Raw genomic sequence first — 126,375 nt, 5'->3', positions numbered from 1 at the left:
AAGCAGGGATTGGTCCTCCTCGTGCTGTGGAGGATGACAGCGGCCCTCTCAACTCCTTTGGCCAAGGCCAGGGGACTTGGATTCACTTCTAGGCAGAAGCAATTCCCTCTTCCTCTGCTACAGCAGACCCTGAAGGCTTATGTCTAGGAGGTGGTATCATTAAGACATGGAGACCCATCAGCCTGGACCCCTGAGTTACCAGAAGAGCAGAGCCCCTACGCCACCTGCACGAAATGTGCAGTATGAATGGGAACTCCGCCTCGGTGGTTTTGAGCCCCAGAGCACTGGGGGTGTTTGTCACACAGCAGAATCCCGCCCATCCTGACTGACCCACCAGGTTTCTCTGAGGAGGGAAAGCTCCCCACACCCTTGGCCTGTTGCCCACTCCTTACTCCTCCCCATGGAATGAAAGTGACCTGACTGGCTGGTTTCAAAATAAGAATTGAGCCTCTAGAGCTCGCTGTCTTCCCCTATGTCCACTCTGTCCACAGACCACTCCGCTCTCTGCCACGAGACGGACTCTGCCTCCGTGGGCCTGGTGGGTAAGTTGACCTCATTCTGGAGTTCGGAACTAAGAAGCCTCTTGATGCCACACATCAAAGTGACATCACCCAGCCAAGCCCTCCTCAGTCATGAGGGCGACATTGTGGCCCCATCTGCTGACTCCCGAATGCCTCACTTAGCTCACTTAGCTCCAAACTCAGGCAGGAAGACAGTGTCCCTCAACCCCAGCTCCCATGCCCTTGCTGGGCCCTCACTCCCAGGGACTCAAATTCCAAACATCTGTCACTTCTTGGACAAAAACACGAAATGCAAACCTGATTCCAGAGAGACTTTCCCCAAAACCTGTAGTAAAATCTTAGTGAGTTTTGATTCCGGGTTTCTTGACCGCAGACACTTTGGGCCACACAGCCCGTAGGACAGGGGCTGTCTTTGGCAGCACTTCAGACCTCTCTCTTCTACCACTAGATTCTAGAAGTAGACCCCCGGGGGCAATAGCCGAAATGTCCCAAGTTATTACCCAATGTCCTCTGCGAGCAAGGTCACCCCAATGGAGAACCATGTTTTAGCTCATGTGATCTAGTCCTTCAGTAACGGTCTCAAGGAAAGTCTGGTGGTCCAGGAAGACTTCCTGGAGGGACGCCAGGCTTGAAGGACGGAACAGAGGGAGGGGAGAAGCCACGGTGTCAGAACAGCTGGAGCAAAGGGAGGCTGGGGTCGGGCACATGGACAGGTGGCATCAGAGCGGGAGGTCCGCACAAGTGACAGCTGGAATGATTGAAAAGCCAGAGAATCGCGAATAGTAAATGTTTGCTGGTCCCAGTAGCGTCATCCCTCCTCCCCTCCCAAACAGTGACAACATTTATATTAACTCGTCATGATTGACGTTGGCATCATTCCCTGGTGTTTAACCATAAATCCCTCCAGTCAACGCCTGTGCCTCCTCCCAAAGTCCCAAATTTCCCCTCCGTCATCCTATTGCTGACCTCGGGGTGGGCGGAGGCGTGAGGTTGGGAAAGGGGGAGCCGAGGAAGGGAGGAATGAGATTCAGTCGTAATGCAGGCTCTGGACGTTGAAAGTGAAGACAGGCTCCAACAGGACGTGGCCCAGGCTGGGAGGACAGGCCCTGGGAGGACAGGCCCCGGAGGTGCAGGGTCAGATCTTTATTTAAGATGCGGATGTTTGGGGGCACCCGGGTGGCTCAGTCAGTGGAGAACACAACTCGTCATGTCGGGGCTGTGAGTTCGGGCCCGCGTTGAGCATAGAGCTTACTTTCAAGAATGAAGGTATTGGGGTGCCTGGGTGGCTCAGTGGGTTAAAGCCTCTACCTTCGGCTCAGGTCATGATCCCAGGACCCTGGGATCGAGCCCCGCATCGGGCTGTCTGCTCCGCGGAGAGCCTGCTTCCTCCTCTCTCTCTCTCTCTGCCTGCCTCTCTACCTACTTATGATCTCTATCTGTCAAATAAATAAATAAAATCTTTAAAAAAAATAAATAAAGGTATTGCCTATTTAAAAAATAAAAAAGGGGGTGCCTGCGTGGCTCAGTGGGTTAAGTGTCTGTCTTCTGCTGAGGTCACGATCTCCGGGTCCTGGGATGGCCCCTGCTCAGCGGGGGGCCTGCTTCTCTCTCCCCCTCGGCCCCCAGCTGTGCTCTCTCTCTAATAAATAAATAAAATTCTCTTTAAAAATTAAAATAAGATAAAAATTTAAAGTGCTGATGTTTTGCTCGCTGGCCTCCCCCTCCTGGCAGCCCCGAGCAGCAGGGTCGGGGTCTGGGGCTCCCGCCTGCAGAGGAACGAGACCCCGCAGGAAAGACCGCGCAGATCTTCATCTGGATGGAAAACACACTCGTCCGTAGTATCTCACGCCCCCAACACTCCCTTATCAGCCCCGAACACTCCCTTATCAGCCCGGTGGGAGGACTGCCCCGGCTCGGGTGTGAACCACCGTCCGGGGGAGGAGCTCACAGGGAGAAACCAATTGCGAAATTACAGGACACTTTTATTTTTAATTTAAGCAGTGTCCTCGAGGAACAGAACGCATCCTCAGTCGAGCCTGGCGAAAGGGCTGGGATAGTTAAGATTTTCCCCAAACCTTCCCAAGGCGCTGGGCCGGTGCGGGTGGGGGAGGGGGTGGGGGTGTGGCCAAACTCTGCGCAAGCTCAGTTGCGCCGCTGCCGCCGGAGGGCTCCGCGCGGGGCACGTGCCGCTGAAGTTCCACTCGGGAAGGGAGCGGGCGCCGCCTGCTGGCCGCTGCGGAGAATCGCTCTTTCCCCGCCTAGAGGATTCTGCACAAATTTCCAAAGCTCTTAAAAGGGTTACAACACACAGGTTCCAAAGCTTAACAGAACATAGAAATGGGAAAAGGCAGTGATTTCTCTGGAGTACAGTTGTTTAAAGATCACTTCAAAATAATAAAAAATGGGGGCGCCTGGGTGGCTCAGTGGGTTAAGCGTCTGCCTTTGGCTCAGGTCATGATCTCAGGGTCCTGGGATCGAGCCCCGCAATGGGCTCGCTCTCTACCTGCTTGCCTCTCTGCCTACTTGTGATCTCTCTCTCTCTCTGTCAAATAAATAAATAAAATCTTTTTAAAAAAATGTTTTAATGATGAATTTTGTTTGGGCTTTACTAGTGGGTACCACTTCTACAAGAGGAAAATTGGCAACAGACACCCCCGCTTAAGCGGGTGTATCACTGACCCAGTGTTTCCTCTCGTCAGGATTTTCAGATAGATAAATCACGGAGAAACAGAGATCCTGCCAAGTTAAGTGACTATTCAAGGTCACTCTTGGGGATGGAGAGTGACTGAAACTCCAGCAAATAGGACATAAAGGCTAAGAAAATGGCTTTCACCTGTACCTCTGGGGCAAATAATATATGTTAATAAAAATAATTTTTTAAAAAAGAAAATGGTTTTCAAAATGAAAACCTGTAAGATGAATTAAAGGTTTTGAAGACAAAAGAATGTTCTGAAGGGGAAAATCTTAAGAGCAAAACTTTAGTTTAAGCTGAAAGGGAAAAGAGAGAAGCACCTGGGTGGCTCAGTGGGTTAAGCTTCTGCCATTGCCTCAGGTCATAATCCCGGGGTCCTGGGATTGAGCCCCGCATCCGTCAGGCTCTCTGCTCAGCAGGGAGCCTGCTTCCCCTTCTCTCTCTGCCTCTCTGCCTACTTGTGATCTATGTCAAATAAATAAAATCTTTTTTAAAATTTTAAAAAGAAATGGAGAAGAGAGGTGTTTATTTGGCTTTGGGAGCGAGTGTCCTTCATAAGTGGAAGGGGGGATTTCTGAGGATAGAGCTGTGACCCTGACACTGATTTTAAACAAGTGGAACGGGGAAGGAGGTTGTGCTTGACTTACCGAATGTTAAACGCATGTTGGATTAGAGCCCTGAGGCCTCCCGTGCTCTAAACATAACTGGGTCATATCTGGGCAGACAGAGCCTCCCATTAGGGTTTTGGAAGCAGGATAATACTTTGCACCAAGCAGCCATATTTTCCTTTATTCGTCAGTGGAATCTAAATTTAAAAGAATAATTTGCCGTCTGCTGATAGTCTAGAAATTCTTACAGTAAGGACGTGGGAGGGTTTGGTTTTCTTGGCTATCCCCAAGCCCAAGCGACTTTGCACCCTCTTTGACTTTTATTTCCAAATGCTAACCAGGATGTACCCTCCAAGTCCAATTTTCCCGTAACTAGGCAGTCCTGAACATCAGGCTAAAAAGGGAGCCGGCTCCCCCAGCAATCCCCAGGTTTCCCCAGATGCGTGTTTAATGCCGGGGAAGCAAGAGGTCTGAATGGCCGAGGGTAAGACCAGGTGGGGGTCTTCAGAAGCAGGAGTCCCAAGTCTAAAATTGCTCAGAGTCGTTTCTGCCTCTGCTTTGTGACGTATCACTTGATTTCTCAGGAGCAAGACATACTGATTTCCGTTTCATAAGGGGCAGGTGGCTGGAATGATTAGCTGGGTCTAATCGATGTCTTCTCGTGGGCTTCTGAGGTCCCCAAGAGCAAGGGGGTGTCTTTCAGCTCTCCCCTGGGACATGGCACACGGTAAGCATTTAGGAAACAGTAACTACATCGAATGCTCACGTGACACAGTATGTGAGTATGTTCTAAGCACGTTGCATGTATTAACACACACAATCCTCACCACAACCGTATTATCTCTGTTTAATAGAGGAGGAAATTGATGCACAGAGGGGTTAAGCAACTTCCTCAAGGCCACAGAGCTAACAAATACTGAAGTCTGGATTCAGCCCTAGGCAGTCTCGCTCTCTAGAATCTGTATTCTTAGCCACTATGCCAGTGGTACCCAAACTTGTCTACACACAAGTCACCCCCTGGGGGAGCTTCAAAAATAGGCCCCAGGGATTGTGATTTAATTGGTCCTGGGTGTGGCCTGAGTTTTGGAACTGTTGCAAGGTCCTACAGTGGTTCCAATATGCGGACAAATTGTGAGGGCCGCTACATCGCTCAGCAAACTGTTTGAATTTAATCTGCTCCATGTGCAACTGCTTTCAGAAGACGAGTAAGCCCAGGGCAGGGGTTGGGGGGTGGGAACCCAACTCGGGAAGTGGCAAATTATCTTGGAGTACAACTACTTGTGATTCCAGTAGGGTGCTGCTGAGCGTGGGTGCCAAGTTCTCAGTCAGGAGCCCCACGCCGCAGTCCGGGCAGGCGCTCACCAGGCCCCATTCCCTCCCTTCCTAAGCACATGAGGCTACCACGCCAGGTTCCCTCCATCCTGGGTGCCGTCACGTGACAGGATTCGGGGGCAAAGGTCTCCAGCACGAGGCTGTCCTCCTGCCCACGCCCCACCTGTTCTAGGGGAGGCGGAGCCACAAGATGGGGGGGGGGGGCTGGGCCGGTCCAGCCCCACCTGAGGAGAGCTGCCGCACAGGGAGGGGCACCGACTGGACCTGAGAACGAGAAGCGGCTGGGGTCTGGGGCTTTATCTGTCACCAGGGACGCGTGTTCCTTGAGCAGCAGATTGAGTGGCCTTGGGCAGGTCAGTTCTCGGAAGCATCAGTTTTGTCACTTGCAGGAGGAATAGCACAGATACAAAGCAGATAATGCCCCCCGGGAGGGTAGGGGCCCGAGGGTGGGATTTACTCCTCTGGCCGCTCTGGTTCTTCCCCTGCGTGCCAGGCCACGCCGCTGTCCAGCCGCCCCTCCTTCAGCTGCAGGTTCGGGGAACCTCGGTCCCTGCGGGCCTGCAGCCAGGCTTCCTGCTGCTCCAGCAGCTTCTCAGAAGGTGAGGCATCACCACAGACTCCTAGGCGGCCAGGCACAGACCCAGAGCTGAACGCCAGAGAGGGTCCAAGGTCCTGTGGTCTCCCCGGCCCCGCCCATGCAGGCTCCTCTGGTCCCTTCCTCAGGGCCTCCTTCCAGTCGTCCGGCTGGCCCTCTGCTTTGTCCGCTTCCGGCCTGGCCAAGGCTGAGTGTGACTGTGACAGGGCGGTGTGCTGAGCGTGGCAGTCCCCGCAAAGACGGAACAAATACGGGGTTTTCACCTGGTTTCTGTATGTGTATGTGTTGGTATTCTCATATATTGCTAAAACCAAGAAACAGTACACTGCACCGCATAAAGGACATCTTCAAGGCCTGATCATGTGATCTCGGGCACAGACCTTTGCCTCTCCGGACTTCATCCTCACTGCAAAGTGACCGTGGGGGACTACAGGACCGCTAAGATTCATGCACCCACGCATCCAGCCACTAGGCCCCGATGCTTTGATCCTGGGCCAGGCACCAGGTGCGTGTGCACCCTGTGGACACGGAGACAAGTCAGAGTGGACTTCTGAGAGCAGCACCACAGACGTCTCTCCTGTTCGTGTGCGATAATGGAGAATAAAGAGTCAGTCAGTAGGATGGCTGCCCTGTCTGAAAATGGTTAACTTTTAAGTTTTGACAAGGAGGAAGCGGGCAGAGCATTCTGGAAAGGAACGCGGGAAGGCTCCAAGGCACTGTTCTCCCTTCAGGAGGCACGTTCTTTCCCCGTCAGCCCAGTGGTTTGTGCCAGGTGGATTCTTCTGTCTCCTGGGGCACATCTGACCATGCCTGCGGACATTCTGGGTTTCACAGCTGGCGAGGGGTGCCGCTGGGTAAGGCCAAGGGTGACAGACGCTGTGACAGGGTCTGAGACAGACCTATGCTGCTCAACATCCCGCCATGCCCAGACGGGCCCCCAACAAAGGATTAGCCAGCCCCGAAAGTCAAGACTGCTAAGGTGTGGAGACCCTGACAGCCCCCTCAGCAGATCGTAGTTTAGCTGGTGCCCAGTGGGGCCTGAGCTTCCTCACGAAAAAAGAGAAAAAAAAGGTCTGTAACCTCCGCATACAGGAAGGGGCAGAACCGGAGGACCAGGGCAGCTGGCGCCCAGCCAGGCGAGGGGAGCAGGGCTGGAGACGCAGGTGAGAGACGCAGAAGCAAGTCTGATCTTGCCTTCGGCTCAAGCATTCCAAGAACCGTGAATCTTAATCTTCTAGAAAAATCCCCTTCTTAGTTCCCTAATTCGTGACGAGCTTCCACTAATCCAGACCACGGTGCAAGTTGCCCTTAAGGGATGTGCTGGGATGAACATGGGGTTGGGAGTCACAGCCTGCGACCAGAGCAGGGTTTCTGACTTCTCTGGAAAACAGGGGCCGCACCAACCGTGTCTCCGAGGGGCCCTGAGCTTATGGAAGGAGCCACCCACAACGCCGGCAGGCAGCAAGCACCCTGCGAAGGTTCCCGCCCGTCCGTCACAAGAGCCATGTGTGAGGTGTGCCGTGATGCTTCCCTGGCAGCTCAGAGCGGTTCTACAGGGACGCTTGTCCCATCAAAACCTCTTCCCGAGCAGGTTCCCTTTAAAAGTATTCCTTTAAAATCTCCTTTAGGGCAACCCTCTCGGGTGCCCACCCTCCTCGGGAGCTAATACTATCACTTTGCTACCCTTTAAAAACCTTGCTTTGCTGCCCCCCAAAAGATTAATAATAAATAAGATCTTCGTCTTTACAAGTAAAAACACTGCCCCACCCAGAGCAGACTTGCCAGGGATTTCTCTAGGCCCTTCAGACAGACACTAGAAGGTGTGCTTGCCACAAGCCCACCTTGGAGGGCTGAGGTAAGAGTGATGGACCCCCTGCAGGGGGGAGGAGGGGCAAACTTTACCGCCACGTCCCTGTGCATCTCAGAAACAGGCAGCAGGTGGACACGCGATTTGCCATCATGAGCACCGGGCTCAGGGGAACGCAGTTTCTCAGTGACCGGGTCTGACACAGACCTACAGCCCACCCCGAAAAGTGTTTTATATAGGCCTTGGGACCCGTGCTTGGCGAAAGACAACAGCATTTAAAGCAAGCTCCAAAGAGTAAATATTTTAATTTTCTTCAAGAGTACTCTTCATCTCATAATATTTTCCATAGTCACACAGACACGTTACATTTCCACAAAAAGACTCATACAGCAGCAGCATTCTTAAAGTACTCACATCCAAAATTAAGTAGGGAAATGAGGAAACTTAGCAACGAGTATACAGCGTTGTGTGAGATTAGGTTTGATCTCTAAGGTAAGTCAGGCTGGATTCGAAGAGGGGCTGAACTTGGCAACCGCCCTGCTGCCGCCCCTCTCTCCCCCCACCGATTCCACAGTGGACCAGTGGCTTATGGAAACCACACAGGACAAATCCAACCAGGAACTGGAAGCTGCCATTTCGTACATACAGAACACAAGGGAAACAGCAAAGCAGACACACTTCTTAAACAAGAGGCTGCTAAGTCCACAGCCCACGGCACTGGAAGGGTCACGAGCCCCCCACTGCCACCTCCACCACCCCATGACGCACAGCAGCCCGCACCCTGGCCCCTACCACGAGGCCACACGCTCAAACCACGGTGCCTAGGTTGGGACAGGAGGCAAAAATCCCGGACACGGATGCTTCTGACCACTGTGAACCTCTCAGCGTGAGCAGTTGAAACTCCCCAATTTCTCACCCTAAAGCAGCCCACGAGGATGGCGTTAGAGCACCTTTTCTGTGTCTCACGTACAGTAACAGGATCTAAGGAAAACACCCCCACATCAACGGACCCGGGGCAGCTGTGCTTACAAGGTCTATCAAAGGGGGTGGTGTGCCTACATGGTCCTGAAGATACGGAAATAAAAATAAGTTGGCACTAAAGCACTCACCTGGGCTTCTATGGCAAGACTGACTCTACCTTCCGATAAGAAGAAATAAGATTGTTTGATTAAAGATTTTCTCCCCGACGTTAACTATATACTATACAGATAATCTTCCTAGTTAAACCTAAGACTCACAGATTTCTATTTGATTTATTCTACTTGATACCAGTGGGTATGTCCAATGGGTGCAGCTACAGATACAGGAGTATCACTCTGTTTTTGACAGTCCCTTACTTTCAAGCTCAAAGAACTTTATAGACGTTGGCCCTTTAAGTAGGTCCAGAGGATGTGAGGGGAAACGGGGTAACTGCTCACTGTGAACACTAGTCCTGACACACTCCTCCCCGTAATTCTGAAGAGTTTTATCCGTGCAGGAGTACGAAAATGGAAGCAGAGGCCAGTGAGGTCTCTTAAGTCATGAGGTTTTTCTCACCTACAGAATTTAATGTTCCAGCAGTTGTTAACCCTGAAACCATGTAGTGAAGGGTTCTCATTTAAAACTGCTGAAAGCCAACACTGCCCGCTCTCCGTCTGCTCTGGGGAGAAAACACAGTGCCTAGAATCCAGCCCGAACACGCTGGCGGGAGGCAGGGCACCCTGGACCAGCAGCCCCAGCACGGGAGCAGACGAAACTGCCTAGACTAGTTTGAGACTGAGCAAAGACACCAAACCTACAGAACACTGTTTTTAAAGGAGGGGAGTAGAAATTAAACATTTTTCCTGGAAATATTTTAATACCATTTAAGAGTGACACAAAGCAGGAGGCAGGAAACACGAGTTTTTAGTATTTCTGCTATTCTAGGCACACTGCGACTTGGAAAGATTCCCTAAAGTGAGTCTTGCATTATAAAAATATTGATGTGAAATATATGTGCTTAAAGTGGAAATCCAAATTGGACCCGAACTCCGCAAAAATGAAAGCTTATTGCTATGTCTAGAAGAAATACTGTGTTCCATCTATCCTAAAAGGCAAATATTGAAAGGGAATGGTCTCCTTGTAAATAACAGCAACCCGGGGGCACACAGGAAGGGAAACCAGAGGTGCGCACCAGCCCCATTCAAGAGGAAGTATTGCCATGGCCCACGGCCTTCCCGGCCTTTAGAAAGTGGCCTTCACATGCTTCTGTGACACTGTGCTATCCTAAAACTCGCTGACGGATCTTGGCCAGGCTCGCTCACCCGACCTCACCGGGGAAACACCTAGATGGCTTCCATGCAGCAACATGTGGACACACGCTGTCTACTCCACACACAGTAACACATCAAAAGTCAACCCCACAGGCACTGTGGCCACTCAGAAACGCAGTATTCTGAGAGATCCAAGATCCGAGGCGGCCACGGCTGCTGTGTACAGTGTGACCTCCGTGCTCTCCTCTCGTGCCCCCAGCCTGGGGAGTCATGGGGCTGGGACAGTCTACCAAGCACTACATCCCAGACCTTCTCACGCGCACGCGCGTGTACACACACACACACACACACACACACACACACACACGGCCTGATCATCCAAAAATCTGTTGTACTTTGTCATATAAAACCCCTTGGGTTACAGACGCTGAGGCTTAGAGAAATCCAATGCCTTGACCATGTCACCTGCCCAGTGAGGGCAGACTTGGCTACCTAAAGGGTCCTGCCCAGTGCTCCTCTTTCTTACTGTGTCACTGTGACCTAAAGGCTGGAAAAGGTATTTGTAAGAAAGAAAAAATTAAGGATACTTAATAATGCAGAAGCTTTCTAACAGTCTACCTAAACATCTCAAATAAAGAGTACCTTGGTTAAATGGGCCATGAACAGAGCCTTGACCCTGGACTTTTCTGAGGCAGGTTTCTGGGTCCCAAACCCAGATTCTGTGGCTAGCAGGTGCAGGAGTAGAGGACAGAGTAAGAAGCACGGAGATGACATTATGAAGATAAACGCTACAACAGGACTTATAAACCAAATTTGTCAAAAGATGGTCTATCTGCAACTCAAGAGTACAAAGAGGAGGAGGAGTCTTTCTCCCTAGACCGTATCTAACTAAACTTAAATAGGGTAACTATGGAAGATGTATTTTAAAATTAACGAGATTTTATATTTTTCAGTTTGGTCAAGGGCTTTGCAGTTTGGTTTATCACCACAAATGAGAGACGTGGTATATTGTTTTCAGGAGACATGGAAGCCGGCGAGCAGGGCGGTCAAAACGTGCCCCAGCAGCAGGCTGAGCCGCCTCCAGGACACACAGGTGTGGCTACTGTTCACTCAGGAGCACATTCTACGCGACTCCATTTCCCTGGGACAAAGTAATTGATGGTTCTGTGAGCAGAGCCCTTTTAAGGTTTTTTTTTAGCAGTGAAAAGGAAACAAAAATTAAATGCTGTTTAACACAATTTTCATAAATTTTCAATGTCCAGATATTGGGTTTACATTGCTTTCTTGTTCAGAAAATCTAGAGAATGGGATCGATTCAACATTTTTCAAACCCCAACCTGAAATGTGGTTCTGAAATCCAAATTCACATGGATGGCGGCCTTCTCCCTGCGTCAGAAAATGAGAATGCACATCATGCAACTTTAAACAGTTTAAACACGAAGCCCTACACTTTCTTTCTACTAGATCCACCTAAAGTCAAAAAGTGAGTCCTTGCGAACAATTTTCCTCTCACTCCTAGGTAATGATTTACTGGGTTTAACCAAAATCAGTTTCGAGGAAGTATTCCCAAGTGTCTTGGGATGGAGCCAAGTGCTGCATCTAAGAATATGCTCTGAGAAAAGCAGAATGTTCATGGAAGCATAAAACAATTTTAAATTTAAATAAAAATACTTTATTCATTCCTGACAGGTTATCAAAATGTACATTGTTAACCAAGTAAAAATGGTACTTCGAAATAGCTGACTAGGGCATGTTTGGAGGATTTTTGGTTAATTTCAGAAAAGTAAAAATCATTTCCAATCTCCCTTTCCACACATTCCTAACAAGCTTGCACTGTATCTGCTGGAAAGTGAGCACACGAACAATCACGCGGGCCCCAGTTCATCAGAGAGTGCACACTCACGAACAATCACGCGGGCCCCAGTTCATCAGAGAGTGCACGCGCACACGAACAATCACGCGGGCCGCAGTTCATCAGAGAGTGCACACACACGAACAATCACGCGGGCCCCAGTTCATCAGAGAGTGCACATTTTCATTCACACTCGAAATAAATGGAAGCGACTCCATCTGAGTTCACTTCCTTAGCCAAAAACATGGTCTTACTCCTCTTTATATTTTATGAAAATCTGTAAATTACATAACGAACAGATCACATGACTTGTATTAATCTACACACACACACACACACACACACACACACACGATAAAGTGCAACACGACAGACATGTCTGCGACACGCACGTTCTCAAACGCCCCCAGAAAGACCTTCTGAAGGGATGGAAATAATGTTTTAAGCGCATGGACACTAAATCCAACAGACCAGGTCATTTATTCCTCTGTGATATTTATATTAAAATCCTATTTGTTTTGCTTTCCCTGTAGCTTCTGTCTCTCATTCTCAATGAGAGTTTCGAAGCTGTGATTCTCTTTAAACCTTGAGAAAATCAACTCCTCAGGGCAATATAAATAGTGCTTTCAAAGTGCACAAATGCTTCTGAGCACTCTGGACTGTAACAGGAGGCTGCCAATGATCTCTCACCCGTAGCAAGGAAAACCACAGCCACTTCAGGAAGAGCAAGCATTCCACTCACTGGGCAGCAAACGCTTCCGGTCTTTTGACACTAGCCACCAAACATTTCTCTAGGCAAGTACCAAACCAGCCCTAAATGTCACAAGTTTTTGGTTGCATGTTGCTTTGATATTAAATTATTTAACTAAGAAATGCTTTTGTTCCTGAGATGAGCACAATCACAGTAAATGAGGACCCTCTAAAGCTGCCAGTGGGATACTGTGCTCCTTATTTCCACCCTCACTATCTCCATAAACAATCGCATCTGAAGTATCAGTCTTCCCCGTGGCGCCATTTCTGTGACTCGTCTTGCCGAACATCAGGTCTAATTTGGTTTCTCATGCCGCCTAATACATTTGATGTCGCTTCTGTGGCAACAATCAGAGGTTTCACCACCGCAGGAGGAATCTGGCGCAGGACCTCGCCCACGGCACCAGTGACCCCTCTGCTCTCGTGTTCTCGAGCTGCAGTTTCGTAAATCGTCTGAGCCGTGTCCGTGAGTCCCTGAAAGGGGGAGTGGAGAGAAGGTCAGAAAAATCTCTGCATTAACCTACTGTATACAACGTCAGCAGAGTTCATCAACACTATGCTTATACCTAGACCAGAAAATCCACTGTGTTTTTGAGATAACCCAGGATAATTATGTTTATGACAAACTGTAATTATACGGAAAATAAGAGGCAATTATTATGATTTAGCATTTTGTTGTGACACGTTGTGTGCAGAAAATAGAGCGAAGCTACCATTTCAGGTAGGGAAGCTTAAAGAAGTATTCAATGATCGAAGAGTAGCTTTCTTGGCACTAATAATCACTCGAGTTAAATATCACAAACAAAGCTTCTGGAATAAATATAATCACAAAAGGGATACAGTGATCGTTCCTTTGATTCAACTATAATAAGAAAACCTAATTCTACAAAGCTCCAGAAAATGATCTGTTTTAAGTTACTGGCTACGTACTAGAAAAGAAACTGAAGATTCAATGAAGATGAAAGGATTGGATTAAACAGAAAAAATTCTGAAAACATAAAGCAGGAACTTATTTAATAATTTAAGTTTCTTCAGCATTTTTTCATGTTTCTTATCCCTGTGTAATATTAAAATAATTGTGACTGCTACACCGTACAGCTGAACGTAGAAATCTGTTGATCAAGCCAAAGTGGTAAAGCGTCCCCTGACTTTGGACTCCACCGTCTGACTCAAACCCCACAGGGGACACGAGGCCCTGCTCCGCTCTGACTCTTCCAGGAAGGGCACCGCACCAGGCACTCTGGGCTCTTCTTCAGGGAAAGCACGAACGCTGTCCTAACCCAGAATCCAGTCCTGGCTCCGACAAGCTAACAGAGTGTCCTGTCCGCCCAGCACGGCAGGGTGAGCGCGCGATGCCGCAGAGGGAGACCGAGTACGGAAGAACGAGAAACAAACACAGTGCGGTTTTACAAGCACCTACAGTCAGTGAAACCGACAATACAGAAAATGCTCGCGGCTGCGGCACTTGTCCGCAGCATCCCTCTCCCCGCCTCAGCGCCGCTCCCCAGCCCACCGACAAAGCGGGCACGGGCGGAGGAGAACACCGTGAGGACCCCCACCGCGTCCCGGAGACGACGGCCGTGAATTCCTGTCTCGGCTGCATCGCGTCACAGTGTCATCTTAGTCAAGTCCTTTCCCTCACCCTTTCTTTCTGTTTTGTTTGGGCTGGTTGCTAGTCGAGTCCTTTCAGGGGGCAGCTCCAGGTGTGCGGTGAGGGTCAGACGCGAGCGGCACGAGGCACCTGCAGAGGCCGGCGCTCGGAGCTCACAAGGCCGGCCCCGGAGCTCGGCCGCTGCCCTCCCCACGGCCCCCGGCTACCTCGGAGGCGAGTGACGTCAGCAGCGGTCAGCAGCACATGGAATTATCTGCAGGCCACACAGTTTCTACCACAGATGCTTTTTCTTTTCAATTTTCTTTAAAACATTGTTAAAATAATTCTGAGCTGGGAGGTCCACACCAAAACAGGTCTGGGCACCGTGAGCCGAGCCCTGACTTCAAGGAGGAGCCAATCTGTGAAACAGCTGGAACGCTTTCTCTCCATCTTTGAGTCACTAACATCTCAAAGGGAAGATACTTATCACCACAGAGGAGCCTCCGCTCAAAAAGCAAAGTGCGATGCCGTGGAATCAAGCACCCCAACCACCTTGATCTGTGCTCACTGCTCTCACCTTCCCCTCCCCGACTCTTCGACTCTTCACACTGACAGTCAGACACAGAGAACCACACGGCAGACCCACCGTGGCCCCAGTGCTGACTCGCCGGCTACACGGGGAGCCAGTCCCGCTGCGCCAGCATCCTCTCGGGCAAGTGAGGAACACTGACTCCCCTGAATGGTCGCTATACGCCTGCCACAAAGTCAGCACCCAGATACTTCTTCAAATGACCACAGGTTAGAGCAGGCAAGCGATATGCTAACTGCAAAGTGCTCCATACCCAAGTGCTATTATATCCTGCTGCCAGGGCCCCAGCTTTGCCCTGAACCCCAGGATTGTTTCTTTAAACCAGACTTCTAACACGTCTACTGATAACTGGCCCAATCCTGACATCTGTAGAACAGATCTGACCAGTCCCTATTCTAACTGAATCTCCTTTGGAGAAAAGCAAATGGTCTTGCTTTTATTTATTCCATTAATACATTTCCCGGGGGCCCTACCTCAGTGGTCTTCCAACCACCCGGAACCACAGAGGCCACTTTGTCAGGGAAAAGACCATCCTAGGCACTTGTGCCTGTCAGAATATGAGGGGGGCGGGGGGGATCTTTAATAAAATCCTAATACACGCATCAAGACTAAAACCACCTTGGGGAACCTGGGCAGCTCAGCTGTCATGGTCCCTGGGTTCTGGGATCGAGCCCTGAATCGGACTCTCTGCTCGGTGGGGACTCCGCTTCTCCCTCTGCCAGCGCTAGTGCTCGCTCGCTCGCTCTCACCCTCTTGCTCTCAAATAAATAAATATTTTTTAAAAATCTCAAAATTCATGTCATAAAAAAGAATGTCAAGAAAGATTACAATTGGGAACATCCCCAACAGTGCCCATTAAAAACCAGGATTCACTGGTGCAACTAAACTGCCATTAGGCTTAATAAATGTTGAGATTCAGATAATTACAAATCACCAACTTCATTCTTAACCTCTGGCACAGATGAACAAAGGGACATTTCTATGAACATTGCTGCAGCGGTGCTTTAAGGAAAACAAGATCTACCAAGAGAAAATGAAGTACGCTATGCTCTACGACAAAAGGCCATGCGACCATCTCAACGAGGGGGACGTGTATCGCCAGGGGCAGATCTTGCAAGGCATACATTACAGGGCTACATACACTATGACACCAAGTATGTTAGCTCTTAAAATAGAAACAATGGTATGGGGACACCTGGGAGGCTCAGTTGGTTAAGCTGCTGCCTTCGGCTCAGGTCGTGATCCCAGCGTCCTGGGATCGAGTCCCACATCGGGCTCCTTGCTCGGCAGGGAGCCTGCTTCTCCCTCTGCCTCTGCCTGCCATTCGGTCTGCCTGTGCTCGCTCTCTCTCCCTCTCTCTCTGATAAGTAAATAAAATCTTTAAAAAACAAAAAAAAAAAGAAAGAAAGGAAGAAACAATGGTATGTGTTGCTTATGAATAAATACAAAGTAAAGTATAAAAACATGTACCCAAAAATGTGTACCGCCTTCAGGAGAGTGAAGTCATGGGAACGGGACCAGGGTGAGCGGTTCGCCAGCAAAGCTGTACTTTTAAGCAAAGCTGAGTACTGCGGCGCAGAACTACCGAGCACGTCGGGCCGGCGCGAGCGTGTGTGCGTGGCCGTTCCCCGGCTGGCTCCACACGCCCAGAACCAGCCTTTCCTCCAGATCACGACTCTTCCTGGGGAGCCCGTCAGGACCTCCTGCAGGCACCGCCACTTGCTGGGGCAGCGATTCCAAGCACACCCCCAGGGTGTGTGACCACAGAATGCTCTTCCGACCAACCGCGCTGCAGCCTGCCCACCCGGGGCAGCACTCACCTCCTTGACAACACTGTAGGCCTTCGCCACGCCCTCCCGCAGGTCCACGGGCTGGTGCGCTAAGCGGTGATGAGGGAACCTTTTGATCTTCTTGGGCTCAATAGAAAGGGTCCCAGGAGACACCATGTCATAAGCGGTCTCTGCTGCGGCCTGGATCGTTTCACCAGAAAGTAAGAAACGCATCAGAAGACAATCTGCAGAGCTGTGCTCCAACAAGGCACCTGCCACCGGAGCCGGGAAGAGCAGGGGGACTCGCAGGCCCTACCGCAGGCGTGTCTGCAGGGCCCGGAGTTCTCCCCGACAAAAACTGAGCACTTCCGTAACAAGAACATTAAAGGGAACGCTAAGTATCTGGACTGAGCAGACTTTCTCAGTCCCTCCTCTGTCCCTCCGAGAACCCTCTCCGTGTTACCAGGTTAATCGACAATGCCCTGTCTGGGACACGTGCATGAGGTCAACCGGAGTTCAGTACTTAGCAGGACAACCCTTACTGCATCTCCTGTCCGATCTGCAATGCCTCCTTCACGTCTAGCTAGGATCTAGTCTCACTGATGAGGCAAAATAAATCCTCGACTGACTTAACGGTTACAGTTTAACTGAAACGGGCAAGCAAATTTGACACTGCATTCCACTGTTTTATTCTACCGATTATTAACACCAGAAAGCTGAGCAATAAAAAAAAAAATAAAAATAAAAAAATAAAAACAAGGAAAAAAATCCCCACAAAACCCAATGATATTAAATCATCATGAATAAGGTATCTATTCTCAGCATTTGGTGTATTTCACAGTATCTTTGTAAAAACACAAAAATCCCAGCCATTTTATTGTAGCGCTTCCTCTCTGTATAGAGTGAGGCGGTCAGTGGCGCGATACCTGTATGGTCTGAACCATCCTGTTTGTGAGCTCTAGCGCAGCCATCGCTGTTGAGGTGCCGAAGGAGGCAGCCCCTCTCTGGAAGCCTCTGACGATGCGGCCGTCCTTCCGGTACTGCTCTATCGGCAACCAGACCAAGTCCTTTAGGCCTTGCACTAGAACAGCAGTCAACAGAGAGAATCAGCGGGACTGCGGGAGCTCCGATCTCTGCTGTCATTCCAACCCTGGGGTTTTATCCTCAAATGGGACGCAAAGTGCTCTTACAGGTGTGTAAGACCACACACAAAGTTTTCCAGAAAGATGGTCCTCACACAGACTGTCCCAAAGACACCCATAATTCCAAAGGGGTTAAGAATCACAGATCAAGCAAAATAAATCATCTTTTGATTAAAAAAAACTCACCTAATTGTACTAGTGAATGCATAGGCCCAACACCTCCCAGGATTCCTGGTAGCTGGTTCTTCTTAATGTCAGTAAGCCATTCGGTGATTGCATACGAAAACAATTTGTCAACACCTAGCAAGCTAGAGCAAATGACTATTAGTATACAGAGAAGAGAAAGAGATTTGTAGGTTCAGATAAACTGGGGAGGTTTTTTAGTTTTGTTTTGTTTTGTTTCAGGGGTAGAATTTAGTGATTTCATCAGTTGCACAGAACACCCAGTGCTTGTTGTATCAAGTGCCCTCCTTAACACCCATCACCCAGCTACCCCACCCCCACCCCTCACCCCCATGCCCTATAGTAACCCTCAGTTTGTTCCCTACAGTGTAGAGTCTCTTACGGTCTGCCTTCTCCTCCATGTTATTTCATTTTTCCTTCCCTTCCCCTATGTTTATCTGTTCATCGTATGAGTGAAATCATATGGTATTTGTCTTTCTCTGACTTAGTTTGTTTATATAATAAGTTGGGGGGGATTTTTTTAACTTAAAAGAAAATGTACCAATTACGAGGACAAAATATTACAGATGTTTAATCTGAATATACATAAACATATGTACACACATGTATAATCCAGCTTAATGTTAGTAATTTCTATAAAGCTTCAGTAACATATATGAATGTGTCCTTCCACTGCTCCTATTTCTTGAACACCTAAAGCTCTAGTACAGGAGTGCCTGGGTGGCTCAGTTGGTTGAGTATCAGACTTGGTTTCAGCTCAGGTCATGATCCCAGGTTCATAAGATCGAGTCCCACATAAGGCTCCATACTCAGTACAGTCTCCTTGAGATTCTCTCCCTGCCCCCCACATGTGCACACATGCTCACTCTTAAATAAAGAAATAAAATCTTCAAAGCTCTAGCACAGGATTAACTCATTGTCTATAATTGCCACATAGGTCTCAGTTACTATGAACCATTATGTTGTGAAATGCCAGTCCTCTTGCTAAATAAATGAATTTATGACCTTGGGAAATTATTAAAAAATAACTTCAGCTATTTTTGCAAAATACTACTCTAGTCAAACTACTACTCTCTCAGCATAAAAAGTAGACCCTAATCAGTAAGCCTCCTCTACGAATGAGCTCTCTGCACAGAATACTGTAAAATAATGATTAATGTTTGCTAAGAAAAGTCAATGCCTGGTTTGCTGTAAACTAACTGCAGTCACTATACCATAAAACCTCATAAGATAAAAACCGACCTACCCATGCCGGTAGAAAAGCCTCTTCAGCTTCAGCTCTGAGCAGTTTAACTGGGCCAGACCAATCAGAATTCCGGCCAGGGTGCCCTTTAAAATTCAAAAAAGCCAGATTAATGTGTAACTGAGCGACCAAACATTTAAAATAGTGGTCATTTGGACAAGTCAAGGTAGTATTCATCCATTAATGCAGCTAAAACACTTGAAGTATTTACAGCAAAAAAATATATATGCAATAATATATATTACCCAATTTATACTAAATTTTACTCATGGGTAAAGTAAATAATGTTTACTTTAAAAATAGAATTAAATTTTAAAATCTTGCAGGTCACTTCAAACATATAAACCATTACAGAAAAAGTTTAAAAATTAACTCCATTAGAAAAGATAACTTTGTAGAATATATTTATACAAAGTTTCCAAACCTGATCCATTGATACGTGTTTGCCATGATAATCAAGTCGAATAGGAACTTCTGATGTGAATCTAAATTCTCTGAAGATAAAGAAAGGAGGGGAGTTATTTATATTCAGAAGTACCTGTGGTTGAAATTAGATATAAATTAAACAGTTCAACTAGGTAATAAAAACGAACCATAAAATAAATAAGGTGACTATCTCGAGGCCTAAATAAAGGGCAATGTCTTTTGGCTCCACCTTTTCTTAAGGTAATATAACAACTAAACGAATGTTAACCAGCTTATACACTGTATATATTTTATTTAAATTTTCTCACAAAAAAACTTCCCCTAGTTTACTAAATGTTTACCTTAGAAAAATTTATTCTGGCAGATATTCTCAATTTATAAAGAATAATAAAGGCAACCTTCAAGATCAAACCAAATAATATAATCATTTCCAAGAAGTAAAAAAGAGAAGAGGGAAGGGACTTCTCTCAACTGCGCCATGACGCAGAGCGCACCAGAAAAGCCAACTACGAATCCCACTTTTACCAGCTATACGTGTAATCATGGGCAAGGAACTTAACTCTGAGCCTAAACGTCTTAGTCAATTTTTAAAATGCCACCCTTGTTGGTGAATTTTAGTGAGCATCCTTGAAATTAATGCTTATAAACAGGATACTGACACACAACCACTGGGAATTCTTTAAGAATGAAATCATAGTTAGACACCTAATAGTATACATCAAACAAAAGGAACTAACTTCCCAAAGCTGGACTGTAAATTGGACTTAAAACACAATTTTTCTACAGAATTAGTGTCTGCATTTATATCCTAAGCCATTCCCCAAAAGTCCAATTTAACACACAGTAAAACGGAAAAGCTGTACTTAAACATCAATCATTATAAGAACCTGGGACCCCAGGTCATCCCTCATCATCCAAACACGTATCTCCACTTGGTTCTCTGGGCCTTTTGGTTCTCTTCCTTTCTCTGTTTTCTTCATGGCACATAATATGACAAATCACGTATGTAAATTATTTGTAGGCTCAATTATACAGGGAATTTTTCTCGACCTTGCTCACTGTGGCATACACAGAGCTCAATAAATATTGTGGGATGGCTGGCAGACATCAGGCCATCACTTAGAAAATGCACTAGATTTGGGATTAAGACCTGTGTTCTGGCCTTGACTCAGCCACTAACTGTGTGGTCTTGAACAAGGCAACGTACTTCTCCAGACACTAAAGTTCCTCGCCCGTGAAGTGAGTAACCTGGACTGTATCACTGACTACCACCCTAAGCCTTCTAGGAGCTTGTGAGAGTAAAAACACAAATCCATAGCTATTTTAAAGAGTCTAATTATAAAAAAAAATTTACCTAAGTGAGGCTATGCATGCTGAATAAAAAGTGTCAAATTTCTCCACCTGCAGGCCAAAACTGTTAACAATTCAATTTCTTTTGGACTGGTTATCCAGTGTTCACAAAAACCAAACCAGGAGTTCATGTATGATTAATATAAAATGAGAATTTGAATTATTACTTATGATACACAATTTTTTGTAGTAAAAAAAAAAATCAAAGATCAATGTGGGTAAGTAATTAAAGAGATTCTTCTTTCCTGGTGAAATGTTTAAAACTGCCAGAGATCACTTACAGGACCCTTCCAATTCTCATGTTATTTTCTACAGTATACAAGTATATAAAATCTCTATTTTCTACAGTATACAAGATATATAAAATATGAAAGCACTTTAAATAGTTAGACTGCCCACGTAGGGCCATGCCCAAAGTCTAACCTAAAGTCAGCTTGAAAAGCCAGAATCTGGGGGTGACTGATGTCAGCCGGAGTACGGAAAACGAGGGGAGTCACGAACGGCTCCTCACAACACAGACGGCGTCAATCTTTCTTCTTCCTCCTTCCAAAAGAGCCAAGGCTCCAGGCCCCCCATGAAGGGCGGGGATAGAAGGAAGATGGGAAGGATGAACAGGTCTAGAAACGAGGGATAACTCCAGCGTGCAAGCAGCTAGCGGAGCGGTGGGCAGGACAGCGGGAGCATGCGGGCCCTTCCCGACAGTGCCAAATGAGCCAGGGAGCGAGCGAAGGGCCAGGAAAGACACCACAGTCATTGGGAAGGGCAGATGCAAAACCAGACAGAAAATGCCCTTCTGCACGTGGGAGAAGGGAAGCACAGGGAAACCGAAGGGAAGCCAAGGTGTGTGAGGGCAAAGAGGAAAGGGCATCACGTTTGAGGAGGTACAAATAAGCCAGTAAGAGTGACCGGGAAGAGCGACAGAAGGAAGAAGGCAAGAGGAAAAGGGCATTCCTGCCACAGAATCAGGAGACACGACTCCTGAACCAGGGTTACCATGTGTAATCAAGGGTGCAGTGCACGTGGAGCCCATAAATAAATAAAGACACCAGTTACTGTGCAGCAGTGCAAAGAAAAGCTGGCGTAACCTCATAATTAGTGGTGGATAAACACATTAAAGAACCTGCAAAACACTAAAATAATTTCACGTGTCATCAAAATTAAGTGATTTACCTAAAAAACACGGGCTGATCACTAAATGATGCCTCTTCAGCTGAGAAGTCCTTCTCTTCCTCCCCATTAACCACTCCCACTGAGTTGGCACCATCATCTTGGGAAGGTTGCTTTGGCCCAGGGAAAGAAAGAACTAGATTTGGCTCCTTGGAGGTGCTTAAGTGCCTTGGCAAACTGCAGGTGACATCAGCTCCAGGAGACTTTTTAACTGAAAAGGTAATGCATACATTAGAAAAATTAGGAACGCTTCTTTAGAGCAACCATTTAAAATTCATATGAATTTAACTTGTTTTGCTGCATTTAATAAACACCATTACTGCTAGAGAAAATTGACTTCTACCTTTTAAATTATTACTCTCACATAAACAGCATTTGCAAAATATAAAAGCACATTTATATAAATGAGAATAAAGACTGTCAGTACACTCTCAAAAAGGCCTCATAACAATCAAAAATCAACCCAAGTACTTGTTATAGACTTTTTCCAACTATACATATTTAATACCTTCTGGATCTGGAGCCATTAGAAGCTCTACTTCTGTAGAAAGACTTGTGAAGAAATCCTTCAGGAAGAACAAGGCATCCTAAAATGAAAAGATGTAATTATAACCAAAGGGCAGGCACAGGGGCGGGGGGCCTGGGAGGGGGACATCTACTTCTGAAACTATGAAGTATCTCAAAGTCCAGTATTTTACTCATTCAAAAACCACTATAATTTTTTTGAGTTCTTCATCTGTGTGAGGCACTGTTCCTATTCCCCATCTCTCTCTCTCTCTCTCTCTCTCACACACACACACACACACACACACACACAAATTCCTTGTTAATTCTCACAACTCTGAGAAAGTTAGATTTGTTAAAATTAAGATACAGAAGTTAAAGATCACATAGCTATTTCTTTCTTTTTTTTTCCCACACAGCTATTTCTAAATCAAATACATATTGGTTTTCTCAGAAATACGGCGTCCCTGTTCTTGGACACCAGCGCTCCGTGTGAACCGGCGGCAGTGGGCGTGTCACCGCCGTGAGGAACAGCAGCCGGCCAGCCTGAACACAGGCATGTACCTCGCAAGTTCTTAACTGCCATATTTCTGCCTTTACCACTATGTTCTATTGCCTTAACACATTTTCTCCAACGGACAAGATACTCAAAATTAAAATCCATAAAATCACCCAGTGTGGTCTCTTCTGAAATGGTATCATAACGAAAATGCACGGACCTGTCTTAATGCTGTCCGAGCGAGCCACATTTGCCAGGTATTAGCAGCTTCGTTTTACTCACCTCACTCTCACCATCTGGAGATTAAATGCCTATTCTTCCTTCCATTTAAAAAAAATTCTCAATTAATATAAAGCATCACTACTGTACCAAAATGCAGTGTGGTGGGGAAGTAAAGGGTCATATTTGGTAGCACACCCTGAGTCTGGTCATTCCAAAGGATCTAATCAACTACTACTAACGTTTACCAGAGGTATCAATGACGAAAGTCAGAAAGGCATTTTTTCTAGGTAATGTGGCATATGGGAGACTGAGGGATGGGACTGAAGAGCAAGGACGTGGTTTCCACAGTACGGAAACGATTTTGGTTCTACAGTAACGCAGTGGGTTTATGAACTGCCCACTACCTTATGCTTCACACTTATAGAAGTGTATTTTGTTACATTACATATATTATATATCACCCAGGTATGTGTGCATATATACAGACATTTAACATATGTATATCAAATATTAGATGTTTCAAATGTAGTAGTACCTAAAATATTATTCTTTGACCACTAGATGGTGATATTTTAACACAATAAATACTTTGACTCTATGACTGCCTTCAAATAACACAAGAGAAAATTTCCAGGTATAAATATGCTCTTAAAAAAAAGAGGGGGGGCACCTGAGTGGCTCAGTGAGTTAAGCCTCTGCCTTCGGCTCAAGACATGATCTCAGGGTCCTGGGATCGAGCCCCTACATCAGGCTCTCTACTCTGGTGGGAAGCCTGTTCCCCCTTGCCCCTCTCCCCCGGCCTGCTCTGCCTACTTGAGATCTCTCTCTCTCTCTGCCAAATAAATAAATAAAATAAATAAATAAAATCTTAAAAAAAGAGAGAGAGAGCGAGAGAGAGAGACCATAGAGACAGTGGCTTTTATCCATTTTCACTACAAATGCACAAAACAGAAAAGGAGATATTAATTGTCAGCATTTCAATATGCTCTCAGAAGTTTTAATTTTGGTATTCACGCTAAACTCTTTACAACTCAATAAAACCACCTGATTTTAAAACTAACAAGACACAAACACTTCACAAAAGGGTGCACAGGCGCCAAGTAAGCATGTGAAAAGACAATCAGCATCGTTAGTCCTCAGGGAAATGCAAACGAAAACCACAATGAACACCAAATAAGACCGTTGAAATTAAGAAGACAGTGTCAGGTTTGGTCAGCGTGTGAACCAGCAGCAGCTCCCTTTAAGTTCCTGGGGAAAGGGATGTCCAAGGGTCTAACCACCTTATAAGGGAAAACCGGCAGCTCCTTCCCCATCAATGTGCGGCAAACAGAGTTCAGCCGTCTCAAAAGCAGACTACTTTGCAAACTCCATTTATCTGCTCCAGGTGTGACGTGCTTCAGTTAATAAGAACAACAGTTAATACTTCTGATCCTTAACACCAAGCTAAATATTTAACTCACGCAAGTCTCTTCTGATCCTTATTTTTTTAAAAATGATTCTGTATCTACCTCTACTACTTCGATTTTATCAGTAAAGGAAGTGAGGCTTGGAGAAGTGACTTGCCTAAAGCCCCCAACTAGGGAAAGAGAACTGAGGCGTTAACCCCAATGTGACCCCAGCGGACTGAAGAGCATCAAGTGCTCACAGCCCCTGAACCTAGTTTGCCCAAGCGGCACCAACTATCTTTTAAACAGTGGAGGTAAGGGAAAACCCGGGACAATTTGATGGAAATGCTTGCTTGCAAAGTGGACTTCCTTGGGTCTTTCCACAAATCTGTTGTTTTTGACCTGTTCACAGTCACAATGAGAATGTGACCGTGACAAAATAATTTGTCATCTTGCCCAGGGCAGAAGGAATTCTCTTCCAGGTGCTGTGGTGAAGACAAACGCTCGGATCTTTCAATCACAGACACCAGGGACTCGTTTCCTGCACCCTGAAAACACCGGCGTATCTGCCGCAGCGCGTCCGGACACGGGACAAGGGGAAGCAGGGACCGAGTGCTGGGTCATGCGGACAGTGAGGAGACCGGAGCAGAGCATCTAATCATGTTTACTCACCAACAGTTCAGATTCCAAATGCCTGATGAGTCTGCCCTGTTCTTTACCAGCAGAATTCTTCAATTATGTGATTCTCGTAACAGTTAAATAACAATAAACATTTTAATTCACCTAAATTAAATCCCTCCTTCTGAAGCTGGGACACAGAAGCAGAATTCCACACACGACGCTTGCAGTACAAACCTGGTCGATATTGAGGCGAAGGGGCATCAGGGACACTCGCAAGCAGCACTCCTGCGGCGACCGGCCGGACTCCGGGCGCACATGCAGTGCTTTCACTGTCAACTACGAGAGAAGAACAACATTTTTCTCCAACTACATTACAACCTTGTTTTCTTTAAAAAAAAAAAAAAAGAAGAAGAAGAAGAAAAAGAAAGAAACAAAAGGAAAAAAGTCCCACTTGTTACAGGAGAACTGAAAGTGGAATTTTCCCCCTTTTTGTTTAAAGGCCTGAATCACACCGTTCTGGGTCACGCGCTCCCCGAAGCTCAGGATACGGGTTCTGCGTAGTGGGAAAGACACAGACGACAGTGTGGTACACGCGCTTCAGGGTCCGCTGGGCCCCCGGAGCGAATTCATAGGGCCACCCTCCAAAGACAGCTTCTAGGACCGTTTTCGTCCCGCAATCCTGAGTCAATCATTCCTACTCCACTACAATTCACAAACTGTCAGAAACCTGGAACACTTCCAGCAATACTAAATATTCTGTGTAGATCACCATGGACTTCCAGTTTGCCTCGGGTATCAATACACTGACAATTATAAAACGGACCCTAAAAGCGACATGTAAAGTAATTTTTAAATAATAAAACTTTAAGCGGCACCTGGATGGCTCAGTTAACCATCTGCCTTCAGTTCAGGTCATGATCCCAGAGTCCTGGGATCAAATCCCACATCCGGCTCCCTGCTCAGAGGGGAGTCTGCTTCTCCCTCGGCCCCTCCCTCCAGCTCATGCCCACTCACTCTGTTTGAAATAAAATCTTTTAAAATTAATAAATCCTTAAACAGAATATTTAAAAGGTATTTTCATATTAATATTAAAAAAAACTTCGAATTCCCCCATTTCAATCTTCTGCAGTTAGATACAATAAACACACTTTTCCAAAACGAACATAGGAATAGAAAATATGAGGTCTTAAATCTCACCATGTTGGAATGAGCTTTTCGAGGCATTTCTTTACTGCAATACAGGTACAAAAACTTATTCATTTGTGATGTTGCCAGACGGTCTCGAATTTCAAGATCCTGCACGATGAACACCTGCCGGGAGACTGGGTGCTCTAAGAGCCCAGAGTCACACTCTGGCTTACAAGGCGGGTAGACCTCATGCTGAAACTTCACCTTCACAGAAAAGAAGGAATACACAACAATTTTTACCCTTTATTTAAATTAGATTTCTCCTTTAAAATGCAAAGTATCACCCATCACTTTCTTGGAATTCTCAGGTTCTAATTCCACTTTCAGAGAACAGAACATTCCTTCATTTGTTCACTTTCTTCATCTACGTGTGTCCACCACACAAGGATAAGCTCGGCTGACATCTCTTATTTGATCTTGGCAAAATCCCTACCCTTTTCAAGCAAAACTCTCTATAATACAGAATAATACACAAAATTATCATCTTGCATACCTATGAAATTGCTTGAAAAACAATCAGTGGAGATAAAGTTCAAGTTCCAAAGTGGGGCAAGGATACAATGAAATCATCACTACGGTATTTCCCCATTAAGTACCCTAATATATGACACCTGGCACAATCCCAGACAAGCTGAAAGAACTGAATGCACAGGATGTCACTGGTGACCTGGACATACTGGTCTCTAGACATTCCTGATGGACCTGACACAGGTCCTATCCAACGGCAGCCCTCCTAGATAGCTACTCCAGGGGAGCTGTTCCCCAAGTGTGGTCCTGGGAAAGGTAATATCAGAATCACCTGGGAACTCATTAAAAATGCAAATTCATGGGCCCCACCTCATACTGATTCAGAAACTCTGGGGCCCAGCAACTTGTGTTTTAACAAGCCCTCGAGGGGATTCTGATGCTTGCTCAACTCTGAGACACACTCCTCTAGGGACAGCCTGGGAAAACAAAAACAAAACAAAACCCCTCAAACTTCTTGGAACATCTGAGAAAGAAAAAGCAAAAGTTTTACAAGACCCCTGCATTTTTCTAATCCAAAAGGCTGGGACTTATGGCTCAAGACCACCAGGCTGGGGAGTAACCAAGGAACCCCCATTAATGCTCCTATTGCAGTGGCTTTTTCTTTTCAAAATGCCATCTTACCTTGCTTAACTGTATTTCCATTAAAAAGTCATGGTTTCTTCCTTTTCCCCCACATACCATGTTACGTCCATGCCTTGTGGGAGTGTGAGACGGTGAACTGTGGGGACTGCTATAAATGGAAAAATTGAAAAAGAAAAAAAAATCCTTTTGTTAAAGGAAATATTTAAGAAAGGCAATGAGTAACCTCAGGAAAAATAGCAAGATAAAAAAAGAAAATAGGATTACAGAACTATCAAGACATGGTCACAGAAGGTATTTCTCTATATCGAATCTTAATGCTTTGGAGGCCCGGAGAACATGAATTTTATTACTGCCACTGTGGCAATCATCTGCCTGCTAAATATTCAGAACTACAGAAAAAACCTTACTATGGTGTTGGTGCTCATGTAACAGGACACAGAAAAAGGAGACCTCCTGAGAAGTTCCTTATTACTTCAGAAACTCCCTACAGTCAGAGTACAATCCCAATCAATACCAAATCAGAGTACAATCCCAATCAATACCAAAAATAAATAAATAAATAAAATCACTTTTTTTTCCTTGAGATTTTATTTATTTGACAGAGCAGGAGTGAAAGAGCAGAAGCAGGGGGAGCAGCAGAAGCAGAAGGAGCAGCAGATTCCCCTCTTAGCAGGGAGTCTGATGCACGACTTGACCCCAGGGCCCTGGATCATGACCTGAGCCAAAGGCAGATGCTTAACCGACTGAACCATCCAGGCATCCCTAAAAAATCACTTTTTTTTTTTTTTTAAAGATTTTATTTATTTATTTGACAGAGAGAGATCACAAGTAGGCAGATAGGCAGGCAGAGAGAGAGAGAGAAGCAGGCTCCTTGCTGAGCAGAGAGCCCTATGTGGGACTCGATCCCAGGACCCTGAGATCATGACCTGAGCCGAAGGCAGCGGCTTAACCCACTGAGCCATTCAGGCGCCCCAAAAATCACTTTTAATTAGAAAGTCTCTGCACTGTTGTGCCAACGATTACCACTCCCTGAAACCTTTTCTGATCCTCCCACCCTAACGAGAAAGTTCGCTCCCACTGCACCTAGGCGGGCTGGTCCTCTTCTAGCTCCACCGAACACCACACTCATTTAACAAGTACTTCAGGAGCACCAACCCTTTGCCTGGCACTGCTGGATGCCAGACATTCAGGGCCACACCTGGCCCCTGCCCCCTGAAGCACAGATTTCACTTCACTGCCCTCATCTGCTTCCATAATGGCCCTTCTGAATGCAGGACAAGGTCTGGGTCTTTTTTTTTTTTTTTTTAAGATTTTATTTATTTGAGAGCAAGAGAGAGTGAGCATGAGAGACAGCAGGAGTGGAGAGAAGGAGGGGCAGAGGAGAGGCAGAAGCAAGCTCCCCACTGAGCAAGGAGCCTGATGTGGGACTTGATACCAGGACCCTGGGACCACAGCCTGAGCTGAAGACAGACACTTAACCCACTGAGCCACCCAAGTGCCCTGGGACTTATTCATTTTAGTGAATGTGCCTCTAATACAGGCTCCAACACATGGCAGGTACCCCCCAAATTTTGCTGAATGGAAATCACTTAAGTCACCATATTTTAGTAAATATACAAACAATGCAACTAAGTTTACAAATGAAAAGTTTTAATATTAAAAGACTAACATTTAAATAATGTAGTTTTCAATACTACTTTATTAATTATTCTTAAAATGACAAATCCTAGGGGGCCTGGATGGCTCAGTCAGTTAAGCGTCTGTCTTTAGCTCAGGTCACAATCCCGGAGTCCCAGGATCAAGCCCCACATCATCTGCCTCCCTGCCCAGCGGGGGGAGTCTGCTTCTCATTCTGCCCCTCACTCCAACCGTGCGCTCTCTCACACGTGCTCACTCTCTCTCTAAAATAAATAAAATCTTTTTTAGGGGCACCTGGCTGGCTCAGTGGGTTAAAGCCTCTGCCTTTGGCTCAGGTCGTGATCCCAGAGTCCTGGGATGGAGCCCTGCATTGGGGGGGGGGGGGAGGGGGTCTCTGCTCAGCAGGGAGCCTACTTCCTCCTCTCTCTCTCTGCCTGCTTCTCTGCCTACTTGTGATCTCTGTCTGTCAAATAAATAAATAAAATCTTTAAAAAAAATCTTTTTTAAAAAATGACAAATTCTTTTTCTAGGAAAAGATTATAATGGTCTGTAAAAAAAAAAAAAAAAAGCAAAGCAAATCAAAATAAACAAACAAACAAAAAAAAACAACAAAAACTTATGTAGAAATCAACTTACATGTAACTTTTAGCTGGAGAAGTAGGAGGGACTGTTCCAAAATCCTTTCCTCCATAAAGATGCCAAACAAGAGAGACTTCTTTAACAACATAGCGGATGATAGGGATGGGAAAGTGCAATGGGGCTTTGCTCGTGTCCGTCTTCTTAGCGGGCTGACTAAAGTAATTCTCTCTTATTACAATTGCATCATCGACCATCACTTTTACAACTGGCTCTTCCTCCTTCTCCTAAAATAAACAGGGAACACACATGGTCTGGTCTCAGTAGAAACCACCGATTATGCTGCAGATCTCAAGATTTCTTGATTCTGAATTCTTCCTAACAACAGTATCAATATATGAAACGGGCAAGTGGTGATATTAATCATCACACTGGATGGTCCGCATTATTCAGCATCAAATGGACTTTCTATGTAAATCACTCCACAAGGAGTCCTTCATAGTCTTCAATCTAGCTTTTACCATTTGATAATAAAAAAGCACAGATTTAGTAAGTGTGTGTGGATGTGAGTGTGTGTCTGGTGTGTGTGTTTATTGTTTAATTCAAAGTCAAGACTACATTCCAAACTTGTCATACTTCAACATATGGACCAAATTACCATGATCCTAATAATGAAATCATCCTGAGTTTGACTGCTTTTATTTTTTTTAATTTCCCAGGATGCAGTAAAACAAATACATTCACCAAGTCACTACTGAGCAATTTAGTATGTGTATGTGCTAAATGGCGATTTCATGAAGTTCAACTCCAGCACTTAACTGATCTAGTGAGCTGTGCGTTCTTACATCCAGGCCATACTTTTAAATGCAAGCAGGACTCTCACATGGCAATTACACTTATCAAACACCCATCAGCCTTTACACACCATGTCTTACCTTTCCCAGTTCTTGGACTAGCAACTCTGGTTAGCACTCCTTTTGCCATTTCCTTGCCCTGAGGAGCTATCTTAACTATGCACAACATCTGTAGTTTGATAATCTACGTAGAAAATTTTGCCCTGAAACTAATAATACACTATATGTTAACTTGAATTTAAATAAAATCTAAAAAAAAAAAAAAATCGCTTTTAATTTTGCAAATATTGAGCATTCTTCTCTGAGTTTTAGAGTGATGTGTCACAGAAATAGTATAGCAAACATTTGCAAAGCCTCAATAATAAATCACAGAATGAAGTCGCTGTGAACTGCCAAGAGATATAAAAAAAATCTGAAGACTCTTTCTCAAGTACCCTTTGGTCATTTCAACTTGTAACACTACCTTAAGGCCTCAATTATAGCATCCATTTATTACCTGAGCGTTTGCTCTTGGTGCAAAAATGATGCAAAAGTCGTCATTCTCCGTGGGTACACGTGCCATGGCATCACTAACCGAGTGGTGTGTGAAGGAGGTGTAAGGGGGGCCAGGCTCTTGCGACACGTTCCCACTCTCATCTGGAAACAGGAAGAGGTCTGAACAACATGGCTCCTGAGTTTGAGATTTTTCATCCAAAACACCTAGGTAAAAAAGAATACAACACTCAATTTTGGTACATTTTGAACAGTAACGCTCAGTACACATTTTAACCACGTGTGAGATACACACTACGTTGAAATGTTTTCACCTGTAATACCTCACTTATTTCTTACAATAACCTTCCCATTACCAATAAAAAGACTGATAGTAAGTTTGAAGTTCTCTAAGAGAACAGTAAATGATGGTCTCATAAAGTCATAGTGAGGTTCCTCTTAGTTATTTCACATTAGAGAAGCTCTGAAATGGGCAGCAGCTTGTCAGTGTGGACTGGAGTTTTGTTTAAGCCAGAACTGCACACTGACAACTCTGTCCTGTGAGTGGGGATCTGTAAACTTCCGGAACAACCAGTTACATCTGGCAGTGCCTCCCCTAAAACTATAGGAAATCTCTGCTTAGAGAGAGACGGGTGGGGGAAACAGTGGCTAAGAGGGTCTTTGGCCCGGGAGTGGTGCCCTACAATGAAGAGGCTACTCTCTGGGGCACTGGAGACCCGAACGGGCCACGTGCTCTTAGGTAGCTGTCAACGTGGTTCACAAAAGACTGCATGCGTGCCAAAATCTGTAACGTGAACATACATTTTTATGCATTTTTAATACAAAGTAGATCCACTAATTCTTTCTCCATTCCATTAGTCATTCCAACCACTGTGATATGGACTGGGAACATGAAGATGAATAAAGTAATGTTTTAGCTTCCACAGGCTCACAGGCCCGATTTTAAATTTTTCTGCGGCAGCACCTTGGACATACTCATCCTTTATAAGTGCCCAGTGCACCTGAATATTGAAGCTGCTCAGTAAATATTCGTGAAACATTCTTTCCCACCTAAGTAGGTTAGCTGCTAATACAATGTAATACATAGGAAGCTGTAAGTTCTTGTGTTTCCTGAGTTCTAATTTATGCTAAATTAGAATAAAATCAACAATTTAACCCTAAACTTTTATAATACCATGAGATAATTTTTTTTTAAAAAACTAAGATTTCAGAACATACAGAAATAACTACATTCATCCAATTAGAAAAAAAAATATTCTGGCCAATTCTTTCCAATAAGAAGGGAGCCTGAGCTGCAAGATAATTAAGGCTTCTCTGCATGCTTCTGTGCCTCTGTCAACATTCATGACCTTGCCAAGACTACCTTCTCTCTCCCCTCCACATACCTAAACCCCAGCCACTCTTTTAAAAATTAAGCCAATTCCTCTCACTTTCACTGAAATCTCATGAGACAATTTCAGTCCCTTCCAACTAGTAGATAAGGACGTGACACACGCCGAAGCCCTTTCTCACGTCATGTCCTCATCACTCGAAATAAGAACATCAGTCTGGCTTAGTGCCGATCTGTGTTACGAAACTCGAAGCTAACAGAAAAGATAAGCTTGGACTTTCATTTAATCTGGGCCCCCACAGCACCCTGGGCCAGGGTTTGTGTGTGGCCTGGATGCTGGATCAACTCAAGCCTGAGTATCCACCAAAACGCAGACTTGTTTTTTCCTTAATGGGTGACTTACTGCAGAACTTGTAAGCATACAAATAGCATAAGCCTCAAGTGAGGCCCCAGGACTCCCGGGGAGGAAGGCCAGCCAGTCCTACCGTTCGCCTGGGCTTGCGCAGACGCGGCGGCCTGCTGCAGGTCAACCTCCTCCATGGCATCACTCATCAAATCGCGTAACATCTGCTGGTCTGCTTCAGGAAGTACTGGACCTCGTGAGGAAGAGCGGCCACTGGAATCTACCTACAGCCAAAACACCTAATTAAAAATAACGGAAAATGCTCTAAGGAGCAAACTACTCAGCATGGTGTTGTCCTAGAAACACACGGCATTTTACTAAGACACCAGAAGCAGGAACAGGCATCGTTCCACCTTCTGCCGGGCAGCGGCTGCATTCTAAGTGGGTGGCCTCATCATCACCCCAACAACTACTGGCAAACAGAAATGAATGTGCCATCATCTCAAAGCCAGCACTGAGAGCCAGGGTGGTGGAGAGAGTGCATATTAGCCAGAGAAGCTAAGAACAGTGTAGTGAGGCCTGGGGGGAAGCAGTCTCCTTCTGCAGAGTGCTCCAATCTGGGGGCTTCCCCAACTCTCACTCCATGGACACAAAGCCGCTGGAGGACGGACGTGAAGGGTAAGGAGGGGGCATAGACAGCGGGAGAAATCTACCACGTGGGGACTCACAGGGTTCAACTCCAGCACGGGTGCTTAAACATTTTCGTTAGTGAACTGTGGGTTCATTAAATCCAGACCAGGCTTTTTAAATGGGAGTGTGACTCTAAAATGAAAGATCCAATTTGAAAGGGATAATTTAAAACAACTTTCAATAAACTGGGGAATGTCTTTAAAAAGAAAATAAACAGCAGAGAGGGAGTGTCATGAACTGCCTTCTTATCAATGAGAAGACGGCAAGAACAAGGGGTCAAAACCCGAAGCAGAACTTGGACGAAGTGTAGGAGCATCTGAACAAAAGACAATGCAAGGCCAGTCAGACCCTTACTAGAGGCTCCACTATCTACGAGACTGAGAATCCCGTTCACAGAGCAGGCCATGAGAAAGAATGAAAAAGCACCAAAAAGGTTAAAAATGCTAAACCAACCAGACTTTGTTCAATCTATACATAAGAGAGGGCAGAGAGGCGATACTTGGGGACATAAGAAAGCCCTGACCCATAAATAAAAGTATCTGAGTTTTGTTGCTATTTCTGCTACTTAATTTGGGCAAATGGCCTAATTCTCTGGGTTTTAACTTATTCATCTGTGAAACAGAGAGGATAATCTTCAACCTTTATCACACCGAATTCAAGGAAATCACAAACGAGAAAATACATTGAAAACCGAAGAGAATCATATGTAACCAGCAAAAGATTACGTAAATCTTCCGGTAATACTACTAGCACTTGTATCTATCCTCTCATAAGCAGTTTTACATACGACTGCCATAGAACAAGCGCTTGTGCGCTACAGGTTTTCTTTCCTCCTGGGGGGGAGATGAAAATAATCCAAGTCTGGAAGATAGGATTCTGTTGGCTGAGAATATTAATGTTCTAAAACAAGGAATACCAAACGGTAGAATGGTTTTCCAAAAAGGCCTATGGAGTCATCTTTCCAGACCCCTCACTCTGAAGGGAAAGAACAGATGGGTGATTTTTCAGTTTCCTTTCTACCTCAGGACTGTCCTAAAGACCTCGCTGATACATACACGTCACGCACGTGACTGCAAGGTGTCCAGGGTGAGTTGGTTCTAATGAATCATGTTGCTGCCTATACCTTCATCTTTCTCTGAGGGGCTCCAGGCTTCATCTCCACCTTGTTGGCCACATGTAAGTCCCCGTAGCTTGCAATGTACTGAATGAGATTCATGAGTGCAGCACAAGAGTCCGAGCACGTTCTGATATGCACAATGTCACTGGAACAGTGTAGCTCAAAGCGTGGCTCAGTCTGGACAGACATAAAAGAAATGAACAGGTTTTTTTCAAACAAGAGTAGAAAGTTCTTCTTTTGCCTAGGCTTACATTACATAAAATAGAATTTTCCTTGCCACAGGAAATGTATATTTATAACTATATCCTAATTTGAAAATATTTTATTTTTGACCAAAATAATTTTATATATATATGTGTGTGTGTTTTTTTTTTTAATTTTATTTATTTACTCATGAGAGATGGAGAGAGAGGCAGAGGGAGAAGCAGGCTTCCTGCAAAGCAGGGAGCCTCATGTGGGACTCTCTCCCAGGACCCTGGGATCATGACCCGAGCCGACACTTAATCAACTGAGCCACCCAGGTGCCCCGACCAAAATAATTTTACAGTAAATTCAATTCTTTAGTCTCTCCTATAAAAAAAAATAGAAGTAAAAATTTCCATTTATTTTAATAACTTACTTGTTCTCCATCGGAATCAGATTTCACTGCAGTTATGGTTAATTCCAAAAGCCCCATATCCATCACACGAACATAATCTAAAATTTTTAAGTTAACAAAATATCTGAGTAAAGCCTTCAAAAAATGGGTATCCAACCAAAACGTAATAAAACTAGCATCTTTAAAAAAAAAAAAACCAGCATCTCTTGAAAATTCATGGCAATTAGTGGTACAAATATTTAGAATTCAATGGAAATATAGTTTCATCCTTAAAAGTCCTATAATTCCCTTTATTTTCCCTTTATTTTACTTAGGAACAAAACAAATCTTCCATTAAATACAGTACATGTAATCTGATAAACTTAACTGATATTCTAAGGACAATACAACTTCAACTGATATTTAATAAGATCCTTAGTTCAACAGCATTATTCCAGAGTTCAAATGCTCTAAAATATTCACAAATGAAAACTAAAGAACATTTATCTATCTCAAATGTTTTCACCTCTTACCTCTATTCAGATTTATAGTAACAGTATTACACTTGTCAGACAAATGCAAAGCAGCTTCATCCAAGATTATTCTGAGGAAACAATATTAAAAACATCCAAATAATTAACTCTGAATACACGATGCGTGATCATGACATACTTTGTTGTATCATTCTTCTGATATACAAGTTATCAAAGTCCCATGTAGTTTCTTAAAAGTGGTGTCTAACATTTCTTTAAAACTCATGATTTCTGAGTGCTGGGAATATTTAAATGGTGTTAAGAATGAGACTGAATCAAACTGGAGGGGAGACGAACCATGAGAGACTGTGGACTCTAAACAAACTGAGGGTTTTAGAGGGAATGGGGGGTGGGAGGTTGGGTGAGCCTGGTGGTGGGTATTAAGGAGGGCACATATTGCATGGAGCACTGGGGGTGGTGCATAAACAATGAAATCTCAGAACACTGAAAAAATTAATTTTAAAAAAATTACATATATACTTCACACCACTCACAAAAATAAAATCCAAATGGATCCAAAAAAAAGAGAGACTGAATCATCTGCTCCAATTAATTTTACATTTTCAGCATTTTTTAATAGTACCCACATTCAGAAGATCTAAATTGTGAAAATAAAGTGCTATCAAGTAGTGTAGGAAGTTTAGATTTGTTTTTAAAAGTAAACCATCTCAAGAATCCATTTCATCTCTAAAAATAAGAAACAGTGATAAGCAGAAGAGATAGGATGAATCGTTTGAAAATGAAAAATTGAAAACCTGGATACAGGGACATGACTATGAGCAAAAGAATGCTGATTTTTACAAAAGGCTAGGGCTTCAGTCAAAGAAGTTAGCTCAACACCAGATAGCACGTTTGGAAGAGCTGCATTTGGGAGCCAGTCAAGTTTACGCAGGCACCTGAGAGTAGACGAGGATTTATCCAAGGCAACACTACTCGAAACGCTGAAGGTTTCCACAGTGAGAAGAGATCGGATCGGCAAGTGAAGAGGTCTAATACCAAAAAGAAACAAATAACATCAGTTTGCTGCAACAACAAAAATTCCCTTAAAAGAACATTTTGAACCTTAATTCTACAATCTGAATTACATATTTTTTTCAAAACTTGGCACATATTTTGAATAAAGCTTTACTTTGTTCCATTTGCGAACTGACCTATAATCAAGGGCACAGCCCCAGAGATGCACATGGAAAGTTGTAAACGAAGTTGGAGGATTATATCCCAGAACAGGTTCATCAGCAATGTTCAAGAAGTATAAAATCTACAAAAACAAAAATATAAAATGCCCTGCTTTAGAAGGGAAAAAAGGTTTGATAGGATAGCCTTAATACCAATGTAAAATATCTCACAAAAAAAGCAACCATTTGGGGGGGGGGCAGAATTCAATGCTAAAAGGAAAAAAATCATCATTTTGAAGCAATTCATTTTAAAAAGTATTTGCAAAACCACTCCTGAGTTTGAAATGAAGAGCGAGCCCCATCCGACAACTGCAATGCTACAAAGTCTTGAGAAAATTATATCTTGTCAAAGATACAATTCATAACAAAATCATTATACAAACTAAAGTATGTATAATATGCTTGCACATTATTTTGCTTGGGACAATTCCTGAAAAAAATAAATAAATAAAACTTTGCTGAAGATTGCTTACACTCCATCTGGTTTTCTATGTAACCCACTTTTGGGAAAAGCTTTTTTTCCTTAAATTATATCTAGTTCAGTCTGAAAACCAAACTGTCTTACCAACATCTACTCTCCCTTATTTCTATCTAAATGAGGTTAGACTAAATCTCCTCCTTACAACTGAGGTCAGTGTTCACACCAACTACCTCTCTACCCTTGCTACAGAGATCTAGATCTCCTCAGGTTTCCCAAGTACTTTTATGAAAGCACTCTGAAAACCTGCAGGTATAAAAATATTTTACTATTTTCTAGCACAAAGAAAAAGTTCCTCTTTCTAAGGAAAATGAACAATAATCACAGTGCACTAATTTTCATTCTTAATAGAAAAGAGCCAAATGTATTTCATTAATCAAACACTGTAAATTAATTACAGAAATCCTTATAAATGCCTCGAAGCATGTTATTGGCCTAGGGAGTAATGACACTTAAGGAGTGAGGACAAATCAACACATCATTGGTCGCTCCCCTATGCCAGGTGCTCTAGAGGGTCTGGGACAGAGAGTCTCTTCCCTTAAATGACTTAAAAGATAGGTCTGCCTTTGAGATGTTTAGGGTCAAAACTTGAAGTTAAAAAATCAATTTCATTCTGGAGTGGTGATAATGTTCTATTTCCTAACCTAAGAGGTGGTTATATGGAGTATTTACTTCCATGATAATTCAGTGCACACTGATCATCTGGGATTTGCACCTCTACAGTGTGTATTACATGTCAGCATCAAGTAAAGAGCACACCGGTATGCACGTAAGAACTCTTACCTGCTCATGCCAGCTGAGCCCGGAAGGAAGCATCCTGTGCTGCAGTGTGGCTCCTTTCAGCCCCACAGCAATGAGAAATTCCTATAAAAAAGTTACACTGATCACCTACATAATCCTCTTATTCAAACTTAAAAAGTTTTTCTAATAAATATGTTGTCTTTCATGCAAACACTTTTAGCTAGTAATCAAATGAACAGCAAGTCTTTAATGGTATAAAAGTACAAAACACAAACCTTTGTATTGGACTCTGACTTATCAGATAGTATTTTAACTGCAACAGAAAGCATATTCAAAGTGTCTCCTGCAACGCCATCTGTAGAAGTTCTACTGAGGCCATCTTCCTCAGAGGAATAAATAGTAGGTTCCAACCAGTGTGGGCGGGTTGAACTGGGCAGTCGTGTTTCTGTAGGGAGAATCACTCCATCTACCACACCTACATCAACAACAAGGTGACAATAAAACAAAATGATAACCAGACATTAGTTCACAGACTTTCACAACTCAAAACAAAAATCCATATGCTTCCACTGAATATAATCCTGGAGGTAAAAATGACCAAGCACCAGCTACACATTAATAATCGGTACCTCTCTGCTAATGTTGGTATGACTGATAGTACCCTACTTAAAAAAAAAAAATTATGAAATGCTAGGAGAATCAAATTTTTAAAATCTGATAAAGGTTAAGATGGTGCAAAGTATTTTCTCTACTTTGAAGAGAAAAAAAAGAATTTGTATCTTCTATTCACAGGGTAACAGGGAATGTGCTCAAAAGATGGTAAATTCTTTTTGTTACCAAAAGAAAATGCCGCTAAAGAGAGCGAGTAAGGAATGTAAAGTCCCATCAACTCATCAGTGGATAATAAGATATGGCACATCCATAAGATGGAATAGAATTTGTCAGTAAAAGAAATAAAAGGAATTACACTTGGATGAACCTTGAAAACGTCATGCCATATTAAAGGAGCCAGTCACAAAAGACCATATAGTATGTGAGTCCATAAACACCCAGAATACACAATCCATGAGGCCAAGTAGAAGTTATTTCGTGCTGGGGGGTAGGGTGTTGAAGAGCCATGGAAGGTTACAACTAAAGGGTGCACAGCCTCTTTTAGGGGGCAATGGGAAGGTTCTAAAGTTGATCGTGTGATGGTTACAACAACTCTGTGAAATACTAAAATCCAGTGAAATAGTTTAAATTGGTGAATTGTATGCTACATGAACTACTGTACCTCAATAAAGTTATTACCCATAAAAAAAAGTCAACATATAATTTATGGTAAGTATTAATTTGCCAGTGGAATCAGAACACTCCACAGAAAATAATCTCTAATATGAGAATTCTGTTCTCAACAGATTTTCTTTACTAGAGGGCACATGGGTGGTACAGATGGTTACGTATCTCCCTTCAGCTCAGGTCTCGATCCCAGAATCCTGGGAATGGGCCCCATGTGGGGCTCCCTGCTCAGTGGGGAGTCTGCTTCTCCTTCTCCCTCCGTCCCTCCCCCCACCTGTGTTCTCTCTCTTTAATAAATGACTACAATCTTTAAAAAAAAAAATTTATTAAACAAAATATAAACGGGTCTGAACAGAGGTGAACAGAACACACATTCAACATGTGTCCTACCTTTGTGGTAGAGACTAAGACTGCTGGAATGAAGGCAGATGTAGTGCTTGTCATCACAGCCCTCATACTTGGTCACACAGAACAACGAACCACTGTTGAACTCTAACCAGAACTCGCCATGCTTATTCTCCAACAGCTCTCCATTATCTTGCTAATAAAAAGATCAGAAAAACACAGAAGTCATTAATTTTTTTCATTATGTTGCTAGTCAGCATACATCATTAGTCTTTAATATAGTGTTCCATGATTCATTATTTGCGTTTGACACCCACCAGTCATTATTTAAACACAGAAAAGTCAGAATGCCCGTTGGGTTGCCCCTTCCTGATTCAGCCTAGAGGATTCTCCCACACGGTAGCAGAGCGGGCTGAATCCCAAGCCACGCAACATGGTGGCACGAAATGCTGTGCGGGGTCCCCCGTGCAGAGTGAATCCCCGACTTCACCACTCTCTCTAACAGGTAAATTACTAGTGATCACCTCAGCAGCAGAACCAGCATGTTTGCAAAAAAAGGCCACGCCAAGGTTTGTCTTGCAATCCACAGTGAAAAAGCTCACTGTTCAAAGCCACAGTCAGGGCAGAGCACCTCAGAACCCGGACCTCCCTCAGGCGCTCAAACAACCTCCCGCCACCTCACTGATGGCAGGTACAATCACGGCACGTTTAAAGTAAAATATAACTGAAACAATACTTTGCCTTTGCAAATCCTTACCCTAACATCTGTAAACACTGCCATTAGTCCATGGTTAATACTCAGAAGCACTGAGAGAAAACTCTGTGAGTTCTTGTTCTGAGAATCTAGCTTTTTTTTCCTACGAGAACGATAGTTGGGATCGACAGTAGAAAAATACTGCAGCGTCTCCTCCTCAGATCCACTCTCCTCATCTGTGAGAAATAAATGTCACAGTGATATAGCCTATGGAGATAAAATAGCAACTGGAGTATCATCCCCAAAATACCTATTTTACAACCGTTTTTCACCAAGAATCTACAGGACAATAAAAATGTACTTTCTGTATTTTTCTACTTTAAACAAGGTACATACTATCACTATAAAGATAACACTTAATTTATAATATTCACAGTATGTAGATAGAAGAGGAGAAATACTATAAATCACTAAAAGATATAAAATAGAGTTACAAGGGGAAAATACCCAAGAAACATTTTAAAATCTATCATTTGAAAAGGTTACTGCTTTATTAATAAACCCGGCATTTTAAGTCAGAACAAATTTAAAATATATTACCGTAGTGCACTGTGGATTTAAATGGACTAAAACTATCTTTGTTGAAGGTATTAATCAGCTGACTGGCTACAGAAAGACCAATACCATAGGAAATATTTTCAAATGTCTCCACTGGTGAAGGAGCTGTTGGTTCCCAGAGCAGCAAGTCATTAAAGATCCTATGGAAGACAAAAGTTGAAAAATACTAACTCATAGTTCAGCTCAAATTAAACTCAAGAACATGTCTTTAAGAAGTCACATGAACGGGGCACCTGGGTGGCTCAGTGGGTTAATAAGCCTCTGCCTTCGGCCCATGTCGTAATCCCAGGGTCCTGGGATGGAGCCCCACATCGGGCTCTCTGCTCGGCGGGGAGCCTGCTTCCCCGTCTATGCCTGCCGCTCTGCCTACTTGTGATCTCTCTCTCCCTCTCCACCCCGACCCCACAAATAAATAAATAATTTAAAAACTTAAAAAAAAAAAAGAGAGAATGTTCTCACATGAACAATAATTTTTCTAAATGGGAAATAGAAATTAGATCCTACAAAGAAGTAGGTTTTGTTTGTTTGCTTTTTTTAAAAGCATTATGTCCTTTCAATGGAAAAGTTACTGATGCAGCTCTACTGAGGGCAGTAAGAAAAGAATCTGTACAATTAGGTATAATTAGCTATCTGCCTGGTTTTACCTATGCCATGTGTTCCAAATTACATACACCTAAATGCACTTTACAGGAGGAAGTTAATTTAAAAACATTTAAAAAACAGAGAAAAGGCTGTTCACACTGGAGAGCAACTCTATAAACAGTCACAGCACGCTGTCTCATCAGCTGCCCCGTCCCCCCCAACCCCCCGCACCCGCCCCCATCCCGCCCAGCACCCCCCTCCCCTCGCCCCGCCAATCCCATGGGGCAGGAGGAAGAATCGTTACTCTCACTTCACACTGAAGAGGAGAAGCTGCCTCCTAAAGGTTAAGTGCCTTACCCAAGGTCACAATTTGTGGGAGGACCAGGGCCACAGCCCGGATCCTGCCCAGCTCCCAATTCAGCTCTCCGCATGACTCACTGTCCCTAGGGATGGCTCCTTTCTCTCTCTCCCACAGAAAGCACCACTTCCCTGGGAAGTGGGCATGGACTAAGAATGCATCCGAAATAGGAACAAAGACAGGAAACCCTCTACTTGCTGCACAGCCAAGTCAATCCTGGTGGTTAACGGGTGATACATCTCAAGCTAGACTAATAGCACATCCTACTTTTTCAAAGAAATAGCTGTCACTACTCAGATGCCCTCCTGCTCCTATCCCCTCACCCCCCATTATCACCCCTGCTCTAACATTTCTATTAATACTCAGACTTCACAATGTCCTCTCTGAAGCCTGCTGTTAAGATCTGGACCCACAGTGAATCCTTCACATACGTAACTCAATCATGGAGGCTGTAACAGTATTTTCTTGCTTCCCCTCCCAAAACTGTAGCCTCTCAAAGAAAGAGCCTTAGGTCTTGGTCATCTTTAAATGTGCCTAGCACAGTGGCTGTCACGTAGCAGGCACTGAGGGTTTGCAGCTGAGAGGACCATGGATGTCTCGCATGGCAGGACTGCCAAAGGCACAGCCTCATGGTAAAGCCTAGTGTGAATACCAGTCAAGGTGCCAAGCGATGACATAGGCCTGGCCCTTCCTGTGAGAAGCCACTTGTCTAGGAACTTCCTGGGCCAATTCCTAAGCTTAGAAAGTATAAACCAGGACTGAGGACCGTGACTCTCAGTAGGTTGAAATCCCCACCCCAAAAGCTCTCCATTTGGAACCATCCATAGGTGAAGAACACCAGGGATAAAGGGCAGAAATAGGTCTCACCTCAGACACAACATAGATAGCTATGCCCCAGACTGTGGTACTCACTGGCTCACTGCTTCTTGGGTATATTGCTCATAGGACAAAGAAACAAGAGTCTAAACCCAATCTTACTCTAAACCCCTTTGTAAATAATGAAGATATAAAATGAAGAATTTTCTCATAAAATGCCCTTCCCTAAGTTTATTCCTTAAACCATTCTCTTATCTTCATAGGTTAGAGAAACTAGGACTTTATGCTAAAACCTGGAGTTCTTAAATGTAAGCGTTGTATGATTTTGCGTTTTCCTTATTTACATTTTGGTCTAAACACAGTCTTCATATCATTAATCCCATAAAACACTGGATGATGCTTCCAATACCAGAAAGAAAGCACTCAAGATATTTGAGGACAAAGGAACCCCTGGGTGGCTCAGTCAGTTAAGGATCTGACTCTTGATTTTGGCTCAGGTCATAATTTCAAGGTTGTGGAATTGAGCCCCAGGTCGGGTTCCTCACTCAGCAGGGGGTCTGCCTGGGATTCTCTCACTCTTATCTCTCAAATAGATTTTTTTTTTAAAGGATATTTAAGGACACATCACCATGATTCTGTGGCTATGAGCCTGAAATGTAACAGACAAAAAATATCTGATTTAACAAAGCTAGTGAAGAGTCTTTTATGTGCTACTCTAAAGGACTTTAACAGAAAAAATCCTCCTGTTCCATGAGACTGTCTATCTGAAAAGAGGCGCCTGGGTGGCTCAGTCGGTTAAGCGGCTGCTTTTAGCTCAGGTCATGATTCCAGGGTCCTGGGATCGAGCCCCACATTAGGCCCCCTGCTTAGCAGAGAGCCTGCTTCTCCCTCTCCCTGCCGCTCTGCTTACTTGTGCTCTCTAGCTCTCTGTCAAATAAATAAATAAAATATTAAATAAATAAATAAATAAAAATAAAAAGAGCCCATAGACCACAGCACTAGAGGACTAAACCAAGATCCTAAAATGTATGAAGTTAAGGCAGAGTTGGTTATATCTCCTCCTCAGAAAGTCTTTTTTTAGTGTATGAAATAAAAACTAAAAATAAATTTTAGAAATTACATAGATAAAAGGTCAGTATTTTGCAAACATTTAGCAAAACTCAACTGGGGTGTGAAGATTAGATAATACAGATTATTAATCGTAATTCAGCCATCAAAATGAGAAAATGATGTATAAGAGTATCCTTGTCCTTGGGAAATACACACTTGAGTGCTCAGGGAGGGGCATCAGGTCAGCAGCTTACTCTCAGATGGTTTGGTGGTGGGGCAGGGAGCTCTTTGTTCTATACTTGCAACTTTCCTGTAATTCTGAGAATATATGAAAACTTGGAAACACTATTAACTCAAAAAATAAAATATTGATTCAAAATAAAAACAGACCTATTCAAAGCCAAATGAGGAGCAAAGAATTCACACCCTGAAGAACTTAGATATGCGATTTATATGCCGCACAGGGGAAGAAGTACCTCAACATTTATGTAACTGTAGGTACCTAAGAGCCAGAGAAGTGAGCGGAGTAAGGCAGAACAGAAACACTCTTCAACAACCACTACTAGAGCGCCGGGGTGGCTCAGTAGGTTAAGCCTCTGCCTTCGGCTCAGGTCATGATCTCAGGGTCCTAGGATCGAGCCCGAGTAGTTGGGCTCTCTGCTCAGCGGGGAGCCTGCTTTCCCCGTTCTCTCTACCCGCCTCTCTACCTACTTGTGATCTATCTCTGTCAAATAAATACATAAAATCTTGGGGCACCCGGGTGGCTCAGTGGGTTAAAGCCTCTGCCTTCGGCTCAGGTCATGATCCCAGGGTCCTGGGATCGAGCCCCGCATCGGGTTCCCTGCTCAGCGGAGAGCCTGCTTCCCCCCCCCACCTCTCTCTCTCTCTGCCTGCCTCTCTGCCTTCTTGTGATCTCTGTCAAATAAATAAATGAAATCTTTAAAAAAAAAAAAAAAGACATAAAATCTCCAAAAAAAAAAAAAAACCCACTATTTAACCAACTCCGCAGAAGAACAGATAACTCGCTTGTTACCAGATTTGAGCGATCAACGCCCCCCCCCCCCGCGCCTCCCGCCGCCATACTGACGGGCGTCCCCCATATGCTAACCGCTGGATCTTCCGGATGAGGCTGCAGCACACCGCAGAGTCTGCTCCTGTCGGCTGAGCTCTACGTTCTGTATGTTCACCAACTGCCAACTGTGTTTGGCCTCAAATGTGCTCATCTCACCTGTATTTATCGTTGTTAGCGTACTATTGAGTTAAAGTATACCTAACAGATGACTTAAATATATAGACTAAGGCGGAAAAAATCTTAAAAACCCAGAAGGATTTTACACTCAGATTCCTTTGAAACTATTCAGTAACTGAAAACTGTAGACAAAACCGTGTATTATGTAAAACTTCCATCCGTGGCTCATATAAAAGGAAGAAAAGAAAGGCCTTGTCTTGGATCTTAAACAGAAATTATAAATGAACATATTTGTAAACTGAATGTTTAAGGTGCATGTTTCTGTTCTGATTTCCCAAATCTAACCAACCTGCTCAAGCAAATGCAAAAAAAGAAAGAAACCAATTAAGCTCTTCTGACCGCTAGGTTAAGTCCTGTACTAGTCGTTTCATTTTGCTCAGTCTTAGCCTTGCACCGTTTGTCAACTCTTGGTAGATATTCCTAACTATAAGAGAAGAACGGTCTAGGGGTCAGTAGTTTCTAAACGTTGGCTCATGTGTAACAGCTAAAAAAACAAAAATAAAAACGGTAAAAGCCTCTGATACAAATTTATAAATCATAGGCTTCTACTTACATTATGTATAACATAAAACAAATATAAAAATATAAACTTTAAAGACTGTAGGGGTGGCTGGGTGGCATAGTTAAGCCGTCAACTCTTGGTTTTGGCTCAGATTGTGATCTCAGGGTCGTAAGATCAAGGCCTGCCATGTTGGGCTCTGCACTCAGCACGGTGTCTGCCTGAGATTCTTTCTCCCTCTTGCACTTTTGCACATGCTCTCTAACATAAATCGTTAAAAAAAACGAAGATTTTTTTTAAGGTTAAAGAGAAGAACTAGCATTTTCTTCCTACATCTCATATGGACAATCCTGTGAAACTCATCATCAAGACGACTAAAAGCAGATCTTTCGGGAACTTAATTTTCTGATTCTAAGACCAATAATCCTGGTCACTAATAAGCAATAAGGAGATCCAGAGCTTACTATTAACAGTTAAGGAATAAAGGGCCAGAATATCTGATATCAAGAAAACATACAGCAGAAACAACAGTATAGATTCTAAAGACTGACAGAAACGAGAAGCTCGTCTCACATAGGAGAAGCTAGTGATGACTGACACTAAGAACATCTTTCTTCGAGAAGAGCACATGACCATCTTTCAGGTGTGCTATAGAAGTGATTCCTCCAGTGGATGGGAAGAAGGACTGTAACAGAGGACTACTGAGTGCTCACTGTTTGCCAGGCGCTGTTCTCCAAACTTCTCCAGTGCCGTATCATCTAATGCTCCGAACAACCCTCTGAGACAGGTTCAAGTATCATCTACATTTTACACATGAGGAAACTAAGCTCAGTTCGGGTCCGCTGTGAAGGAATTCAGAGCCTAGGCTCTTTTAACTCTAGAATGCTGTTTATTTCAACATATTTGCTTTGTATGTATATTTAAGGATATTTGCAATCAATTTAAATTGTGTTGTACAAGTTGACAAGCCTGAGTTTTATAATTCTAGGAAGAGGTTTTTTGAAACTCTGAAAAAAGGATGTTCCTTGTAAAAGACTGTAGGATTCTGATTTTACCCCGGCACCTGCTGGCCCTCCATACAGGGGTCTCCAAACTCTTTTCATGTCACTGCACACATGGAAGACATTTGCCCAGAACTCTGTGGTAAGCTGATGGACAGCAAATAGCCAACAAAGGTGGAAGGAATAAACATCATGTAGAAGTAACCTAGTTACTTAGACACACTGGTTAGGAAACTCTGCTATTACAACAGCCCACAGCAACAGTTACCAGTTTTGTAATCAACACCACACAAAGTACCCAGAGATGATAGATAACATTTAAGCAAAGAGAGAAAAGGGGAACGTGGGGAAATAGGGAGGCAGTTAGGCAGAAAAGTCCAATCCCAAAGACTCAACTGAATGTACTGAAACTGGGGCGCCTGGGTGGCTCAGCGGGTTAAGCCTCTGCCTTCGGCTCAGGTCAGGATCTCAGGGTCCTGGGATCCAGCCCCACGTCAGGCTCTCTGCTCAGCAGGGAGCCTGCTTCCTCCCACCCCGCCTGCCTACTTGTAATCTCTCTCTGTGTCAAATAAATAAATAAAATCTTTAAAAATAATAATAAATGTGTTGAAACTCACCTATTATAAAGCTTCTCATAAAAGCGTTTATTAGGTAGTGTTATATGAACGTTGGGTAATGTAAGTTCCAGCACGTAGTGAGAATTGCTGATTGCTTTATCCTGAAACTCTGTCATTTCCACAGGGTCTCCTGGCATCACCATCTAAAATATAAGAGTTCAAATGCTCTGGTTTCTCTTCAGATCGTATAAATCTTTCGCCTTTTACTAAAATATACGAGTTCAGTGCAAAAAAAGCATCAAATAACCATTTCATGCTTAAAGTAATAGTAGCATTTTCTTGCCTAAACAGATAAACAAGCATGTAACTTTTAACCAGGGAAGAAAACAAAATTACTATTCAGTCTTAGAGTTAAGAGCCTAGCACAGTATACCAAGTGCTTCTTCAAAAACAAAGAATGAAAAGGACTGCTGTACGGTAAAGGACAACCCCTGCGTTGCTCACTTGCATTTTACCTGCTCATTTTCAAACATGACTCTCCGCGACGAGAAGGGAGATGGGGCTGGTCTTCGCAGATCACAAACATCCTTCAGGGAATGAGCACCTCCCTCCTCCTCCTCCTCCTGATAGCGGCCGTCACTCTCCTCTTCCTCAGCTGCTATTCTCTCCAAAATGGAATGCACAGCTGGCGGGTTTAATTTCAGTACAATTCTGACAGCAGAGACAATTTAAGAGGTCAAGGTCTCAGTGGGAACAGCAAGGCTTTAACCTTTCTGCACTGATACAAAGACCACTGATGATAGGACGCAGCTTCTCTACAAAGTCTAGGTCTCATGTAACCACTTCTGAGTGTGCTGTAAACTTCAAAATGTAGAACGGATGAAACAAATAAAAGAAGAGCATTCATATTTCATACTTTGCTAACTGAAAATCTGACCTTGTGAGGACAGTTATCTTTCAATTTCACTAACAGCTGGCAAATTTGACCTAAGAATTCTATTTTCCTGAAACCAAATGCTTCTGGGGTCTGTTCTGCTATGACAGAGTATTACACATCTAAGAGAACTTCTGCCATAGAAATTGTTCAAATGGAAAAGAGACTGATAAGAGAACAACTGAGAACTGCAAACAATGAAGTACCATTTTCCTTCAGGAATTTCAGTAATAAAAGGCTTGCCTTGTTGCACAGAAGACACAAACCTGAAGTAAAGCAGCAGACACCCTGGGCGCCTGCTTTCCTGCTCCCCGCGCAGCACTAGCTAAGGCTTTGCCGTCTCCTTCAAAGCGAACCACTGTGGGGCATCTATCGTGGGTTTTTCCCTCAAGTAAGTGCTGCCAGTTGGCCCCCCTTATGAACAATCATGACTGTTTGGCTCCCCTTATGAACAATCATGACTGTTTCCTAATTTATAGATATCCTAATGTAACTGTGCTCCAAATTAATCGAAGTAAACCCATTTCTTATGATGAAAACTCGGGCACTGAACTGCTCATTATCAGGCACGTCCTGATCACACTGCTCCTAAGAGCCTGCGAGGTCTGATCCACAGGGGCAGGTAGAAAAAAGGCTGGCAGGGAAAGGGCACAAAAAAAGATTAATTCTCAGGTATTAAATATTTAGTTTTCAATATAATAAAAGTCATTATTTCAAGTAAACTAAGTCCTTTTAAATATACCCAAGCCCACTATCAGGCTATTAATAGTCTTGCTATAATATATAATGAGTAATTAACAAATGTTAATAATAACCTCTTAACAAATATAAATATTACTTTATTAATTCTCCTAAGAAATCCGAAGCAGCGATTCTTGATATCCGCCTGCACACTGGAATCATCTGGCGTAATTTTTTAGATTACCCTGATGCCCAGGCTCTACCCCAAAATCTCAGGGTGGGGCCCATGATTTGAAAAAGTGCCCCAAAGCAATCGCATACTATAAAAGTCACTTGACAACTAACCAAATGATGCATGTAACTCTTCTACTGTAGCTCTGAACTATTTCCTTTAAATGGTTAATAATTCTTTAGTCCCTCTAATTAAACGGGGTGACTCGAGACCAGGGAACACATTTTATTCCTTCATCTCTCACAGTACTGACAGACACCTTTCATAAAGTAGTACCCTCACTGGATTTGTCAACTTAATTTGTCCAACTCTCTCTGTGTTATCTCATCAGGGCTGAGTATTTTTAGTTTAAATTGAGTGCCAAAACATTGATTGGATGTACTACAGCAGGGGCACTTGGGTGGTACAATCGGTTAAGCAACCAACTCTTGGTTTCAGTTCAGGTCATGATTCAGGGTCCTGAGATCAAGCCCTGCATGGGGCTCTTGTTTGGCATGTGCAGTCTGCTTCAGATTCTCTCTCTCCCTTGGCCTCTGCCCCTCCCCCCTACACACATGTTCTCAAAATCTTTAAAAAAAAAAAAAAAAAAAAGTACCACAGCATTTTTGAAAGGATAATCTCATTAAATGTCTATCATATCCACCTGGTTACTCACCGTGGCCAGTCAAAATCATCTGAAGATGCTGTATCTCCATCTACTCCACTAGACACATGGAAAAACTTAACAGACGGTTCTCCTTTATCTTCCTGGAATGACCCTAGTAAAACAAGACTGATTAACTACAGTGCATTTCTTCTCAAGTGCTTAAAGATAGCTTCCTCCTAACATAAGCAAAGATCTTCTGAATCAGGGACACAGGGCAACATTAAGTTGCACAGGAAAGGACACAGGGCAACATTAGGTTGCACAGCACTTATTCTTTTGTTCCTATTTCATGGATACATGTGAGGAGACAGAAGGAGCAGATAAAGATGATGTCTTCTGTTCAAACTCCAATTCTTATGTCAGGTACATAATCATGACACACTAAATGCAGCAGTTGCCACGTACTGCCACTGAATGGTTATTCTACATCAAAGTTTATGTAATTATAGGAACATAGAGATAATAACTATATTTCTTAAGTGTCTTGTACTAAGCACTGGAAGAATTACTTCCACTCACAATAACCCTATGTATGCTTGTCTGTCCATTTCACACAGAATGACTTTCCTCTAGAATAATGTTTCTTCCCACTGTAGATAAGAGAAGATCAGACAACTCCTAAAGTCCATTTCATGAAGTCATCACCATCAAATCAATTATAAATATCTCTAAAGATGCGTAAAACTCAGGACAAGGGAAAAAATACTTTGCAGCCTATCCCCTGAGATGGAGAAGCAGGATATGGTGGCAGGGGAGCTTGCGGTTAGAAGGGTATAGTGGCAGGGTCCCTGGGTGGCTCAGTGGGTTAAGCCTCTGCCTTCACTCCCGGGTCATGATCTCAGGGTCCTGGGATGGAGCCCCACGTCGGGCTCTCTGCTCAGCAGGGAGCCTGCTTCCCCCTTCTCACTATGCCTGTCTCTCTGCCCATCTATGATCTCTGTCAAATAAATAAAATATTAAAAAAAAAAAAAAAAAAAGAAGGGTATAGTGGCAGAGGCAAGCTGATTTGGAACGACAGAATGAAATGTCAGAATCTTCCAGAGTTCCACATAGACCTGGTTTACCCTAAGTCAATATATATTCTGTCAGATGACAAAAGTAAATACAGAAAAGCTGTCAACAGGCTTTACAAAGAAAAATCAACAGAGATTAGTATGATGACTGAAACCTCAAGTGTGAGACTTTGGTTTGAATCTTGATTCTGCCATTTACTACCACGTGGTCTTGGAAGGTACCTCTTCTTAAGTCTATGGATTCCTCACTTAGAAAGGATAAAAATAACTGGAAATAATAAGTCTAACATAACCATGATGACGAAAGAAAACCAGTAACACATGTGAAATGCTTGGTACAGTACCTAACACAGAGTGGAACTCAAGAAATTCTGGTTACTTTCAGCCCTACAACAAGTAAGGAGTCAGGTGGCAATAAAAATGTAAGCTAAAGGGGCATCTGGGTGGCTCAGTCAATGAAGTGTCTGCTTTTGGCTTGGGTCGTGATCTCAGGGTCCTGGGATGGAGCCCTGTGTCAGGGTCCCTGCTCAGCAGAAAGCCTACTTCTCCCTCTCCCTCTAGCCTCTGCCCCTGTTCGTGCTCCCCCCACCCCAAATAAAATGTTTAAAAAAAAAAAAAAAAAAAAGGTAAGCTAAAGCACTCTACTCCCCTGTAGAAATTTTTTTTTTTTTTTTTTTTTTTTTTTTTTTTAAGGGAAAAGCACGAACGCAATCCCCCACTACCACAAATCATGTAGTCAAGTTTCCCACATTTGGGAAAATGGCAGGGGTCAGCACATCCGGAGTGCAATGGACAAGCCTCACCGTGGGAAAACCACCTTTGTGATCATGGTATCTCCCCTGCCACGGAATTTCTGAAAGTAAGTATTTTAATAGAGTAAATAATCATGCTTAGCAACTTTTTAAAAAATTAATTCTATCACATATTGGTATACAATACTGGACAAAAGTCATTTCTCTTGCTTTCTAACGGTGTCTATATTGGGGGCTGCCATAGAATTTTTCATGTTTCCTTGAGCAGCAGTTGCTTGTTTCTGCTCTGGCTCTGCATAGTCCATCTTACCCACTAGTTCTCTAAAGGTAAGTTCCAATTTAATTTGTTCCGGGGTTGATCCTCCTATAAATTCAGTCTTAAATTCTAGATCTGTGAATGCTAAATGAAGGATCTCCTTCTGAAGTGACTTCTTAAACCACGGCCCTCTTTCTTGATCTGACCGAAGATCAGGTATTGGAAAGCGAACGGAAAGGTTGAACGCCGGTGTGGCAACTTGTACTGATATCCGACAATTTGCAGGATTATGTGAATCATCCAGAAATACTTCAGTAAAAGCCTTGTGCTAAAACACAAAATATCAAAAATATGCCAAAACATCAAGTTAGATGAACATAAATGACACGGATATTCAACATTACAATATACATAATCATATCTACTCTTCATTCAGTATAATGCATTAAAATATAACTCAAATTAACTACTACCATATAAATTTAGTGTAATGAAATTTTATAATGCAATAGTTATTGATAAAACTTCAAATAACTGGCAAAAGTTAAACCAAGTAAGTGAAAGTCAATCAATCAAAATAAAAACTGAAACAAAGACACAGGCACTATAGATATGCACATTTTACTATAGACTAAAAAAACAACAGCATGTAAATTAGGTTACAATCAATCCAATACAGTTAAAAATCAATTCAACTTTCAATCTGAAGGCTTTATCTACCTACATGCTATTCTAAAGACTTGATGAGAAATAAGATAGATTATGCCAAATGCCAGGGCCCATCCCCAACTTAACTTTAGATTTCCAGTACTAAGCCTAGAGCCTGGCACAGCCTAAGTTCTAAATATTCACCAAGTGACTCACTCTGCTCCCATCCAACCCAAGGGTATGAGCCCATCAAACGACCCTTAGAAACCAAGACACATATGCACCCTCTACTCAAAGCCATGTTGCAACAAAAGGGTCAAAGAACATGCCCTTCAAATACAAGTCTATTTCTGTTTGGGGGGAGTTTGTTTTTCTAAAATGTACTGAAGCTTATAAAGCTTTAGCCCAGAGTACACTACAGGTGGTAACACTCTTTCATGAATCAGTGAAACCTCCAGGATTAGGGAATTCCTTTCTTATCCTGGACTGGGAGTTTCAGCACACCTGTTCTTTCTCTCCCCTCTTGGACTCCGTAATACCATCCCCCACTCTTCAGCAAAAATAACCCAAGAGACTAACCATCATCCCAGTACATCTATGGCTAACAGCATGTATGCATGCTAGCCCCACAGAACTTGAAATATAAGTAACTGATGACAACAAAAAATAAAGAATGTGATTTAATGTGAAGACCTACCACTAATTAAGGGGGAAACAAGTAAGTAGAAAAATAGCTCTTCCATTTTCTTTTAACCAAAGTTCTGTCTGTTCCTGGTCTAAGAACCCCCCCGCCCAATTCCAGCCCAAAATTCCTAACAGATCTCTTGCAAATCTGACAAGAGACAGAGACACCATGCAGTAGACAGATCTAAATGTGATGCTCGATAATACAACGGCATACATTATGTTCCCACTTTCAAAAGTGTACCTTACAATATAGGGGCTACATTTTATAGGTAGACCAGGTAGTTGACTGAATGTCTGAATAAATTTTGTGCAGATAATGTAATTGTAATTTATAAAATTCAGATATACAGAGAGAGGGAAAGGAAATCTAATTCTACACTCTAACATAATCAATGCTACCAACTGGTATATTTCTATCCATTCTTTCACTCTACCTCAGTTCTATTTACACAGTTGTGACAAAAGTTTATGTGGAAAAATAGGTTTCACTTTTTCTCTTAATACTTCTTCATAAGCTTTCTTCATGTTGCTACACCATCTTTATAACCCTCATTCAAAATGGCCACATAAAACTTCATTCAATATTACTACAAAACTTACTCAGCTAGTCTGCCATCCAGACATAAAAGTCTCCATCTTTTCATTATGAACAATGCTGTTTTAATACTATATGCTATTTAATCTATTGAGAATACTTAAATTCAGAAATGATCCTACTAAGCCCATTAGCAAGCTATACTTGGGATTAGTATTTGTAATGTTCTGAATACTTACGAGACTAATATGTTTATTGTATGAAGTATACATGTGTGAAGCCATCATCTCTACTGTGGTAAGCTTCTGTGGTTGGAGCAAGGAATTTAACCTGTCCACAATACTGATATCCAGCTCACAAAACACAGGATTTAACTTAATCTGTAATTCTGCCTTCTGAGGTACAGAACTTAGTCTTGCTTGATTACCCTTTAAAAAAAGAAAAAGGAAAACATTAACATGATCACTACTATAAGATTAAGTGGCAACAGTATGACTGTCACAGAATATGTATCAAATGAAAATTTACAGGTGGCAGCACACAATAAGGCTTCTTACCTGGGGTCCTTTATTCTCAGAATGCTTATAATGAAGCTGAAGGCACACAGGGGGATGGGAATCCGCTCGTTCTTTGGAATGGAACATTAAAAGCTTACAAACAAGGACAGAAATAAGTTAATTGTAAGATCTTAAACTATAATTCATTCCACGAATTAACAGAGATGCTAATGGTGTAAAGACTTTTTTGAAATCAGAAAAGCTGATTTTACATTTCATTTTGGTCATTCACAAGCAATGTAAATCTTAGACAAGTTAATTTCTGTGATACTTAGTATCTCATCTGCAGAACGTACTGAGAATTCAAGTGAATTAATGCCTAAGAAAGTAATCTGAAAATAAAATAATGTACAAGGGCAAAGTAACAGCAATAAATGTTATCTTGATAGCTTTGGAAAGTTTCTCTAGTACACACTTCTAGAATTGGAAAAAAATCAGACTAATAATAAATGAACAAAACACATTTTGCTTGTCCTTGAACAGTGCTTATTAACACACTATGGGCATTCAGTACTTAACAGACTTCTTCTGAAGTTAATAGTGCCTAGAAAGTTAGTGAAATAAAGTCAACTGTCCCATTACCTGTCTGCTTCTCTGAAACAAGTCAACTCTAAAAATTCTAAGACTCTTACAATGACCTTGAATGCCATACTTTAAAATGTTTCAACAAAACACACATGCGTGCACACGCACACACACACACTTCCTTCCTCTGTGACTTCCTATACTTTTTTTTTTTTTAATAAAATCAATGCTGTAAATACAACCCTATAAAAGCAAGGCAGATTTAAAGAATAATCCTAAAGACAAATTATCTAGCATTTACCTCTGTGTAGTGAGGAGGAACAGAATGAGAATCAGTTGGAAACAGGCACTCCAAGAGTTCCATTTGCCCAAGGGACATATCAGTACTAAAATATCGGGAAGTTGGTCTCTGTCTTTGTTCATAGGACACTTTCATGCCAGTTCCTATAAATCTATTACAGAAAATGAAGCATTTAAGAGTATACCTCTAGGTTAACCAATGTGTCAAAGAATAGTACATGTCACAATAGGTGGATAATCGTGCTTTATTAACACAAGTTCAAGTTGTTAGCAATAACTAACATACCTAAGTGTATTAACCAGAAAGAGTGCTTCAAACTGCCCATTCCCTGACATTAAGAAAGCAGTGTCTGGGGGCGCCTGGGTGGCTCAGTGGGTTAAGCCTCTGCCTTCAGCTCAGGTCAAGATCTCAGGGTCCTGGGATCAAGCCCCGCATCGGGCTCTCTGCTCAGCAGGGAGCCTGCTTCCTCCTCTCTCTCTCTGCCTGCCTCTCCGTCTGCTTGTGATCTCTCTCTGTCAAATAAATAAATAAAATCTTAAAAAAAAAAAAGAAAGCAGTGTCTGATAGGAAATTATCCAGAATGTATTTATTTCCCAACAATGCCTTCCCTTCTTTGACACTTTTCCCTTCTTTGACACTTTAAGTTTACACTGCAGTGAAGGAAAAAAAAAAAACTTTCAAATCTGTAAAATATATGTATGCCCCCGCATCGGGCTCTCTGCTCAGTAGGGAGCCTGCTTCCTCTTCTCTCTCTGCCTGCCTCTCTGCCTACTTGTAATCTCTCTCTCTGTCAAATAAATAAATCTTAAAAAAAATAAATAAATAAAAGCTTCATGCAATATTTCAAAACCTTCAGTCAGTGGACCTCAAGTGAAAGTCATCTTCCTGTTTTTGTTGCTTTTGTTGTATTTCCTACTGGCAGACATTTGAAACCTTGTCAAATGTTTTTACAGTTTAATTATAAATACTATGGTCCTAGCTTGCAGAGTTTCTTCAGCTAGATATAAAAACTACTCTGTGGATTAATTTTAACACTTCAAAAAAAAGAAAACAAAACAAAATCAAAAGGTCAAACTTTTCTTTTCTTTTTTTTTTTTTTAAGATTTTATTTATTTATTTGACAGAGAGAGATCACAAGTAGGCATACAGGCAGGCAGAGAGAGAGAGGAGGAAGCAGGCTCCCTGCTGAGCAGAGAGCCCGATGCGAGGCTCGATTCCAGTACCCTGAGATCATGACCCGAGCCAAAGGCAGCGGCTTAACCCACTGAGCCACCCAGGCGCCCCAAAAGGTCAAACTTTTCTTAAAATACTAATGTATGTGCCTAAACCATTAACATAAAATATAATCAAAAGAAACTTTCATATTAACATGAGCATATTAATATTATACATATTAATATTAATAATATTATACTTACAAATTTAATTATCTCTTCATCTATTAGGACTCAAACCATGAAAGAATCACTGGCTATGTGGGCAGCTTTCTTTTTTTTATTCATTTGACAGAGATCACAAGTAGGCAGAGAGGCAGGCAGAAAGGAGGAAGCAGGCTCCCTGCGGAGAAGAGAGCCCGACGTGGGGCTCGATCCCAAGACCCTGGGATCATGACCGGAGCCGAAGGCAGAGGCTCCAACCCGCTGAGCCACCCAGGCACCCCAGCTTTCTTTTTTTTAAATAAAATTTTGTTGTTGTTGTTTTTAAATAGGCTCCATACCCAGCATGGAGCCCAATTTGGGACTTGAACTCACAACCCTGAGATCAAGACCTCAGCTGAGATCAAGAGCTGGACATAACCCACTTAGCCACCCAGGTCCCCCCAGATGGCTTTAACTTCTTAAAGCAGAAACTGAAAATACAGCCTCCAGGCTCAGGATCAGCCTTGGTACCCTCTCCCACCCCCAGACAATGGCATGGGAGTCATGTTGTGTCCATGTCCCTTCTCATGAGCCCACTCCACTCTCAGCACCATTGCCATCTCTGCTGAGCCAGTGACAAAAAGAACTATTTTTTTATTATAATGGTGCCAATATTTTAACTGGCAAAATATAGCCAAAAAACTTGTCAAGGGTGCCTGGTTGGCTCTGTAGGTTAAGCGTCTGACTTTAGCTCAGGTCATGAACCTGGGGTCCTAAGATCGCGTCCCAACTTTGGGCTCCCAGCTCAGCATGGAGTCTGCTTCTCCCTCTGCCTCCACTTCCTGCTCATTTCTCATGTGTGTGCTCTCCAACCAATGAATTAAAAAAAAAAATCTTAAAAATTGTCAAGAGCAGAGAAAACTCCAGATTATCTCATCTTATATGCAAATAGTTTTACATGCCAAGTAACCTGAGTAAGAGATTCTATGGTAAACATTTTTGTAGCACTGCAAGAAAACCTCACTTATTCCCTCATTTACAAATAAAATGTGAATCAAAAAAAGAAATAGGCAGATAAAAAAGCACCCATACGGTTCTTTTTCAAGCATCATTAATAAACATGAGAGAATTTACCTAAGGTGATCGTGTTTGCAAGCTTCTGCAAATACTGTTCGAAAAGACTTAAAATCATCTGTTGAAAATCTTGCTGGGTCAATCTTTTCTATACAAGTAAAGAAAGCTATTGCCAAAGGTGTCAGTGGATTAAGGTTCAATGACGTTTCAGGTGGTGATAAAGGATCAATGTGAAGCACAGAAATGGAAAAGGTTCCCACAGCTAGTCTGAAAATAAGTTCAGGCCTGGATTCATCCACTGAAACAGATCTAGATGGAAGAGCTGAAACACATAGGTTAAAATTATAGACATAACATTTAATACTTAAAAACTATCCATTACATCAAAATTATAAAAAAATTACTCAAGTGTTAGTTTTAAAAAGCAGGTGATCACAGAACAGTCTGAATGATATTTGATATTAAACAAGTAAGATAAACTGTTATCTTTCTACATTTGATATCCAGGGTTCTTGATACCTGAAGTGTCAAAAAGAAACATATGAACAAAATTTTTTGCATTAATAAAACTGATTGGAAAAGTCAGAGATTAACCCAAAAGCTGCTCACCAAATTTTCCTTTAAGCCTTTGTGTCTGTTCAATTAAATTTTGCAGAGAAGAAGCAGGGAAATACAATCAAAATCACAGTGAGATACCATCTCACACCAGTCAGAACGGCTGAAATTAGCCAGTCAGGAAACGACAGGTGTTGGCAAGGATGCAGAGAAAGGGGAACCCTCCTACATTGTTAGTGGGAAAGCAAGCTGGTGCAGCCACTCTGGCAAACAGTACAGAGGTTCCTCAAAACGTTGCAAACAGAGCTACCCTATGACCCAGCAATTACACTACTAGGTATTTACCCTAAAGATACAAATGCAGAGATCCGAAGGGGCATGTGCACCCGAATGTTTCTAGCAGCAATGTCCACAATAGCCAAACTATGGAAAGAACCTAGATGTCCATTAACAGATGAATGGATAAAGAAGATGTGGTGTATATCTACAATGGAATATTATGCACTCCTTAAAAAGAAATAAAATCTTGCCATTTGCAATGACGTGGATGGAACTAGAGGGTATTATGCTGAGTGAAATAAGTCAATCAGAGAAAGACGATTATCATATGATCTCCCTGATAAGAGAAATCTGAGAAACAAGACAGAAGATCGTATGGGAAGGGAGGGGGAAAATGAAACAAGATGGGACCAGGGATGGAGACAAACCATTAAGAGACTCTTAATCTCAGGAAACAAACTGACGGTTGCTGGAAGGGAGGCCGTGAGAGGGATAAAGAGGCTGGGCGATGGACACTGGGGAGGGTATGTGCCATGGTGAGCTCTGTGACTTGTGTAGGACTGCTGATACACAAACGTATACCCCTGACACAAATAATACATAATAGATTAAAATAAAATATAACTTTAAAAACTTTTTGCGAAGAAGAGGCCTGAGGTTCTCTTTCAAGGAAAATGTAAACAATGGAACAAGTACTGATGGTTGATTTAGATTCCTAAACTGCAGTAATAACATGAAACTTGCAGTGCACTTTTTACTAAAGATATTTAACTACACAAAGACTACCGTGAATGGGCAACTATTTTGATACTTCATGGTGAGTTGTTCAACTATGCTTCACATTTTCTTTCTAAACTTTATTAAATGGTCTAGATCAAAAAAAAAAAAAAAAAAATACATGAAGGGAAAGAAAAGCAGCAATAGAAAGGCATTTTCTAGAAACAAGCAATTTGTTTTGATTTTTCATTTTTTTAAAATTCCAGTGGAAATTATGGGGTAATTATGGGAAATTATGGGTAAGACCCCATAAGGGTCTTACACTACTTACAAGTCTTCTGTAAACTTGGCGGGTGAACTCGGTCAGATGGCAATGCGGACCCTCTCACTGGCTGTTCTTTATGAGGTTCAAGGAAATCTCCCCATGTTGGCTGAAGCTGTAAAATAATTTTTTTAAATCACATGATTATGAAGTATAGAATTTCAGAAGCCACTTTTCAAGAATAGAACAAAATTGAAATACTTTACCACAGTAGCACTTAATGGAGATCCTGCTGGAGTATTTGTGTATGTACTAGTTAATGATAACTCAAGGTCCATATTTGGAGGGTCTCCCAGTGGTGGAAGAGAAGAGAGACTATGGGACATGTCCATATCGGCCATGGAGAAGAAAACTTCTTCTTCTAGACAGAATTAAACCTAGTCAGTTGTATAATTCATGTCTTTAAAGTAAGTTAACATACATTAATAGAGTATTCTTCAGATTCTCTGAAGTACACTGTTGCCCTACAATTGACATTACTTCTGATGGGGTAATTTGTGAGGATCCAAGATATAAATGGCATAGTAAAAATGCTCAACCAAATACAAGTTAACAAAGTTTATGTTCTCCTATCAGTGAACCTGTTTTTTGTTTGTTTAACATAAGATTCGCAGAACTACAAAGTGTATTTTTAAGAGTCATATGACAATTTAGAAGTTAAAATCCAACTTTAAAATAGTACAAACATCTCGCAATCTCTGGTTTCATATAAATACAGCATTTTTAAATAAATAAAAAAAAAAAGAAACACCTGAATGTATTAGTTTAGAATTCTGTTTACATTTCACTCTTTCTGGAAGTTGTTTTACCCTCATGCAAATGAAGTTTGTTATGACCAAAATTTCTTGAGTAGACTTTAATTTTTTAGTTTTTAACTTATTTAGTTCAATTTAATTCTGTACTTAAATGGATTCTTACTAAGGTATCATGCTAAACATTCCAAAACACCTGTAAAAATGCAAAGTAAACTTGATAAAGACCCTATTTACATGTAATTGATGGAAGAGTAGGAAAAAAAGGGTTCCATTTAAGAGCACCTGTCAATCATTATACAGGTATGTAAGAATTTGACAAAATGAGTAATTACCCACAATTTATCTTTTGTGTAAGTCTACATTTTTGTAAACTGTCCTTAGAATTAAAAAAAAGAAAAAAAGTCACAATTTACAAAATGAGATTACACAATCAAAAAAGGATACGTGAGCCAGTGCATCACTGTAATGCTATGGTTAGATCAACTTACAAATTTAAACCTTCTTAGAGCTCCGATCTTTTGTTCTTTCATTACTAAACTCCATTTCACCACAGCCAAATTAGGCTTACTTTGCTCTATGTTGACAACATAGGAATCTCGTGTCAATGCTTCAGTTGCTTACCACGGCTAGAAGGTGTACGAGCAGATTCTGTCTCATAAAAGCTTTGCTCTGAAGATACACCTGCTGAGAGGGAATCTTTTCTCAAATAATACCGGTTTAATTCCATCTGAATTCGATATTCATCTTCTTGCTGCATGGGTCGGTTTTTTCTATCTTTATTAGCTAACCCTATTTTGCTAGAATTTTCTACAAGTATAGAAAGGAAAGGAAAATAGTAATTAAATTTGGAAGTAATCAATCATCTCTCTCCCAAAACCACTTGTCCAATACCAACAGCAACTTCATGTCCCAGTCAAGCAGAACTACCACTATTTAATATTAATCAGAGCTCTGTAGTAGCTTTAAGCAACTAGCTAGGAATCACAGAATCTGAAAAGTTTTAAATAAAAATAACAACAGAGTTGCCTATTGTCATACTTGCCTGGTCCAGCAATAGCGGCTAACATATCCAAGAGCAAGTGCACCTGCCTTGGTGACAGGAAGAGATGAATAGACTCTATCTGTCCATCAATATCCAACTTCAAAAAAAAAAAAAAAAAAGTCCATTCAGGATAAACACTCTTTAAAACCTCGTCAGCACAAATCCCATATACTTTCACGCACTGAGAGGAACACTCATTCCTCAGTCTTAGATTCTGCCACCTAAGATTCCCTCCACTCATTTATACAATCTAAATGAAAAGACTTAAAGGCCACCAAACTGTTGTTCTCAGGGGGAAAAGCCTCCTGCAAAATTCCATGTTGGCAAGTCCAATGTCCTATTTTCATCTCTGAGTCTTCTGAGTATTTCAGGTATTTGAGGAGGCTTCAAGCCAGTCACTAGGAAGGATATGAAGACAGCAACAGCACAGAATTCATTCCCAACAGGATTTCAGACTCAAATCATAATCCTCAAAGCGGGATTCAAACCAAGAGCAAATAAAGCTGGCTTTCCCAAGTTTGCCCATGGATAACGCTCCTAGCACAGCACGTGAGGCCCTTCCCTACCAACAGTGTGCCTCTCCGCACGCCCAGGCAGAGTTCCACAAAGCCCACTCTCTGCCGGGCAGGAGAGTGCAAACCACAGCAGAGATGCTCACACAGTGGGTGCTCACGTGGACTGCCTCCCTCTTTTTCAAGTCTCTGTCCATTTTTCCTCCTGGAAAGAAAAGCCCCAGCCAATCTCATCCTGATTCCTGTGGAATATATATATATATTTTTTAAGATTTTATTTATTTGACAGAGATCACAAGTAGGCAGAGGCAGGCAGAGAGAGAGGAGAAAGCAGGCTCCCTGTGGAGCGGAGAGCCCGAGGTGGGGCTCGATCCCAGGACTCTGGGATCACGACCTGAGCCAAAGGCAGAGGCTTAACCCACTGAGCCACCCAGGTGCCCCTGTGGAGTATATTCTAACAAAACAGTTACTCTATTTTCTACACCACACTCTAACAAGTTGAGTGTGCCTGCCTTACTTTTCATTCACCTCCTCTTGGGGTAATGCTAAGACTCCTATTATCTTTACGCGGTTTTGCAATTTTAAAAGAATTCAATTAATAACATTTATATTCGGGGAAAATGGTATCCTCCCCAGGGCAGGGGATTTCCTCTGATTCTAAAAACAAAAAACATTGCATAGTAATGCTGAGAAGCTTCCATGATCTGAGAATATCATATATTCTCCATGAATAACAATCAGCATATCACCTTTTTTCTGAGTATTGGGGAACTATGCTTTCATTACATTTCCACTCATTCTAGTAAGACTCCTGTTTTACAGACAAGGACACAGGATCATAAAGATTTGCACAAGGCCATCTACAGACCCAGAGCCAGGATTTTAACCTAGGCTGACCTAGATGGGAAGCCCTAACTCCTCCCATGGCACAGCTCTCCGTGGATTTGTTTTATGGGGCTCCTTGCTGACGGCTGTCATCCCAGACGATGAATCAGCAAGGAGTTTAGGCTGGGGACAGTGGGAGAATCTCTGATTTAAAAACTGGTTTTTAAATTTCTTAGTATTGAAAACATAATCTCCAACCTTTATTAGGATGGGTGATCAAGAGTTTCACTTCTAATGTTCATAGAAATATTATTTGTACATTCTAAATTTGGCATACAAAGAACAAAGCACCTCTTACTTTCCTCTGGAAATAGAAAAGACAGAACGTAATTTCAGACTCAATATGACATAGTAACTAAACAAAAGGTCTATAAATTCAATATATACAGCTCCTCTATTTTTTTACATGTTGGAATCCTGAAAGTATATGTTAAAATTGAACATGTGAACAATCCGGCTGACACACAATTTGGGGTGGGTACCGTCTCAGAGAACTAAAAAAAACTTTAAAAAAATTATTTTTTAAGATTTACTTATTTTAGAGAGAGAGGAGAAGCACAGATGCATAAACAAGGAGGCAGGGGCAAAGGAAGAGGGAGAGAGAGATCTCAAATAGACTCTGTATGAGTGTGGAGCCCAACTCAGGGTTCAATCTCACGACCCTGAGATCATGACCTAAGCCAAAATCAAGAGTCGGACACTTAACTGACTGAGCCACTGAGAGGCATCCCCCCAAGAAAATCTTTCATAACATTTTGATCCCACAGTTGAAAAACTTATGGATCTAATGAACATCAGAAAGACTAAAGATCTGACTCCTGAGTACCCCCAACCAATGCCATCTTTGTCTATACAGCATTAAGTGTCTGGGATTTATGTTTCTCAAAGCTAGTATCTTGTATCAAATATAGTATCTTGTATTTTTCCATTTAGCCTTCATCTGCATTAAGTAAGAACAAAAGGTACCCAAACTCAAGTTACACAAAAATTACCATGTAGGCAAGGACAGTAGTATCTCCAAATATCAAACACTGGCTGGCAAATAATGCCATCATGCTCTAATTCCAGATGTTCATTTGTCACCTAGTACACAGATGTCCAAAAGTAACACCAAAAGGCACTTATACAAATTAACACATAATGTGCAAGTTTCAGTTTGCACAAAGTTCAATGTACAAATGTTGAGGACTATCTAATTTAATCAAAACAGAACTAGAGAAGTGACTGCCATGGTTCTTCCTTCACGGAGAAATAGCTAATGCGTTCCTGGGAGGCATGGATGTGTTCATTTCCCAAGGATATTAGCACCTCGGGATTCCCTGTAGTGTTAAAACATACCTACAGCTTTCAGGTTATTTTATGAACAGGCTTAAGACCTCACACCACCTGAGGTAGGACAGAGCAGTAAGCAAAGGAGAGGAAGTAATCAGCAACAGGAAGGCGGGCATTCTGATCATCCCCTTCCTCTGCCTCTAACTGTAGAGAGGCGGGCCGACCCAAGGATGGACTGCCGGAGACCCCCCATCCTCTGAAAATCTCCTGTGCATGCACGAGTCCTCATTGCTCCCTCTTCTTCACTGTCCCCACAGCCATGTCTATCCCCTTTATCACATGTTGTATTAAAGCAAAGACCGTATTTCCCTCTTCTCTGCATCTCCCCCAAGAAACTGCACAGGGCCTGGCATCTAGTAGTCACTCAAACATCTAGCTAGTTAGGCCAGTGAGTAAACAAATGAACAAATCCTGATACTTTCTTAAACTACATTTCACAGAGATTATATGGAAAATTGTTTTCAAAGTTTGAAAATAACACTTCACAAATACATTTTCAACAGACTAAATATAGGGCTTCCTGATTCTCCAGCAGACTGTCCAACACTGTTCCCTAAGAAACAAGTGCAGTTGTCTTTACAGGGTCTTCAAAAAGACATAAGACACCATGAAAAAAAAAATCTCTTTTCATAAATAACAACTATAAAAATGGTCATTCTGTTCAGAACACGCCTAGGTCGGCATTTTTACATGCATAAAATTAAACATCTTCTACAGTCAATTTCTTACTTCCAAATCTCTTCTCCTTTAAACTGAATGGTATGATAAAAGTCTTTAACAAATTCCTAATTTATTAACTCATCAATGTTTCTGAACTACTAGAATGGGGGAAAGTGAGTGCAGGAGACAATGCTAACACCTGAGCATGAGCAGGGGCTAAAGACAGTGCTCACGTGAGGCCCTGAGACCTCAGGACAGAGGCACCAGCTGAGAGTAAGAATACAGACTCCAGGACAGAGGGCAGCCTACACACAGAACCACCCAGAGTAGCTAATCAGTAGCTAAACCAGTGTCTTATAGCTAAGACACATTTAATCACATTAAAGAATACCTGTACTTCTGTTTTAACTATAGAAAATGAAACAAACACTGACCTTAGCTCCAGGAAGCACTTCATTCTGTTTCAGCGTGAGACTCAACTCCAGTCTACCAATGAGCCCTCCAATCTGCACTGGGTCAGAGGGCGCTACCTCTGGTAAACTTCTAGTTAATTGTGGGTGCGGCTCATATACAATTTTGGGATTCCAGCTAGGTGACAGCTTTGGCTCAGTTTCCTACAATGAGGCAATAAGAATAAAGTAATTCTTTAAAACACTTTAGTGTAAATAACCCGAAATGCAAAATACAAATGTCAACTTAGAGTAAAGTATTTGACATGAAAAACTGTGTTATGTGACAATGAATAAACCAGTGACTTATAGCTAAGTAATAAAAGCAAATCATGGAAAAGGACTTTATGGAAAAAAGCATATCTATTCAAATTACAGCAATAAGAAAACTTAATAAACATTGTATAATCATAAAAATTTGAATAATGTAAAAGATAAATTATGGAAAGACTGATTTATAAAAGGACTCACTACTCTTACAAAGGATTAATACAAAGTTCCTTAATTATAAAACTTTTTTAAGGTTTTTTTTTTAAAGTATGATTTGTAAGTTTTCAGCCATACATTCATTATGTAAGGTAAATGTGAACAAATGTGCTTTTGTTTTTACTATAAAAGTGTATTAGCTGTTAACATGCCATTTTCCCCACGTGGTACAGTATCCAGTGTTATATCCAGCACTGGCAGGAAAGGCATCAATCATAAATAGGAGTATTTTTAAAACTTTGAAAAGCAGGTCTCCATTACTGAGTATGTGGGTTAACTTCCAGATCAGATGGAAACTCACTAACACATATTCTATATCCTAGCACAACTTAATAGCCCTCCTTTAAACTATTTATTTATTTATAAATTCATTTTTGGAGAGGGAGAGAGCAACTTTTAAGCAGGCTTCATGCCCAGTGCAGAGCCCAATGCGGGGCTGGATCTCACGACCCTGAGATCATGACCTGAGCCGAAATCAAGAGTCAGACGCTCAACTGACTGAGCTACCCAGGTGCCCCTAATTTAAACTTTTAAAAAATCTTTGATTTAGTGTTTGTTTTCTTGGTTTGTTTTTCTTACCGCTGGTGCAGTTGAACACACTGGGGAAGATTTTGCTGACGCAGAAAACTCCTCCCAGAAGAGAGACACTCCGGAGAGCTGGAGTAACTTGTGAGCAAAGGCTGTGGGCTGATGCACATTGATTCCTGAGGCCTCATCAGCAGCTTCATCACAGTAGACAGTTCTCCATGTCCAAAACAGAAAACGTTGGTGTAAGAAAACCTACTTGCAAGTCTAAGAAACACACATAGCTTTTTAAGGTGAAGGGTTTTCTAGTGTCACCACTCCTCAGAAATTGCCTCATGTGGTCAGCATCAGAGCTTCACTACAGGAAAGGTTTTCACCAAGAGACCTCAACCTCAAGAAGGATAATTTTATGGGGTTCCTACACTGGGGGGAGAGCTTCATAGCTTCCTAAAGTTCGCCTCAAGGAAAACAATTCCTGTGCTCCCTCACAAACATCTCTTGGTAACAGACAGCATTTGGCTCCAAGTCACAAGCCCAAAATGAACGACATTTCTTGAAATCTTATGACTATTCTACAAGTTCTTAGGACTCACCATTTCATTTTCAACAAAATACAGAAGGTACTTCTACATGCATGAGATTTTAGATATTTTTTAATATACCATTTCAGGTAATCCAACCTAATTTCAAAAATCTGTTAACAATAACCATTTGACTAACAGGTAATTTAATGATGATAGAAAGATAGAAACCATAACATATCTGCTTAAAATTTGGTAAAAGCTCCCAACAGATCCCTGTACAAAGTGTCTTTGGTGCTCAGTGCACACACTTCCTTCTGCACACTTCAGTCACATTAAGACACAGGTGAACAGTGACTACCTCAAGGGCAACCCTCTCGGTCTCCTCCTTCTTTGGGCACTTTGTATGGTCTGTATGTTATTGTACTCTCAAAAAACTTGGCTTTGCTCCCCATCAAACAAAACAAAACACAAACAGTGACGACCTCAAATCAACACTCAGCTATTTATAAGGCTCCAAGTGGGCATACACGGAAAACGGAGTCCTGGTTTCCATCTTTTTAGTAAATCACTATCGCACAGATACTCTCAGAGAATCCTCTCAAAGAAAACCATAGGCGCAGCCTTTCTCATGAAAGCAACACTTAGATCAAGCACAGGAAAGCAAAGAAGACCTTCGTATTAAGGAGACACGCCAAAACAGGGTATCACTAGTAAGAAAAAACTCAGGAGTGCCTTCAACTTAGCAGCACTCACACACTCACAATTTTCATTTGACATTAACTAAAGAGAATCATTCACTCTGAATCCTACACAGTACTATATACAACTATACCTCAACTAGTACTTTTAGCTGTCAGTAATGGGATTAGAACGGATCTTGAAGAGCAGCGCTTTACCTGGAAACAATACGATGTAGTAGTAACTCAACAGCATCACTTCTAATCTCTAAAAGCATCATGAAATTTAATAAAAGTCAGCTCTTACTATTTATACAAGAAAAGAATAAGGTTGTTTATCCTCAGATATAAGAAGTCTTACCTTTCTATTCGAATTTCAAGTGCAGTTCCAGTTTTGGAATTTTCTGGCACATGTTCAATTCTCAAGACAGTGTCTATAAAGGTGACTTTCACTCTTCTTAGTACTAGAGCAAACAGGTAACTGTCAACATGAGACCACATGTATACGAAATAAAAATTTCTAATGAAAAGAATAATTACCAGTTTAATAAGAACTTACAAAATAAAGTAAAATCCCCAAATCTTGAGTTTGGAAATAGACATTTTGCCCTACTGAGCACCTACCCCAACACATCCCAACAGATACATGTGCAACGCTTAACACTCTCTGAACTCTAAACCCTTCATCATACAAGCATAATAAAAGACACAGAGGAGAAACTAGGATACAAAAGGACATGAAATTAAATTGAATATTTAAAATAACCTCAATTCTAAAGTTAAATTGAATATTTAAAATATTCAATTCTAAAGTTAAATTGAATATTTAAAATAACCTCAATTAAATTGAATATTTAAAATAACCTCTCAGGCTCTCTGCTCAGCAGGGAGCCAGCTTCCCTTCCTCTCTCTCTCTGCCTGCCTCTCTACCTACTTGTGATCTCTGTCTGTCAAATAAATAAATAAAATCTTTTAAAAAAGGGGGGAGGGGGCACCTGGGTGGCTCAGTGGGTTAAGCCTCTGCCTTTGGCTCAAGTCATGGTCTCAGGGTCCTGGGATCAAGCCCCACATTGGGCGCTCTGCACAGTGGGGAGCCTGCTTCCTCCTCTCTCTCTGCCTGCCTCTCTGCCTACTTGTAATCTCTGTCTGTCAAATAAATAAATAAAATCTTTAAAATAACCTCAATTCTAAAGTTCTGAAGTGAGAAGAGAAACTCCTTAAAAAAAAAAAAAATCACTCCAATGGATTTTCCTTATATAAGGCTTACTAAAAAGAAAGGTACTAAATTATTGGGGCGGGGGGAGAGAAGAAAAAAAAAGAAAGAAAGAAAAGAAAATGCTCAAAGCCAAACCTGTTTCAATGGTTTCAGCAAACTTTTCAAGTCCTTCAAAAGGCTGCGATGCTTCTCCTTGTTCATCTGTTAATTTCTGGCTAAGACATTCTTTTGCCAATTGCATACTGCTGGTCATGAAACTTGACCAATACATAGGCTCAGAACCAGTTGCTGCAGAAAATATAGATTAGTCCTAAATAACTTCTCATAGTTACAACAAAGCCATTTCTTAAAATGTCACATTTGAAATAAATTCTTAATCCTTATTTAACATATTTAACATGGTATTTAACATCATGGTATTACCTAGGCATATGATATTCTATGAGATTTAAGCATCACCTTATAACAACTAAGAGAAAAAAAAAATCACAGAAAGAAGTCCAGAGATACGTGTTCTCATTAAATGATACGTATCTGTCAAATGTTACCTTATGAATTCATTCAACAAGTATTTAATGCATGCATGGTACCGTTCAAAATACTGTAGAACAGGGGTCAACAAATTTCTTTTGGCAAGGGTCAGATGGTAAATAATTTAGGCCTTGTGGGCCCTACAGGGCCTCTACCCTGACTACTCAACACTCTCACTCTAGTGCAAAAGCAGGCTGAGAGAATAAGGAAATGAATGAGTATGGTAGTGTTCCAATACAAATTTATTTACAAAAATATAACAGCTCAAATTTGGCCTACAGGCAATAGTTAGATGACCCTGCTGTAGGGGACAGAAAAATAATGATTAATTCTCCCCACAGAGAGCCTACAATATAGTGGAAGAAATGAGATATGGTTAAGAAGAATTAGTAAGCAACTATGCAATGTCAACAGAAAACACGAATGGCTAAACCAAGAGGCTGACTGTTCCCATGGACAGAATTTAATAGGAAACCTGGTAGAGGTGGCATCTGACCTAGGCTCTAGAAGGTCAGTATAAATGTAGGTAAAATAGAAGAACATCCTTGAAGAATCCATGAACTGGGAAAAATCCTTCCCAGATCATCCCTCAAAGAATGGCGCTACACTTCCTTACATTATTCAAAACAAACTGACAGATTACTACAATTACTGATTCCCAAAATGGAATTTAAAAATCCTTCTCGTGGAATATTTTTAAAGGCAGAATATTTGACTTTCCATAGGAAAATATTATTCTATCTACTCATCATGGTTAAAAAAATAAAATATTCTTGTTAATTAAATGCCATTATCAAGGAGGATTTCCATGCACAGCTACCATTTTCAAAGTAAAGGTGCTACTAATTCTAATAAGCATAATTTAAACTCTGGTGTTCCAGAAAGTATTTAGGATTATAATTCTTCAAGTATTTCTTGACCAACATCACTTGCCACTCAAAGAATTTAAATTCAGAATTTAAGATGATTTAAATGGTGACTCTACTGGCTTAAAAAATACATACACATACACACACACACTCCAAAGCAGAAAATCTGAGCTATTTAACAGAGCACAGTGGTTAAGAATACGGACTCCAGAACTAGATTGCCTGGGTTAACATCCCAAATTTCCACTGAACTAGCTATGACCTTGGACAAGTTACTGAATTCACCTGCGCTTCGATGTCCTGCTCCATAAAAATGGAGATAACAAACTCTATTTCAAACAGCCATGATAAAATAATATTGGTAAAGCACTCACAACAGCATCTGGCATTCAAGAAGCACTATACACATGTTTAATAAGTCAGAAAATGGCATATATATAACTAAAGCTACCACCCAGATGTACTTATATAACTTAGTACTTTAAAGCTTTTCCCTCCCAAATTTTTCTTTGAAAAAGAAATTTTTCTTTTGAAATTTCTTTCTTTGAAAAATTTCTTTGAAAAATTTCAATCCTAAGGAAGAGGTGAAAATATGGTGCAATGAACACCTGCACAGCCTTCATTTAGACTCATCACAGCTACACACACACACACTCTCTCTCTCTCTCTCTCTCTCTCTCACACACACACACACTCTCTCTCTCTCTCTCTCTCTCTCTCTCATCCTTTTGCTGACCTATCTGAAGGTAAACTGCAGGCATCCTAACACTCCCAAAGATAACTCCTAAGAATACAAATATTCCCATGCGAAAGCTCAGTGACATGAACACGCCCAAGAAACACAACACTGACAAAATACTATCTTCTATACATTCTACACCCAAATTTCCCAGCTGTCCCAGTAATATCCTTCATAACAAAGACAAACAAAAACACAGGATTATCTACTGCAGTTATTCTTGACTTATTCTTCTTTAATCTGGAACAATTCCTCTACCTTTCTTGTCTTTCTTGATACTGATACATCAAAAGAGTACCAGTTAGCCTACAGAATGTCCCTTATTTTAGATTTGTCAAATCCTTCTTCCTTACAATGCGATTCAGACTATGCACTTGTAACAGGAACAGTATATACATGACATGTCTTTGTCAGCCGTCACATCAGGACCCACATCATGGCCCTCTGACCCACTACTGATGGGACGAAGACTGACCATTAAGGTTGCTGTGGCAACTATCAATTTCCTCCACTGCGTAAAGAAACATTTTTCTCTCTGTAAACAGTGTGTCATCAAGGGGAAGTATGTTGGTACATCACAAATCAAGCTCCTCAATGACCTGTCACCAGGCAGGGTTAGGAATCACTGATTATTACCACCTCCATCAGTTTTTACCATGGTTGTCAAAACCATGGTGATGGTCTATCATTTTTTTCTACTCTAGTAAGTTGACATTCTACTGCAACAAAGAGCTTTCCCTTCTTCCTGCCTCCCTTACATACAGATTTGTATATATGGACATAACAGTATTTGTAACAGTATGGACATAGAACTTTTTTTTTTAATTCCACATGTTATAATCCATTTATTGTCATTAGTCCCAGATTTGGCCAAAGAGAGCACCCACAAGTCCAGTCCTCTGTCCTTTTAACATTTCTCCATCAATCTTTGAGCACTTCCTTGGTTTCTGGAACAATACTTTGAAAGTTTAAAACGCATGTCATTTTATATAAGTGGTAACAAATAATTAACCAAATCATCAGTATACTAAAGTTCCTGTGGGTAAACAGGGCAAGAAGTAACACTAAAGGTAAAATCACACACCCCCAAGTCCTAATATTTTATCTACTGATAATCTCACAAATAAATGCTAAGTAATAAATACTGAATTTAATACAGTGAGGTTACTTCCCCAATCTGCGAAGAATACAATAAAAACAAACAAAACAGAAACACATAACACACCTACCTAGGCGGGGTCTAGGCCGGAAGACCATTTCTAGCCCTTTCACTTCCAGTGCACAATTCTCCTGCAGCAAGGAGCCCCACGGAACTGATAGAGAAATTGACTGTATGAATCCTTCAGTGACTTCTAAAGGCGCATCTGCTGACTCCAGGATCTCATTGAGACACTAAAGAGAAAAACCAAAAGCGTTTTGAAATCACAGGAATGAGAACTCAAAATTGTTAACTTATTCAAAGACATTGAGTATGCACATGTATGTGTGTCAGACACTACGGATACGGAAACCAGAATCCAAGATAAAGATTCTCCATCCTCAGAAGTTTACAAGATAGCTTACTATGTAAGACATACATAAATAAGGTGTTATGAGCTACATGAAAGAGGAAATGCACTGTACTCTTTTGGAGAATGTAACAGAACCTAACCCGGAGACCCAAGGCAGGCCACCTAAGAAAATGCCATTTAAAAGTGAGACCAGAGAAGGCTGAGGAGTTAACCAAACTAAGTGGTCCAGACAGAAACAGCAGTGTGTGGAATAATCAAAGAAAGCAGAGGTCAGAGAGCACAAGCCGACGGACCTGAGACATAAAAGTTTTTGAGAAGGAAAGGCTACTTTAGGCTCTAGTGTAGTGTACTAGGGTAAAGAGCCAGAGATAAAACTACACAGATAAGGGAGAGTGAAATCCAAACAGCCTTGTAATTCATGTTAAAGACTCTAACATTTATCTAAGAGCAAAGTGAAGCCACTGAAAGGTTTTAAGCAGGAAACCATGATGAGATTAGAACTCTGTTCAGTTCTGCTACCAAGACAAGCACGTATTGGAAGAAAGCAAAACTTAGGCAGAAAGGCCGTTCTGAGTAAGAAAAGCTAGGGAAATTGGTTTGGTGAGGACAATGACACTGAGGATAGTATGAAGTGGACAGATTTTTTGTACAATATTAGGAAGTAGAATTAACTGGCATAATGAGAAATAATGAAAAGAAAGAATGAAGAATGACTTCCAGGTTGGGGAGCTGGGCAGCTGGGCAGCTAGCGGTGCCATTTACTGAGAAAAAACCTGGAGCAGGTTAGGGGAAGCTCGGTAGCAGAGTTCCAAAGAGTACATGTGAGCAGACGTCTAGGCAGCGATATCCAGGAGGCAGTTGGACCTGGTCTAGATGTCTGAACAGCCATCTGGGCTGAAGATACAGAAGGGTATTATGAATCCGGAGGGCCAATGAAGCCCTAGGGTGAGGAGAGACAGCCTTTGGGAACTTGTATAGGGTCAAATGACAAGAGGCCTAGGACTAAGTCCAAATAAACACCAACATTTAAGAATTAAGAATCTGGGGTGCCTTAATGCTCAGTCAGTTGGGTGTCAGACTTGATTTCAACTCAGGTCATGACCTCAGGGTTGTGAGATCCAGCCTTACATCAGGCTCCACGCTGGGCATGGAGCCCACCTGAGGAACCTGCAAAGTAAATTAGAAAAAGAACAGAGAGGTAGAAGGAGAATCAAGAATGCCTTACGTCCCCCAAAATCGTGGAAAGACAAGTATAAAAAGTGGAGCAGTGGGGCGCCTGGGTGGCTCAGTGGGTTAAGCCGCTGCCTTCGGCTCCGGTCATGATCTCAGGGTCCTGGGATCGAGTCCCACATCGGGCTCTCTGCTCAGCAGGGAGCCTGCTTCCTCCTCTCTATCTGCCTGCCTCTCTGCCTACTTGTGATCTCTCTCTGTCAAATAAATAAATAAAATCTTTAAAAAAAAAAAAAAAAGTGGAGCAGTGCAACAAAAGGCAAAAAGAGGTCAAAGATTTTTGAGTGTCCACTGGATTTTCTTAATATTTAGGGTACTAATGATGTGGTAGGGAAAACCAGACTACAACAGAAGGAAGACAAAATGGATATAAATATACTTAATAAAATAATTAAGTGTATTTCTTGACAATGTACTTTATAAATTAAAATAACAGGGCACCTGGGTGGCTCAGTGGGTTAAAGCCTCTGCCTTCAACTCAGGTCATGATCCCAGGGTCCTGGGATTGAGCCCTGCGCTCTCTGCTCAGCAGGGAGCCTGCTTCCTTCTCTCGCTGCCTGTCTCTCTGCCTACTTGTGATCTCTGTCTGTCAAATAAATAAATGCCAGTGTATATGTAAGGTACTTCTTTCTGCACGCTATGGTGAATAGCAGTGTCATAATTCTTTGTCTACCTAATGCTGAATGTTGAGATTTAGACTGGCTCACATTTTATCATTGTATGTCACTACTTTAGAAGGCTTTCTTCATGCTGATGTTTGTGTAACCCTACAGACTTTCTGAAGAGTACATGGGCATGGGTGGTTTTAAGGTAAACACATTCATATCCTCAATTCCACAAATATTCTCTGTTCTAAAACTGACCCTCCTGAGAAGAGTACGTAACCGTGGCACCATGTTGCATCTCCTCTCCCATTATTCCCTTGTACAATCTCCCTTTTTCCACTTCACCAAAAAGGCTTATCTTTTCCCTTCCCAAATCCTTTGTGCACTGCCCAGGGTATAAAAATCTCCAGGAAGCACCAACAGTAAGTTTGCCAGTCTTTCCCTATCTTATACATATCTTTGGCATGACACTCAAAGTCAAAGAACTAAGTGATGTTGCTATTACAAAATCCCTTCAATTCTCATCTACTTATTGATGACTCAAGGCTGTAACTATTTTAAAAACTTAAAATGAAATTTATGACGAGCTCTATCAAATTCTAGTTGTAAGTATATTCATTTATGGGCACATGAACTAATCAGGGAAAATGGGGAAAGCCACCCACCCACATCACTAAGAAATGTATTCCCAGAACACCTGGGTGGCTCATTCGGTTAAGTACCTCCCTTTGGCTCACATCATGATCCTGGGGTCCTGGGATTGAACCCCGCAGTGGGTTCCCTGCTCAGCAGGGAGACTGATTCTCCTTCTCCCTCTGCCCCTTACTCCCAACCCCTGCTTGTGCTTTAACAGAATAAAATCTAAAGATAAAAAGTATTTCCAATAGAACTTTTCATATTTAGTTATTAGTTATAACATTTAGTTATTATTGTTTTGATCAACTATACTTATAATCTGTACTTATAATAATCAGTTCCAGAGGGAAAAATGTTAATACTTAAAAAGCCTAATGATTACCTGAAGGAAATACTGTTAAGATCAATACGGGAAGCCCTTAGAGGAACAAAGGAAACCACTAAAAAAACTCAAAAAACATCAAGTGAGGAAATCATTAAAGCAATTAAAACAGGAATTAAATTTTAAAATAAATTAGAAAAAAATATTTAATGCAAAAGAAAGCTGGACAGTAATAGTAAATTTTTAAATATGATCAATTTCAATTTAGTTACTTTTTTTAAAAGATTTTATTTATTTGACAGAGAGAGGAAAAATCACAAGTAGGCAGAGAGGCAGGCATAGAGAGAGAGGGGAGGAAGCAGGCTCCCCGCAGAGCAGAGAGCCCGAGGTGGGGCTCGATCCCAGGACCCTGGGACCCCGTGACCTGAGCTGAAAGCAGAGGCTCAACCCACTGAGCCACCCAGGTATACCTAGTTACATTTTTATTGTAGAGAAATCACAGCATGATCAATAAAAGACTTAAGCATAAAATATATAAATTAAGATAAACTTTTGTAACGCAAGATGGACATAAGAGTTCAATGGGAAAAGATACAATGTTAAATTTCCAACTATTAATGAAGAGCTTGTTCATGAATTTTTAAATGTATAATGGTGGGTATTCAGATCCTACTGGGTGAAAATATGTATTTTTTATATTAATATTTACAACACAATAAAAATTATTCTCTACAACTATTTAAAATGTTTCAAAAGAAAACTAAAGGCCAAGCTGGAGTCACTTGCCCCCCAGGACAGCAAATTGACTTAACTACAGTTTCAACCTCTCCAGGAATGAAATTTTACCCCCATCAATCTGGATTTTCTTGTTGGCAACCAATGAGGTAATCTGTCTCATGGGCTCTCCACCCCAAAGGAAGATGAGGTAATCCACCTAAAACTCTTGTTCTTTATGTTGCGCGGACCTACACAGAGCAATGATGAGTACTACTAGGAATTCAAGGTATATTTGACAGTATGCAGAAAGAAAAACATTAAATTACATTTCTCTTTGTAGGTACCATAAAACTAACTAGGAAACTATACCCTTATTAGTTTAAACCAAGGCATCAGGATTCAAAGAGATAAAATAGAGCATTAAAATTAGAAAGACCTGGGGTGCCTGGGTGGCTCAGTGAGTTAAAGCCTCTGCCTTTGGCTCAGGTCATGATCCCAGGATCCTGAAATTGATCCCAGGGTCCTGGGATCGAGCCCCACATCAGGCTCTCTGCTCAGTAGGGAGCCTGCTTCCCTCTCTCTCTCTGCCTACCTCTCTGCCTACTTGTTCTCTCTCTCTCTCTGTGTCAAACAAATAAATAAAATCTTTTTAAAAAATTAGAAAGACCTGGGGCGCCTGGGTGGCTCAGTGGGTTAAGCTGCTGCCTTCGGCTCAGGTCATGATCTCAGGGTCCTGGGATCGAGTCCAGCATCGGGCTCTCTGCTCAGCAGGGAGCCTGCTTCCCTCTCTCTCTCTCTGCCTGCCTCTCCATCTACTTGTGATTTCTCTCTGTCAAATAAATAAATAAAATCTTTAAAAAAAAAATTAGAAAGACCTGACTTAAATTAACATTTGATTAGCATGTATTACATACAGGACACCACACAACACTGTTTTATCTATGTTACTGCACTGAATCATCATAATAGCTCTCTGAAGTACCGCTTTTCTTTTGGTATTTTCATGCCTGTTTTACAGATAAGGCAAATGAGATCAGAAGAGTTGTTAGCTCTGGGAGAGATGAGATTAAGGGCTACTACTTCTTACTCAATACATTCCACACATACACACACACACACACTTCATCTTTCTTTACCATTGGAATTTTTTGCAACTGAGCATGTTAATTATATAATAAAAGCAAATAATTTAATATACTAAAGCATTTTAAAATACACACACACACACACACATACACACACACACACACACACACACACACATATTATATATATATATATATATATATATATATATATATATAGGCAATGCCAGCCTCTGTAACATGGGATCTGTTATCAGACATCTAGGAAAATGGATTTGATAGCATTCTCTTCCCAATAAATACCACGTTTTCATCTGTTTCAATTTTGTGGCTACCTTAAACTTTTAACAGTTCAGAAAGGGTGTTTTATGGCATTGAAGAATAGTATTAAAAGAAATAATCTGGTAATGTTAAGGTAATAGTTCTGAAAAGAGTCAACAGTTCAAGAATTTATACTGCACCACGAAGGTACAAAATACCATCTCTAAACAGATGTTTAAATAGGTCATACAGATACAGTCTGTAAATGTACTTGGGCAAATCCCCTATATTCACTATCATAAAGTACTTCGAAATTCACTCATTCTGTGAAACTACAAGGTCTACCACAGGAGAGTAAGACAAAATTCTCAGCCTACTTGGCCAAATGGATTCCCTGTTACCTACTCAGGCAACATTTTCCTCATTAGCCCAAAGCAGTACATTCTTGTGACTAATTCTTAACCTAAGAGCTACCTGAAGTGCTCAGCAGATGTCCTATCACAGATTAGACTTTTTCTTATGCTGAAGGCCCTTTTGCTTTCAGTTATCAGTGAGTTTCATGCACAAAGATAGAAAAAGAGAAGTTAACCCTGGTCTACTGCACCATTTGGCATAGAATTAGTAATTGATGTTATCTGAACTAAAGATAATTTTATTACATACACCAGTATAAGCAGGAAAGCAACAGAGAGATTAAGTTGAAATCAAGGTCTTTTCTTTTTTTTTAAATCAATGTCTTAATGTCTATCTTCCTGGACATACTGAACTTCTGTGAAGAAAGGGTCTTTATCCACTTCTATATACCCCAGCCCCTCATAGTGACACCAGCTAGGAACCCAATAAATGTAAATGAACCAATTGATGAAAAAATTTCAGTTAAAAAAGTAAGAATAAAGTCAAAGTCTTAAAGAATTTCCTTCTTTCAATATTTTAAATTTTCAGCCACTTCCTTGGGAAAACAATTTTTGAACATATGAACCCACTACAGTTGTACAATACTTTCAAACACTTCGCTTCTATTCCTCCTTCCCACCCCTAAGCCCTTCCAAGGTAATGATCTCCAAAGTGCGTTATATGCATCCCAGAGAGCATAACAGAGGATTTATAAGTATATGAGAAGTTAGACATTCTATATTCAACTCTTTTTTAGATTTAAAAGTTGTGCCAATATTTAATATACGCATGGGCATTGATTACTCTCACTCACACCATTCATCAGACTGGCACAAGGTGAAGGTTCCACACTGGGGAAATGTTAAGCGTGGTGCCCTCACTTGGATATTCCATTTCAGCACACTGACAGTTATTTCGCATAGATTCTATATTAATAAAAACAGATCGGGGGAGGGGCATCTGAATGGCTCAGCGGGTTAAAGCCTCTGCCTTAGGCCCAGGTCATGATCCCAGGGTCTTCGGATCAAGCCCCGCATCGGGCTCTCCTGCTCAGTGGGAAGCCTGCTTCTCTGTCTACTTGTGATCTCCGTCTGTCAAATAAATAAATAAAATCTTAAAAAAAAAAAACAAAAAAAAAAACAGATCAGGGGGCCTGGGTGGCTCACTGAAGCCACTGCCTTTGGCTCAGGTCATAATCGGAGTCCAGGGATACCCACATCGGGCTCCTTGCGAAGCATGGAGCCTGCTTCTCTCCTGCCTGCCATTCCCCCTGTTTGTGCTTGCTCTCTCCACCTCCCTCTCTCTCTCTGTCAAATAAATACATAAAAATCTTTTAAAAAAATTATAAAATAAAGGGTGCCTGGGTGGCTCAGTGGGTTAAGCCTCTGCCTTCAGCTCAGGTGATGACCTCAGGGTCCTAGGATCCAGGCCTACACTGGGCTCGGGCTCTCAGCTTTGCAGGGAGCATGCTTCCCCTCTCTCTCTCTCTCTCTGCCTACCTCTCTGACTACTAGTGACCTCTTTACTCTCTCAAATAATTTTTAAAAATCTTTAAAATAAAAAAATAATAATAAAATAAAAATAAAAACAGATCTCAAAACAGTAGGGTCTTTGTAAAGAGACAGAATGTGACAAAAACTTTGATTTCCTGGTTTTCTTAAGGCCAAATATTTAAGAGTTGAATTTAAAGATGATAAGCAGCTTTCTTCTACACAAAGAGTTCTAAATATACTGTTTATGTGATGACCCATAGCTATTAATAGCGCATGCTACCTAGTGGGTATATTCCAAAAAACAAAACAGACCATCTTTTCAAAGTGAAGTTATCACTTTAGGGGCACCTAGGTGGCTCAGCTGGTTAGGTGTCTTGACTCTCGATTTCGGCTCAGGTCATGATCTCAGGGTAGTAAGACCAAGCCCTGTCTTGGGCTCTGCACACAGCATGAACTCTGCTTGAGACTCTCTCTCTCCCTCTCCCTCTGCACACCCCCAAAAGGAAGTCAAGATATCACTTTAATAATGAATGAAAAAATAACTGCTTCTCAGCGCACCGGCTGGCTAGGTTGGTAGAGTGTGAGACTCTTGATCTTGGGACTGTGAGTTTAAGCCCCATGTTGGGGAAGAGATTACTTAAAAATAAAATCTTAAAAAAAAAAAAAAAATGAATGAATGAATGAATGAATGAAAGAAAGAAAGGAATGAAAAATGAAAAACTGGAGCACCAGGGTGCTCAGTTGGTTGAGTCTTCCGCCTTCAGCTCAGGTCATAATCTCAGGGTCCTGGGATCGAGCCCCTGCATCGGGCTCTCTGCTCAGCAGGGAGCCTGCTTCTCCCTCTCCTCCCCCAAACCCTGCCTTGTGTTCTCTCGCTCTCGGTCAAATAAGTAAATAAAATCTTTAAAAAGAAAAAAAAAATGAAAAAGTGATTTTCAAAGGATACCTGTATTGCAGAGAAGACATTCTGGAAAATTGTATTTGGAAATGTTTCCATACATACATGATTTTGTTATTAAAACTATTAAAAATAGTCTATTTTTTAAAGTCTTCTACATAAATTATAAAAGATTTGAAAACACAAAAAGATTATCCCAGTGAATCAAAAAGTCTTAAAAGAATTTTTAAAAAATAGGTTCAAGAAGCACTGGGTGGCTGTGGATTAAAGCCTCTGCCTTCGGCTCAGGTCATGATCCCAGGGTCCTGCAAATTGGGGCGGGGGGGGGGGGGGGGGGGGCTCTGCTCAGCAGGGAGCCTGCTTCCTCCTCTCTCTGTCTCAGCCTGTCTCTCTGCCTACTTGTGATCTCTGTCTGTCAAATAAATAAATAAAATCTTTAAAAAATAAAATAGGTACTAAAGTTAACCTTTTATATATATAAAAATGCAACAACTTCCAATCAATTGGCAAGAAAAACTGAGACTAAGGAAGAAAGGAATGTAACAACCAATTTCACACAATCCTGTGCATAATTGATTTTTTTTTTAAGATGTATTTATTTGACAGAGAGAAATTACAAGTAGATGGAAAGGCAGGCAGAGAGAGAGGGAAGCAAGCCCCCTGCTGAGCAGAGAGCCCAATGCAGGACTCAATCCCAGGACCCTGAGATCATGACCTGAGCTGAAGGCAGGGGCTTAACCCACTGAGCCACCCAGGTGCCCTGCATAATTGATTTTTGAGAATCTAAACATTACGAATGTCGCCAATGATGTGATTCTTCCATTTGGATCTATGAATCTTTGCCAGGCATCTTGTTTCACTCATGAAAATCATTAAAATCAAGAGTCAAAAGCAACTGAATGTGGAATCAGAACTTTGAAGAGTTGGGACACCTGAGTAGCTCAGTCAGCAGAGTGTCTGCCTTCCGCTCAGGTCCTGATCCCAGAGTCCTGGGATGAGTCCTGTGACCCGTTCCCTGCTCAGCTGGGAGCCTGCCTCTCCTTCTGCCTTCCACCCCGGAGCCCTGTGTGTACAGATTCACACACGCACGCTGTCAATCTCTGGCAAATAACATAAAATCATTAATATTAAAAAAAAAAAAGAACTTTGAAGAGTTATAGCTAAGTGTCACATCAAAATGTATCCTAGTTCATACACAGCACACTAGAATTGATAAATCAGCAAGAACAAATGTCTACTGAATGCTTTACTATTTTAACTGGGCATATCCTTTGCCTTCAAGAAACAGAACAAATCATAATCTCAAATTAAGTCTAGCCATAAACTGTTATGTTAACAATCCTGAAGTCAAATTGTAAATTCAATTATTACCACCTGGGGACCTTGGGTGGCTCAGTTAGTTAAGCATCCAACTCTTGATTTGGGCTCTGGTCATAATCTCAAGAGTCCTGAGATCGAGGTTCGAATCCATGTAGGGCTCTACTTAAGATTCTTCTCTCCCTTGCTCTCTCTCCCCGCCCTCACCACCTTCACCACAAACCCCCTCTGCCCACCCCCCGCACATGTGTGTTCTCATTCTCTCAAAGAGAAACAAAACATGAAAAAACAAAATAGAACCAAAAAAACAAAATTTATCACTACCTCTGATTTCCCATGAAGATTAAAACTACACAAGAAGATAATAAAAATAAAAAAAAATAAAACTACACAAGAGTGCCTGGCACAGTGCCTGAAATAAACAGATGCTCAATAAACTTAACTGCCTTTTCCCTAGCTTGAAGCCATGTGATTAGAGAATAAGGGGCTTGGGGCGCCTGGGTGGCTCAGGGGGTTAAGCCTCTGCCTCTGGCTCAGGTCATGATCTTGGGGTCCTGGGACTGAGCCCCGAACTGGGCTCTCTGCTCAGCGGGGAGTCTGCTTTCTCCTATCTCTCTGCCTGCCTCTCTGCCTACTATGATCTCTGTCAAAGAAATAAAATCTTTTAAAAAAGAGAGAGAGAGAGAATAAGGGGCTTAAGAATGACAGATTTGAATTTTCACAGTACCACTTGTTATCTGACTCTGGGCACATTTTTTAATTCCAACTTTAAAATAGAAATAGTAGGGTGCCTGGGTGGCTCAGTTGGTTAAGCCACTGCCTTCGGCTCAGGTCGTGATCCCAGAGTTCCGAGAATGAGTCCCACATGGGGTTCCCAGCTCCATGAGGAGTCTGCTTCTTCCTCTGACCTTCTGCCCTCTCATGCTCACTCTCTCACTCTCTCTCAAATGAATAAAATATTTTTTAAAAATGAAATAAAACAGAGAGGCACCTGGATGGATCAGTCATTAAGCATCTGCCTTTGCCTCGGGTCGTGATCCTGGGGTCCTGGGATGGAGCCCCGAATCAGGTTGCCCCCCCCACCCCGCGGCGGGAAGCCTGCTTCTCCCTCTCCCACTCCCCCTGCTTGTGTTCCCCTCTCTCGCTGTGTCACTCTCTGCCAAATAATAAATAAAATCTTTAAATATATATATATAAATAATAATATATATATAATATATATATATATATATATGTCTAATCCTCCTCTAAGATAGCTTATTCATACCTATACTAGAAGTATGTAGATTCATGGGTCACTGAATTTTAAAATATCCATCAGAGGGCGCAGGTCATGATCCCAGCCAGGGTCCTGGAATCAAACACCACGTTGGGCTCTCTGCTCAGCAAGGAGCCTGCTTCCCTTCCCCTCTCTCTGTCTACCTCTCTGCCTACCTGTGATCTTTGTCTGTCAAATAAATAAATAAAATCTTTTTTTTAATTAACATTTTTTTAAAAATCCATCAGAATCCCTATCTTCAGCAACGAATTACAGCAATATACTACCCTGACACAATGTGTGGCATGGAATGCGCAACCCATTAATGTTTATTGAACTCCGGTGAATTACTACAGCTACTGTCACTAAGCCAACAGGTAGTCTGGGCTAGCACGCCCTAGCCTGGCGTGGGACTAGGTCTACGCACACCAGTGCTCTTTCCACTATCATTTGTGGTCTCCCTAATTAACTCATCTACTTACTGAAAAAAAATACATGTTTATTCATATTAGTACAAATTCATCAAAGGGTCTTAAGATGTTAGCATAATTTGAGTTTTTCGGGTTTCTGAGGCTAAGGAAGTCACTACTCTTAACAAACACTTTTATATGAAAGTAAAAAATACTGCATCTGCCTTCGGCTCAGGTCATGATCTCAAGATCCAGGAACTGAGCCCCACATCCAGCTTCCTGCTCAACAGGGAGCCTGCTTCTCCCTCTCCACCCTGCTCATGTGTTCTCGGGTGGGCTCTCTCTCGCTCTCTTTCTCTAATAAATAAAATCTTTTTAAAAAAGATAAAAAATATTTAAACTTTTTAAACAGTTTAAATGGGGGGGAGGTCCTTTTGTTTTCAACTATAACCAGCAAGTCACCCTTGTTTATAAGTTCCTAAATGTAATCTGTGTAGGAATGCTTTTAGAAGAGTGAAACTCTACAACTGGCACAACCAATTCCAACCTCCAGCAGCAAACTCTGGCCAAGAAATGAAGCGTTGGGGGAAGGAGAGAAGTGGCTTCCTTCTTGCTCAACTCAAGGCTGAATACAGTTCGAGAGAAAGGACTACGCACTGAATATACAAATGCAGGTACAGCTGTATGGGGCGAGTTAAACAACACCTGTAAGATACCTGTAACACCCACAGAGTCAACTCACAGCCTCTGGCTGACAGGTACCAAACAGGTTTTTAAAGGTCTGAAAATTGCAGCCTCAGCGCTTTTGCAACACCTGCTTTTACGATCTGTCACGTGAAGCCAATAAGCACAACTAACCCGCACTATTAGGGCCGCACAACCACTCACAGGCTGGCCTCGTAAACGTATGTCAAGTGAACGCAGGTAAACCCGGCGGTCGGAGGCCTTCGCCTAACTTCCTTCCAGATGGCAGACGCGGTACGGGGACCGCGGTGCTCCAGGAGCCAACCCAAATAAGTAAAGGAATAACGAGGAATTCGGACATCCCCAAAGGTCTTCCTCATCCTCAATCTTTCCACCAGAGTGCCATCCCACGAAATAGGATTTGTTTGCCACGGTAACCCGCGACCCCTGCTACCCAAGGGTCAGCCCCTGTCACCACCTCCCAGGGACCCCTCGAGGCCAGCTTCCCAAAGCCCCCAAACCACTAACACAACTGCTTCCTTCAATGTAGACTCCATCGCCTCGGTTAAGTTTCTGACGCACGTGATTTGGGGACGCAAACTTGCTAGAAACAGACTCAACACTTGCACACGTTTCTGTGAGCCCTGCCACACTTGGATCCGAACGACTCCCAGGGAGGGGCTGAACGTCAACAAGCTCGGGGGACACTCGCTCAAATCGCCCTTAGGAGGGGAGCGAGACCCTCCCGGCTGGCCGCCGGCGGCTCTTACCCATTTGTCCAAGGGGACTTGGGCGAGGGACCCGGTGCCCTGGTACAGGTCCAGGCTGAGCTGCTCCAGGCTCAGCTTCTCCTGCAGGAAGTGGCCCAGGTACCTCTGCAGGAGGTACCGACAGGCCCTCTTCTTGATGGACTCGGAAAACGGCCAAGGCATGATGAGGGCTGACGACGCGGCCCGCGGGGGCTGCAGGCGGCGACTCCGGCGCTGGGGCCCAGGCTTCCGCTCCAGGCCGCGGCGGCGGCGGTGCCTCGGGTCCCGGCCGGCGTCCCGGGTCCGCGGCGGGGCCTAAGCCCGGGACAGCCCCTCCATGCCCGCTCGGCGCCGGGCGTCCCTCAGGGCGACCCCATCATCCGCGCCGCGCGGCTCGCGCTAGGCCTGGCGGGGACCCGCCACGGGGTGGGAGTGCGGGGGCCTCCGCGAGGATCCTCGCAGCCACCGGATGAGGATGCAAGAAAACACGGCGGGAGGCGGCAGGGCCCGAGGCAGATACGGAGGCGCACTCCTCCACAGCCGCCGCGCGACGAATTTGTTGTCATCCGCGGGGCGCGCTCCCGGTTCTGGGACGCTCCCGGCGCGTTCGCGACACCCACACTCGCGGCGCGCGGCCGGCGCTGGCGGAAGTGACGCCACACTAGAGCTGAGGAGGCGGGGACAAGGCCCTGAAGGGAGCGGTTCCGGCTCCGAGGGGGGCGGGGCGGCGCGAGGGCGGGAGGCGGGACGGCGCCGCGAGTCGGCTCCAGACGCTTCGGGAGGGAGGAAGAGGAGGACGCCGGGCGCTCGGAGGTGAGCGGTCGCCGGGGAGGCAGCGGGCGGGTGGCCGCCGAGAGGGGCTCGGGCGAGGCCCGGGGGTCCTGCGAACGGGACGCGGCGCGGCGGGCGGGACCGTGGGGGGCGACGGCGGAAGGGGCCCGGTGCCCGGGTTGACAGGGGTCTGGGGGCGCGCCTGGCCTGGGCCGTCCGGTTACCTGGGACCCCGACCCCGGAAACGGGCGCTCGGAGCGCCATGGGCCCCGGGCGAGGGGCTGCAGCGTCTCTCGGTCCTTCGCGCCGCCGCGCGCCCGCTCCCCCTAGTCTCCCCCGCCCCGGGTATTGACCGGTGCCCATTGTCAGCAAGTTCCTCGTCCCCCGCGTCTTTCAGGTATTGTTTCCAAAGCTTCATCTCCGTCCTGTTTGCCTAGCGGCTTGCAGTTGGCAGAGCGCTTTCTTCGTGCCGGGTGCGCTGCACCGGGCCCCGGGAAACTTGAGTTGTGGAGGCATCCGTGGGCAGGACCGCTTTCCCTGCTCGATGCCGGCGGCTCCGGACCCCGCGGAAACCTGCGCGAAGTACTTGTGCTGCCCTGGGAATCTGCGCCACCGGATTCCTGCCTTTTAGAGGGCAGCTCCTGCGGAGGCCGAGCCGCCCTTTAACTTGGTCAGCCCCGAAAGGCCTGCGCGCTTGTGTGTGGTGTCCTGGAGGCCAGATGCCCGGGGTTAGAATCCCGACGAGCCGAGCTGGAGTAGGGGGCGAGCCTAAGCAGTGCACCGGTGCCGAAGGTTTACTTAGGGATGGGGAGTTAAGACGACGGGTTTCAGGAGATTTTATTGCTTCGAGGGTAACTTCCACCGGCACAGCCCGGAAATGTTGACCGATGGCGAAAGCTCCGGTTCCCCTATTCCACAGCCACTTTCGCATTTGAGACCCAGCGTGCTCTCTGGTGTGTGTAGTTGCTTTGATCGTGGGTCCCCTCGTTCTTCGTGTGTCCTAAGCATTCTCGGGTCACTTCAGTTCCCTTGCTCTTGGTTCATTCAGACATGTTTGTTAGGGGCCCATTCAATGAAGGTGAGACCACAGTGTGTGATGTGGAAAAGGTAGAAAAGAAGTCCCGGAGTTTATGTTCTACGGTGAAAGGGCCATTATTTTATTCAGTAAATATTTATTTGTTGCCTGCTATGGTGCCAGAGACTGTTCTCGGTGCTGGGGATAGAGCAATGAACAGATGAGGATCCTGGCCTCATGGAGCTTCTATTTTATTGAAGGGAAGAGAAGCAAACAATAATTAAATATATTGTGGACCCTGCGCTGGTAAGTGCTATAGGAAAAAAAGAAAAGCGATATAAAGATAATGGAGAGGGAAGAGATTGCCACTTGTATACAGAGGGGTTAGCAGAAGGCCTGGAGAACACTGGGGACCAAGGGGTGTTGTTTTCCATGGTGGGGGAAAGCAAGGGCAAGGCCCTGTGGCAAGGGCTTGCTTGGTGAGTTCAGGGAGCACCAGGGGGGGCATGAAATAAAGAGAAGGAGGAGCTGTGGGGGCTTGGGTGGAGACAGGTCCTAAAGGGCCCTATAAGGACTTTGGCCTTTTACTCTGGGTAGGTGAAGGGGTTCGGGGAAGAAGGGACACAGTCTGGCCTTAGCTTCTATGGGATCATGTTAACTGCGGTGTGGAGGTGGGAGGACCTAAGGAGAAAAGGTCAGAGCAGTTAGAAATTATTGCCGGAATCCAGGCAGCCGAAGGCAGTACCTTAGACTAGAGTAGTCAGAGTCAAGGTAGTAAGAAGCAGTTAGATTCTAGATATATTTTGAAGATGGTAAGTAAGACATGTTTATGAATAATAATTACATTTGCCATAAAAGGAGTATAACAAAGTGATGGAAAGGTGGAATCTCATTTGGCAGGTTGTTCCAGTAGGCCTTGTGAGGTTTGAACCAGACTTTTGACAAACAGATACAATTGACTTCTTCTTTCAAGTCCAAATGTTAAGTGATTTTCTTTGGAAGAGAGGATTGCATTCAGCCTGTCCATGGAATGCCTGAAATTTCAAATATCAGGAAAGGAAAATAAAAATCAGAAGATTTTTTAATAAACATGCTCCCTTTGAGTGTTACCGGTGTTGCCTTGTATGTTTTATGCTCTCTAGGAGAAAGCATAATTGTTAGGCTTAGAACCTAGCATTATTATCCTTTTAGCTCAAATAGGGTATGAACTCAGCCTAAATCACAGTGCTATTTTTGTTTTAGCAGAGTACCTTCACAAAATGTTAACACCTAGTGTTAAGTGAGGAAGGTGAAGAAACATTGTCAACCAAACACTCAGGTGCCAGCTTTTTAAGAATTCTGTAAAAGGCTTTGAAGTGACAGGTTAGAGGCTACAGACCAGAGCTATGCGCATCCTTCAGAGAAATCCATGTTAACGTGTGAAACAAAAGTGGATGACATGCTGTTGGCCTTTTGATACTTGCACTTGAGGTAACAAGAATATGATGTTAGGGCTCCCACATTGCATGGTTCTGGAAGCAGTACAAGACGGCAGCAGCCACAGGACTTTACGTGATATAAAAAGCACCAGACTCAGAGTTAAATGGCTTGAGTTTCAGAGTCTGCTCTTCTTTAACCATCTTTTTAATATATAACAATAAACAGATATTTCTTGAGCTTAGCACCATGCTAAGCACGTTCCATATGTACTTGTGGTATCCCATTAGGTGATTCTGTGGTTGGCTTCATTTTAGAAAGGAATGTGTGACCAGAGAGACTCAAGTATCTTTTTTTTTTTTTTTTTAAGATTTTATTTATCAGAGAGAGAGGGTGAGAGCGAGCACAGGCAGACAGAATGGCAGACAGAGGCAGAGGGAGAAGCAGGCTCCCTGCCAAGCAAGGAGCCCGATGTGGGACTCGATCCCAGGACGCTGGGATCATGACCTGAGCCGAAGGCAGCTGCTTAACCAACTGAGCCACCCAGGTGTCCCGAGACTCAAGTATCTTGCCCCAAGGCCCAGAGTGGGTCACAGAGCTGAGATTCTTGGCGGTGTTTGAAACCCTTTAACCACCGCACCTACAGGCTGGCCACTTCTTGTTCTTATTGAGAGGATTTTCCAGACTGTGATACAGGATACAAATAAAAGTCATCCGGATTAAGATACTGCATTCTAGCCCTCTGCTGACTGTTGGGATGTCACCTGTAAAGTCAGATTCTCATAGTGAAAATTGGAAATCTGTATACTGCTCTTGAAATCATTTTATTTTGCCTCTCTTCTATTTTTTAAGATTTTATGTATTTGAGAGAGAGAGAGAAAAAGCACGAGTCTGGGGGGAGGGGTGCAGAGGGAGAAGGAGAAGCAGACTCCCCACCAAGCAGGGAACCTTATACAGGCCTCCATCCCAGGACCAGATTGTGACCTAAGCCAAAGGCAGATTCTTAATAGACTGAGGCATCCAGGTGCCCCTGTTTCTATTCTTTTGTCATACATATATATAAGCATTGTCTTCGAGAACAAATCTACAGTATTTTTTCAGCTCTTTTGATGCAGTAAATTTGTGATGAAACACAACAAAGTCTATTAAATCAAGTAGAGAATGAAGAACTCCGTGATAAATACCTTGGTAATCAGTTCATCAATCCTCCAAAACACTAACAGCACAAAAATCATACCCACAGGTGAAGTAAGAGTTGGTTCCTGAGGTGTCTGGTTGGCTCACTCTGTTAAGCATCTGCCTTTGGCCCCGGTGTTGATCTGCAGTCCTGGGGTGGAGTCCTACATGGGGCTCACTGATTGGTGAGGAGTCTGCTTCTCCCTCTCCTTCTGCCTCTTTCCCCGGCTTGTGTTCCGGATCTCTCTCTCTCTCTCTCTCTCTCAAGTAAATAAATAAAAAAATCTTTTAAAAAAAAGGGGGGGGGCTGATTCCTAAATAATTGATGTATGATGGTACCACAGCGTTCTGGAAATGTTCTATGAGGTGATGCAGTCTGCCAGAATAACTAATAGCACCCAGAAGATATTCCAGTTTTGTTAAGGTGCTGGCAATGGCATATTCCTCAGATCCTGGTAGGGGGCCAATTTAGAGTCAAAATGGAAAGCAAATAGGTTTTCTATTTTATATCTCTTTAAATATTGATTTGTCTTATTTTACGTGTAATGTATTTATATTAAAAATATCGTACCCAATCCTCTGTGTAACCTAGAGGATTACATGGAAACAAAAAACTTAAAACCTGGAGGGTTTTTTTTAAGCATTCAGTTTTTTTCTTAGAATCTCATTTACAGTTTCTGGTTTTGAGGGAAGGGTTGTTCACAGAGGTGCAGTATTGCTGCTTATCTACACTTTACAAGCCTTCTCAGATTAATACTGTCTTTATGCTTCTTCACTATTAGCGCCCTCTGTAATTGATTTGTTATTACTTGGTCATGTATATGTGTCTTTGTCATTGTTGGAAGTAGGGTGCAGAGTAATTTTATGTATAAGTGTATAAATTGAAAAAAATACACCATTTTTATTTGAATTACAAATACTGTATATTTGTAATAAATGATAATTCTGATTTTAAGTTTTAAAATTTTGATATAGCCTAGGTGGCTCAGTCAGTTAAGCATCTGTCTTCGGCTTAGGTCATGATCTCAGGGTCCCAGGGTGGAGCCCTGTATCAGGCTCCCTACTCGTTGGGGAGCCTGCTTCTCCTCTCTCTTTGCCTCTTCCCCACACCCCCAGCTCATTCTCTCTTGTTCTGTCTCTCTCAAATAAAGTCTTTTTTTTATTTTTTAATAAATAAATAAAATTAGTTTCAAAATACAGAATTTCATAATTACATAATTTCAAAAGAGCTACTGAAAACAGATTAAATATATGTTAACAGAAAATAAAGATTAAACTAGCTTTAGCTTTGGCCAATTTCTAAATGTTGCTAATTATAATTAATCAACTTGATTCATCTTTACTTTCAGAACTCTTGTTTGAGAAGCAGATAAATTCAGACCTCTCATTCCACTTGAAACTGAAGCTGCTTTAACTATCTCAATAGCTTGGCTTCTTTAAGAAGAATGTTCTCTTTCTATACCTTGTACTTTCCAGTATATCACATTTTCTTTTTTTTTTTTAAGATATTATTTATTTATTGGGCGCCTGGGTGGCTCAGTTGGTTGGACGACTGCATTCAGCTCGGGTCATGATCCTGGAGTTCCAGGATCGAGTCCCACATCAGACTCCCAGCTCCATGGGAAGTCTGCTTCTCCCTCTGACCTTCTCCTCACTCATGTTCTCTCTCACTGTCTCTCTCTCAAATAAATAAATAAAATCTTAAAAAAAAAAAAAAGATATTATTTATTTATCGACAGAGATCACAAGTAGGCAGAGAGGCAGGCAGAGAGAGAGGAAAGGAAACAGACTCCCTGCTGAGCAGAGAGCCAGATGCAGGGCTTGACCCCAGGACCCTGGGATCATGACCTGAGCCAAAGGCAGAGGCTTTAACCCACTGAGCCGCCTAAGTGCCCCGAGAATATCACATTTTCAAAAGACTCTTCTTGTTTTATTGCAAACATAGTACATTTTCTTTTTGCCATAGAAGAGTTAGAAAATTAAAGAAAAAAAGTTAGAATATAAACAAGAGGGAATAAAAGACTTAGTAATCAATATCTTGATAACCAGTTTCATGAATCCTCCAAAAACACTGACTACAGCCCCTAAATCATACCAAGAGTTGGAGTAAGAGCTATTAATAATTACCTTAACTTTTTACAAAAACATCATACTAACTGAAGTGGGAAGAAGTATAGAGACTTAGATCTAACTCAGTATTAACCTGCTACCCTTCTACTAGCTTCTACCTCTGCTCATTAACGTCATACCCCCAGACCCAATGCCTGGAATTTTAAGCTTTTTGAGTTAATTTCTTAGGGAAGAGCAGTACTTCTTTTACTTTTCACTCAAATATTTTTATCAGAGGCAAGGGAAAACCCCAGCGGTGTAGAGGCATAACCTGAAGAGGGCATGCCTTAACACCTCCATTTGCTTTAAAATTGCCATAATGGGCCATTAGCCCATTACTGGAGGAACTAGTAAGGTGGTAAAGCTGATCCAGAGTAATAGGGGAGAGGAGTAGTACCTTGGCTGCCTTGGTCAGTGGAGTATGCAACTCTTGATCTAAGGGTGGTGAGTTTAAAAGTAATATGGGAGAGCCCAAATATCACTGAAAGAAAAACTGATGAAATAAAATAAGATTGCAAAGTTAGCTCAAAACTGGTCACTGGGATGTGCACTCCTGGCAAAAACTGAGGGACAGGGCCCAGATTTACCCTTTCACCTAAAACAATAAGAAAGTGGGCAAAAATACATGGGGAGAAAAAGCCTTTAAGACTTTGAGCATCGGACTGAAGGACACTGATCTCTGAGAGACAAGGTACAAATGAGGTAAGCCTGTTGCCTGAGCTTATTCCCCGGAGAAAATTTGCAGGCATGGCACTGGGAGAAGAAACCCAGGTAGAGTGCAGTAACCCCCCTGAGTTGAATATATGGAGCTAGGAGTTCAGGAAGCCCAAGTCAGCTAAGACAGAGCACTAGAAATTAGAGAGCTTCACAGAAAGCAAGAGCTATAGAAAGATAGAGAAGATCCTCCTACAGCCTGCAGCCAAATACTGATCAACACATAGGTGTGAGGAAACTACCCCAAAAAATTAGAGGAATTTTCAGAGCTCAAACAGGGATGTTCCTGTTCCTGTCACCAAAAATAGAAAACCCTGATAATCCATAGGACATCAGAATAATCAGAATGGTCAGGGCACCTGGGTGGCCTAGTGGGTTAAGCCTCTGCCTTCAGCTCAGGTCATGATCCTAGGGTCCTGGGATCGAGCCCTGCATCAGGCTCTCTGCTCAGCAGGGGGCCTGCTCCCCTCCTCTCTCTCTGCCTGCCTCTCTGCCTACTTGTGATTTCTGTCTGTCAAATAAATAAAATCTTTAAAAAAAAAAAGGAAGAAGAATCAGAATGGTCTTTGACTCCGTAGTGGGTCAAAATTAACCAGAAACTAAATGTAGCTTTGATACTACCTTAAAAAGTCTAAAAGCAAGACCCAAAAAGATCAAGCTGTTTCCAGATAGCTATATCCCAGAAGAATGCTCAGTGATACTTAGATACTTAGAGGAATATTAAAATAGCCAGGACTGTACCTGGGGGAGGGGGGAACCCCACACACACACATTGTCTGGCATCCGACCAAAAATCACCAGGCATACAAAGCAGCAGTATACCTTCCACAGTAGCAAAAACCTGTAAATTGTAAAGTAACCATGAAATTAGTAGACAAGGACATTAAAACGTCATTTCCTGTGTTGAAAAATCTTGAGAAAAGACTGAGCAAATTAAGTAGAGATGTGGAAAATGTGTTTTTTAAAAAGAAGAGATGACACTGTAGAAGATTAGTAAATTTGAAGACATAGCACTAGAAGCTATTCAAAGTGAAACACAAAGAGAAGGGAGATTAAAAACATGAAGAAGGACAGGGTGCCTGGGTGGCTCAGCCATTAAGCATCTGCCTTGGGCTCAGGTCATGATCCCAGGGTCCTGGGATCGAGCCCTGCATTGGGCTTCCTGCTCCGTAGGAAGCCTGCTTCTCCCTCTCCTACTCCCCCTGCTTGTGTTCCCTCTCTCACTGTCTCTCTCTCTCTCTCAAATAAATAAAATCTTTAAAAAAAAAAGAAAAAGGGAGTAGGACAACTTCATTTAGACTAATATTCATGAAATTTGAGTCCCCAAAGAGAGGAGGGATAGATCAATATTTGAAGAAACAATGGCAAAAAAATTTCCAATTTTGTTAAAAATTATAAAAACCCAAAGATGTAAGAGACTCCATGAACCCCAAGCAAAAGCAATCAGGAAAACTACATCCAGAGGAACAAAGATAAGAATGACATCAGATTTCTTTTTTTTTTTTTTTTAAGATTTTATTTATTTATTTGACAGACAGAGATCACAAGTAGGCAGAGAGGCAGGCAGAGAGAGAGAGAGAGAGGAGGAAGCAGGCTCCCTGCTGAGCAGAGAGCCCGATGCGGGACTCGATCCCAGGACCCTGAGATCATGACCTGAGCCGAAGGCAGCGGCTTAACCCACTGAGCCACCCAGGCGCCCCTGACATCAGATTTCTAATGGGAAATAAAGTAAGCAAAATAGTATTAGAGAGACAACTTTAAAATCTTGAAGGGGGAGGGGGGAACTGTCAACCCAGGACTCTATACCCAGCAAAAATATCTTTCAGAACTGAAGGTGAAAGGAAGACTTCTTTAGATATTCACAGGCTGAAAGAATTCATTAACAGCAGACCTGTACTGTAGGAAATGTTAAAGGAAGTACATCAGGCAGAGGAATATGATAGCAATCATAGATGTAAATGTAAATAAACACAAAGGAACACAGGCACCAGAAATAGTAATTATATGGTTAAATATAAAATACTTTTTTTTTAATATTTCTTTTTTAAAGATTTTATTTTTCAGAGAGAGGAAACACAAGTAGGGGGCGCAGCAGGCAGAGAGAGAGGCAGGCTCCCTGCTGAGGAAGGAACCCAATGAGGTACTCAGTCTCTGGACCCTGGGATCATAACGTGAATAAAAGCCAGTCGCTTAACCAACTAAGCCACTAGGCATCCCCAAATACTTCTTTCATATTACCTAAATCACTGAAAGATTGTTTAAAACAAAAGTTGTTACAAAGTTTTTAACATGTAGAAGTAAAATATGACAAAAATAGCAAAAAGGCTATATAGTATACTCTTGTAAGGTTCTTATGCTGTACATAAGGGCTTTAATACCAATTAAGGTTGAAGGTAAACTGTGATAAACTAAAGATGTATAGTATGAACTAAAGTAACCAATAAAAACATGCAACAAAAAGTTCATAAGCCACCAAAGGGTATAAAATAGAACTCTAAGAAGTGGTCAGTCCAAAAGTAGGCAGAAAAATAAGGAAACGGGAAGAGAATACAGATGGCACAAGTAGAAAACAGCAAAATTGATAGTAACCACATCAATAATTATAGTAGTCATATTAAGTATAAGTGGTCTAAACCCTATGATTAAAAGGTAGAGAGTAGATAGTAACCACGTCAATAATTATAGTAGTCATATTTTTTTTTTAAAGATTTTATTTATTTATCAGAGAGAGAGAGGGAGAGAGCGAGCACAGGCAGACAGAATGGCAGGCAGAGGCAGAGGGAGAAGCAGGCTCCCCGCCAAGCAAGGAGCCCGATGTGGGACTCGATCCCAGGACGCTGGGATCATGACCTGAGCTGAAGGCAGCTGCTTAACCAACTGAGCCACCCAGGCGTCCCAATTATAGTAGTCATATTAAATATAAGTGGTCTAAACACTACATTAAAAAGCAGAGATTGCCAGATTGGATAAAAAAAGGCAGGACCAAACTATATGCTGCCTAAAGGAAACCCACTTTAGATATGAAGATTGTTGCTGTTAACCATTTACAAAGAAGTTGAAAGAGGCTATTCTATCCAAAGCAAATTCTCCTGTCTGAGTTAGCAGTACACTTCAGACTGGGCCATCTGTATCCTTCCTCTCCTAACATTGTCCTTGCATTCGACTAGTTAGTTAGGCTAGTCTACTTAGAATTCCTGCCACACCCCATGCAGACTCTTCCTTAAAATGCTCTGTTCCCTGTGGAGAATTCTTCACAACTCTTGAGTCCTTTTTGCTTTATCCATAACTTCACCTGTGCTCATTCAAAACCAGTTTTGACTGACCTGTTCCATGAGTCAAAGTGAAGCCCCATCATAATTGACAATTACGTCATAGATCACAGAATGTCAGAGCTCTAGCGAACAGTAAAGAATTTACTGTCTATTCCCCTTATTTTATAGGTGAGAAAACCATGAGTCCAGTGAGGTTACATGGCCAGCCCAGGTTCATACAAGTTCAGTGGTAAGTTTGTAGTAGGACCAAGACATATTGCTTTCTCTAATTACCTGCCACTCACAATTAAGTACATTTCTTAGGTTTTAATTATGATGCATGTGCATAATGTTAATATTTACATACGTATTTCTTGTGCTTGCCTTATTTCCCAAATTAAGCTATAATACCAGTAGACATCTTTTTTTTTTTTTTTTTTTTTTTTAAGATTTCTTTATTTCAGAGAGAGAGTACAAGGGAGAGGGAGAAAGCAACTCATGCATACTCCCCATTGAATGCAGAACCCAATGCACGGCTCAATCTCAGGACCCCGAGATCATGACCTGAGCCGAAATCAAGAGTCAGATATTCAACAAACTGAGTCACCCAGGTGTCCCGCCCCCCCCCCCCCCGTAGACACCTTTATTTAGTATCCTAATGCTTAGAGAAATGCTGGATATATAGGTGCACAGTGGGATATATTTGATAATTATGATATATGATAATAAAGTTAGAGTCTAAATTGACCAGATCACAAAACATAAGAAGTAATTCATTACTTTTTACCATTTAAAACAAGATGGTTAATTCCCCTCCATAGAGTATCTAAGATTCAAAATGTTTTTTATAGGGGTGCCTGGATGGCTCAGTTGTTTGTGCTTCCTGCCTTTGGCTTAGGTCATGATCTTGGGGTCCTGGAATCGAGAGCCACCTCAGGCTCCCTGCTCAATGGGGGGCCTGCTTCGCCCTCTGCCCTTCCCCACCTCTCTCCTCTCCTCTCCTTCTCCCTGTCTCAAGTAAATGAAATCTTTCAAAAGAAATTTTTCTTCTAACATGTATTTCCAAATCTTGCTGTTCCTATATAAAATAAGTTTAATTTAGTATCTTTATATCTACTGGATTTTTTTTTTCAACTGTAATAAAAACTCATTTCCTTATCATAGTACCCACAAGTATCCACAAACATGTATACCCATGCTGTCTGATACAGGAGCCATTACCTATTTAAACTTAGATGAATGAAAAATTAAATGAAATTTGAGTTTCAGTTCCTCAGTCACTCTAACCAGGAGCTGGTAGCTACTGTCTTGGATAGCACTAATAAATAATGTTTCCATCATTGCACAAAGTTCTGTTGGTCTAGAATTTGTTACATAATGATAAATTGTTTTTCCTGCAGAAAGGGAAACCAAGGATTTTTACCAGATTCATACTGATGAGAGAGCCATCTGGTAACCAGACTCTAATGTGTCAAGAGTAATTCTAGTAGTGTCCCTTCACCGAGATGGGCGCCCATTTCCTCAGCCTCTCTGGTCCAGGCCTCCACAGTCAGGTATACAAGATAATACATTGAGAAATAAAAGAAAATAAGTTTATAGTTCATATTTTATCTTCTGTTTAAATTCATATTTATGTGTTTTTAATATTTTAATTGTAGACTATGTATGTGAATAAATATATCATGAGGTACCTGCTCACAGTATCTTTAGTTACTGGGATGCATTATCAGAAATGTAGAAACGATTTCTTTAGTGTCCCATTGATAAAGCCACTCCGTTGCTCTGTGGTCTACTGCCGTAGCTCTAGCACTGTCCCCACCAGCTGCCTTTGTGTTTGGTGGTGCCTTCATGGTTCTGTGTTCAATCTCCTCAAGAGAGGATCTCAGTGCACAGGACCCCGAGATCATGGGGTCACTTTAGGACCTTGGACGGGTGTATTCTAGATTGCCCAGGTCGGCCCAATGCAAGCACAAGGGTCCTTGTAAAAGGGGGTGTCCATGTCAAGAGTCAGAATAAAAAAAAAAAAAAGGTGTTTCCACAGAACCAGAGAGTGTAGTGATGTGCTTTGAAGGTGGGGAGGTAAGGGACCATGAGCCAAGGATTGAATTATGGTTACAGCCGGCTTCTAGAAGCTAGCAAAGGCAAAGAAACAGATTCTCCTCTGAAGGCTCCAGAAGTAATGCAGCCTGCTCCTGCCTGGATTCTCGATTTTTTTTTTTTTTTAACTCCAGAATGATAAGGAAATGAATTCATGTTGTTTTGAGCCACTGGGCTCATGGTCATTTGTTACAGCAGCAGTAGGAAACTAAGATTCACGTACTAATACTCACATTCCGCAACACTTTGATTAAGCACGTTCAGCACGACAGGCACAAAAATATCAGAGCTCCATTTTTCAGATCTCTTATAAAGCTGTTGAAGAGCTAGATCAGTCACTACTTTTCATTTGGGGTAGAGGCTTCTGAATCAATTAGGATGCTTTCAGTTGCCAGTAAAAGAATGGGGATTTGTTGGATTCAATAACTGAAAAATGTGAAAGTTAGGCAGCCATCGGGAGTCTGGCTCCGTTTCCCTGTGAAACTCTTGGCTCTGTTCTTTCCCACCATCAGGATCATCCTTGGACTAGTTTCCCCATCTCAGGATGGCTTACAGAACAACTGGGGCTCTATGTTCAAACTTCTGTGGCCTGGGGGGACTGGGAAGAATTCATGGGTTGAGGACGACAGTCTTGAGCCAGGACCGGGGTCAATCTCACTCAGGTGATTCCGTTATTTTACTTAGTAAGGAACGAGGGCATTATGACTCCCTCAGAAAATCTGGGTGCTATTAGGAAAGCAAAAGGGTATTGATAATAATCAAGAGCCTGTTATAATGGATAAAAGATAAATCATAGATCTTGAAGTAATAACGAGTGAAAAATATTATTAATTTGCGTAGTGCTTTAATACTGAAATACATCCTTTTCCTGTGTATGTATCATCGCCAGAAGCTCTGAATGTCTTTTTTCAATGTATCATGTAAAGACTTTGTTTTTTATTTTTTTGAGAAAGAGCAAGTGAACAAGGCATGGGTGGCCACAGGGGACGGGGGAGGAGAAGCCCAAACAGCCTCCATGCCCCGCACAGAGCCCGATACAGGGCTGGATCTCACAACCCTGAGGTCAGGACCTGAGCCAGAATCAAGAGACAGACGCTCAACTGATTGCACCACCCAGGTGCCCCAAGACATTTTAGAAAAAATCTAAAAGTTTGCAGTTAGGAAAGTTGTTTCTTTTTTGCCCGTTGGTGCTAATTATTACATAGCAACAGCTTGATGACCTACTTTCCTGACCTGTGAGGGTTTCTTCCGTTCTGATGTCGGATTCCTCGTCTTTCTCCATCATTAAGGTCCTAATTGCAGTGAATTAGACTTCTACCTTAAAAGCTTGTCAACAAACTTTCTCATATAAATATCTTTTTTATGTAATGATTATTATTTCTGATATCCATAATTGAGGTTCTTTTTTTTTTTTTAAAGATTTTACTTATTTATTTGACAGAGAGAGATCACAAATAGATAGAGAGGCAGGCAGAGAGAGAGAGAGGGAAGCAGGCTCCCTGCTGAGCAGAGAGCCCTATGCGGGCCTCGATCCCAGGACCCTGAGATCATGACCTGAGCTGAAGGCAGCGGCCTAACCCACTGAGCCACCCAGGGACCCCATAATTGAGGTTCTTGATCACTTAAGGAAAATCAAAGATGTTCACTATTCATGCTGTTAAGAGACTTATAAATGGACAGTTCCATTTCAAAATCTTTAAAACTGACTCTAAAAAAATTAAAATGGGCTCTTTTTTTATACATAAAATCATGTATAATATTAAGGTACATAATGATGATTTTTTAGAGTAAGGTAGAAATTTTTAGAAAAACAGGTGTTTTCACTTTCATATATATAAGTCAGTATGAGGTTCCAGTTATCTGACAGATGCTCCAGCCATAATTGATAAATTTGTAATCAACTTGCCAGTAGTGAGTGACTCATTCTGTTAAGTAGCATGGAAGACAAGGTAAAGGAGCCTTAAAACATATCCTTAGTTGGAATAGGATTGAAGGAATATATTACTAGTACATTTGCTATGCAGTTTTTTGAAATGGCTTGATATAGTTTATCATTGAACTGCCTTGAGCAAATAGTTTGTCTTTAATGATGGCAAATGATGTGCAGCTACAGGAACTCTAACTCCTAAAGATTTTTGTGAATAATTCTAGAGCAGCGTCTACACAGTAGAATTCTCTAAATTCTAAAAATACGCAGCAAAATCTCCCAGAGATTTTGATTCACTTCTCTGAGGTGGGGTCAGTGGCCAAGGTAAAAATCACTAATGTAGAGGATTTTTAGTTTTACAAATAGAGCACAAGTCAGAAACTGTAGAAAAAGAGATGGAATTTTTAATTTAATGTAATTAATTTAATTTAAGAGAAATTATATAAATGCTCATACCAAGTTGAAGAGTCCTACTACATTCAGGACAATGGATGCTTAATCCAGTTCAAAGAAAAGAAATCTTAATTTTGAAAGCCTGCAGCTAAAAAGAAACCGTATTTTCTTCTGAAAAAGCCTCCATTCCAGTGCAATTTGACATTCATTAACTTTTCTCATTCATACATTTTGAATTTTAACAGTATTCACTGCTACCCCAGTTACAGAAGAGAAGTTAGAACTCCATAGCAACCTGGCAGGAATGTTGGATTGAGTTAGCCTGAAAAATAATGTTTTTCAAATTATAATATTTGGATCAGTTCAGAGAAGTGGTAAAAACATGAGTTAGTCATTCAATAAATGGTGTTAGGCCATCCATTTCAAAATTAAATCTACACAAACTAAATTCCAGGTGGATCAGAAAGTTAACTATACAGGGAATAAGAACTCAGAAGATAAGAGGTTTTTAAAATGTAATCAATCACGGGTTGCCTGGGTGGCTCAGTGGGTTAAAGCCTCTGCCTTCAGCTCAGGTCATGATCCCAGAGTCCTGGGATCAAGCCCCACATCAGGCTCTCTGCTTCGCAGGGAGCCTGCTTCCTCCTCTCTCTCTCTCTGCATGCCTCTCTGCCTATTTGTGATCTCTCTCTGTCAAATAAATAAATAAAAATCTTTTTAATAAATAAAAATAAAATGTAATCAATCATAGAGTGGGGAAGGCCTTCGTAAGCAAAACCTCAAATCCAGAAGTCATAAAAGGAGCTACTGAGAAGTCATGTACTATAGGTAAAGGTTTGAATTCTGATTTAATGATCTGAGTTCAATTCTGCTTCTGTTTTTTACAGTTCTATGATCTTGGAACTACGAATACCCTATAAATATCAAAAAGATGTTTAATCAAAGAAATCCATGTTCAGACAGTGAGGCATCATTCTTTACCTCTCAAATTGGCAAAGATTAACAAGGATTGTAAAGAGAGTAATGACAAAGTGTAGTCGCTCATATTTCTATTTATGGAGGATAAATCAGTACAGCCTTTTTTTGAAGGTGAATCAGCAGTATCTGTTGAAAGTTAAAATGAGCATACACTTTGACTCAGCAATTCCAATTTTAAATATTTATCCTAGAAAAAACAATTACACGTTAAAAAGAAGTATGAGGATGTCTGGGTGGCTCCGTCAGTTAAGCATCTGCTTTCAGCTCAGTCATGATCCTAGGGTCCTAGGATCAAGTCCCCACGTCGGGCTCTCTGCCCAGCAGGGAGTCTCCTCTCCCTCTCCCTCTGCCTGCAGCTCCCCCTGCTTGTGCTCTCTGTCAGATCAGTAAAATTCTTTTTAAAAAATGAAGTATGTACTAAGATTTTTACTGAGGCATTGTTGATAATAGCCGAAAACTAATATTCTGAATTAGTATCACTGTGGGAATTAACCTTTGGGGGAGGAATGGAAAATACAGATCTTTTTTTGAAAATCTGTACACATCTGTGAAAAACAACTGAAATGGTTGAAACAGTATTTTTTGTAAAAGTTGCTAGCAAGTTAATGTTTTCTATTAAGGCATAGCTCCTTTTAATCAATAATGTTTGGAATGTCTCTTTATAAGCATGTTTTCTATCCGTCCACTCCTTCACAGAATGGAAGCAGACTGTAATCCCATGGAGCTGAGCAGTATGTCTGGGTTTGAAGAAGATGCAGATCTTAATGGTTTTGAAGAAACTGATATGAAAGACATGAAGCTAGAAGCCGAAGCAGTTGTGAATGACGTCCTCTTTGCTGTTAACAACATGTTTGTCTCAAAAAACCTGCGCTGTGCCGATGATGTGGCCTATATCAATGTGGAAACGAGAGAGAGGAACAGATACTGCCTGGAGCTCACTGAAGCAGGGCTAAGGGTAAGTTGCTTTTCTTTTTAGAAGGAAAAAAAAATTGTTTTATTGCTCTCTCTACCACTTTAGGGGGTGGGGGACAGGAAGCATGTTGACTGAGAGCGCAGTTAACTGAGAACGCAACACTCAGCAGCTCCAAAACTTTTTTTAAGATTTATTTATTTATTTTTAGAGAGAAAGAGCAGGGGTTGGGGGTGCAGAGACTGAGCACAGAGCCTGACACAGGGCTCAATCTCAAAACCCTGAGATCACGACCTGAGCCAAAACCAAGAGGCAGACACTCATCTGACTACACCATCCAGGCACGCCAGCCCCAAGATTTTTATAAGGAGAACTTTTTTCCCTAGGAATTCTTATTAATTCTAACATCTTTTAGTCAACATAGGGAAATTATATCTTTTGAAAAAGAAAAAACTCGATTTGCAGTGTTATTTTGTTTTGATCATCACCCCCCAAATGAATTTCTTGATTATAGCTAAATATGTCTCCTAAAATTAGGTATTCTGTGTGCTGGGTGAGTTTTGCAATAATTGTGTGGAGAGGATCTTTTCCCATCTCTTATAAAATGTGTCTCCTACTAAGACAGCACCCCGGACTGCACTGTTCTCTAGCTGTTGGTCAGAACGAAGTCACAGCAGAATTCTCCGCCTCCACATTTGCAAGAGTGTCTTTTCCTACTAGGCAGAGTCACCTCTCTGTGCCCTTTGAACCAGAATCCTCACTTGGGAATAGTAGAAAGCCCTACCCAAGAGACGCTTATCATTTAAAACAACAAAACTCAATAATCTCAGCGTTGTAGGCTTGAGCCCCGCTTTGGGTGTAGTGATTGCTTGAAAATAAAATCTTTGGGATGCCTGAGTAGCTCAGTTTGTTAAGCCACTGCCTTCAGCTCAGGTCAAGATCCCAAGGGTCCTGGTCAGGTCCCATGTCAGGCTCCTTGCTCAGCGGGGAGCCTGCTTCACTCTCTGCCTCTGCCTGCCACTCGGCCTGCTTGTGCTCGCTCACTCGCTCGCTCTCTCACTCACACACACAAAGTGTTAGAAGAAAATAAAATCTTTAAAAAATATTAAATAAGATGACAAGACTCGCTGTTAGGAAAACTTTTGATCTCAACAAAGGAATAGATGTTAGAAATCCCAAAACTTAGTTTTGACTTTAATACTTACCAGTCTTGATCAAAGGTCTCTGACGTTTCTGTTTTCTATACCTAGGAGTAGGCCCACGACGTTGTGCCATATCATAAGGGAAGGGGCAAGGCCTAAGCAAGTAAGAATGTCATACAATATTAAACAATGCACAGACATCTTTTTATTTCACTAGATTCACTTTGCTTAAAATTACACGAACCATGTGTCCTGTGTATTCATTGACAGGCAGTCACCGCCACTGAGGTAGCTTGCAAGGCGGAGGCAAGCCCCTTCAGTATTTCCAGTCCCCTTGTAACTGCCACATCCGTAGTCCTTAGCTTTGGGAATAGTAGCTGGATGAACTAATCTTTGTTCTCTCCTTCCTAAATCCCTAAACTTGTGCTAAAAACATGTACTCTGTAGAAGTAGATCTTAAGCAGAAATAGGCAAATCAAAAGTAGAGATAAATGACCCTGCATATATTAATTCCGTCTTGCATTGGTTAATTCTGAGATGATTGTGAGAAAGCAGGGTTCCAATCAGAGTCAGAAGCCTAACATGGGAATTGGAGTGATCTTGGGTAAGTCATTCAAACTCTTGAGTCCCTGCTTCTTTATCTCTAGCCTAAAGATTGTGGGGGAGGACGGGAGAAAGAAAGAAAACTGAAAAGGATTTGGGGAAAGCTGATATGAATAGTTTGCAGAAACATCTAGATCCCTTAAAAACCTGGCCTGTAGGTATCCAGTATTTGTTTGTGCAGTCTTATTCAGTTAACTTTTATTGAACAACTATCCTGGGTCAGGAATTGGAAATCGAACCATGATCCCTGTCCAGGAGGAGACTGCATACTAGCAGGGAAAAGAGGGGCAGATAGAATTGGAATGCGCAAAGAAAGTGTGGCGGCACAGCGTGATTCTGAAGAGGAGTGACTCGTGGTCCTGATTCATCTACCTCTGCTTGTCATTTAAAACAAAACAACAGGGGCACCTGGGTGGCTCAGTGGGATAAGCCTCTGCTTTCAGCTCAGGTCAAGATCTCGGCTTGGGGTCCTGGGATCGAGCCCTGCATTGGGCTCTCTGCTCAGCAGGGACCCTGCTTCCCCCCACCCCTCTCTGCCTGCCTCTCTGCCTACTTGTGATCTCTGTTGTCTGTGAAATGAATGAATGAATGAATATTTATATAAGAAAATAAGTTAAAACAACACCATTTCTTTTTTTTTTTTTTTTAAGATTTTATTTTTAACCATTTGACACAGAGAGAGAGATCACAAGTAGGGAGAAGGGGAAGCAGGGTCCCTGCTGAGCAGAGAGCCCAATGCGGGGCTCGATCCCAGGACCCCGAGATGAGCCAAAGGCAGAGGCCTAACCCACTGAGCCACCCAGGTGCCCCAAAACAACACCATTTCTAACCAACTTGCATCTTCGTAGATAGGTGGCTTGGTTGGATGTCATTAAAAAATGAGAGTTTACATAGGGAGTGCACTAGCTTTAGTCAAATCAACAAAAAACTAAACTGATATTGCCCTAACGCTGTGCAGGTGAACCAGGAGAGATCTTGTTGGGGACAAAAGCTTTCACTGTGTATAAAGAAAACACACACACACAGACACACACACACAAACAGCAGCATGCCCTTTACTCTCAGAGTTGAGCATTTCTTTCCTTGTCAGTTAAGTGTTTTGTTAGTAATGTAAAATTAGTAATGTAACTAATTGTAAAGCAGGATTGAAACTATAAACTGTTTTTAGAACTGTTTATGAAAGAGTTCAAAAAATGAAAAAAATATGGACTGATAATATATTTTCTGTTCTGGTGCCTTGTTACAATTGATCCTCAATAGGTATGGGATTAAACAGAAGCGTGCCTCAGTCTATGAAAAAGAAATACTGGTTTTTGTGGCTTTTTACATTCCTTCTGACATTCCTTTTTGGTAAGGAGTAGGTAAACTGAACCTTTTACATGTTGAGGAAAAAATGACAAGGCATTTTGCTGGTGGTGTTCTGTATGTTTCCGATTGCTTAGAAAAGTGCATAGTTGAACTGTTGATTGAGAAACCGTGTCATTAAGGAATGGCTCCAGTAAACCGGAGGTTTTTGCTTTCTGTACCAAGTTAAATCTAGTTGTTTGATTCACTGTTGCATTTATCTTGTAGGTGGTAGGTTATGCTTTTGACCAAGTGGATGATCACTTACACACTCCTTATCATGAAACGGTCTACTCGCTGCTGGACACGCTCAGCCCTGCCTACCGGGAAGCATTTGGAAACGCACTCCTTCAAAGACTGGAAGCTTTGAAGAGGGATGGATAGTGGTGACTACGCTTTTTCCTTCTAGAGGGGGCTGCTGCTGGTACAACATGTTGACATAAAGCTTGAAATACTCGCATATGGTCATAGTAGAAAATGCAGCTTTGGTTTTATGTCCGTTTCTCGCTTCAAGTTTAGGCTTCTGACTCAGAACATTACTGATGATTGAATTGTCTGTCTTAGTTTTGGATTCATGAAGGGAATCCCAAGGCCATTGCTGTGACACTGTCATGAAGACACTCAGATTTCTTCATATAGTATCTGCATTTCAGAAACCTAATCAGTATTTCATTCTGCTATTATAGGACTTTGAGGCTGCCAGCACTCTCTCTTACATAGGAAATTCTAGATTTGCACAGTAATATACAGGAATTAAAATGACCTAACTTCAAACTTGGATTCAGCTTGCTAAATCAGGGGTTTACTACTAGCTTGGACTGACTTTGTAGTAATTATTTTGCTACTAGCCTTATTGGAAACAAATTATCGACTAGTTTCCCCTGCACAAATTTTGAAATTCACTGCTACACTGAATCTATTTATATTACTAATATGGACTGATAAAGATGAATTAATTCTATATATTACTTAGCTAGTATTAAATGGAAAACAGGTACTGACATAATAGTTCTGTATTCCTCGTTTGCAACAGCCAGCCAACTAAGAGGACAAACCGTTAGCAAATGAATGTAATAATTACTTGTTTCCAAGATATTTAAGCACATAAGCAAATATAGAAACAGGCTCCATTTTTCCTAACGAAAAGCATCTTCAGTGTGTGTGTGTGATTTAAGAGGAAGACAATTCTGATTTCCTAGAAAACAATATTTTGGCCTGTGTTGATTCTTATTATGAATGTTTGTTTACATAATGTACAGTATATATTCAGAAAGTATTTTTGCTTCAATGTTTCCTTTCTATGATGTGCTTTGGTATTCCCATAGTGACCCTCCTTCCCCAACAGATGCACAGTGTTCTGTCTCGATGCTCACTCTGCAATGTAATATGCATGCATTGTATGGGTTTGAAACCAAAGGATGAATGAAGCATTCAGAGACTTAATATTTGAAAAAGGGAGACTCTGTTTTTATATTTTATTACAGGTACTAATATTTATAACAATGAATTGTACCATGCTGCTACATGTTTTCAAGTACATATTGAATACTGAAGATTGGGGAGTCAATTTTTTAGTAGTAATCTAAAGCAGCAACTGTAGAAATGTTGAAGTAAAATTCAGCATCGAGACACACCTTCATAATTTGTCATTTGCAGACATTTTTTAATCATTATTAAGTAACAGGTACTTCTAGGCTCTGAAGATCATGTAGACCAGATTGAGGTTGGGTTTGGGTCAGTATTCGCCGTCGGAGCTCATCGGGATGCTTTAACTATGTTCGGTAAATGCATGTCCATTCACAGCTTTATTTTCAGATGCTAACTGTTTGGGCAGTGAAGTCAACCTGCAGGTCAGATTTTCTCACGCTTAATCTCAGGCGAAATAAATGTAAAGGATATTTGTAAAGTTTGAATAAAATTCTGTTGACTCATTTCGAGTTAAGTATGAAGAAAAGTGATTGTATGTTCAAAAATTGACATTGTTCATTCTGTGATAAATGACTGGTTCCAGGAGTTTCCACGTCCATTTTTTAATTCCGTGCAGTTACATTTTGCTGTGAAGGGATCTGCTCTTTCTACCATTACAAAAGAGGAGCAGGGAGAGAAGACATTAATAAAATTGTACAGACACTAAAACTTCCATTTCATCTACCTTGTTTAAAGAATTTAATCATAAATTAAACCTTGGTTTCAGCTCCAAAAGAAAAGGGGAAAAAAGGAAAAGCCTCTAAACAAGTAACTCTTACAAATCAGTAAGAAAATAAGAAAAATGGGCATATAATACGAGCAAACAACTCAAAAAAATATGTAGATGTCCAGTAACCACTTCAGAGATACACAGCCTGACCAGTAACTCAAGAAAGGAAAATAGAGTTTGGCTCTGTGTTTCACCTAATAATTTAATAATCTCCCTTATTTAAATATAATGATAATAGTAGGGATTTAGTGAGGGGCACTCTTAGATTCTGTCAGAGAATATATCAATGAAACCTTTCTGGAAAACATTAGTAATAGAACCTTTACAAAACTTATAACCTCTGTACCGGTAATACCCTAGCAAACTAGCATGGGGAAGTGATTCAGCAGAAGACATACTACAAGGATGTTCATTTTCTCTAATGAAAAATTGGAAAGGCGCTAAAAAGTAATGGTTATGCCACATGCTCTTGATGGAAAAATATGCAGCTGTTAAAAATCATGGGAAAGATGTCAACAGGAAAAAATTCCACTACATGATAAAAAAGGGTATAAAGCTATGATCTGTCTTTGGGAAATCTACAATGTTCTACAGTGTTAATAGTAGCTATCACTAGGTGGTAAGGTAAGTCATTTTCATCTCCTTCATACTTCGCCACAGTTTCTGTGTTAGCCTCTGTGCACTAGATAGAGGGGAAATAAGATAGATCCAGGGTTTCAGCCACCTAGAGGACCTTTCTCTAGCAAAAGCATGAAGCTAGGCTAAGTTGCATTTGCTCCCAGGATCCTTGAAGAGGCAGTAGGATTATGAAGACAGAAGACTGCCCGCCTCTTTTCCCATGATGACTCTCTCCCCACCTTTCCTCTAGGTCATCAACAGCAAATCAGCGCCCAGTGGTGTCCTGATCCTTAGCTTCCTCCACCACACATGGCATGGTTCCGTTCAGTGTCCAAAACACAGAATGCATAGAGGGGAGCAGGGTAGAAACACAGATCTGACATAGGCTGTGTCAACTTCAGAACTCTGCCGCCAACCCCCTGTTTTGTGGATGACCTAGCTGAGATTTGGACAGACAGACGGACTGGCTCAGGAGCCCACTAATGAACACTAGAGTTGGGTCAGAACCCAGTCTTCTGTCTCCACCAACTGTCCCCATCCAGTGTGTGTTGATAAAAGCATCACCTGAACTCTGGTTATAGGTGCATATCATTTTATTGTGCTTGACAGATAATGCAGGATTTTTGGTCACATAGGTATTTTAGGGTGGTCAGTTATCTTGGATGTTACTGTAGTTTGGGGGCAGGGGGGCACAAACCGTACCCATATAGGCTGGTGAGCTTAATTGTAAGTTGTGTCCTGACTGCTCCACTGACCAGCCATTCCTCTCCCCCGCTCCCCTTCTCCATGCACTTCCGTATTCCCTGAAACAGTTGAAATTAGGCCAGTTAGTGACTCTACAGCGGCCTCAAGTATTCGAGAGAAAGGAAGTATCGCCCATCTCTCACTTTATATCAAAAGCTAAAAATGAAGTTTAGTGAAGGAAACGTGGAAGGCCAAGATAGGCCAGAAGCTAGGCCTCTTGCACCCGTTAGCAGAGATGTGACTGCAAAGGAAAAGCTCCTGCAGCAAATAAACGAAGAATAAAGCAAACCAGCCTTACTGCTCATGGGGAGGAAGTTTGAGTGTTGCAGAGGGAGGATCAGCCAACCACAACATAACCTTATGCTAAAATCTAATCCAGAACAAGGCCTTAACTCTTCAAAGCTACGGAGAGTGGAAGAGGCGAGGAAGTTGCAGAAGAGTTGAAAGCCGGCAGAGCTTGTTCAGGAGGTCTAAGGCAAGGCAACACCTCCATACCATGCAAAGTACAAATCAAAAGTAGCAAGCTATGGAGAAGATCTGGCTAAAAGGATTAATGAAGGTGGTTACACCAAACATTTTCAGTGCAGATGAAACAGCCTTTATTGGAAGAAGGTAACTTCTAGGACTACGGTAGCTAGAGAGAAGTCAGTCCCGGGTTTTAAAGGATGGGCTGACTGGTCCGGGGCTAATGCTCCACTGACTTCAAGCAGAAGCCAATGCTTACTCACCGTTACAAAAAATTAGGGCCCTTAAGAATTATGTGAGGGGTGCATGGGTGGCTCAGTCACTGAGAGTCTGCCTCCGGCTCAGGCCATGATTCTGGGCTTGAGCTCTGCACTGAGCTCTGCCCTCACCATGGAGTCTGCTTTCCCTCTGCCCCACCCCATTCTCACTGAAAATCTTAAAAAAAAAAAATTATGCTAAACCCTCTCTGTGCTCTATAAACAGAACAAATAAGCCTGGCTGACAGCACATCTGTTTATAACATGGTTTGCTAAATAAATTCATTTCTAAATATTACTGCTCATTGACAATGTACCTGGTCACCCAAGAACTTCGATGGAGATACGCAGTTAAATGAATGTTAAGCCTGCTACCACAATATCTGTTCTGCCCCATGGATCAAGGCGTCATTTCAACTTTCAAGTCTTATTTAACAAACACGTTTCAGGAGTGCCTGGGTGACTCAGTGGGTTAAAGCCTCTGCCTTCAGTTCGGGTCATGATCCCAGGGTCCTGGGATGGAGCCCCGCATCGGGCTCTCTGCTCTGCAGGAAGCCTGCTTCTCCCTCTCTCTCTGCCTGCCTCTCTGCCTACTTGTGATCTCTGTCTGTCAAATAAATAAAATCTTTAAGAAAAAAAAAAACATTTTGAAAAGCTATATAGCTGTCTTACAATTCCTCTGATGGATCTGGGCAAAGTAAATTGAAAACCGAAAAAGGCTTCACCATTCTAGATGCAGAGAAGCATTCATTCATGATTCATGAGGAGAGGTTGAAAGACCAACATTAATAGAAGTGTGGAAGAAGTTCATTCCAACCCCCATGGATGATTTTGAGAGGCTCAAGATTTCAGTGGAGGAGAAAACCACAGATGGGGTGGAAACAGCAAGGAGCCTGAGGATGGGGCTGCATGGCTGCAATCTCACGATAAAGCTTGAACAGATGAGCTGCTTCTTATGGATAAGCTGAGAAAGTGGGTGTCTTGAGATGAATCTCCTGATGAAGATTGTTGAAATGACAACAAAATTAGAATATTTAATAAACTGGGCCGCCTGGGTGGCTCAGTGGGTTAACAGCTGCTGCCTTCGGCTCGGGTCATGATCTCAGGGTCCTGGGATTGAGTCCCGCGTCGGAGGGAGCCTGCTTCCTCCTCTGTCTCTCTCTCTCTGCCTGCCTCTCTGCCTACTTGTGATCTCTCTCTGTCAAATAAATAAAATCTTTAAAAAAAAAAATATTTAATAAACTGAGTTGATCAGCAGCAGGGTTTGAGAGAATCTACTCCCAATTTTGTTAAGAAGTTCTACTGGGACGCCTGCATGGTCTAGTTGGTTGTGTCTGCCTTTGGCTCAGGTCATGATCCCAGCGTCCTTGGATGAAGCCCCATGTTGGGCTCTCCACTCAGTGGGGAGTCTGCTTCTCCCTCTGCCCCTCCCCCTGCCCATGCTCACTCGTTGGTGCTCTCTTTCTCTCACTTTGTGCACTCTCTTTCTCAAATTCCAGGAAAGGAAATCTCTCAAAAGAAGAAGAAAGAAGTTCTGTGGCTAAAACATTATCAAACATTATCACATGCTACAGAAATCATTCCTGAAAGGAAGAGTTAATCGATGCTGCAAACTTGATTATTTTATTTTAAGAAATTGCCCCAGCCACCCCAGCCTTCAACACCCACCACCCTAACCAGTCAACGGCCATCAACATTGAGGCAAGACCCTTGCTGAGAGCTCAAATGACATTTACCATTTTTTAGCAATAAAGTATTTTTAAATTATGGTATGTACATTAGTTTTTTTAGAGATAACTCCTATGGAACACTTAATCAACTATAGTATAGGGTAAACAATTTTTATGTGCACTGGGAAGCCAAAAAATTCATTTCACTTGCTTTGTTGCAACATTTGCTTTATCATGGTGGTCTGGGAACCAAAATTCTCCAAGGTACGCCTGTGTATGAGAGCTGATTTTGAAAAAAGGAGTAACAGTAAAAGAAAGGTACATTACTTGCTAATAGAGTTTCATTTTCTCACCTACCAGTACGATAGATGATATAAAACTCTGGAAGCCATCCACTTATAACTATGGTGCTAGCTCATTTAGCTGTTACCAGGAATATAAACAATAAGAACGAAACAACGTGAGATATTTTATAGTGACACTTCCAGTTGAACAGCTTTCAAAATACCTGCTTAACTGCATATCAATGGGGACAAACTAAAAATCAAAAGGGGGCATCCAGTGAATTCTAGACTATTGGAACTGACAAGTCATCAAGAAGATCTAGGGTGCCTGGGTGGCTCAGTGGGTTAAGCCGCTGCCTTCGGCTCAGGTCATGATCTCAGGGTCCTGGGATTGAGTCCTGCATCGGGCTCTCTGCTCAGCAGGGAGCCTGCTTTCTCCCCTCTCTCTCTCTGCCTGCCTCTCTGCCTACTTGTGATCTCTCTCTGTCAAATAAATAAATAAAATCTTTAAAAAAAAAAAAAGATCTACTCCGATCAAGTTTTGCACAGGTCTTGCATGAATATTTTTACATCTTGTTAACTTCAAAAAAAAGAATGTTGCTATGAGCAAGCTGTTCCCAAATTGAATGCAAAATTTCAAAGTGTTAATTATTTTATCAAAACAAGTTTTAATGAGACATGTATAAAAAAAGACAGTGGGGTGGAGTGTCTGGGTGGCTCAGTCAGTTAAGCATCCAGCTCTTGATTTGGGCTCTGGTCAAGATCTCAGGTTGGGGGAGATCCAGCCCAGCATGGGGCTCTATACTGGACATGGAGCCTGCTTAAGATTTTTTCTCACTCTACCCCTATCTTTCCCCACCATTAGTTAGTTAATTAATTGAAAGGGTGGAGGCCAAAAAAAAGAAAAAGAAAAAAGAAAGGCTCCCATTTGCAGAAGTGGGCCTTATAAGTTGCAGAAAAAAAAATTTTTTTTCACCTTTGGACACCACTACAATAAAGACTGTCAAATATGTCTTCTTCAATCGTAATAGCCCTGTTAGGCTGGTGAGTTCATGCCTGTTTTAAAGCCAATTTAACAGCTGGGGTAAGGTTAAAGCATTGTCCCCATCACTCACAGATGGCTGCAGAGCTGGAATTCAAGGCCAGATCTGCTGAGTGCCCAGATCCTCCAAGCTGGCTGGAACTCCTGGGTCGCATCCATTTTTTTTTTTTTTAATCCATCAGTTTAAAAAAAAAAAAAAAGAGAGAAAAACACCTAAAAAACGCTGTATGTGTTCAATATTCACATTTAACAAGTTATTGTTTGGAGCACGAAGAATTTCAATAGAATCCAAGATAAGGGCAGAATACCCACAAGGACATCTGTGGTCCCGTGATAAAACAAAGTGAATGTCCTCTTTTAACTTATGGGTTTATCTGAGCACCTCCCTGTATAATCTCATTTGCGAAGTCAAACGCCTAAATTCCATTCCTTTGTGAACGTGGACGACAGCCCAGCACGGAGGCCTCCACCGGCCACCACCGCCGCCCACCCCCAGGGGTCTCTCCCCAGCGGCTCCTAACAGCCCCCGAGCCCGCCGAGCCCCACAGACCGAGCAGCGACTGGCTGCACCGTGCGGGCCACGCACGCTGTCATTCCGGCGTCCGGGACCCAGAACTCCACGGCGGCAGCTGCTCTCGGCGCAGCAGGACTGTCACGTCCGCCCGGGCGGACCATCCCACAAGGGAATGGGCTTCGGGCTTTCCCGGTGCAGCAGTTCTTTTCAGTCCCCCGGGTCTCGTGAACCCTGGGGCGCGTTTCCAGTTTCGGAATGAAAGAGATGACAGGGAGCAGCGGTCACGTGGCCCCGGCGTCCGGGCCGGGGAGGCTCCGAAAGCGGACTGCCCCGGCCAGAGAGTACCACGCGTGCAGCCAGAGAGCGCCCTGCTGGGGAGACAACGCTGCCCCAAGGCCCGGGTGAGGCCCGCCCCCGCCCAGGGAACGCCCCGCCCCCGCCCAGGGAACGCCCCGCCCCTGCCCCGGCCGAGCCCCGCCCCCGCCGCGGAACGCCACGCCCCGCGTTGTAGGCCCCTCCCCCGGAGGGCCAGCCCCCGCCCCACCTCCTTGGCAACCAGAGGGACGCTTTCTCCTTAGCAACCAGGGCTGCTCCCACCATGGCTGAGGAAGAGGGTACTGCTGCAGCCACGGAGAAAGTTAGCCGGATCCAGAGGGTGTTTATAAACCTGCTGGATTCCTACAGCAGCGGGAACATCGGGAAGGTGAGCGGCGGCGGGTCGGACTACAGAGAGCCCCAGTCCCCAGCTGCCAGGCCCCCGCCCCGGGGTGCCCGAGCCCCCGAACCCAGCGAGGGTCTGCGCCGCGGGGCGCTGCAGGGCCTCCCCTGAAGGAGGGTCCCTCGTCCTGGGCGCAGTCTGCACGCGGGGCGCCCCTGGAAGCCCAGGTGCTCGGCGCTCGCCGGTCGGGCGCGGCGTCCTCCCCAACCACGAAAGGAAAGCGAGGCTCAGCATGTTGGTTCTTCCGTCCCTTCCACGTGCGTGTGGAGGGTCGTTTGAGGCACGTTTTGTTTATGTGCCAGGCACTGTGTGGGGCCCTGAGTCCCACCGAACTCCCCCACCCCCCGTCGTTAGCCCTGGGGAACGAGGATGTTCCGAAAGAGGGTCCTGAGACCGTTCGTCGGAAAATACGCAGTAGTCACAAGGAAGCCATAATTTTATCATCTCCCTGGCCGGGACTCGTTCACCTCCGTTCTCCCCTCTGGAGCAGCACAGACGTGTGTCCTCACCCTGGGCAGACTTGGGGGGGCTAAGGATCCCATTTGCAGACAACACATGCTACCGAGAATAGGATGTGGCTGCAGTGCATACCATCTCTACTGGTTTCCTAGGGCTGCGGTCAACAACGTACCACAAGCTTCATGGCTTAAAACCACGGGGTGTATTCTGTCTTGATTCTGGAGGCCAGAAGCCCAAAATCAAAGTGTTGGCAAGGCTGGTTCCTTTTAAAAGCTGCGAGGAAGATTTCTGCTGCACACCTCTCTCTCTCTCTCTCTCTCTCTCTCTCTCTCTCTGTCTCTCTCGTAGTTTTTGGCACTTGCCAGCAATTCTTGCATCCTTTGGCTTGTAGACTCATCACTCCAATCTCTGCCTCTGTCTTCCCATGGTGTTTCCCGCAATTCTCTCTGTGTCCGAATTTCCCTGTTTTTAGGACACCGACCTTTGGATTAGAGCCCATTCTAATCCAGTATGACCTCATTTTAATTTGATTCCAGCTGCAAAGACCCTATTTCCAAATGGGGATGGGGAGTAGGGGGCCACTACTCCATCCAGTACCATCTAAAGATCAGTCAAAAGATATATAGATTTAGGGGCACCTGGGTGGCTCAGTGGGTTAAAGCCTCTGCCTTCGGCTCAGGTCGTTCTCCCAGGGTCCTGGGATGAAACTCCACATCGGACTTTCTGCTCAGCAGGGGGCCTGCTTCCACCTCTCTCTGCCTGCCTCTCTGCCTCCTTGTGATTTCTGTCAAATAAGTAAAAATCTTTTAAAAATATATAGATTTAGATTATTTATATATAAAAATAGTAATACTGTATATATGGCATGCAACAATATATATGGTAATATTTGTGATGGTGTTGTGAGAAAGGAAGCTAGGAGGCTCAAGGAGGAGTCATTTGCCAGGACAGCAAACCAGGACTTAATTTCAGTCTCTCCCGGAGTGGAATTTTATACAATCATCTAAAATTCTCTGCAGGGCATCAATGAGGTTGTCTGTCACAGGGCTCTCTCCATTCCCCAGAGGAAGATGAAGTAATTTGCATAACGACCCCCCCCACTCCCCTAAGGGAAGGTGACCTTGCTAAAACAATCTTTTTTTGCTAATAACTCCTCACCCCACCCTCCTCCTCATAAAAACCTTCCATTCTGTGCGGCTTCTCTGGGCTCCCCTCTGCTTGCAAGATGGGATTTCTGCTGAATTCATGAATCACTTAATAAAGCCAATTAGATCTTCTAATGTTCTCTGTTCAGTTTTATTTTTTAGCAGTGTGTACATTGTATGTGATAAGTATCTACTACGAGAGACTAAAAATACATGATACATCTCCCACAGGACTAGAAAAGCAAGGGAGGGGGCAGAGAAAGGACAAGAGTACAATAGGCAGGGTGCCTGGGTGGCTCAGTGGGTTAAGCCGCTGCCTTCGGCTCAGGTCATGATCTCAGGGTCCTGGGATTGAGTCCCGCATCGGGCTCTCTGCTCAGCAGGGAGCCTGCTTCCTCCTCTCTCTCTCTCTGCCTGCCTCACTGCCTACTTGTAGTCTCTCTCTGTCAAATAAATAAATAAATCTTAAAAAAAAAAAGAGTACAATAGGCAAAAAATAAATAACAAAATATGTGTATTTAAAGAAAGGAAGCTTTAGGGGCACCTGGGTGGCTCAGTGGGTTGTCTCTGCCTTCGGCTCGGGTCATGGTCTCAGGTTCCTGGTATCGGACCTCACATCTGGCTCTCTGCTCACTGGGAAGCCTGCTTCCCCTTCTCTCTCTGCCTGCCTCTCTGCCTATGTGTGATCTCTCTCTGACAAATAAATAAAATTTTTTAAAAAAACTTTAAAAAGACAGATGTAGTATGAAGGGATTTATGTCTTTCAAAAAGATACAGATATAGAGAAGATACGTAGGTAGATCGATAGAGATGATCTGTGTGCAGAAAATGTCTCAGAGTAGGGGCACGTGAGTGGTCCAGTCGTTTGAGCCTCCAACTCTTGATTTCCGCTCAGGGTCATGGGATCAAGCCCCCCGTAGGGCTCTGTGCTCAGAAGAGAGTCTGCTTGAGATTCTTGGTCGCTCTCTGCCTCTCTATGGCCCTTACCCTCACACCCCAGGATGAGCATCAAGCTGGAGGAGCTGATTCAAAGGCAAGCTCCAAGGCAGACGTTCTGAGTGGGAGTCAGAGGACAGAGAGGTGAGCGTGCGGGGAATCACACCGGGACAGCAGGCACAGGGCCCAGGACCCTTTAGACTTGGCGGCCCACAAACGCCATTTGTTTCAGAAGGAAACAAATGAGATTTTAGAGTCAAAGACGGTGGGTCTTCCTGGCAATACAATCATGAAATAGAATTTTTAGTATTTATTTTTTTTCTTGGAGGAAAGGACCCATGAAAGTCTGAAGGTGGCCCTGCTCAGCAGCTCTCTGGTGCCCCACCCACTTTCTGCATAAATTTAACGAAGGGGAATCACACACAGAGGAGGGGGGGGGGTGCTGTGGGGAAATGTAAGGGAGAGGAACAAGCCCGACTCCCTACACATCACAGAGCCCCTTGGGGGCCTCGATCTCACCACCCTGAGATCATGACCTGAGCTGAAATCAAGAGTCAGAGGCTTAACCCCCTGACCCACCCAGGTGCCCCTCTTGATTATTTAAAAAGGGAGGTGACCTGATTGAGATTAGGACGGTGGGAGGCAAGAGAATTTAAACTTTTTCTTTACCCCCTTTTGAACTCTGGCTATTTTTTTTTTTTTTTTTTTTTTTTTTACAGCACAATGTTTTTAGAACAAAAGCTTTCTTTTAGTTTGTAGAGATCTTTTCCAAAAGCTTATTGGTAACAGAATGTTTCTGTTATTCCTTGACTGACCTGGGTTCCAGTTCGGAAATTTTAGGGAATTTCTGTTCTCCATACCAAGCCATGCAGGAGTGGGAATATGAAGTATATAAAAGAGATGGCGGCTGGGTCTCTAGTCTTCAGGCTCCTGCCCAGCTGGGCGAGGCCAGCTGCTCCCCTGCCCCCACTCCCCAACACGTCCCCTGGGAGGGAGGAGGGTGGGGGTTATGGTCCATGTCCTGTTTTGGGGATCAGAGGTACAGTTGTACCCCTCCCTGCCCATGCAGTCTTGGGCAAGCTCCTTACAGCTGGGCATCAGTGTCCTCGACTGTGAAATGGGGTAATAAAATGGAATGTGTATTTTTTAACTTTTAAAAAAGATTTTATTTATTTATCTGTCAGAGAGGGGGAGCACAAGCAGGAGGAGAATGGCAGGCAGAGGGAGAAACAGGTTCTCCACTGAGCAGGGAGCCCATTGCGGGGCTTGATCCCAGGAATCTGGGATCATGACCCAAGCTGAAGGCAAATGCTCAACCACTGAGCTACCCAGGTGCCCCGGAATATGTATGTCTGAGAGAAACATGAAAATATATATGATATACTTAGAAGAAATGTATTCCCATAAGTGGTTGAACCTGACAAGCCTGGGTTACTTATGTAAAATGACTGTTACCAAAATAAATGAGGTGGGACTTCCAGTTTGTTTGGGTTTTTTCTGTGTTTTCCTCCCAAGGTATGATATGATAATGTCATGATTGCTTACATACGTTTAACATGTAAATTACAATAAAATCATTCTTACTTACATGCAAATAATTTATATTAAGTATACACACATATATGAAACTCTTTTTTTTTTTTTAAGATTTTATTTATTTATTTGACAGACAGAGATCACAAATAGGCAGAGAGGCAGGCAGAGAGAGAGAGGAGGAAGCAGGCTCCCCACTGAGCAGAGAGCCCGATGCGGGGCTCGATCCCAGGACCCTGGGATCATGACCCAAGCCGAAGGCAGTGGCTTAACCACTGAGCCACCCAGGCGCCCCATGAAACTCTTTAACATTGCATAAATGACTCCGAAGGATAACTTCTGTAAGATAAGAAATAAAACTTCACCAACCTGATTTTTTTCGTCTTTTGAGAGAGAGAGCACAAGCTAGCAAGGGGAGCAGAGTGGGGCAGAGGGCGAGAGAAAGAGAGAGAGAATCTTAAGCAGGCTCCATGCCTGGTGGAGGGCTGGATCTCTTGACCCTGAGACTGAGTATAAGTAAAAAGGAAGATAGAAGATCTTATTAGTAATTTTTATATGGATTTCTTGTGAAATTAGGAATATTTTTAACCCGTTGGGTTAAATAAAACATGACTATATTCATTTCACTGGTTTCCTTTTACTTCTGTTCATGGGGCTACTAGCCAGTTTAATTCACCAGAGTGGATAGCATGACATTACTCCATTTCTATTAGGCAAGACCAACATGGTGACTGCAGCCCTTCCCTGCTTATTGCCAGAGCAGGGCAATACCCTTGCTACATGCTTTAAGCTCTCTGAGCCAGGGTTCCTCCTCTATAAAATAGAATGTTGTGAGAGCACGCACTTTGCTGTGTCTCTCAGTTAGTGTTAACTTCAGCGAGCTACCAGTGTACAGCCCTCATTATACACTGTTCTTTGTTGTTTCTTAGTACGTTTATGTTTTCTTGCAGTTTCTGTCTAACTGCGTCGTTGGGGCTTCCCTTGAAGAAATTACGGAAGAAGAGGAAGAAGACGAAGAAAATAAGTCAGCCCTGCCGGAAGCCTCATCAGTCAAACTTAAGGAAGGCACCTTCCAGATTGTGGGCACACTCTCCAAGCTCGAAAGTGTTCAGCCTGACTTTGCCGTGGAGACATACACTGTAAGTCTAGGTGGCTGTTGCTAAGAGTAAACCAAGGGCAGAGCCGCCTCGAGCTCCCACACCTTCATGGTACACTCTTAGTCTTTGCTTCCTCTCTCTTCTGCAAACTTGGGAGTGGGAGAAAGTGAGGGGCAGGTGGAAGTAGGCCTTTGTCCTCTGATGGAGAACAACCATGGAGAACAAATGTGTGCCTTTACAAACAAAGCATTTAAATTCGATATTCTTGGAAGGGGTGGATCTAATCTAGACTTTCAGACTATAAAATTTCTAGCCTTGGGGCACCTGGGTGGCTCGGTTAAGCATCCAACTCTTGATTTCGGCTCGGGTCATGAGTCAGCATTGTGTGATCGAGCCCCTCACTGGGCTCCATGCTGTGTGCAGAGCCTGCTTAAGATTCTCTCTCTCCGGGGGCGCCTGGGTGGCTCAGTGGATTAAGCCGCTGCCTTCGGCTCAGGTCATGATCTCAGTGTCCTGGGATCGAGCCCCCGAATCGGGCTCTCTGCTCAGCGGGAGCCTGCTTCTCTCTCTCTCTCTGCCTGACTCTCTGCCTACTTGTGATTTCTCTCTCTGTCAAATAAATAATAAAATCTTTAAAAAAAAAAAAAAAAAAGATTCTCTCTCTCCTTCTCCCTTGGGCACCAGCTTAAAAAAAAAAAAAAATTTCTAAACTGTGTTTAAAATGCATCCAACCCTAAGGGTGCCTGGGTGGCTCAGTGGGTTAAGCCTCTGCCTTCAGCTCAGGTCATGATCTCAGTGTCCTGGGATCGAGCCCCGCATCAGGCTCTCTGCTCAGCAGGGAGCCTGCTTACCCCTCTCTCTCTGCCTGCTTCTCTGCCTACTTGTGATCTCTGTCTGTCAAATAAATAAATAAAATCTTCAAAAAAAATAAAAATAAAAATAATGCATTCAACTCTACATTACCCAACAACCCCAGGCCATGGCGGGTGGAAGAGAAACCTCCTTTGGTAATAAACCACTCCATAATAACACATCAGTATGTTACTGTCTTACTGAGAAACAGTGCTGCTCTTGTCAAAAACCCTCCTCTGCTCTGGAGCTGAAGTATAACATGAAGACGGAGTTGGGGGATAAAGAGGAACAATCATTTTATTACTTTGTCGGGCAAAGGAGGCTGAAGCAGGCTAATGCCTTCACAACTCAGACCCTTCCAGTTAGAAAATGGGCAGAAGACATCAATAGACCTTTTTCTGAAGACAGCATACAGATGGCTAAGGGACATGTGAAAAGATGCTGAGCATCAGTCATCATCAGGGCCATTCCGATGAAAATCACAATAAGGTCTCACTTCACATGTGTCAGACTGGCTAAAATTAACAAGTTAGGAAACAACAGATGTTGGCAAACATGCAGAGAAAGGGGAACCCTCTTGTTACTATTGTGGGAATGCAAGCTGGTGCAACCACTCTGGAAAACAGTATGGAGGCTCCTCAAAAAGTTACCCTACGAGCCAGGAAGTGCACTACTCGGTGTTTACCCAAAGGATCCAAAAATGCTGATTCAAAGGGGCACCTGCACCCCAGGGTTCATAGCAGCAATGTCTACAATAGCCAAACTGGAAAGAGCCCACATGTCCATCGATGGGCGAATGGGTAAAGAAGATGTGGTGTATCTACATGAAATATTACTGTGCCATCAAAAAGAATGACATCTTGCCATTTGCAACAACGTGGATGGAACTACACGATACTATGCTAAGTGAAATAAGACATTCATAGACTAAATACTGAACGATTTCACATATAGTTCAGATTTAGGAAACAAAACACATGAACATACAGCAAGGGAAAAAAAAAAGAGTGTGGGAAAGCAAACCATAAGAGACTCTCAATAATAAAGAACAAAATGAGGGTTCCTAGATGGGCAATGGGGGGGTGGGCTAGATGGATGATGGGTATCAGGACACGTGTTAGGATGAGCCCTGCGTATTTTATATAAGTGATTCTTATAAATTCTATATTCTATTCTATATTCTATTCTAAATTCTATACCTTATAAATTCTATATCTATACTTATAAATTCCTTATAAATTCTATACCTTGTAAATTCTATATATCTCTTATAAATTCTATATTCTATTCTATATTCTATTCTAAATTCTATACCTGAAGCTAATATGACACTGCATGCTAACTAACTGGAATTTAAATAAAAACTTGGGGGGAAAACGAATACTGTAGACCCACTTTTATAAGAAAACACAGGATTGCTGCTGCCCCTCGGAACAATGTGTTACTTAAACTGTAACCCCTGGAGGATTTCACTAGTTACCAAGCACATTTAGATATGGCCTTAAATACATAGACTGGCAACAGGTCTTTGGGGAGAAGGACAATATACGACCGTGAAGCTGGGCCGCTGGGGATACCCGGCTCGCTCAGGCTCGGAATGCCGCCCCTTCACAGAAGCCGGGCAGCCCGGAACGCCCAGTCAGCTCATGATGGAACGAAAACCACCTGCTTCCCTGTTCCGTTGTTGCTCCTTTCTCTTCCCAGAAGCTCCCGCTGTTAGTTAGTTAGATGAGTCCTTTGAATGTGCTTGTTTAACTATAAACTTTATCCTCCTTCTTGCTGGTCTGCAAGATGCGATTAACGTTTGACCTTCATCAATCCTTCTATTGGCTATTGTTTCTATCTAATAAAAGTGAGACTGTGGAGTTGCTCGTGGCCGCAGTCCTTTCCGACTGTTGTCCCCTGCGCCCAATCTCTGGCCGCTGATTTGTTTGTGCCTCATTCTTCTCTCGTCGCCGACTGGAAGCCGCACAGGATCTATGGTTTCAATAAGAATCTGGTTAGTGCTGGCAGCCTCGCTCCCGCCGCCTTCAAGGAGGTCTCCTGACTAACACTGGCGCCAGCCATCCGAGTCTTGTTACTAAATGTAAGTTGAGGTCAGTGGGTTGTCAGTATGAATACCCAGTTCCCGGGACAGGATTCTACAGAAAAACAAGTGAAGGGGAGGGGGAAGCTTCAAGAATGGAGAAGAGAAAAACGTGTTCAGTTTAAAGTCAAGACTTACCAAAGCATTAGCGTGTCCATCTGAATTTCCACCCATCTTTACATTTCTGTAGCAGTTTTACTGCTTCCCCCGTGACCCATGCTACTCAACCCTCATCCTGGATATTTATGTACTTCTGAGAGGGGTGTCTCTCTCATCACCGCACCGGCCGCTCTTCAGGCCCTACCTACAGCTTTGAAGACACTGCACCGTGCAACAGCCTTTCCTCTTCCAACCCACCCAGTCCTATTTATCCATCAGGGTTTGACTCCGGATGCCACCTCCTCCAGGAAGCTCTCAGTGATTTCTACTTCTACACTCCTTGTTTCAATACTGAGCTCTTTTCTTGTACTCCCATAGCATCTTTACCTGCCTACATCATCACACTTGTCACACTTTATGGTTATTGTCTGTCATCGCTGGGTGGCCCAGACTATGACTCTCACCCCCTTGAGAACAGACACCTCACTTCTCCTACTCATTTGTGCATCTTTGGCCCCAAGCACATTGACTGGCAGAAAGTAGCCCTCAGTAAACACTTGTGAGATGGAATGAATGAGTCCCCTCCTGCCCTCTGAGGGAACTTTCTCCACCACTTACCCATTTTCACACTCTCCAGGGGCTTTGCTCACCACCGGCTTCTTTCTTTCCACCTATCCACGTGCTTCACGCTCCCATCTTTCCAAGAGTCAAAAATACCATATGTGGCCTCCCTGCTGGCTACCGTCCTCTTTCTCTGGCCCTAGCCCCAGGCCACCACTGCTACATTTGCCAGCCTCACTCCTGCATTCATGGCCTGTGAGTCCCACCTGCCAGAAGGTGCCCCCACCACATCACAGGAAATGCCTGGCAAGTGTCACCAGGGAGCTCGAAATTCCCAAAGTCCTGTCTTCCTGGTTTCTTGGGAGTCAGTCTCCTTCCTCCTTCCTCAGCCTTCATAACCTGGCTTCTCTTGTGCATCTGAGGCTCCCGTTAAATGCGGTTTTCCCCAGAGCCCCCTCCTTTCTCCTAATGGATGTCCTTCCTCAATCTCATCCAGGCCTGCGGCTTCAGCTCCCCAACAGGAACCAATGTCTTTCACATCTGCCACCTGCCCTGTTGACATCCAAATCCAACTGCCCTATAATGACCATCCCTGCCCCCAGAAAGCCCTGATGGCACATCTGAATCAATATGCCCCAAATTAAATTTACCATGCTCCTCTGCAAAACCCCTCTGTCTTTTAGACTCTTTAAGAACCCTGCTCTCTGCATCAGTCTGGGCTGTTCAGGTCTGTAAGCACTAGGGAAATGCGGCAACGCAAACTGGCTTAATAAATAAGGAAATTCTTCAGTTTATGTGGCTGGCAGTCTCTTAAAGAAGATGCAGTTTCAGGGCTGGCGTGATCCAGGGGCTGCTGTTGCTTTTTCTGCCCCTTCCTGGGCTCTGCCTCCCCTTGAGGGTGATTTCATTCTCAGGCTGGCAGGAAGGAGGCAACAGTCTGGAGTCTCACAGTCACAAACAGACTATGGGACATGCATGTCTGTTGTTTAAACCACTCAATGTGTGACCCTAAGTGATAGCAGCCCTCGGAAATGAGTACCGGGGGGACTCCAAGGGACTTAGGGAACCAGGCTGGGGAAACTAGCTGGCTGTGCTGTGGGTTTTAATGGGAGCATGAACCCTGTCCAGGTCCTCTCTCTCTCTGGAAAGGCATTCACTTTGCTTCTGTTCTTTAACCAAGTTATGTGGTAAGAGGTCACGTCTGGTCTGAAATGTTCTGCTTTAATGCAAGTGGTCAAGGAACTGTGGGGATTATCTGATTCTCAGGATAACTGGACTAACAGCCAATGGAAATCCTGATTTGGAAAGGCAGGGTCCTCTGATGGTTATCATAATACCCGCCCACTGTAGGGCACTCCTAGGAAACATACCAACATCCACACAGGAAGGAATAACTATTTCAAACATGGTGATCACCAAAGTTACTTTGTCTAATGTAAGAATTTTATATTTTTACCCATTAAAAGTTTCTGTATTTTTTAAAATATTCCCAACTGTCAGCTGTAATAAGGCACCTTACATCTACAAAGAGGACCGATTAATTCCATCTTGAGGATTCTGAAACAATCTGCATTAATCACTCATCAACACTTGTGAGTAGCTCATGATATATAATGGCTTGAATAATCTCACAAAGAGTTGGAGTTAATTTCAAATGCCTCACACATTTTCTTTCAGTGTGTTGTAATTCTTCCCTTCTGAATCGGGGTGTAAATAGCATGCAGAAATAGTACCTAAGATCATTATGCAATTTTTTAATCATCTGTTCCCAGCTATTTTTCATAAACTTATTTGTTACTTGGAAACTACACACAGAAGAGAGCCAAAATTTCATTTTAAATAGACATCCTGCAAATGTTTCCTGTAGGACACTTCATCCGCAGTATATCTAATTTGGAAATTGTCATTCCGGCTAAATATGAAATGAAGGTTAGCTCCTTTCAACAAATGACTCTCAATTCTCTTTTTTCAGACCATCTCTCGAGAAGACCTTCTCATGCGCCTCCTGGAGTGTGACGTCATTATTTATAACATCTCCGAGAATGCACAGCAAGCAGAGGAGGCCATCTGGGCAGTCTCTGGTCAGTGAACCAGTCTCTTCTCTCTCCAGGGAAACTACTCTCATGCAATGTCCTTACCCTCAGAGCTGTCTAATGACCACGAGGCAAATTACAACCATGGGAAAACCGATCTGAAACTTCCCTAAAACATGAAATGAAGTTAGGCTAATGAAGATGCCTTTGGGTCGTGTTAAAGATAAGCTGGGGCATAGGAAAACCTTCAAGAGTTGATGTGAGCAAAAACCAATTCATGAGAGCTTGCCATGTGGGAAGCAGTTAGGAGCGCTGCACGGACAGGAGGCAGGGCAAAGACTGACCCGGCAAAGGCAGAGCAAAGCAAGCAAATGATTTGATTGGCTATAGTTTAAGCATGGCCTGACCTGGAAGAGCCTAGTTAGCTGTCATGATGGGTCGTCCTCAGGTTTTGATTTCCTAACCTTGCGGCAGTTGTAGACCTAGGCTTTGGTTTGCTGATGGGGACTGCTGTGACCTTAGAGCCACCTGAGACTCAATGACCCCGTTTCTGAATGAATTAAACAACACATGCTTCCGAAGAATAGACTATTGTTACTCGTGAAAAGAAAGGAAACGGTAACTTTGAAGATTCAACTTGTATTCATGCTTAAGGAGGTGGGGTTGAGCGCATTGGGAACATATAAAAATGAATGAGACAAAGATTATACCCGCGAGGTCCCTGGAGTCCTATGGGAGAGTCAAGGCATATGGGAGGGACTTCACCACGGGACAGAGAATGGCACATTCGCAAGAAGGGCATCACGAGAGGGATGTGCCTTTAAGAGGAGAGGACTTATTTCTGTGAGGATCTGATTTAATTTAATAAATGTCCCCTGATAGTAAGGGTCAGTGAGGCCTCAGGGAGAGTGCTTGCGTTTTTCCAATGCTTTCATAACTGTAATGAACTCTAAGGACCGCAGGTCTTAGAGAACAAGGTGATGTCTCACAGTGTGGTGGTGTCATGATTCATCTCTTGATTAAGTTGGGAGCAAAGGAGAAAACATATCGGCGTATTCAAATCACCACCCCAGACTAGCAGGACAGCCAAAAGACACAGCACACCTTCTATTTCAATATCTTATACACATCAGTATTTTCATTTTCAGGCAGATTAGGTCAGAGGTCAGCAAACTTTTTCTGTAAAGGGCCAAAGAGTAAGTATTTTTGGCTGTTGGAGCCAACTACTCTGCTGCTATGGTGAGAACACAGCCATAGACAATATGTAAGTGATGGGCTGGGTTCCAATAAAAATTTATTTATAAGATGAGGCAATATTTGCCAACCCTTGAGTACGATCAACATCAAAATGATATATTGGGTTAAGTTCAAAGAAAGGGAGTGGGAACCCTGGTGACTCAGTTGAATAAGCCTCTGCCTTAAGCTCAGGTCATGATCCTGGGGTCCTGGGATTGAGTCCTACATTGGACTCCCTGCTCAGCAAGGAGTCTGCTTCTCCCTCTGCCTCCTGCTCCCTCTGCTTGTGCTCTGTCTCTCTCTGTTGAATAAATAAATAAAATCTTTTTAAAAATTAAGGTAATGCAGCCTCAGGAATGCCTGTACCATACTCAGGGAAATAATGGAAAAGGACTATCTGTGGTTGTGTGGGATTCCTCGGGAGCTTGCAATGTTTGATTTCTTTTTTCTGACTTTGTGCCTCCATTTCACTCAGTGAGAAACAAATCAAAAGCATGAACATTGTATCATCTTTTGAAGCAGAGCTCTTTTGAAAAGCCTACTTTCTGCATTTGGCCCCTTTGCAAATATTTACTGATGATGTATAATGGCACCTTCTAAAATAATTGCACTTATATTTGATTGCAGTGCAATCAGAGCTAACTAACATTTGTTGAGTCTTCTTTCATGTCAGGCGTTGAAAATTGATTTTTCTATATAATGCATACTTGCAGTGTTTAAATTTTTTTTTTTCTGAAATTACCCCCAGACATGTTTTGAAAATTAAAAAGCACAGTAGGGCTGGGGCATCTGGGTGGCTCAGTCGGTTAGGCATCTGAGTCTTTGTTTCAGTTCAGGTCGTGATCTCAGGGTTGTGAGATTGAGCCCCGCATTGGGCCCACGCACAGGGCAGAGTCACCTCCAGACTCTCTCCCTCTCTCTCTGCCCCTCCCGCATGAGGCTGACTCTCTGAAGTAAATAAATAAATCTTAAAATAAAGTAAAGTGGAAAAAAAAAAAAAAGCACAGTAAGGGGACACCTGGGTGGCTCAGTGGGTGAAAGCCTCTGCCTTCAGCTCGGGTCTTGATCCCAGGGTCCCTTCCTCCTCTCTCTCTCTGCCTGCCTCCCTGCCTACTTGTGATCTCTCTCTGTCAAATAAATAAATAAAATCTTAAAAAAAAAAAAAGCACAGTAAGGCTTAGAATAAAAAGCTACGATTCCTTGCATTCCTATTCCACTCCATCCCTACGCCCCCAAAGGAATCTCATTTTCCCCACTTGTACTTTTTTTTTTATTAACATATAATGTATTATTTGCTTCAGGGGTACAGGTCTGTGAATCCTCAGGCTTACACAATTCACAGCGCTCATCATAGCACAGACCCTCTCCAGTGTCCATCACCCAGCCACCCCCTCCCTCCGCTCCCACCCCTAGCAATGCTCAGTTTGTTTCTGAGATTAAGAGTCTCTTCTGGTTTGTCTCCCTCCTGATCCCATCTTGTTTCATTTTTTTCCCTCCCTACCCCCCACAACCTCTCACCCTGCCTCTCAAATGCCTCATATCAGAGAGATCATATGATAATGGTCTTTCTCTGATTGACCTATTTCTCTTAGCATAATACTCTCTGGTTCCATCCACGTCATTGTAAATGGCAAGATTTCATTTCTTTGATGGTTGCTAGTATTCCATTGTGTATATACGCCATATCTTCTTTATCCATTCATCTGCTGATGGACATCGAGGTTCTTGCCATAGTTTGGCTATTGTGGACATTGCTGCTGTAAACATTCGGGTGCACGTGCCCTTCAGATCACTACGTTTGTATATTTAGGTTAAATACCCAGTAGTGCAATTGCTGGGTCATAGGGTAACCCTATTTTCTTTTTAAAGATTTTATTTATTTATATATTTATTTACTTGTCAGAGAGAAGTAGAGAGAGAGAGAGAGAGCACACAAGCAGGCAGAGAGTCAGGCAGAGATGGAGAGAGAAGCAGGCTCCCTGCTGAGCAAGGAGCCCGATATGGTACTCAATCCCAGGACCCTGGGATCATGACCTGAGCTGAAGGCAGCAGCTTAACTCACTGAGCCACCCAGACATCCCAGGGTAGTTCTATTTTCAACTTTTTGAGGAACCTCCGTACTGTTTCCCAGAGTGGCTGCACCAGCTCAGGACTGCCTTTGCTGTGCCCCCA

The 126,375-nt window shown here is 42.7% G+C and overlaps 3 protein-coding genes across 13 annotated transcripts in view; 2 read left to right on the top strand and 1 right to left on the bottom strand.

Moving 5' to 3' along the window:
* Positions 1 to 11,435: 11,435 nt before the first annotated feature.
* ATG2B (autophagy related 2B) lies at positions 11,436 to 84,474 on the bottom strand. 4 transcript variants are annotated; one of them, XR_014312390.1, is made up of 42 exons: positions 83,833 to 84,474; positions 71,472 to 71,634; positions 68,239 to 68,391; positions 67,249 to 67,351; positions 65,741 to 65,903; positions 64,661 to 64,840; positions 60,838 to 60,934; positions 60,417 to 60,602; positions 59,247 to 59,401; positions 59,050 to 59,155; positions 57,228 to 57,489; positions 54,736 to 54,886; positions 53,910 to 54,002; positions 53,592 to 53,780; positions 51,537 to 51,810; positions 49,471 to 49,573; positions 47,484 to 47,679; positions 47,029 to 47,171; positions 40,839 to 40,996; positions 40,302 to 40,474; positions 39,590 to 39,740; positions 38,197 to 38,396; positions 37,964 to 38,044; positions 36,679 to 36,785; positions 36,424 to 36,516; positions 35,528 to 35,598; positions 35,037 to 35,113; positions 34,424 to 34,594; positions 32,753 to 32,894; positions 30,942 to 31,144; positions 29,652 to 29,878; positions 27,417 to 27,525; positions 26,277 to 26,471; positions 25,230 to 25,415; positions 22,357 to 22,509; positions 21,852 to 22,059; positions 19,330 to 19,399; positions 18,909 to 18,991; positions 17,666 to 17,787; positions 17,264 to 17,418; positions 16,389 to 16,538; positions 11,436 to 12,862 (listed from the first exon to the last, which is right to left on the bottom strand). XR_014312390.1 is itself a non-coding variant. In XM_082733231.1 (42 exons), the coding sequence occupies exons 1-42, from the start codon at positions 83,992 to 83,994 to the stop codon at positions 12,632 to 12,634; spliced, it is 6,237 nt and encodes a 2,078-aa protein (XP_082589357.1). In that variant the 5' UTR covers positions 83,995 to 84,474; the 3' UTR covers positions 11,436 to 12,631. The 4 variants fall into 4 exon arrangements, 2 of the variants coding, with proteins under 2 accessions (XP_082589357.1, XP_082589358.1); XR_014312391.1 differs by having other exon boundaries at positions 59,247 to 59,398; XM_082733231.1 differs by having other exon boundaries at positions 22,357 to 22,435; positions 25,314 to 25,415.
* A 58-nt stretch (positions 84,475 to 84,532) lies between these two features.
* GSKIP (GSK3B interacting protein) lies at positions 84,533 to 105,670 on the top strand. Of its 6 annotated transcripts, none has more exons than XM_082733233.1 (5): positions 84,538 to 84,624; positions 94,453 to 94,513; positions 95,664 to 95,816; positions 100,355 to 100,613; positions 103,886 to 105,594. In XM_082733233.1, exons 4-5 carry the CDS (start codon positions 100,356 to 100,358, stop codon positions 104,039 to 104,041), a joined length of 414 nt encoding a protein of 137 aa, XP_082589359.1. In that variant the 5' UTR covers positions 84,538 to 84,624; positions 94,453 to 94,513; positions 95,664 to 95,816; position 100,355; the 3' UTR covers positions 104,042 to 105,594. The 6 variants fall into 6 exon arrangements, with proteins under 6 accessions (XP_082589362.1, XP_082589359.1, XP_082589361.1 ...); XM_082733234.1 differs by lacking the exon at positions 84,538 to 84,624 and adding an exon at positions 84,873 to 84,979; XM_082733235.1 differs by lacking the exon at positions 95,664 to 95,816.
* A 6,331-nt stretch (positions 105,671 to 112,001) lies between these two features.
* AK7 (adenylate kinase 7) overlaps positions 112,002 to 126,375 on the top strand; it is a 76,342-nt gene continuing 61,968 nt past the window's right edge. For 2 of the 3 annotated variants that reach the window (XM_082733229.1, XM_082733228.1), the window contains exons 1-3: positions 112,002 to 112,151; positions 117,190 to 117,378; positions 122,907 to 123,015. In XM_082733229.1, coding sequence (XP_082589355.1) covers positions 112,047 to 112,151; positions 117,190 to 117,378; positions 122,907 to 123,015 — 403 coding nt within the window. In that variant the 5' untranslated portion in view covers positions 112,002 to 112,046. Of the gene's footprint in view, positions 112,152 to 117,189; positions 117,379 to 120,047; positions 120,275 to 122,906; positions 123,016 to 126,375 lie in introns of those variants that run through there. The other variant, XM_082733230.1, reaches the window with a different exon arrangement.

Source organism: Mustela nivalis (genome assembly GCF_964662115.1).
Source record: "Mustela nivalis genome assembly, chromosome: 6".
NCBI classification, from domain to species: domain Eukaryota; kingdom Metazoa; phylum Chordata; class Mammalia; order Carnivora; family Mustelidae; genus Mustela; species Mustela nivalis.
Note: the sequence above shows the minus strand (reverse complement) of the source record. Positions and strands in the feature narration are given on the sequence as shown.

Bases quoted from the DNA above. Each gene is read 5' to 3' on its own strand.
- ATG2B (XM_082733231.1), bottom strand. From the start codon at position 83,994: ATGCCTTGGCCGTTTTCCGAGTCCATCAAGAAGAGGGCCTGTCGGTAC. The intron at 19,400-21,851 runs GTAAATCACTTA...CTTTATCTTCAG, and splicing joins GATCAGCCCGTGTTTTTTAG to AGAATTTAGATTCACATCAG. The intron at 18,992-19,329 runs GTTTGGAAACTT...TGAATTTTAAAG, and splicing joins AACACGTATCAATGGATCAG to GGCACCCTGGCCGGAATTCT.
- GSKIP (XM_082733236.1), top strand. From the start codon at position 100,356: ATGGAAGCAGACTGTAATCCCATGGAGCTGAGCAGTATGTCTGGGTTT. The intron at 100,614-103,885 runs GTAAGTTGCTTT...TTTATCTTGTAG, and splicing joins TCACTGAAGCAGGGCTAAGG to GTGGTAGGTTATGCTTTTGA.